The sequence below is a fragment of the Acomys russatus genome, chromosome 32 (assembly GCF_903995435.1).
Source record: "Acomys russatus chromosome 32, mAcoRus1.1, whole genome shotgun sequence".
Taxonomy (NCBI): domain Eukaryota; kingdom Metazoa; phylum Chordata; class Mammalia; order Rodentia; family Muridae; genus Acomys; species Acomys russatus.
In genome coordinates, this window is record NC_067168.1 from 25,667,596 (window position 1) to 25,811,774 (window position 144,179).

The 144,179-nt window shown below is 44.2% G+C and overlaps 2 protein-coding genes across 5 annotated transcripts in view; one reads left to right on the forward strand and one right to left on the reverse strand.

Annotated features, from left to right (window-relative positions):
• LOC127184182 (fas apoptotic inhibitory molecule 1) overlaps positions 1-16,387 on the forward strand; it is a 16,466-nt gene extending 79 nt beyond the window's left edge. Inside the window, exons 1-7 of one of the 4 annotated variants that reach the window (XM_051140429.1) lie at positions 1-88; positions 661-721; positions 4,481-4,549; positions 5,651-5,783; positions 6,297-6,525; positions 13,650-13,699; positions 16,174-16,387. The exon at positions 1-88 is cut by the window's left edge and continues 68 nt beyond it. In XM_051140429.1, coding sequence (XP_050996386.1) covers positions 4,506-4,549; positions 5,651-5,783; positions 6,297-6,525; positions 13,650-13,699; positions 16,174-16,323 — 606 coding nt within the window. In that variant the 5' untranslated portion in view covers positions 1-88; positions 661-721; positions 4,481-4,505 and the 3' untranslated portion in view covers positions 16,324-16,387. The remainder of the gene's footprint in view (positions 89-660; positions 722-4,480; positions 4,550-5,650; positions 5,784-6,296; positions 6,526-13,649; positions 13,700-16,173) is intronic. The other 3 variants (XM_051140431.1, XM_051140428.1, XM_051140430.1) reach the window with 3 other exon arrangements.
• A 17,727-nt stretch (positions 16,388-34,114) lies between these two features.
• Positions 34,115-105,442, reverse strand: Pik3cb (phosphatidylinositol-4,5-bisphosphate 3-kinase catalytic subunit beta). Its single transcript, XM_051140050.1, has 22 exons — positions 105,273-105,442; positions 101,362-101,587; positions 92,901-93,124; positions 91,586-91,765; positions 87,585-87,755; positions 86,096-86,173; positions 70,399-70,650; positions 68,960-69,056; positions 67,926-68,056; positions 63,917-63,967; positions 60,693-60,881; positions 58,813-58,934; positions 56,788-56,931; positions 54,803-54,902; positions 50,498-50,676; positions 48,866-48,975; positions 47,453-47,531; positions 41,725-41,892; positions 39,418-39,541; positions 36,682-36,827; positions 35,174-35,306; positions 34,115-34,343 (listed from the first exon to the last, which is right to left on the reverse strand). The coding sequence occupies exons 1-22, from the start codon at positions 105,423-105,425 to the stop codon at positions 34,206-34,208; spliced, it is 3,195 nt and encodes a 1,064-aa protein (XP_050996007.1). The 5' UTR covers positions 105,426-105,442; the 3' UTR covers positions 34,115-34,205.
• Positions 105,443-144,179: the final 38,737 nt, after the last annotated feature.

Sequence of the window (144,179 nt, forward strand, 5' to 3'; positions counted from 1 at the left end):
CATGCGGGTGCGGGAGCCCGGCGGGCACGGCCGCGGGAGCTGCTGACTACGTAGTGGGGTCGAGAGCCGGTGGCGGCGCGCCGGACAGGTGAGCGCGAGTTCCTGCTCGGCTCGGCCGAGCGGGATCCGAGGTGCGTGGCGCCTAGGCCTCCGTCGGCGGACACCGAGCTGCAGCGGATTCAGTGTTTGGAGGCCCTGGAGGGCGCGGGGCGGCCGGGCGGGCCTTAGTGCGGACGCCCCGCAACTGCGGACTCTTCCGTGCCTCGGCGCAGCGTTCTTGGCGCTTTCCGAGGTTCTTGGGCTTCGGAGCAGTCCGAGTCCTGGTGCAGCCGCTGACATGTCTCAGGAGGCCGTGGCAGAAATACCCCCGGGGAGATGTGAACCGAGAACAGGCACCTCTGCGGATTGCGGGAGGCCAAGCTAACCCTGCTGCTGTAAGTGCTCTGTGCACCAGAGCTCTCGGAAGCAGCCCGCTACAGCATCCTTGCTGCCTCCGGATAGTTCCTTCGTGCAGGTTGGCATTGGGGGCACATTTATTCCTCCTGATCCTCTCTAGAGCAGGAGCCTGCTATTTTACAGCGGCAGAGTAGGGTTCTGTAGTCTTTTCCTAGAATCCCGTAGTTTCTCTCTTGCAAAGGCTGACTTGGAAACCTGCCTCAGGTATGGAATGAATTGGTTCAGCGAAATCACACTTTACTCAAGACGGAAGATGGTGGGACAGGTAATTCGACTTGTTTTGCTGTTTAACGATCTAACGCGGCATGCAGTCTGTCACCTGTTACAAGAGTGTGAAAATCCGTCTTGCATTGCACCCAATGCTCATATAAACACCATTGTGGGCGGTGTTACTGTCTGGTGAAGTCATCATAATTAAATTAGATGCGTACCGTTTCTGAAACACTGAATGAATGTTTGGAAATACAATTTCTAGTTAGATCATCTCCACAGAGTCTTAGCAGACCGTTAGTCATTTGGGGATTGCTGTTCTACTTTGTAAGGTTTCTTGCTAAAAGCAGACCTGTGCAGGTCATGATGAGGCAGAGTGGTGAGCATTGGGGGTCTGCTAGGTCAGAACCCAGGCATGGAACAAAGTAAAAGTCAAAAGGTTTAATACAAATTATATTGACCGCAGCCAGAGTGGTTTAAGAAAACAAAACAAAACTTTTGGACCAAGCAAGACAGGTCACGAGACTAGTGGAACTTCTGGTTTAAAAAAAAAAGAAAAGAAAAAGCAACTTGTAGTGAAATGCCAAAGCCTGACCCTTGCAGAGTTGTTTTGGTGGTATTCTTTTTTTTTTTTTTTTTTAGATAAGTAAATACATGATTTTAATATAGGAGATTTAAGTAAGCAAATACACGTAAGCATTACCTGATAAACTATTACACCAAACATCTGATAATAATTTTGTTACATTTTAATTTTAATTTACAGTGCATAATCTGTGAATCTTAAAAATTAAGGTTTGTTGTTGTTATTGTTACATAGTTTCTATGGACTACATTCAGAAAACCAGTGTGCATTTATCCTTATTTGGTGGTATTCTTAAACACCTGAGATTTGTTGGTGAGTGTTACACTTCCAGATGGAATCTTGTGGAAAAATGGTACTTGCACCCAGTGCCCTCTGTGGCCTTGTTGGAAAGCTGAACAGATGGTAGGAACCTAGGAGGAGCAGTGGGGGGTGGGGAGGGGGCATCACCTGAAGGAGTCTCTTGTTACTTCCGGTTTCCCCACACTGAGGGAGAGAGTCTAGAGGAGGTTTTGTTACGCTGTTTCATTAGGGGAATTGTATGACTGGGTTGTGGCAAGGTTTAATCCTTGGCTAGAAAGCACTTTTCACAGTCTCTCTCCTCTTGAAACTGGCACAGGATCCCATGCTTCGCGGCCTTTCAGAAGCTACGAATGCTGGTAAAAGATTTTACAGTTTTTAGAAAAGAGTTTTCAGTCTTTGGGGGCTGAGGAGATGATGGCACAGTGGTTAAGAAGGCCTACTGCTCTTGCAGATGGGAGTTCCAGAGGCACACAGCCACCAGAAACTCCAGTTGCAGGGGACCTCCTGTCCTCTTATGGCTTCCATGGCATCTGTATGCCCCTGAACACACATACACAAACATTTTAAAATAATAAAAACAAATCTTTTGTTTGTTTGGGTTTTGTTTTTTGAGACAGGGTTTCTCTGTGTAGCCTTGGCTGTCCTGGACTCGCTTTGTAGACCAGGCTGGCCTCCAACTCACAGCGATCCGCCTGCCTCTGCCTCCTGAGTGATGGAATTAAAGGTGTGCGCCACCACCGCCCGGCGCATCACTAATTTCTAAGTAGTCTCTGAATACTTGTTGCATGTATGAATGTCTGTTGCTAGTTTAGGGTGTTTTTTTTTAATTTATTTTATTTTATGTGCATTTGTGTTTTGCCTGCATGTTTATCTGTGTGAGGGTGTCAGATCTTGGAGTTACAAAGAGCTGTGAGCTGCCATGCGGGTGCTGGGAATTGAACCTGGGTCCTTTAGAAGGGCAGTAAGTGCTCTTAATCACTGAGCCATCTCTCCAGACACAGTGTAATCTTGGGTTTTTTGTTTTTGGTTTTTTGAGAGTTTTGTTGTTGTTGTTTTGGTTCAGTTTGGGTTTTGGTTTTTGAAGACAGGGTTTCTCTGTGTACTCCTGGCTGTCCTGGAACTCACTCTGTAGACCAAGCTGGTCTTGAACTCACAGAGATCCACCTGCCTCTGCTTCCCAAGTGCTGCTATTAAAGGCATGTGCTACCACACCCGGGTACCAAATATGCTATCTTAAAAAACTACCTTTACATTATTTGTGTGTGTACACACACACACACACACACACACACACACACACACACACACACACACACGGTATGTGCATGCAGTGGAGTGCAGGTCCCTGAGAGTCTTAAGAGGACAGGCGATACAGGTGGTTGTGAGCTGCCTGACTTGGGTGGTAGGAACCAAACTAAGTGTTCTTTGAAAGAGCAGTTCATGTTCTTAACCTCTGAGCCATCTCTCTAGCCCCCGTGCTACATTTGTGCATCTTCATAATATTTGGAGTTCTTTATAATATAAAATACTTCAAAATGTTCAGGTTTGAGTTGTGAACTCCTAGAACACTCTAACAAGTTGTATAACAAGATTTGAGTGACATCCCTTTCATCCTCTCTGATGTGCAGAGAATCCCTCCAGCAGTTATAGTACACCACTGGGCGTATTCTATCGCCATGTGTAGGAAGCTTTCTTCTTCTTTAATATTTTCGAAACAGTTTATGGCACCTGACTTTTTCCAGCAGAAGGGGTTAACAATCTCCAGTTGTTGGCACACATACACACACACACACTTACTGAGGAGAGTGTTAAACCTGGGGTAGGCCTTGGAAGCAAAGCACAGTCAGGCTTACTAAAGCTTTGCAGGAGCAGGCTGTTCACTGTAGCTTCCTCATATGTGTGTCTTGTGCATGTTGGCATATATATGCTTCTGAGCAGGTCCTCAGCACCCCAGCCTTCTCCGTGTAGTATTCGCTGCACATGTAGCATAGGCGCACTTCCGGCTTGTGGGATTTAACTAACACTGAACCAGTGACGTCATTGCTTGGCATGGGTCTCTGCTTCTAGTGGAGACTCCGCTGGTGGACTGAGTGAGTCCTGTCACTGTGGGCGTACAGGTTTAAGTAAATGAGTGGATAAACTTTGCTCCCACAGAGCATCCATAGCTACTTCACCCAAAATTGCAATTTCTCTGGAGAAAATTGGTTTAAATTATGTGGTAGCCTTCTAAAGTACACTATAAAGATTGGATCTTAAATCTCACCTGCATCTTGATGCCACCATCGCATTCGATTTGGAGCTGTTTATCTTAGCATTAGATGTGCTCCCAGGAGCACAGCTCAAACCCTCGGGGCTTCCTGTGCTCAAGGCGAGACGCCTGGGACTGGGGCGGTTCCTTAGGCTCCTGCAGCTCAAATGTGATGCAATATGCAAGATGAACTAGAGTTTATTCCTCTGTTTTAATAAACTATTTTTAAGAAATTATAAATGCTTGTCAGGCAGTGGTGGTGCACACCTTAATCCAGCACTCTGGGAGACAGAGGCAGGTGTATCTGAGTTCTAGGCCAGCCTGGTTTACAGAGCAAGTTCCAGGACAGCCAAAGCTACACAGAGAAACCCTGCCTCAAAAAAAAATTTTCTTTTTTAATATATAAATAAATAAATAAGAAATTGTAAATGTTTAACACAGACAAATGGAATCAGCTGAGGTGTATGTTCAAATTCTGAAATCAAAAGACTGCCCCTCTACTATATGTAAGTGTGGCTTCATTGGAACATGCAGGCAATTTATGAAAGGATCGCAGAATTAAAAACAAAACAAAACAAAACAAAAAAACAAAAACAAAACCCCCAAGACCTTTTGTAGATGTCTGCTGCTTCCAACCTCTCTCTGCTGCATTTCTGCTTTTCTCTTTCCTGGCTGCTAAGTGGATTGCAGACTGTGTTGCTAACCATGGCATCTGGAGATGACAGTCCTATCTTTGAAGATGATGAAAGGTAAATGTTTTGTTTTGCAATAAAACTGGCCTTTGAAAGTTTTGGGGTTGTCAGGATAGGCCCAGAGAGTTCTATGTCCATTGGGGACACATTTCTGTGTCACTGCAGAATGCATGATCTGCCTTCTGACTTAGAGGAGGGTAGTGAGTCACCTGTGTGGCTGTGGCCACCATAAATGTGGCACCCTCTTCCATAGAACCTTGTCAGCACAGACATCTTAGCAGCCACTTGGAAATGACTCAGAGCACCTGAAGTAAGAGGCCAGAATGGGCAAAGAGGACAATGCCAAAGGACAGTGCTGGAGCCAGGGCCCTCAGTTTACAGCCTACTCCTCTTGCCACTTAACTGTCACTGTGACCCTGGTTAAACCCTGGAGGCTCTGTGCCTCCTCTCTAAAGTAGGGGACTGACAACATCCACCTCATAGAGAGGAGTCTGGGATGATGAAGCTGGTCCTCGGAGAGCACTGGCCAGCCACAGCTGGACCCCTATTACTGCAGTAAGCTTTGCGACTCAAAGCCAATCAGTCACCTGTATCAATACTGAATTTCCGCGTTATAGTTTCTCATGACAAATCAGAACGCCTTTTTTGGTCATTGTTAAAACAAATCCCCAGTCATTGGTTCTGAAAAGTTTGAAGTATTCTTGTTTGGGATCAATCTAATTTATAAAAAAAGAAAAACTGCTGATTTCTGGGCTTTTTAATATGTGTTTGTGTGTGTCTGTGTGTGTGTGTGTCTGTGTGTACGTGTCTGTGTGTGTCTGTGTGTGTAGGTGGTCACAGAGACTTTCACTGACCTTTCCATGTACTATACTAGCCCAGCCCAGAGTGCTGTCCAGGATTAACTGTTACACTCTTAATCTGATTAGTATTTAGGTGACTTTGGGATTATTAGACTATACCTGTGCGTAGCTCTCTTGAGGGAAGAGCCGGCGAGAGGGAGAAAGGTTGCATGTGCTGTGAGTAGGATGTCTTGAGGCGTGTTGCTTTATCAGTTTATAGTTTTAAGGCCCTTGAAAATCTGGTATTTTCATGGTGGAAGGATTAAGTCATTCTCTTCCTGTTTTGGCCCATTTTAATGGCTTTGTTTTATTCCTTTAGCCCTCTTTATAGCCTGGAAAAAATGACAGATCTTGTAGCTGTTTGGGATGTTGCATTGAGTGACGGAGTCCACAAGATTGAATTTGAGCATGGAACCACCTCAGGCAAACGTGTCGTGTATGTGGATGGGAAGGTAGGAAAACACATGACAGCGAAGCTTGATTCTGTCAGCGTAGCTTCTTAATAAGTAAAATCAGGGTTGTTTTTTTCTTTTGTTTTCTTTTTCATTTATATAAAGTAATCTGATGATCATTACAGAATATATAGACTATAATGTTTAACATCTAAACTTAGAGTGACAACTCTGTGGAACCTTCATGTAAAATAATAAAAATTGAATAGTGTTGCCATTTGAACAGTCTATAATTTTACATTACTTTTAAAAATTAAACACTAACTTTCCTGTCTGTGTTTATTTTTTAATAATGTATTCATTTTTATTTTATGTACATTAGTGTTTTGCCTGCCTGTATATCTGTGTAAGAGTGTCAGATCCCCTGAAACTGTTACAGGCAGGTGTGAGCTGCCATGTAGGTGCTGGGGATTGAACCCATGTCCTCTGGAAGAACAGCCAGTGCTCTTAACCACTGAGCCATCTCTCCAGTCCCTGTCTGTGCTTATTAAACCTTCACATATCATCATCTAGGAAGAGATAAGAAAAGAGTGGATGTTCAAATTGGTGGGCAAAGAAACGTTCTGTGTTGGAGCTGCAAAAACCAAAGCTACTATAAATATAGAGGCCGTCAGTGGCTTCGCGTATGAATACACACTGGAGATCGATGGGAAAAGCCTCAAGAAGTACATGGAGAGCAGATCCAAGACCACCAACACCTGGGTGCTGCATTTGGATGGCGAAGACTTGAGAGTTGTTCTGGGTAAGTCAGGGCTGTTACTGCAGAACCTTCTGGCCTTTATGATGTCCTGCCCTCCAGACTTTTGTGAGCGCTTTCCTAGGAGAGAAACAGCAAACACGGCTGTACCTCTCCCTTCCTGCAGGAATGGGTCTTCCTTTAGTGCACGGGGTTTGTATGTCTTCGGGTCGGCGTTGAAGTTATTTTTATAAAACAGTGTTTGTTTCTCTTAGTTTCTTAGTTTCTTTCTTTCTTTCTTTCTTTCTTTCTTTCTTTCTTATTGGTTTTTTGAGACAGGGTTTCTCTGTGTAGCCTTGACTATCCTCGACTCTCTTTGTAGACCAGGCTGGCCTCAAACTCACACTGATCCACCTGCCTCTGCCTCCCAAGTGCTGGGATTAAAGGCATGCGCCACTACACCTGGCTTTATCTTATTTCGTATCCCGGCTATCACACAAATAATTGAGACTCTTTTATAATCCAAGGCTTCACAAGACAATCTGAGCAGTTTAAGTCAGTTCTTAACCCTCTATGCTGTTCTGTCTCACTCCTAGCGATACTTGCACTTGGTAGTTTTCCTCAGCTCCAGCTCCTTCCTCCTGATCTTTGGGCCTCTCCGGGTGCCTCAATCCTGCTTCCTCTCCTGACTCCTCCCCACTGGCCGGCAGGAAGTCCAGCCCTATTCTCTCCCCTGCTCATCGATTGGATGTAAGCTGCTTTATTGACATAACAGGAGGTCAATTGGCGAGCAGAGTTTATTGAACATTTAGACAGGAAATCAGAATTTAAACTACACAATAACCTGCTGCCTACAGGTCAGGTTTGATAGGTTGGGTTTGATTATTATAATCCTGTGTTTAAGAAGTAATATTAATGCAGACATAAAAAGTAGTTAGAAATGTAAGAATCATCACTAGGAGAAGAGTTTTCTGCAGATAATAATAGAAGTAGGTTTCATGAGATCAGAGCCGTCAAAGTCCAGTTGAAAATAGGCTTTTAAAGAAGTAACCTTTTCAGTCAGATGATGGTGGTGCACACCTGTAATCCCAGCACTCAGGAAGCAGAGGGTGGCAGATTTCTGTGAGCTCAAGGCCAGCAGGTCTATAGAATGAGTTCCAGGACAGCCAGGGCTACACAGAGAAACCCTGTCTCAAAAAAACCAACAACAACAAAAAGGAAGTAACCATTTTGCTATTCTGGAACCTCCATTTCCTCCTCATGTTACTAGGTGAAAATGCTGTAATAAGTCATCTTAATTCATTTACTTAGGTCATAGTTGTTACTGCCTCTCAAAAGGAAGACAGTTTACCAGACACTGAGGGTGCAGACAAGAGGAATTTTGAGCATGCCTTGGGGGTCCACATTCTAGCTGGCTGCCAGCAAATAGCATGGTTTTTGTTTGTTTGTCTGATTTTTGGTTTGGTTTGGTTTTCGATGAGAAATGTTTATCAACTAATAAATCACATAAGCAATTCAAAGCCAGGCATAGCGGCTCCTACCTGAAGTCCAGCACTTCAGAGACCGAGACAGGGGAACCAGAGGTTACAGCTAATCTAGGCCACAGAATGAGACTATGTTCTTTGACTAGGAGGGGAGCAGGGGAAATAAACAAAAGACCCTAAATTAACTACTTACTGTAAAAAGTCAATTTGGTTTGTGGTGCTTTCTGTGGCCTGGGTTTTGTTGGTTGTATACTCAAAGATTGTGAAATTCTTCCCCCATGTTTTCTGTAAAGTGGAACCTAGCTGAAGAATTGTCAAATTTAGTTTTTAATGGATTTTCTTTCTGGCAAAATCAACTTCCAGTTTGCTGGTGTCTCGATGTACACACAGTATTTATCATTCTCTTTCTTTTAAACGTTAGCAGCTGTAATAGTCAGGGTTCCCAGAGGACCAGAACCAATAGTTTGAACATATGTATTGAAAGGAGATGCATTAGACTGGCTTATTGCTGTGGTCTGGGTAAACCAGTCATGGCGTCTCACACTGGAGAGATTGAAAACCTGGATCGTTCCAGTCAGGTGCCTTAGCTGTACCAGCCTGGCACTGAAGGCCTGGAAGATGCTTGGAGAGCCAGCTGGTCTTAAGTCTACAGAGAGAGCCTGATGAAGCTGGGCTCTGATGTCAGTGAAGGAAGATGCGTCAGTGGCGGCTCTAGAGTGAAGGCAAGCGTTTGGAAAGCAAAGCTTCCCTTTAGCCCTCTTCATCAGGGGCTGCCACTGGGGGGCGCCACTCACATTTAGCATGTAGGAAGCACAGGGTAGCTTTGTTATTCCAGCCTTCAGTCTCCAGCCTTCAAATGACTGAATTGTTTCCAAATTTAAATCATTGTTAATAGAAAGATAGAAATAACTTCATTGATACTTAAAATGCCCCTTTCTGGGGAGAGGAGAATTTTGTGTATGTGTGTGTTTATTTGTTTTGAGACTGAGTCGTGCTCCATCTCTGCTGGCCTGATGCTCTCTGTATCTCCCAGGCTGGTTTTAAACTTCTGTTAAACCTTCTGCTCCTACCTCCCAAGTCCTTAGATTACAGGTAGGAACCACAGAAATGTCCCTTTCCAAACCACTGAGGACCTTGTTAGAGCCACCTCCTCGGTCCTTTGGGTCCTAATGGGCTTCGGCAGCCTCCTTCGGCTTCCTTTCTTCAGGCATAAAGGGCGATCCGAGCTGTTTTGAACATTTCTGCCTAGATATGGATAGTGAAGAGAAATGTATTTCAAGAGCGTAATCTGACCAAGTACTAAAAGTGTTCATTCATTATTTCCTGGTTTTCAGTGAGCAGAACAAGGAAATTAGATTGGTTTGTTGGTTAGTAGGTAGGTGCGTGGATGGACGGACAGATGGATGGATGGATGGATGGATAACAAGGGTTGGTGATAGAGAGGGAAAAAGGAAAGTAGAAGGGATAGGAACAGATCTTTTGTGGGTTGGTTGGCTTGTTTGGTGTTTTGAGACGGTCTAGCCTGGAATTTAATGTGTAGACCAGGCTGGACTTGAACTTACAGATCCACCTGCCTCTGAGGAAACTTTTATTTGAGGTGTCTTATGAGTTCACAGTGATACTTGGTAGGTCAAGTTGAGGCGTATAGGTTTTACTTAATCTTACCGAACACCTGTATCCCCTTCCCCTACACTTACAATCCTCCTCAAGGACACACGGGATGATAGAACTACAGCATTACAACCTTCTTACTTGCTTTTTGTCAAATTGCAGACATGTATAATAATGTCATAACACTAGCAGTGCTACCACCATGAATATGATTACCAAAAGTACCTTTGCACTGTGTTTGCATCCTCCCCCAGTTTCCTGTACTCGCTGTGAGGACGTTGAGCTGTTCTGTGTCTCCTCCTGCCAATCCACACTTGCATGTACATTAAGTCGTCGTGTCTTGGCTTCAGTGTGGCCACTGTGATTGCCTTCCCTCAAGAAAGGCTCGTGGGAACAGTTATTTGAGTTTCTGGTGCTGATAGCCTTTGGGCGTGTGTGTGTGTGTGTGTGTGTGTGTGTGTGTGTGTGTGTATGTGTGTGTACACGCGTGCGTGCACCCTTGAAAGCTTGAAGTTCACTTTCACTCTACGTCATGTTCTCAGTTTACATTTTCTTCCCTGGGTCTGAGGTTTGAATTTGCCCTGCCCCACACCTCTCACATGCTTGAATATTGCTCCTGAGCTGGCGGCCCTGTGTTGGGAGGCTGTGGCCCCCATTGGACAAAGGGTCTGGCTGGTGGGCACGTGTCTGCAGGGGCAGGGCTTGAGGGCACTAGGCCAGTGTGCTTTCTGCTGAACTCTCTGCTTCCTGGGGCACCAAGGTACACCACAGGTGCTTCCTGCTCCTGCTACAGAGCTGCACAGCCATGCTTTCCCTGCTATTATGGGTTGTATCTCCTCAAGCAACACCCAGAATAACCCTCTCCTCTCCTACTTTCTTTCTGCCAGAGCAAGAGAAAAGTGAGTGACACAGACAAGGCTTCCTCTGTGGGAAGTGTTGGTGAGAACGCTGAACCTTTAGCCATTCTGTCGTTCTTACTCAGCACCCAAATACATTTTATCCCCCCCCCTTTTTTTTGAGGGCCAATCATTTTACTAGAATAGTAAAATTCTTTGTGAATGATCAATTTTGGTTGATTCGCCAGGCGTGGTGGCGCACGCTTTTAATCCCAGCACTCGGGAGGCAGAGGCAAGTGGATCGCTGTGAGTTTGAGTCCAGCCTGGTCTACAAAGCGAGTCTAGAACAGCCAAAGCTACACAGAGAAACCCTGTGATGAAAAACAAAACAAAACAAAACAAAAATTGGTTGATTCTCTCAGGAATGTGGTCTTTTCAGTATATAGTCAAGAAACTTGGAAGGAGTTTCTGTTTATAATCTTTGTCCATTACTCAGAATTACCCCGTTTCCATTTGCTTCATATTTGACCTATATTTTTTGTGTACAGTCATTACTTATTTTGCAGGCTTTTCCTGTTGGCTTTCTCTTATTTTACTTACTTATTTATTTACTTTGGTTTTTCAAGATAGAGTTTCTTTGTTCCAGCTGTCCTGGAACTCACTCTGAAGACCAGGCTGGCCTTGAACTTACAGAGATCTGCCTGCCTCTGCCTCTGCCTCTGCCTCCTGAGTGCTGGGATTAAAGGTGTACACCACCACCATGCAGCCTGGCTTTCTCTTTTCTTGTAGGGAGTGTGTGTATGTATTATTTATAGCCTTCCATTTTTGTATGTCAGCATTTTTCTCACATTCTTCATTACTTGAGTCCCTTTCCTTTTTTTTTTTTTAATGATTTTTCATCAAGGAGGCAGAGGCAGGCAGATCTCTGTGAGTTCGAGGCCAGCCTAGTCTACAAAGAGAGTCCAAGACAGCCAAGGCTATACAGGGAAGCCTTGTGTTGAAAAAACAAAAAAAAAATTTTTTTAAGATGTTTTTATTTTATATATGTCGGTGTTTTGCCTGCACGTATGTCTATGTACCACATGCTTACACTACGGCAGGGGTCAGAATTGGAGTTACAGTCAGTTGTTAGCTACAATATAAATGCCCAGAATCAAACCCTGGTCCCCTGGAGGGGCAAGCAGTGGTGCTAACCACTGAGCTGTCTCTCCACTCCTCCTGTCCTTCTTGGATCACTCCCTTTTTGTTGGAGAGCATCAGGTCCTGGCCTGCTCCAGTGTGGCCACTGAGCTCGCCTTCATGGACAGTGATTTAGCCAGTTGCTGCCAGCAGCTCCCAATTTCATCTTGTTCCCTGAAATACATCTTTAAGGGATTAGTTCTGTTGTCAAGGAGATAAACATTTCTTGGCTTCTAAGCCGAGTTGCTGTTTTTCTTGAATACAGCAAAATAATTTCCCTCAGAATTTATGAAGTCCATATTCCCATATTTTGGTTTTTCACTGTTTTAAATAAGTTTTGTCCCTGTGTGACTCTTTTTTTTTTTTTTTTTCTTACTGGAGCTTTTAATAATTTATGTCATCCATCTTTCTGGATGCCAGCGTGATGTGGCCAGGGATGCAGTGACTCACTTCATCCCATCACTTACTAACGGAAAGTTTAGTTGTGAAAGGTTTAGAGCAGTGGTTCTCAGCCTATGGGTCGCGACCCCTTTGGAGGGTGTATATCAGATATTTACATTACATTTGTAACAGCAGCAAAATTACAGAGATGAAGTAGCAATGAAAATAACTTTATGGATGGGGGTCACCACGACTTGAGGAGCTGCATTAAAGGGTCCCAGCGTTAGGAAGGTTGGGAAGCACTGGGCTAGAGAGAGAGTTTGAATGTGCGGCCCTTTGTTTTTATTCTGAATGTAGACACAGCCTTGCAAGGCAGTGCTGGTTTGTTATATGCCATTGCTTATCTATGTACATGGTCTTTTCAGTCATGCAGATTTGGAAATTTGTATTCAAATGTAATCTGTTTTTCTGGATTAGCTATGCCCCTCGTGTCAGCAAACCCTTGTAGATAGTTTAGGTAATATGAGTGTACACATGCTCAGTAAATAGACAAATTGCCAGTTCTCACTACCACTGTCACTGACCTTGACTTTGCAGTGGGTGTTCAGCCACACACTGTGATCAGCTGGGGTTGCTGCCTCTAACCATGCATGAGTCACATTCAGACTGTCTTTTGGGGTGATCCCTGCATACATCTGGAGGCTGCCGCTGCCTTCTCCTTGTCACGTTTAGCCCTCCTCAAAGGCTTCCTGCAGTTAAAATGAGGTGCCCATCTGGCTCAGGATTCAGGAAAAGAGAAGCCCCATTAGCTTGTACCCCTACAGCAGGTGGCCTGCCAGAGTCACGCCCTTGGCTGGACCCTCAGACGTGACCCCTGGGCAGGACTTTGTGCCCATGCAGGTCACAAACACAGGGGCTGGCACTCTTCCCCTCCTCCTCTCCCTCCCTTGCCCCCCCCCCCCCACTTCCTCATCTACCTCCTTGGTGACCACAGTCTTGTAGCTACTTCTTAGGACAGCGCTGCTGATAGGCAGTGTTGGGGACTCCCACTTGGCAGTGAACTATGGTAGCACACTGCTGCGTGAGGATGCTGCGTGAGGATGCTGTGCTCCCTGTGGTTCCTTACCATAGAGTCACATCTATTAAGGTGGGGTTTTTTTCCAAAGTAAAACCAATATTTAAAAAAATAGGATTTTCTGTCCAACAAGAAAACTAAAAACAAAGTTCGTAGTACTGTGGGGGCCTTCTGTAGACCCCAAGGTGATGGTCTCTCTGCCATCGTCCATTTAGCTCTGCCATGTAGGAAGCATGTAGCTCTGGTCACTGCTGCTGCTCATCAGGTCTAATGTCAGGTGGAACATACTGAGCCACGTGTCCTATGCCTAAGCCTTTGTCATCTCCGCATTCCCTCACTCATTTGCTTATAACCTCTTTTAATGAGATTCTCTCTCAGACTTTGTTTTGTTTAATCAGACTTTTATCCTATTCTGATGGGACCTTCTGAAAGGATTTCAAAAAATTCTTTTTGGTTTCATTTGTAATAAAGTTTCTTCAAATTTTGAGAGTTTCAAAGGCATTTATTAAAGTATTGAGTTTTTGAATATTGATTATAGTTTAGAAATATAAGTGTATCTAACTTTAAAAAAGAAGTTAACCTGAAATATAGAATTATAACTTGAAATTTTTGTTGCTTTTACAGAAAAAGACACTATGGACGTATGGTGCAATGGTCAGAAAATGGAGACAGCAGTAAGTTGCCCTTCATTATTCTCAGTGTGTGTGAGCCAGTTCCTCATCCTGGGCACCCCTCTCCCTTTGTTCCTGAGCTAATACAGAGGCAAGAGGTACGTGTGAGGAGGATGAAAGCTGTAGACACAGCTCAGTCAGTAACCTGCACAGGGACCTGAGTTAGCATTCCCAGTGCCATGTAAAAGCTAGGCATGTACACACACACACACACACACACACACACACACACACACACACACACACAGCTAGAGAAATGGCTCAGTGGGTAAGAGCACTCATTGCTTTTACAGACAATAGGTTCAGTTCCCAGCACCCACATGGTGGCTCACAAACACCCATAACTCCAGCTCCAGGTGATCCAGTGCCCTCTCCTCACTTCCATTGGCACCAGGCACACATGGAGCACACAGACATACCTGCAGGCAGAATGTGTAGATATATACAATTTAAAAATCTTTTTTAAAAATCATTTTGTTTTGTTGAGACAGGGTTTTTCTGTGTTGCCCAGGCTGTCCTGGGAATTGCTCTGTATACCAGGCTAGCTGTGAAACCAGAAATCCGCCTGCCTCTGCCTCCCCAGTGCTGGGATTAAAGGTGTGGTCCATCATGCCTGGCTTCTCTTTTTTTGGGGGAGTGGGGGGGTGGGGAGGGGGTTCAAGACAAGGTTTCTCTCTGTAGCCTTGGCTGTCCTGGACTCACTGTGTAGACCAGGCTGGTGTTGAACTCACAGTGATCCGCCTGCCTCTGCCTCCTGAGTGCTGGGATTAAAGGTGTGCACCACCACGCCCAGCCTCAATTTTTTTTTTTTTTTAATGAAATTGAGTCTTAAAACAATAAATCAAGGCTAGGGTTGTAGCTCAGTAGCTGCACTCACCTAGCATGTGTGAGGCGCCAGATTCCATCCTCAACACTCCAAAGGTGACCGTAATGAGGTAGGTTTCTGGAAATCACTAGTGTGTCATTTGCACAGAATAATGGGTTTGGGTATGCGTGCATGTGGCTTTAAGTAGGGTAAAAACAATACTTGTCTAGGAAGTGCTTGTTCTTAGTGACCGGCAGGAAGAAGTGTGCAGGCTGCCCTCTGTAATGCCATTGCCTGCCTGTAGCCACAGCGGCTGAGTGGTGTGGGCAGCTTCCCCACCTCAGCCTGCCCCAGTCTGTGCACATGCAACTTCTGCCTGCCCGTGTGTCATGCTTGTTTTCCACCCCAGTATCATCACTAGCGTGCGAAGATGCCAAGAAACAAGGATTATGTTAGCAGCCCTTGTCTGGCCCTCCAGAGGTTTCTGCCAGGGCTCAGTGCGAAGTGCCTGGGACAAGCCTGGGTGAGCACATTACACACACCCTCTAAAGACCAGCTGCCAGGGCTGCTGGGAGCCCAGAAAGCACTTCCTCTGATGCTCCTGCACCTGCTGTTGCTTAGAGAGCCAACTCCAGGCTTGCTCACTCTGTCCATCGCTGTGGTTCTCGGGTGGGAACCCTTCCCTCCCTTGCCGGATGGGCCTTCAGCAAGTTAGTAAATCCGTTGCTCTTCAGTGATTGTTGTGGGTGCGTGGCCTACCTTCTGGTGCTTGAGTGGAGTGGAAGGGGGTCCACAACTCCAAGGGCTGGGAAGGTATCCCAGGGGGTACCTGCAGGAACCTCTGAGCTCTGGGAGGAGGCCTCCCAGAGGAGGGTTACTCTAAGCCCTGAGGAGCCTTGGAGCCAGAGCTTTGCTCCTTCTCCACCCGTTGCAGCTCCCAAGGAGGGTTGCCCCTAACAGCTGAGGAGCCGAGGAGCCTGACCTCAGCCGCAGCAGCACAGTTAAGAAATCTCTACTTCGAACCCCTACCCAGACCTAGCCCATGGACAGGACATTCTCCACAGTTGAGTGGAGAGTGGGGACTGACTCTCACACGAACTCTGGTGCCCCATTTTTGACCATGTCCCCTTGATGAGGAGGCCTGGTGGCACTCAGAGGAAGGATAGCAGGCTACCAAGATGAGACTTGATACCCTATGAGCATATACAGGGGGAGGAGGCCCCCCTCAGTCACAGTCATAAGGGAGGGGAGTAGGGGGAAAGCGGGAGGGAGGGAGGAATGGGAGGATACAAGAGATGGGCTAAAAATTTAGATGTAATATGAATAAATTAATAAAATATTAAAAAAAAAAAAAAAAAAGCCCTACAATGATCCTCCTGGCAGCTGTTGTAAAGACAGCGCAGTGTGATGCCCACAGGCTGCGCTAGTGTAACTGAGACGTGTTCACTGGCACGTTCATCATTTCAGTCTTGCAAACAGTGGACGTAGAACTTCTTCTCCCAAAACTTAAAGGCCCTCAGGATTTTGGAAAAGACAGTGAACTGCAGGTCTCTAAACATTATCTCTGCTTTCACAGAGTTTGACATTATGACCAGTACTTTTTAAGATGATGTTTTTCTCCTACAAAGAGCTGTCCGCACCACTGATGCTTCTTCCTCCTTTGCTGTCCTAGGGCGAGTTTGTAGATGACGGGACCGAAACACACTTCAGCGTTGGGAACCATGACTGTTACATAAAGGCTGTCAGCAGCGGGAAGAGGAGGGAAGGGCTTATCCACACGCTCATAGTGGACAACAGGGAAGTCCCAGAGCTCGCTCAGTGACGGCCTGTCAGTGACTTCTGAACTCAAGGGGTCACATCAGGACTTGCTAACGGCTGTGGTAATAAATGCGCTCAATGTGTACATGTCGGTAGATTTAGCCTGCAATGTTTTTATTTTTATCTTTTGTTATGTGAAATTGTAATATTCCAATGGTCAAGAAAAGTGTAGACTCATAAAAATTTATTTTTTAACTAATGTAAAAATGTTTCTATTCAAATGGAAAATAAAATATGGACCAAAACCACTAACATCTCACAAGAGTAACCCTGACTGTAGTAAACACTGTAAAATAAAATGGTGCTGCTGGCTGCATCCCACAGTGGGTTTGTTTTTATATATTTCTCACCTTTTCAGATATGTTGGTCTGTCATCTGAAGCAGCTGGTTACAATGATGCAATTGCTGTAATCAGAGAAAACAAGGAACATTTTCTATCTGAAAACATGGGGGGGAAATCTAAAAATGCCATATAAGGATTTAACTTAGGTCAAGCATGGTGGCGCATGCCTTTAATCCCAACACTCAGGAGGCAAAGGCAGGCAGATCTCTGAGTTCGAGGCCAGCCTGGTCTATAGAGTGACTTCTAGGACAGCCAAGGCTACACAGAGAAACCCTGTCTTTAAAAACCAAGAATTTAATTTAGGTGCTGGAGAGATGGCTCAGCAGTTAGGAGTGTATTCTGCTCTCACAGAGGAACTGGGCTCAATTCCCTGTATCTACATGGCCGCTCATAACTGTCTAATTCTAGTCTCAGGTCATCTAATACTTTCTTTTGGCCTCCATGGCTATCAGATATGCATGTGGTACACATATATATGTTAGGGCAAAATAATCATAAAATGAAAATAAATCACACCTTTAATCCCAGTGCTTGGGAGGCAGAGGCAGGTGGAGCTCTGAGTTCAAGGCCAGCCAGGTCTATAAAGAAAGTTCCAGGACAATCAGGGCTACACAAGAGAAACCCTGTCTCAAAAACAAAAGAAATAAATAAATCACTCAAAAAGTAAAAAGATTTTAATTTATGTGAGTATAGTATATGTCTTTAATACCATTACTTGGGAGGCAGAGGCAGGCTGATTTCTGTATTTTGTGGGTTAACCTGATTGATACAGCAAATTCTAAGCCAGCCAGGGCTGCATTGTGATACTGTCTTAAAACAAAAACAAAAACGAAACCACACAGGTAAAGGTGCCTGCTGCCAAGCCTAATGACTGAGTTCAGTACCCAAGACCACATGACAGAAGAGAGAACTGATCCCTGAAAGTTGTCCTCTGGTGTATGCTCCACAGTATGTGTGCCCAAATACACACAAAATAATTTTTAAAAAAGATAATGTAAATTAGACTGCGGTTTTCTGAAGAGGTGGTTCTTTTTTCATTCATGTTGGGTAGGGGGAAATACAGAGAAAAAGAGGCAGTCTCCTTCAGAGGGAGGACACTGTCTTCACTGCACCACGCAGGCGCCTCCTGGCAGAAGGGCCCTCCAGTACAGCACTGCTCCTGTGGCTTGCCTCCTGTGCTCAGCTCTGAAAGTCTTTCATGGCAAGTGCCCGCTTCCCACTGCCCACACATGGAGGTCAGAGGAGAGCACAGGTGTGGTCCTCACCTCCCGCTTGGCTTGAGACAAGGCCTCTTGCTGGATGCTGTGGGCTGTGGGATGCTATGGGTGTCGGCTGGCTGGGCTGAGTTCTCATGGCTGCCTGGGTGCTGGGATTCCAGATGAGCGCTTTTGTGGGTTCTGTGGCTGGAAGCTCAAGTCCTCATGCTTGTAACCCACTCAGCCATCATCATTTTAGCCTTCTCACAGTTTGGTGGGGAAAATAAATGTTTTGTTAGATACCAATCTGACAGTAAATTTTTAATTATTTTTTGGTTTTGCCTCGTAATTGCCCAGGCTGGCCTTGATCTTCTTGCCTCCATCCCTTAAGCGTTGGGGTTACAGGTATGTCTGTATAAATCCAAGACAGGGCCAAGAGTAGTGGCGCATGCCTTTAATCCCAGCACTCGGGAGGAAGAGGCAGGTGGATCGCTGTGAGTTCGAGGTCAGCCTGGTCTACAAAGTGAGTACAGGACAGCCAAGGCTACACAGAGAAACCCTGTCTCGAAAAACCAAAAAAGCTGGGAGTGGTGGCACCGCCTTTAATCCCAGCACTTGGGAAGCAGAGAGACAGGTGTTGGGGGATGGTCTGATGTATTTTGATGCTAATTACTGCTTGCTGTCTGACCCACCTTTTGGTTAATAAAAAGCCATCCCACCTGGGCAGGGCAGAAGATGGGTGGGGCTAGGAGAGAGAGGAATTCTGGGAAGAAGACAGGAGGAGAAAGGAGAGAGACTTTAAAAGAGGAAGGCCACCATGGGTTAGCTGGAGGGGAAGCACATGGCCGGCGTGGATGGAGAATCTGACCCAGATGAAGAACATTAGCAAGTATTTGGGATTATGGATGGGAGGTAGCTTGATAGAAGTTATTGGAAACAGATGGCATGGGATTGAGGCAGGGATCCCATGCCTGCCCCACTATGGGAGGTAGTTTAGAGGATTGATATCTGCCCTGCCCCAGGTTAACTAAGGCTATTTTAAAATATAACAAGTGTCTGTGTCTTGATTGATCGCTAGCCGGACCTACAGGTAATACAATTTTTAAAAACAATAGACAGGTGGATCATTGTGAGTTCAAGGCCAGCCTGGTATACAAAGGGAGTCCAGGACAGCCAAGGCTACACAGAGAAACTCTGTCTCGAAAAACAAATACAAAAACAAACAAACAAAAAAAAATCAAAGACAGAAAAAAAAAAAAAAACCCTTACATATGTATAGCCCGAGAAGTCCCCATAATGCCCACATTAGGAGGGAATTAATAACCAGAAGTGGAAAAAAAAAAAAAAAAAAAAAAAACAACCAAACCCTCAGGGTTGATGGCAACGTTCATCATCTGAATGCTGGTTATAAAGGCAATTTATAAAAACTAATATACCTATACACCATTTACTTTTCTGTAACATATGCTCTACACAAACATGAAAATAATAATTTTATGATTAGATTTAGGGATGGAGCTCAGTGGTAGAGTGCTTGCCTAGCATGAGTGGGGACCTACGTTTGAGCCCAGCACTGTCCCCATGTGAATGCATACACACGTTGTTTTAATGCACACTCAATGCATTTTCTAAAAGCACCCTCCCTCTCTCTTGTCTTGGTGATCTATCACAAAGGGATAACCATGAGTTATGGCCCAGGAGTTAATATCTCACTGTGGACCCAGAAACAGAACTTACCAATATTGCGACCTAAAATGAATCCCCTCAGGCATTTTGTCATGGTGACTGGTCTGAATACAGAGGGAGGAAGGGAAACAGGTCCAAGAGTAAGATGATAGAAATACTAAAATGGGGGCTGGAGAGATGGCTCAGAGGTTAAGGGCACTGACTGCTCCTCCAGAGGTCCTGAGTTCAATTCCCAGCAACCACATGGTGGCTCACAACCATCTATAATGAGATCTGGCGCCCTCTTCTGGCCTGTAGGCATGCATGCAGGCAAAACACTGTATATATTAATAAATAAGTAAATAAATAGATCTTTAACAAACAAAAAAGAAAATACTAAAATGTAGGAGGCAAAGCAAGAAGGTATAAAACAGGAAGCTAATGGTTTCATATTGCTACGGAGGACAGAAAGCTTGAGACCTGGTGTGCATGGCTGCAGTGCTTCCTCTGGCTTGACATGGTCACCTCCACCTTTAAAGTGGATTGTGAGTGATGACCTGGACCCTTAACAGTCATGGTGCCAAAACTAACAACTGCAGCAGGAAGCTAGGTGTATGGTAATACAATGGGCCTTGCTGCTGCTTCCTCTTGGAAGGAGACGAAGAGTCACAAGACCCTCCACTGAGAGTCTAATGTGCACTCCCTGTGTTTCAATATAAGAGGTAAAAAGCTGACTGCGATGGGGCTTGCCAGTGGTGCAGCTGCCTGGGAGTTACCCATGTTGTTGTGAGGAACCAGTAAGCTCAGTTGCTTTCCAAGCTAGACTTGACAGAATTTTTTCTTTGGTTTATGGACTTCCTCCCCATTTGGGGTGTGTAGATGTTTATTTTATACAACACAAGACTAGTAGATCTGGCAGCCGGGGGGATGATGAACAGTGAGGAAACGAGTGAGAACAGTCTCAGTGAGATGAAGCCATATCCAGGGAGTGGGGTATGAGTAAAGATCAAAATATAATGGTGGCCATTGGCAGACACCAGAAAGCTGTAGGGTAGGGGTCTGTTTGCAAGCCAAAGTGCTGGAGAGGGGGAATTCTAGAGAGAGGACTCAGCATTTGGAAACCTGGGTGCAGGAGAAGATGAAGTCCAGAGATAACACTCATCTGCATAAACACGGAGTGGCCCCAAGACTGACTGAACCCCAAGCACCATTCAGCTGGCCCATAACCTGACAGGTTAGGAGAACAGCAAACCAATATAAGTGCCCACAACCAGATACAGGTCCTACCAAAAAAAAAAAAAAAAAAAAAGTAACATGAATGACCAAGATAAAACATCTCTAAAAATGAGTATTCTCGTAGTTATATTCCCTGAGAAAAGCAACTTAGTGACACAAGAATGATTTCCAAATAGCAATTATAAACACAACAAAGGAACTCAAAGAGGCTATGAAAAAAATACCAGAATGAAGACTGGAAACACAGTAGAAGGAAATAAAACAATTCAACATGTGAAAATATAATTTATAAAAGAGAATTTCTGAAGAAAGCCAAACTAAAATGAAACTCAAAAATTCAGTAAGTCAAAAAAAAAAAAAAAAAGCTCAATTGAAAGTCTCACACGTGGAATGGATCAAGGCTTAAAAGAGAAGTCAGAGGTATTGAATAACCTAGTCAGAGAAAATGTTAAATCTAAAAACAAAACAAAAATCCATGAGCAGTACATGCAGGAACTCTGAGACACCGTACGAAGGCAAAACCTATGGAATCATACATAGAAACCCAAATAAAAGGCACAGAAAATATTTTCAACAAACTCATAGAAGAAAACACCCCCAAATGTAAGGAAAGAGAGATGGCTGTCAAGGTGCAAGAGACATATACATAACACCAATTAGACAGGACCAGAAAAGAAACTCTCCATGCCATATAATAAAACACTGAATGTACAGAACAAGCAGCAACAACAGCTTTCACAACTGAAAGCTTCAAGAGAAAAACAAGTCCCTATAAAAGCAAGCCCATCATAACAACACCTGGCTCTTAGTGAAGACTTTAAAAGCCAGAAGGGCTTGGACTAATTATCTGAGATTTCTAAATGACCACAGATGCCTGCCCAGACTACTATATCCAGCAAAACTATCAGTCACAATATAAGGAGAAAGAAAAATCTGATAAAAAGCAGATTAAAGGAAATGTATGACCACCAGGTGGTGGTGCATGCCTTTAATTCCAGCACTTGGGAGGCAGAGGCAGATGGATCTCTGAGTTTGAGGCCAGCTTGGTCTACAGATCACATTCCAGGACAGCCAAGGCTACTCAGAGAAACTCTGACTCGAAAAACCAGGAAAAAGAAAAAAAAGGAATGTATGACCACTAAGCCACCTCTAAAAAGGATACTGGGACAAACACTTTGGTCTAAAAAGGACGAAAACAAGCAAGAGAACACAGGACAAGCAATTTCAGAACTACCAATCAAAGGAGATTTAATGCAGGTCTTTCAACAATAACTCAATTTTTACCACTGCAATTAAACAGTAAAGAGACCCAGAGTAGCAGATTGAATTAGAAAGCAAGGACCATATTTTTGCTGCCTCCAAGAAACAGTTGGGAGCTGCCACATGGGTGCTGGGACCTGAAGCCAAGTCCTCTGGAAGAGCAGCCAGTGTTCTTAAGTGGTGAGCCAAGACTTTGACATCACATTCCCATTATAAATGGAAAACCGAGGGCTCAGCATGGCTAAATACCTTTCTTTCTTTCTTTTCATTTCTTTTTTTTTGGGGTTTTTTTTTTTTTTTTTTTTTTTTTTTTGGTTTTTTGAGACAGGGTCTCTCTGTAGCCTTGGCTGTCCTGGACTCACTTTGTAGACCAGGCTGACCTCGAACTCACATCGATCTGCCTCTGCCTCCTGAGTGCTAGGTGTGTGCCACCATGCCTGGCAGCTAAATAACTTCAACATAATTAAATATTGTAGTCTAGTCCTAGAGAGGGCTTCAGTCAGACTGGACAGGATCGCATACCTGTTCATTCCTGTATGTTCTTGTTTTTCAGCTGCCTCGGGGAGTGTAGTTAAAATAAAATAAAATAAATCAAGTAAACACAAGAACAGACCTCCCTTTGCCCCCAAAGAAGGATGACTATAATTTACCTGTGTAATCTTAAAAAAAAAAAAAGACAAACTCCTTTTTGCTTTTTCAGTTTGTTTTTTGGTTTTTTCGAGACAGGGTTTCTCTCTGTAGCCTTGGCTGTCCTAGACTCACTTTGTAGACCAGGCTGGCCTCGAACTCACAGCGATCCGCCTGCCTCTGCCTCCCGAGAGCTGGGATTAAAGGCGTGTGTCACCACACCAGGCTCCTTTTTGTCTTAATGCAAATCTGGAAGCAAGGCATGAGTGGACATACCTGTAGTACCCGTAACTAGGGAGACTGAAGCTTGATCATTGACACAAATAAATGACACAGAGCACACACTCCACACACGTGCCCCTTTGCTGCTCAGCCAACTTACCGCACCCCTCTTGCTCGTCGTCTCCTGTCCCAAAATGTTCAAGTCCACATTTTCAGAACTTGCATAACATCCTCCTGTCCCCGCAAGCATTCAACAAATCCGATGACCCCTCCCCCTTCTGAAATCTCAGGGCACTCTATCCATATTCACAGGCCTGGGCAGCGGGGTTTCTGGCCACGATGGACCTAGTGAGAGTGAGCAGGCCCAGGACACACTCACCACTCGGCTCATCACCTCATTTCCGGGTCCTGTAAGCTGCATCCAGGCAATGAACGGTTGCCCTTGGTCCTTAGGGCTAAGTGTGAACATGCAGGGCAGGTAGACAGTTTCCCCTTGGGCCTCCTGGACTGTCTGCTCTGGAGTAGTGATGCTCACACTTGCAGCGGAACCTAGAGAGAGAAAGGTGTCCATGCCACTGATGATCTGCTGTCACTCACTGGCTGGCCCCAGGCTGAAGCCACTCAGGAGACAGGATGAGGAGCTGCAGGTGAGACCTGGGCCTAGAAGGAGGCAGTTCTCACCCATGGATGGCCAGGTTTCACTTTGTGCCTTCATAAAAGCGGAAGATTATAGACATTACATCCCATATGTAGACGTAGGCAAGTGAATTTAGCTACAACAGCAAAGCCAAACTGGTTCATGCCTCAGTGCCACAGGCTCCCAGGGGCCTCTGTGTGCAGGGCAGGGTTTCTCTCTGTAGCCCTGGCTGTCCTGGACTCCCTTTGTCGGCCAGGCTGGCCTCAAAGTCACAGCAATCAGCCTGCCTCTGCCTCCCGGAGTGCTGGGATTAAAGGCGAGCACCACCACGCCCGGCTTAATTTTAAGTTTCTATGAGCTCTGATTATATCATTTTTATTCATGCTTTGTTCTTGCTGCAGTCTGAAGACTGAAGCTAGGGCCTGTTTATATTAGGCAAGCAGTCTACAATGGGCTCCGTTCCCAGCCCTGAATGGTTAAAATTATTTCTAAGAAACAGGTTTTGGTAAAGGTAGTTTATATAGAAAGACTGACAAGTTTCTATTTCCTCTGTCTTTACATATTTATATTCCCTAGGTTATTGGCCTTAATATCACGCTCAACCCCTTCATATGTCATCCTCTTGCCTCATCCTGTTCTACTGAGATTGTTGTTGTTGTTGTTTGGAGACATGGTTTCTCTGAGTAACAGCCCTGGTTGTCCTGGACACCTTTGTAGACCAAGCTGGCCTTGAACTCAGAGATCCGCCTGCCTCTACTTCCCAGAGTGCTGGATTAAAGGTGTGCGCCACCATGGCCAGCTCTTGAGGAGACATTTTAAACACTCACAACTTCTTACAAAGTTTATGCTTTATAAAATGTCCATTTAGAGAAGGCACAGTGGCTCCCTGAGTTCAAACCCTGGGGCTCAGGTAAAGGCAGAAAGGCTGAAGGTCCCCACAAAGCTGTCATCTGAGCTCCTCCTCTTCACTGTGGCTGCCGTGCGCGCGCGTGTGTGTGTGTGTGTGCGCACACACACACACACACACACACACACACAGTAATAAGCATTTTAAATTTCCTTTTAGTTACTTAGATACATACAGTTAAGATAATATTGAAAGGTCTTTTTCTTTTGTTTTGTTTGATGCACAATAATTTGAGCTTTTTTTTTTTTAAACAAAATTTCCTTGGCAGACTGACCAGAAGCTCAGTAATAGAGCACTTGCCTAACAAACTTCCAATTTGCAATTTAATTTGTTGAAACAGTGGCTTAAACCCAAAATCAGTGACTCTTACATTCATAAAAGCTGCAAATAAACTACAGGTGAAAAGCATTATTTCTTACCCTAAGCAGAAAAAAAAAAAAAACTACTAAGGTTAATCAATGTACTTTTGATTTTTCAAACGAAAAGCAATTCTTCTATAGCGATTCCCCATAAAATCAGTCTGTTTGTGACTTTTCCTCAAATAAAGTAAAAATGAACATGCTAACATCTTTTTTTTTTTTTTTTTTCCGAGACAGGGTTTCTCCATGTAGCCCTGGCTGTCCTGGACTTGCTTTGTAGACTCGCCTGCCTCTGCCTCCCGAGTGCTGGGGTTAAAGGCATGCGCCATTATGCCCGGCTTTTACCTGCTTTTTATTGGTCAAACAAGAATAAACAAAACAGAACAAAAAAAAAAAAAAGATGATTTCTCACATCGTTTTTTCAAGACAAGGTTTCTCTGTGTAGCCCTGTCCTGGACTCACTCTATAGATCAAGCTGGCCTCAAACTCACAGAGATCCACCTGCCTCTGCCTCCTGAGTGCTGGGTTAAAGGCGTGCGCCACCACTGGTCAGCTGTTTCCCAAGTCCTTATATGCAGCATGTAAGGCATTTTAAGTGGCTTTCAGGATGGATTTTTCAACACAAACAAACAAAAAGGCTTAAAATATCTGACTGTGCTTTACTGTGAATTGAACGAATTTAAATAAATTTAAATCTCAAGATCATATAGGAGATTTACATATTGGGTTTCCTAGCAACAGTAAAGGGCCTCTTTTCCCAGAGGTGACAGAGGCAACAGCAGCAATTGTACAGGACAGAAGACAGGCGCTTCATTCCCTGCGTGATATCCATGAGAATTCTTTCCCAATACTGTCCAGTGTAATCCCAAAACAAATCTGAGTGATAATTTAAAGATTTCTTTTATGTGCATGGGTGTTTTGCCTGCATCGTATCTGTAAACCATATGCAAGCAGTGCCCTTGAGGACAAAAGAGGGTGTCAGATCCCCTGAAACTAGAGTTATAGATGGCTGTTAACCACCATGTGGGTGGTGGGAATTGAACCCTGATCCTCTTGAAAAAGCAGTCAGTGCTCTTAACTACTGACCTCACGTTAGTGACATTTTAACTCACAGATGGCATGTGGGCTCAAACATGGTTCAAAAAGAAATGAAACACCAATCTTGTAGGCTCAGTTTTCTTATCCAATATATTTTATTACAACTTATTAACCGAGCGTACGTCACTGATAACCAGACTAATGGAAACAATAGGAAAAGAGGATTAAGGAACACAACAACAAAACCATAAGGATATCAGTTCAGAGGAACGATTCTCCTGGCGTAGTCAGCGGGACTTCTTCTGCTGGAACCTGGAGTAACCAGAACCCGGAACTTCAGCAGAAGCCGGAGCCCCGAAACCTTCCATCGAGGGGTTCTGTCTCGACATGGAGCAATAAACAGCCAAAAACTGTCCAAAGTCTCCAATAAGCCCCGCCTCCAGTTTTTGGCTCATTTTTATATCTCCTCCCAGAGTCTGTTTGCGGGATCTCTTCAGCTGGCAACAATCAAGCTCCTGCACGAGGTGGTTGGTCTTCTGGTGGATTGACCTCACCTGTTCTCTCACAAAACCGTTCCAATGCCACACTTGGGAAACAAGTTTCTCTCTCCTTCACAATCTTCTGTTTTATTTCAACTTATCCTCAGAGTGTGAAGGAGAAGGTAGCAAAGGCTAGGCCTCAAGTATCTGTGGGACCCAGTTAAGTGCTCAGTGCTGAGATTATATAAGCAACGAGGACAGCCCCGTCCCAGGCTAGCAGCGGCTGGGTAACAATCCCTGTCTTCCCCACCCTTTTCTCTCCCTCTTCAAGTCACTTGAAGCCAAAGAGCTCCTTTCCTGCCCAGCCTGTCTTGTATTTGCTCATCAAAGTGACAGGAGTTCATCCAGGAGAAGTTTTTGGCCCTTGATGTCATTTCCCACCGAGACCTGAGAGAGTCTATTTCTGCTCCCAAATGGAGCAGTACTGAAGATGAAAAAGAAATGAGAGAGAAAAAGTTCAGAAGGCAGGAAGTGACCTCCTTTCTTTAATTAGGTTTTCCCTAGTTTCAGCTGTTTGTTGGTCTGGTGCGTCTTGGTGACCTCCTCCTTCCTTCTCTGAGCCTTAAATTATAGGACGTTAGAGCCCACGGAGCTTCACATAAGATTTCCTTTTTGGGGGCAGGGGGAATGATGGGAGGAAAAAAATCTTACAGCAAAGTAGAAAAGTAACACAAAATCAGCGAACATAAAATTGCATTTAGAGGTTTTTAGAAAGTCACCACCTGGCACCATTTGGCAAAACCACAGTAATGGTCCTTTCAGGCAAGATGCTGGAAACCAGCAAGGACCGAACGACAAAGGTCAGGGTCTCAGAGCACGTCCTGCAGATAATAAGTATGCACGTGTTAATTACAGAGGGAAAGCAGTGACTTGTCCGCCAAGGAATCCTGACAGACAGCGCCTAGGTCTGATGGTCAGAACCACCTGCATTAGAGCAAGTGGCTCGGAAAAGGGTCTTCTGGGTGAGTTACCCAAGTGCGGAGTCCCGCGATGCAGAGAAAGGGATGGATCTTGAATGCACTTAAGTACAAGAAGGCAGCCTGACAAGACCACACACCACGACCACGACTGTAAGACAGCCTGCAAAAGGCAAAACAGAAGTAAAAGGACCAGCGGCCGCCAGGGGCTAGCAGAGAGGGAAGCTGGAACAGTGAAAGCCTTCTGTATAAATGGTGACTACTCGTTACGATTTATTTATCCAAACCCATAGGATACCTGCCTGGCACTAAGAGTGAATATGTGGGCTTGGGATGGCACCTGTGCACTGAGATGGGTGCACTACTTCTCTGGGGATGCTGTGCATGAGTGGAGGCAGAGGGGGCAAAGAGGCAATCTGTACTTCGTGCCCAATTTTGCTGCAAAGCTAAAACTCTTTAAAAAAAAAAAAAAAGTATGCTGTATTAGCCAGGAATGGTGTCACACGCCTTTGATCCCAGCACTCAGCGAGACAGAGGCAGGTGGATCACTGTGCGTTCAAGGCCAGCCTGGTCTACAAAGTATGTCTAGGACAGGCAGGGATGCTATACAGAGAAACCCTGTCTTGAACCACCCAGCACTCCCAAAAGACGGTGTATTAAGGGGGGGGGCGGGGAAGGACTTCTATGTAAGATGGTAGATGTGATGCTGCCTCCGTGTGACCCTGTTAAAGAAATGGGCAGACCTGTTCCAAAGAAGAAGAGTTTCTGGATCTCAGGAATGCAGTCACAGAACAGCAGATGGGTACCAATAGAAAGATGGGGGACTCCACAAACTCTACAAAGAAGCCAAGCTTGGCTCAGCTCCTACCACTCAGTGGCCTGGTCCAGGGAAGGAAAGCAAAACTTCATCCAAATACAGATCTCCACGCTGTGGTTGTTTCTCCCATCCCAGTGGACTTCAGAGGCACTCTTGGGCTAAAACAGCTCCCTCCGGGTGTTCAGTTAAGAAGTCGTTGGAAGTCTTAGGTACCTTCCCAGTCCACAGATGGAAAAGCTAAGTGTGGCCCAGTGGAGGTCCACGGTGTATGAAGAAGGGAGGCTACTAAGGAGGAGACAGTGATGGCAGGCAGGGGACACTTGTCCATGAGTCCGTATGTTCCCTAGTCACAGCACACCCCTGCAGATTACTGGCAGTCTGCAATTTTCAGGAACCCCCCAAAAGCTCCTACGATACTTCATGTTTTAAAGGCGGTTATTTTGTTTTAGGATTTTGTTGTGTTCTGATTTGTTCTGCCTCTGTGCTTCCCATTTCTTTGGGGTTGGTTTGTTTGCTTTAAGATGTATTTATTTATTTTTGGCCAGGCGGTGCTAGCACAAGCCTTTAATCCCAATACTTGAGAGGCAGAAGCAAGTGGATCTTGGTGAATTTGAGGCCAGCCCAGTCTACTGAGTAAATTCCAGGACAGCCAAGGCTACACAGAGAAACCTTGTCTCGAAAAACAAAACAAAAACAAAAACAAAAAACAAAAAGAAAAAAGATTTATTCTTACTTTGTGTGTAGGTGTTTTGTTTGCTATGTACCGAGTGCACGCAATGCCTGCAGAGTCCAGAAGAGGTCATCTATTTTTCTGGAAGTGGAGTTGCAGAGTTACAGTGTTGTGAGCCACCATGTATGAGATAGGATTCAAACCTGGGTCTTGCGGAAGAGCAGCCATATTCCTATCCACTGTGCCATTTCCCCAGCCCTCCCACTTTTTTGGGTTTTTTTTTTTTTTGTTTGCTTGTTTTTGTTTTGAGACAGGGTTTCTCTGTGTAACCTTGGCTGTCCTAGAATTGCTGTGTAGACCAGGCTGGCCTCAAACTTACAAAGATCCGCCTGCCTCTGCTTCCCGATTACTGGGATTAAAGGTGTGCACCACCATGCCCGGCGTCCATTTGTTTTTAACTACACTTTATTATTTTCACTTTACTATATTAAATAAGAGTTTTTCCTTTTATCTCTTATTACCTTTCATGTATTCATCTTATATTGTTTATCAATTTTTACACTATTTGGAAATTCTTTTTTAAAATTCTTTCAACTATACTTTTAATGGTATTTTGGCCTTTTAAAAAACGGCATTTATATATTTAGGTTTTTATTCTTGTTCTTTTGAGGCAGGATCTCATATAGTGTGACCTCAAACTCCTGATGTTGCTTAACTTATTTTGAGATTCTAACCCAATGAATATTTGCTGAATGGATTAAGTTTTCTTGTTCTAAGAAAACAAAGCAAAAGAAAATAAAACTGTTGTGTAACAGTTTCCTTTTCAATTGAAACACTCTATCCTGCAGTAAGCACTTTAAATAGGAAGATGAACAACTCAAAATACCTTCAGGAAGTCCCTGAAACTGATCAGATTTGATAGGCCCCTCCCTCCCAGAGTACACTATAAAGCTGTGGAGTCTCAGACAGGGCAAGGTGCCAAGAAGACTTCCAGAAAGGAGCAGAAACCAGTTGAGCAGCCTGGAAGATTTAGACCACAGCCACTTGGACAGGACTGTCTACAGCCTGCTGAGCTGCCCACGGGCTGTGCAGTATGCTGCAGGTTCCCAGCTTTCATGAGCTGTCATCTGTTCTAGGATGGGCTGGGAGTCATTTCTGCTCCTGTAAGCAAGCCCTCGCCCATAAAACTCATTGGCTCATCCTGGTCTATCTGCCATGGGCTTCCTATCTGGGGTGAATGGACATAAGTGTATGGTCCCCCCAGGAAAAGTTTTGTCACCCAACACATACTTTCACTTATTCCAGTGTAAACTGAAGTCCCCAGGAAAAAGTTAGGATCTAACCATGGGTTAGCATTTCTGTGCTTGTACAGGGCTGGAAGGCCTGTTTTCTCCTTCCTCCGCCACCTCCATTGGAGAGCTAACGCTACTAAGCATAGCTTAGTGTAATGCCCTTCACAGTCACCCACTGCACACTTGTGTCTGCTCTAACATGCCCAGTGATCACACTCAGGGATGTGCTAGCAGATCTTTAGCTCCCACTAACCCCAACGCTGAGACTGTCATCACTTAGCATCTGAGACTGACACCACTTTGCTACTCACCTGCCTGATGTCCCCACCAATGTCTTAAAAGGACTTGTATCACTTTCTTTGGTTTGGGATCTATAAAAGTTCATATAACAATTTCCATTATTATGGAAGAACCTGAGGCACTGTCAGGGTGGGGTGGGCAGCAGCTAAAGCGACCACCATGGAGGAAAGTACTCTCATAGGGTGAGGGTGGCAGTGGCCTTGGGAGTCCACTGTGGCCATCTACCTGTTTTGATGGGCTTTGTACTCTATACTGTGTCGTGAACAGGGAGGTTTCCTGAGAGGGGTTTTTCTATTGATTTGGATGAACTCTAAAGGGAAGGGTCAATAGTTGGCTTTATTCTTTACCAAAACACCCCTTGAAGGGACTCTGGCCAGCTTGAGTGTGGCAAACATGGCTCTGGCAGGACCTGCTCTTTTCATTTCCTCTGCCTTGCTAAAAACCGTTCTATTCCTGAAGCCAGCCACCAAGGCCCATTCCCTTCATTTGGCCTCTCCCTCCCGCTGAGGCTGACTACGAAGGTCCACCTATCAAAGTGTTGAAGTCCAGCAATCAAAAACCAGGGACCTCTTAGCCAAGGAAAGAAGAATGCTACCAGCTGCCAGTGCAGGCGCACAGTATTAGGAATTGAAATCTTTGCCTCATCACAGTTAATGAAGTAGAAAAAGATCAAGTATTGAAGTCAGTCATGTCTGTCATACTGTTTACTGAAGATTTTTGTGGTGTTTTGTCTTCTTACTCCAACAGAAGGTAACAGTAGGAGGACATGGGGAAGTGGAGACCAGCCAGGTGTTCCTGAGGTAGGCTCTCTAAGATACTGTAAATAAGATACTACTTCGGATCGGAATACAGGAGAAGTGCAATCCCTCCAAAGTGGGCGGCTCTTCAACTCTACAATCTAAAATTCCTTCAGGAATAAACAATAGTGTACTCCAGTTTATTTATTAAGTAGGTTATAAAATCACATTATTCCAACTTCAGCCGATGGTGTAAGCGGATATAATTTTCTCCTCATACCTTCTATTGCAGTGATAAAACACCATGACCAAATGTCATTCGGGGAAGGAAAGAGTTTATTTCAGCTTACAGTTCCACATTGAAGTCCATCACAACAGGAAGTCAGGACAGAAACCCGGAGGCAGGAAGTGGAGCAGAAGCCATGGAATGCTGCTTACTTTCTCACAGCACCCAGGACCACCATCCCAGGGGTGACACCACCCGTATAATCTGGGCCCTTCCATCAGTGGCTAATTACGATGCCCTAAAGGCCTGCCAGGCTTACAGAGGCATTTTCCAAGGATGCCAAGTCAACCCACTAGCAGAGGTTATGGCACAAGGGCTTGGTTTTTAGTATGCCCCAAGGGGACAAAAAAGGAGCTCTCCAAGGCAGATGCATAAAACACATCCTAAAGATTTAACACTACTTTTTTAGATGGCCTGCCAAGCAAAAGGAGAAATAAGTGGTCCCTCAGTCACTGAAGGGAATAGGAAATAGCTTGTGGGCAGAACTTCTAATTTTAGGATGGCAGGACTATAGATATTTCTGAAAATTAATTTAGAAGACACTAGAAAGCATTTCTACCCGATGGTTTGAGTAGCGGTCTCACGTAGCTCAGGCTGCCCTCAAACTCGCTGTAGTGAGAATGGTTTTAAGCTCCTGCTTCTCCTGAGTGCTGGGATTACAGGCTCATAATCCCACTCGGGCTGGTATCTGACTAACCTGAATGAATTACGATGAGACACAGGAACATGCACCCAGTCACAAAGAATAACTGCTGTCCTCAGCGTGGCTTGATCATCTGCAGAGCTGTGCTGCCTGGCCGTCGGTTTTAACTGCAGCCTGACGCCCTCCAAATACTACCACCAAGTCCTTAAAGCCAGCCTGGAGGGAGTCTGGGCCTTTGGCTCAGGACCAGCGAGAAAATGTGTTAGGTAGCAAGCCTGATATTTAAGGATAAGGAGACCGTGAGATACAGCCTGCTCAAAGTCAAGGCATTGGTTCATCAATCCTTGTTCAAGGTGGATACGAGCAGATGTTTGTACAGCCACAAGTGCTAATTCATTCTAGAGGGTGGCTAGCTTTCTGCCCTCCATCTTCTCCTCTTAGCCAGAGACAAGCCGTGCAGCAAGTATGGATGGAGCACCATCAGTATCTATGTACAGAACCACACCAGCCTGGCTGTCCCACGCGCATGTGCACATGGATGCAGTCCAGCAGAGGTAGGGGACATGAGGTAATAAGAGCAAACTGATGAATCACTTTCTCCCCTCAGGCTCTCATCAGTCCAAGAGGCCTTCCAGACTACCCATGGTGGAACAAGTGGAAGCCGGGCAGAGGTCCTGAGCCTCAGCCCACTCCTGAGGTTGGTGTTGCCTACTAACAGCCATTTTGGGAGAGACTCAGTGGCAGCAAGTTCAAAGACTCTGTGTTTCTCACAAAGAAGAGGCCCACATGTCCCCACACAGCCAAAACCACCCATTTATTTGACTGAGAAGATTAAGAAGGACAACAAAATTAAACAATCTTTAATAAAATTCCTATAGAAAACTGAAGTCACGGGGCAAGCCCTCAGCTGTCTTTCCCGTGCCGCTGAGGAGTGAGGGCTCCCAGTTTTCTTTGGAGAAGAAGCAGTAGTTTCACTGGATTCTGACAGGACTCAGAAAGAGCATCCATTTACACACCAACCAGTAGTTCCTATTGCACATGTCAACACTGCTTGTCACCTAGCACCCTAACTATATGGTACCTCAACAAATAAATTAAAGATTTCCATGTGGCATGAATACATTTCAATCTGAACTAATACCATTGAAAAATCACATTATTATACATTTTAATAAATACAGTAAGAACAGCTGGCATATTACCAAAATACTGAAATTTAGGTTTGGAGTTTACCCCATAAATAGATTCTTTTTCATTTGCTTGCTTTCCTGGATACATCTGATCAAGTCCTGGTCTCTGTATATGAACTCTCAGCCCTCCGTATACAGACTGCCTCATGTGTGCCTCAGTAGAGAAGCAGCTGGAAGAGCTGGGTCCACGGTTAACTGAAAAGTAACTTAGGAAAAAGCTCTGCTTTTATAAAACTTTAAAACACAGGAGGAAGAAGATCAAAAGAAAACAAAAAACAAAAAACAAAAACAAAAACAACAAAACATCTTTTTTTTATATAGAACTCCCACTAGAAATTTTATAAATATATATGCAGCATATATATATATATATATATATATATTATATTTGCCCCACCAATAGATTCTCAGCAAGTCTGGCTGAAATGAAGCTATCATGATAGATAAATATTAACAAAATTAGTGAGTTTTCACAGGCTTAAAATATTTCCTTTGAAAAATAATAAGTTCAACATAATCAATGTAAATTGTAGCTTACACAATTTAAAGAGGGAAGGGAGATACCTTTCTTTGAGGCTTTGTTTGGACAGTCAACAGCGCTCCTAGCCCCAGGATGTGGTAAGTTGTTGGCTGGAGTGGCAGCACTTGGTCACAATACTGAAAAGAAGTATTTACACCTCTCTGGTAAAGTACCAAATACTGAAGAAGAAGGAAGGAAAAGATCTCAAACAGTCCCTAGTAGCATTCCTCGGCGTGCAAGGTCAGCAGGAAGGGGTCCTCCGTGCCATTGGTGACATTCATGATGAGTCCTGGAGGCATCCCAGGAGCAGAGGGTGAGCGTCAGGATGGTTCAGATTCAACTCTGTGGGACACCTTGGTCTTAATTCACGCTGAGCTTCATGGTTTCACGCCCTCTGCATTTCCGGCAGGATTGTGTTCAATTTAGTGCAAGTGCAAAATGGAAAAGAAACAAACGGACAGGTGGGCGAGGAGCAAAGGCTGACGCTAAGACCTGTAGTCTTTCCGAACTGTGTGTGCCATCCAGTTCACTTTAGTAGTCCAGCTTTCCCTGAGTGCCTCGTCAAACTTCTGCTTGAATTGTTTGAGTGCTTCTTCTTCACTCTTTCCTAAGGCGAGAGAGTCCTAAAAAGGGAACAGAAAAGTGTTTGACTTTGTACATCCCTGATAAGACAGGTGACCGTCACAGTCCACCAGAGGCTGGCTGGTGTGGCCAGCCCCCACATCCATCAGTTTCACGTTCCCGAATAAATGTCACCTGCAGGATGAACACCAAGGAAGGATGACAATATGGCCTTCGTAAGAGGTTTTTGAGGATGAAATTAATTTGTAATTATTCCAAGACTCAGCTGCTTTTCTGGTCTGATATTTGAAGGTCCATAAACACAAGTCAAAGGCAAATTGGTGGGAGCCAAAGTGCCAGGTGGCTGCTGACCCAGCATGTGGGCAGCAAGCCCCAGCAGAGCAGTGCCGTGTACTTAGCAGCGCCGTGTGCACAGGTGCACAGGTGCACGCCCCTTCTACATTGGAGATATCCTAGTTACCAACTCCTTGTGAAACTACCTGCTCCTTCATGTGAGCATCACAGGTTTTCTGTTCCTTTGGTTGAACACTAGAGGAAATGACTTTGTTCTACTCCCGTTGGATGCTTTGCTTTATAAAAAGATGACCGGAAGTTGGTACCTCTGAAGTCTTCTTTGTAAAAGCAAATTTTATTACATTTATTTTGTGTGCGTATGCGTGCCCATGCCTGTGCCCATGCGTGCATGCATGTGTGTGTGTGTGTGTGTGTGTTCACGCATGGAAGTCAGTTCTCCTTCCAAGCACTGCACTTGGGCTTCAGCCTTGGCGGCAGGCAGCCCTCCCTGAACCATCGCCAGTCCCCTTTGGACATTGTGAGTGGAGTTCTAACTAAGCTCTGTGCCCACAGCAAACAGATGGAGAAGGGTTTTTACCTTAAGATACTGTATGTCTTTGACTGACGTGAGCTCAGGAAGGCCTGCAGTCAACATCAGTGCGAAGAGCGTGATGAAGAGATTCCCGTGCCGCCGTAAGATCAGATATGCATCTTCACAGCACTGTCGGAACCTTGAGGCGAAGGAGCAGCCCAGAAGCACGGGTTTGCAGGGGGCGGGGCACGTATAAAGAAAACAAGAAGACATATTTAGAGCTGGGCATCTCTTGCTGGGCAGTGGCAGCGCACGCCTTTAATCCCAGCACTTGGGAGGCAGAAGCAGGTGGATCACTATGAGTTCAAGGCCAGCCTGGTCTACAAGATGAGTCCAGAACGGCCAAGGCTACACAGAGAGATCCTGTCTCAAAAAACCAAAACCAAAAACAAAAACAAAAAACAACAAAACAAAACAAAATAAAAACAAACCCATGAAAACATTAAACAACCCACAGCTGTAATTCCCGGGCATTTCTCAACACCCTTCAGGGCTCTGCCTTACTAATCTCTTGCTTTTCTCCCCTTGAAGATGATAACGGCCACGAGCCATCCAACCCACAATTCCCACTAAACTAGAAATGTTACTGTCAGTCTTACTGAGCATGGGGCCTGGTGCCCATATAACACACAACCTCTACTTTCCAGCTAAATACTTTTGCCCACATTAAAACTTTTGTTTGTATTTGTTTATTTATTATGTGTGTGTATTTGGGGTGTGGAGGACAATTTAAGGAAATTGGTTCTCTTTGCACCATGGGGTTCTGGGGACCAAACTCAGAGGCCCAAGCTTGGTGGTGGGCACCATTACCTGCTGAGCCATTCACATGTGAGGATAAAGAGGCAGAGGCAAGAGGGTAAATGCTCGGGAACATACCAGAGAGAACATACAAGCACTAATGGCTACTCCAAGCCCAGGCTCCCTTCCTGTTCCCCACACAGAGCGTCAGTAAAATGCCTGTCCTCCCGGCATCTTACTGCCAGATATCTTAGTAGTTAAACGTCTCTGGAACAAGTAGAAAGTAAGATAAAAACCCAATGACATCAAATTTCTAGCATTCTCTGGGCCTTCCCCCTGGCAAAGGATCTGGCAGGTAACTCCTCCACGCCCAGGTCCTCTGCTATTAGCCCTCAGTTAGTGTCAGCTGTCCACCTGGTGGTGTCTAGAGGCAGGTGGGAGGAGGGCCTCCGGGCCGCCTGTGGGGGTTGCCTTGAGTGTGTTAAGCTGAGGGAGGACTCGGGGCTGCCATTCCCTACCTGGGATTCTGGAGAATGGGAAATGAGAAGCAGTGTGTGTCGCTTTCTGCTCCTTGGCTGTGGACACAGGGTGAGCTGTTCCTTCCTCGAGCTCCTGCTACTATGACTTCCCCACAAGACCCCTGAACTGTGAGCCAAAATAAGTCCTTCCTCCTTTAAGCTGCTCCTGTTGGGATATTTTATCACAGCAACACCGAGGTAGCTGAGACAGGTAGGAATGTGCTAGATGGTTCTCCTTGACGCAGGGGCGATACTCACCTGCCAAATTTTTCTGTGTTTCCTGTTTTTCCTTGTTGAATGACATGAATAAAGTCATATGTAAGAATAAAAGGTACTCGTTCCCTTTTAATGCCGAATTTCGATTTGAAATTTCCAAGAATATGTCCAAAATCTATGTGGAAGAGCTGTAAAACAAATGGGATTTTATTTTCTTGGTGAGTCTATTTGGTATGGCTTCTGTAGCCTGCTTGAGTCATTTACCTGATCATGGTCTACATAGGATCCCACCATATTATGCACTGCAGGTACTTAGCATCTCTGGGTGCTACTCACTAGACGCTGAAGGCCCCACCCCCCACGTGCAAATGATAAACATTTCAGGGGATTATCAACTGAATTGAAAATTTCTGGTTTAGACTGGTTTGGGTGGATATCCCGGGCAACCTCCTGGGAAAAGATGCAAAGAAAGCCAAACATGGTGGCATAGGTCTGTAATGTCACTTCTCAGAAGGCCACAGGGAACCAGCCAAGGACAATACAGGCGGTAAACTTTAAACCCCTACCCAGATCTAGCCAATGGACAGAACATTCTCCACAGTTGAGTGGAGAGTGGGGTATGACTTTCACACGAACTGTGGTGCCTCATATTTGACCATGTCCCCTGGAGGGGGAGACCTGGTGGCACTCAGAGGAAGGATAGCAGGTTACCAAGAAGAGACTTGATACCCTATGAGCATATACGGGGGAGGAAATCCCCCTCAGGAACAGTCATAGGGGAGGGGAATAAGGGGAAAATGGGAGGGAGGGAAGAATGGGAGGATACAAGGGATGGGATAAACATTGAGATGTAACAAGAATAAATTAATAAAAAATAAAAAAATAAATAAAAATAAAGAAGGCCACAGGGAGAGGATGATAGGTTGTAGCCAGAGAAAACAAACAACAAAAACAGTACAAATGAGGTCTAGCTCTTGAGATCCTGAATATTTGAGAATGTCTATTCCTGGGCCAGATGTGATAGCGTGTCTTTAACTCCAGCACTCGGGGGTGGGGCCACAGAGGCAGGTGATCTCTGTGAGTCTGAGGCCAGCCTGGTCAACACATGAGTTCTAGGACAGCCAGGGTTATATGTGAGACCCTGTCTTTAAAACATTTCCAACACAGCTACTGAAAACTCCTAAAAGGCACTTTCTACCCCCACCAAGCCTGATGACTTGAGTTCAAGTCCTAGAACCCTCAGGATGGAAAGAGGACCAACTCCCTCTTCCACAGATGTGCAGTGATGCGCGCGCACACACACGCACGCACGCACGCACGCACACCATGCACAATCGCTCTGGCATTAGGCTGCTATGCCTGTGAGAAGCCCCTTCATTAGAAGCAATCAGATTCTCTCAAGCATCCTGCGGAGCTTGGGAACATGCACCTGGTTGCTTCTGCTGCACCCCATTTCTAACATGAGCCGCCTTTGCACTGGCCTCTATAGCACCCAGTGTCTGTGAGCCACAAAATCAGTTTCTCCTCAAACTCAGTCTCCTAGGTCCTTTTTTGGGAGAGGGGTTAGGATTAGAAGATGACCTCTGTAGTTCCATGTTTGATCCTGTCTGTGTCTCTACCTTGAGCTGTGGCTGGTACCCTCTGGCTCTATAGGACACTCGGATTTCCATTTTCTCAGCTCTGCTGGGCCACCTTACCTGGCTCCCCTCGCTACCTCAGACATGATATGCATTTCTCCAAGTTCCACATCGAGCAAGTTTGATGTTCAGAGAAAGATGCTCAGAGCTAGAGAGATGGACCAGGGGGAACCAGTGGGGTTAAGAGGACTGGCTGTTCAGATTTGGTTTCCAGCACCCGTAAGGCAGCTTGCAACTTCTCTGTAACTACAGTCTCAGGGGAGCAGACACCCTCTTCCGTCTTGTATAGGCACCATATACAAATTAAATTTAAAAAAGAAAAGAAAAAAAAATGACTCAAGGTAGTTCATCTCGCTTTTATTCTTCCCCCCCGCCCCCACAGCATTGGTTATTTCTTTTTTTAAATTTTATTTCTTTTTATTTGTATTGAATGTTTTGCCTACATGTACGGATGTGTGCCACATGCAGGCCTGGTGCCTACACTACCAGAAGAAGCTGTCAAATCTCCTGGAACTAGAGTAACAGACAGCTGTGAGCCACCATTTGGGTGCTGAAAAAGGAACCTGTGTCATCTGGAAGAACAGCCAGTGCTCTTAATGGCTGAGCCATCTCTCAAGCCCTCAACTAGTTAATTTCTGAAATTTTCACTTATTTAGGGTCTCAAATGAGAAATTCTCCTGCCTCAGTCTTCTGCGTGTCATGATTACAGGCACATACCATTACACCAGGCCCAAATACAAATTCTCGCAATGGAAGGACAGTCCATTTTTACATAATAGCAACTGTTAAACATTTATTTAACTGTTAAACATTTAAATAAATGTTTGCCAGGGCTGGAGAGATGGCTAAGTGGTTAAGAGCACTGTCTGCTCTTCCAGAGGTCCTGGGTTCAATTCCCAGCAACCACATCGTGGCTCACAACCATCTGGGATCTGTGATCTGATGCCCTCCTTCTGCAGATAAAGCACTCATATATAATAAATAAATAAATAAATTTTAAAAATAAATGTTTGCCTTCAAGTTTTAAACAAATTACATGTAAATCAAGTGGCACCTGAAATGGTGTTGGCAGGAAGGTGAAAGAAAAGACAAAACACAAGTTGACATCATTAAAGCCCACAGCCTCTGCAGTACAGCTTACCTGGCCAGTTTTTTTCACCATGATGTTGTCACTGTGCCTGTCACCAATGCCAAGGACATAAGAAGCTACACAGTAGCCAGCACAGGACAGAGTGAACTCCTCAATCGCTCGGTCCAGATCATCCCTGGAAACAGACACAGAAGTAAAAGGAGTGAGGCCTCCAGTGTGAGGGATGAGAGTTAAGCCAAGCAGATGCTCAAAGACATGTAGCTGAGCGAGCACGTGGTGCTGGGAAGGCAGCTGAGGCAGGCTGGCTGCCAAGGCTTCACCTAGCTGAGCCTCTGCCATTTAAGTCCCTACGTCCTGTTTCAGAGGGGCGTAAGCTTACATGAATGGATTTTGAGAGGCCACTATGGGGTTTGTTGGAGCATCCTGGGGCCTGGGAACATTTTTACTACCTTTGTTTTGTTTTTTAGCTATTTATTTATTTATTTATTTTTGTTTTTTTGAGACAGGGTTTCTGTCTCACTTTGCAGACCAAGCGTTTTAAAGGCAAGGTCTTACTTGTTCGTAGCCCAGGCTAGCACAGAAATCACCAAGGGACTTCCCAGACCTTGAACCCATGGCAGTTCTCTCCTCACTCAGACTCCTAAACGCTGGGATTACAGGAGGAAGCATTATGGTTAGGGTAACCTCAGATTAGAATCCAGGTTTCAGAGCCTCAATCAGAAGTGAAGATACAAACCCTTCGTAGACGGTGTAAGATTAAAATTGATCTGATTTTCATATGAAAATCCCTGAGCAACTGATGAAATTTAAATCTCATCTTAATTTAAGTAGTTAACCAAAAATACTTGAAAAGCACTTTCCTTCAGAGTGAAATCTTTATTTCCTAGAATGGTGCCCATCGCACTAACCATAAGTAACACTTACTATCCTTACAGTACGGCTGAAGCAGGGTCTAAAGACTATCCACACAGCTCAGGAGGATGCAGCAGGGTCTGAAGGCTAGCTACACAGCTCGGGAGGACGCAGCAGGGTCTAAAGGCTATCCATACAGCTCAGGAGGACGCAGCAGGGTCTGAAGGCTATCTACACAGCTCGGGAGGACCCAGCAGGGTCTAAAGGCTATCCACACAGCTCAGGAGGACCCAGCAAGGTCTGAAGGCTATCCACACAGCTCAGGAGGACGCAGCAAGGTCTGAAGGCTATCGACACAGCTCAGGAGGACCCAGCAGGGTCTGAAGGCTATCCACACAGCTCAGGAGGACGCAGCAAGGTCTGAAGGCTATCTACACAGCTCAGGAGGACCCTGCATGTTCGATCCTTCTCCCTCCACCTCCCAGTGTCTGTGCTCCTAGAGATCAAACCCAGGTATTTGGGAATACTAGGAAAGAACTCTACCAATCAATGTATACCCCAGCCCAGGAACAAATTTGTAAATATAAGCACGGACTATACCAACTTATTTATTTCAATCATAAAATTAACCCATCAGGGCTGGAAAGATGGCCTAGTGGTTAAGAGCATTTGTGCTCTCCTAGAGGATCTGAGTTGGGTTCCAAGCACCCATGTAGAGTGGTCCACAACCACCTGTGACTCCAGCTCCAGGGCATCTGAAATCCTCTTCTGGATTCCATGGGTGCCTGCACTCATGTGCACATACCTACACACACACTTAATTAAAAACAACAATAAGGTTGGGCATGACAGCACATGCCTTTGATCCCAGTGTTTAAGAGGCAGAGGCAGGAAGATCTCTGATCTACAGGATGAACTCAAGGACAGTCAGGACTACAGAGCTACCCAACCCCCCAAAACAAACAAACAAATCTTTTATAGAATTAATCTATTAGGAGCTGAAATTTGGCCAGGTGAGGCGGCACATGCCTCTAATCCCAGTACTCAGGGAAGCAGAGGCAGACAGATCTCTGTGAGTTAGAGGCCAGCCTAGTCTACAAAGTGAATCCAGGACAGCCAACGCTACACAGAAAACCCTGCCTTGAAAAACCAAAACCAAAAAAAACAAAAAACAAACAAAAGAGCCTAAGTTCACATAGTAATATAATGTGATGCATCAATCCACTATCTTAAAAACACACCCCAACACACTGAAAAGATTCTGACCTTTGAGATACAAGGTTGCTGGGAATTGAACTCAGGACCCCTAAACAAGCAGCCAGTGTTCTTAACCACCAAGCCATCTCTCCAACCCCCAAGTTTTGATATTTTAATAAGGTCTATGAGGCGTTCTGTGCTGAGTGAGGAAATAAACTACGCAAACGCTTCCCCGGAGCAGTCAGGCTTCCACCCGGTCACGATGGCCTGTGTGAGCACCCGTGTAGAGAGATGACAGCACACACTCACCCAGAATTGCACTCCCTGAGCCAGTTCAGGAGTGCATCTTTGTTGAAGGCTGCGGTGGCTGCCACGTTGCTACTGTTCAGCTGAATGTCAGCGATTGTCTCAGAGGTGCTCACAACCTCAATGAGGCCAGAGCGATCTCCTGTTGCTAAACAGCCATAGGGGAGCATCCTGTAAGGAAGAAATAGACTTAGGGGCCATGCTTTCCATGAGAGGAAACATTAGTTTTTGCAAGTTTTCCATTTGCTGTAGAAGAGTTTTATTATTGACAGGCTTGTCGTTACTCAGTAACGCCATATGGAAAATAGAAGCTCTACCTTCTGCTAGGAAATAAACGCCGGACCAACAGATGGAATGATTTACCAGAATGCTAATGCTGCAACTAAATGCATCATTTGCTATATAATTATACTTGTGAAATATTCAGTCTGCCTGCACTGACAGACAGAAGCACATCAGATAGACAGGAAGTCACTCCTTTTACTCTAAATCTTCGAAACCAAAATCTTTGCTTGCTTTCTTTTTTTAAGACAGGTTTTCTCTGTGTCCTGGGACTCACTCTGTAGACCAGGCCGCCTCCTCCTGAGTGCTGGGATTAAGACAAGTGCCAACACCACCCAGCTTTCTCCAATCTTCTAAAAACTACCTGTATTATAACAAGAGTAACTTGTGGAAAGGCAAGATGGCTCAGCAGGTAAAGGAGCTTGATGTCCGCTCCACATGGTGGAAGTTAAGAACAGATTCCTGCAAAGTATCCTCTGATTGCCACACACATGCCTCAAAGAATTACTGGAAAAGCCAGCTGCGGTGGCGTGTGCCTGTAATCCCAGCACTCAGGGAGGTAGAGGCAGATCTATAAAGTGAGCCCAAGACAGCCAAGGCTACACAGAGAAACTCTGTCTAGAAAACAACAACAGCAACAACAACAAAAATTACTTGGACTAGGCATGGTGGCACATGCCTGTAATGCCAATATTTGGGGGTGGGAGTCAGAAGTTCAAGGTTAGCCTTGACTATATAGCAAGTTCAAGGCCAGCTTGGGCTCTATGAAGCACTGCCTTGAAACAAAAAGAGAGAGAAAAAGAGTATCTTGGGAGGTTCAAAGAAACATTTAACTACAGAAAATAGGAAAAAAGCCGGGCATGATGGCACTTGGTTGTAAGAGTGACCCTTGGTTACACGCAAGTTTGAAGGCAGCCCAGGCTATGAGACCCTAGCCCAAACAACCAAGCAAAAGACAGAACGTATGGGTTCAATAGATGGCTGAGTGTAGCTATGTGGCTCACACTCTATCCAGTGTCAGATATGAATGAGAAGCAAACATCCCTTACTCTCACTGAGCTTATGAAGCACAAGGCACAATGTGCGGAGATGGCCTGGCAGGAGCCTAGAAACACTTCTGTGGATGGGGCAGGGGAGATGGCTCAGCTGTTAAAAGTGCCTGCAGCTCTTAGGCTAGGAGCTCAGTTCCCAACACCCACAGCAGGTAGCTCACAACAACCTGTAACTCCAGCTTGGGGGATCTGATGCCCTCTTCTGGCCATTAGTGTGTATAACAATCAGATAAAAGGAGAGCTGTATTAGTTTCTGAAAGTTCTAAAAAGAATTAAATTATTGCATATTCCTTTAAATGAGAGCAACACTTTCGAGTTACATTCTGGCTGAATGAAATACTGATGGACTGTTTTAGACCTATATTCTAAGGAACATTATGTTTTTTACTAGTGCCTGCCAGCTTATTGTGACACAACCCATGCAAAGCAAACAGTTAGGTTAAAGTGCATTTTCTTGTTTTCCTGCGCCCCTTGCATCCCACTTACAGCCCAAACTGGGCACAAGTCCAACAACTTCCTCTTCAAAAGCAAGCGGTGATGAAAGCAATCAGTGACTTAAGGATGGAACATTCACAATGGGAAGGAAAAAACATCCTCATGTGAAAGACAGTTTGACAGAAGTCATGCTGGGGACAAACTCAGACCCCTCCCTGATCACTGTGTCGTGGCCTCCTTTGCCCCCACCATCTACTGTCTTTATAAAGGACATGACAACACTTTTAACAGTTACCTTCCTTTCTCACACTCTCTGACCTAAGGACAACGTTACCTTCATGGGGAAGCGAGGACTTTAGACTGAGACACACCGCACTTGAGGAAGCATGTGAGAGTGAGGCAAACACTGGCCGGAGTGCAAACTCTCCTTTTAGCTAGTGTTTGCCTCACTCTCACATGTTTCCTGGACCCTAGCCTTGCTAATACCAATATCATTAAATATCTTATATGAACGTTAGCACTGTCTCAGCCAGGTGCGGTGGCGCACACCTGCAATCCCAGTAATTGGGAGGCAGAGGCCAGCCTGGTCTACAGAGTGAGTTCCAGGACAACATAATAGAGAGTTCCTATCCTGCCTCAGCTGCCCCCCAAAGTTCTATCACTAAAACTCAGATCTATAAGATAATGACGACGCCTACCCAGCACTGGGGCAAGGGGCGCGGGACTGTCAAGTCTACCAAAGGTCAGCTGGATTTGAGGTTGACAACTTTCCAGTTGACAGTAAAAGCTAACTGACCACGAACTGTTAAGCAAAAAGCAAGGTGTCTCAACATATTTAATGCCTTATCAATATTCTACTTTTGACATGAAAGACACCAGAGTATCATGAGACACCAAGAAAAAATTTAAATGAGCGTAAGTATTTTTTGTTAACGGATGCATGTCGTTGTTACAAGTATTAAAATAGTAACACATAGGCGGTACCAAGTATTTGAGACTGATTGAAGAGTGCATGCTGCCCAAAAGAAAACAAACACAACAGGCACACTGCAGCACAGATATTTATAGAAACAGTAAAGAAGCTTTTGTGAGAAGGAGATATGAAAGAACTCAAAGCCTGTCACTTAAAGGAGGTCAGAGGACAAAATGTCAGCAACATCCCACTGGACACTCACTGTTTCCTACGGCACAGGAACTAAGTACACATCCAGACACACACACACACACACACACACACACACACGGCTGCCTCCACAATGAAGTTCAAGTCACTAAATGCATGCCAACTTTGGGTGGAATGAACAAAGCCAAAATGTAGAGAAAAAAAAAATGAGTTGGAGTTTTCAATTAGGATGACGGGACTAAGAAACCAGCACTAAGAAGTCAGTCTTGAGCTCAGGCTTTGCAACTCAGAAAGGCCCATCCTCTGGCCTCAGATAAGGAGGAAGGAGCAAAGGAGCTGAGCCACAGTTGGAAGCTTCTTTTGCTATAGGACCTGTAGTGGTTTGAATGAGAGTGGCTCCCACAGCGTGTTCTAGTGCTTGGTCTCCAGTTGGTGGAACTGTCTGAGAAGGACTAGGAGGTGTGGCCTTGTTGGAGGAGGTGGACTCTGAGGATTCAAAAGCCGCCGGCTATTTATTCCCAGTTAGTGCTCTGCTCCCTGTTTGCTGTTCTAGGTGTGAGTGGTCAGCTGTCCCTGCCACCACGCCTTAACTCCGCAGCCATGGACCCTAACCCTCTGAAACTGCATGCCCAATCAAACGCTTTCTTTTACACACTGCCTTGGCCATGGTATTTTATCACACCAATAAGTACCCAGTAGAGGATCCAAATCAGTAAAATCATTTTTCCTGTGGTTTCTTTTATATAGAGAAATTGGTGAACTTTTAGGAAGGGCTAGAGAGTATTTTTAAGGACTTCAGGGTAACTGTGCTATGGGAGTACACAAACAGCCACTGACAATTATGTAAAGAAAAGACAGTGTGCCATTAAGGTTTTACTTGCCAGATTAGGTAGTCTATGTCCTACAGAGTTCACGGTTCTCAAGCAGAGGTTCATTTACTGAATGGTGAATACCGACAGTCAACTGGTCTGTAACACCTACAGCGCGGGTGAGGTGTACCTTTGGATGTATCTGGAGGGTGTTGCAGAAAGGGTTAACTGACAGGAAGGAGGTGTCTGAATGCTGCTACTCCTTTGTTCTTTGATCTGTAAGTGATCTCTGACTCCCAAGGCCAAGAGGTGGTCTTGTACCAGTGATTCCCCACAACACAGAATGATAACCACTGAACCAAAAAAGCCTTTCTTCCCTAAAGCTGCTTCATGGCGACGGATCCTCGTGTCTGTGTGTGTTTCAGGGTCTCCCCTTCCGTCATGGCATTTGGAGACTGAACTCAGGCACTAGGCTTGTGCCTGAACTAGGCATTTTTACTCACTGGCCCCCAAGTTGCTAGTTGATAGGAATTTGGTCACAACAACAAACACAAAATGTTAAATCCTCTGTCTTAAGGAGTAGTTAAAAAAAAAAAAAAAAAAAAAAAACCTGCCAAAGGGAAAATATATCACATATGATGATTGTTGATCCTTTTTAAAAGGTTTGAGATGAAGGCGGGCGTGGTGGCGCACACCTTTAATCCCAGCACTCCAGAGGCAGAGGCATTCGGATCGCTTGTGCGTTCCCTTGGGCTCTTTTCCTTCTGTGTGTTTTGCCCTGATGTGTCAGTTTTGTTTTACCTTATGTTTTATTTTACTGAGAGATGAAAAAGGGGTGATCTGGAAAGTGGGTGCTCTGGAAAGGAGAGGTGGGGAAGAACTAGGAGGAGTAGAGGGAGGAGAAACTATAATCAGGATACAGTGTATGAGAAAAAAAAATCTATGTTCAATGAAAGGAAAGAAATGCAGACCTCTCTTACTGCAATCACATCTACTGTCCCATGAAAGGAACACACACAGACACACACACACAACACACACGTCTGTTCTAACTTAATAGAACTGGAAACGCATATTCTAGAAGGATCTAGAAACAGAGCCTCTTCTTCTTCTTCTTTTACAACACAACCAAGGTGGCAGGTGAGATAATTCAGTGGGTGACAACCCAAGGCTTGAGCCCCAGGATCAACAGATGGAAATGCCAACCCCCAAAAGCTGTTTTCTGACATCCACATGTGCCCTCACAGTGCACACATGTGGGGGCACACACACACACACACACACACACACACATTTAATCAAAGAAAACACGAAGTGGGCAACAGAGTATTGTGAGCACTGTCATACTTTGGCAAAGGGGTTACTGGCCATGTCTCTCCACACTGCTTTCTCACTGTTATAGGCTAATAAAGAAACAGAAAGATAGCAACTTAAGAGTCTTGACAGCCCTGGATTTGAGTCGGGCACTATTTAATATTTTTGTAACCTTTATTGTAAAAGCACTACCATTCTGATTTTTCTCACATGTTAAAAAAGAAGAGCACAAGCTCATGGAGCCGTGAGGTTTGCTAGAAATGATCTATGTGAACCTGGCCAAGCGCCACGGTTAGTCAATACACAGCAATGATTTCAAATCCTTTTACAAGAGTTCAACAGGGTGTGAAGACACATGCCTAGAATCCCAGCAGTTCGGACACCGAGGCCATCTCTGCCTGTAGCATAAGTTCAATACTGCCCTAAGCTACAAAATGGACTCTGTCCTGAACCAACATCACGAAGCTTGAAACTCTAACTGGAATTGTGGTTCTGAATGTCTGTCCAAGTCATACTCAAGGCCAAACCTACCCTTTTTCTGGAACCTCAAGCACATGTAGTTTTAAGTCTGAGGGGTTCAAATAGGGCAATGACTGGAGAGCGCACTGTAAAAGGTCATATTAACTATTATTACAAATAATCATTAAAATAACAGAAGGGAAGGACTCAACAGGAGGGACACACCACGAAATAAGCAAATGCATTAGAATGCTCACCGAAGGTCCAAGCCAGCTTCCTTCCAGAGCAGGTCCATCAGGCGCAGCATCTGCAGTGTCAGCATGTCCTGCCGCAAATCTAAGGGAAATGGCAGCCAAGTTATACGCACTTGCTGTCTTATGCCCTTTACTCGCTAGCTCAACACTAGGCATTCGGTCAGACTCACTGAGCCCAGGACCGAGCACTGCACTTTCTCCAGTTTTATTCTGACCCCCACTCACTGCATCAGACAGGCTCAGTAGTCAGCACACCCCGGCATCAGTTCAGAAATTACATTTTCTCATTGTGAACTACTGCACCAACCACAAGAATACCGTCAAAGTATATTTCTACTACACATTGTTAACTTTCCCTGTGTGTAAGGCTACACAGAAAATTCTTATGAACCATACAAGTTAATGCATTAGGAGTTTAAAAAACTGCAACAGATGGATTTATTTATTTTCTACCGTGAGTGCTTCCGGTCTATGCACTCAGGAGCCAAAGCATGAAGACTGCAGGTTTCAAGTCAGCCTTGATTATATCTTGGGCCAAAGTAATAATGAACAATAAAAGCTAAATACAACTTTCAGCCTGACATGACAGCCACACCTGCAATCCCAGTGCTTGGGAAGTGGGAAAAGTTGGAGCGTTAAGAGTTCAAGGCCAACCTGGACTACATAAAATTGTCTCCTCTCCTCTCCCTGTTCCCTAAAGAATATTTTTAGATAAAATAATGTCAAAGTAATAAAAGGGTACTTTATATCATTTGTATGATCTTGTAGAGTAAAATATTTAGCAATATACAAGTGCAGGACAAGCTGGTTCATTCACATAATCCCAGCACTGGGGAGGCTGGCTCAGAACCACAAGTCTGAAGACAGACTGCGCTACAGTGAGCTGTCTCAAACAACACGGGCCAGTCTGAAGAAGGTCTGTTAAGGCTCAATATTGCCAAGCCTGTATAAGTAAGTTATTTATCACACATCCCTGTAAGGCCTCTGGCACAGCAATGCCATAACCCTCAGGAGGTGAGGAACCTGGAGCTGATCAGCCATGCTGCTTGCTTGCAGCCACAGAGTTTTGCCGTTGGCTGGTAGGGTTGCTTCAGAGGCATTTCCTCATGAGGTCTGGGTCATCAGCTCAATTAACACACGAGGCTCTGGCAATGATATCAAATGATGTCAAAGTGACTGTCACTGGAACAGAATGCTGAGATAGCCTTGCCTTTTACAAGCTTTCCATCACAAAATTTAACATGTATATTTTATGAGGCAAAATAGGAAAGCTTATTATATCACTAGATAAACTCTAGAAATGAGGGGATCCCAGAAAGTGCTGAACTGACCTGTGGGCAATGGCCACTGTCTCTTGCCTGCTCTCACACTGCCACACGTACCTTTCCAACATGCGGTGAAAACTCCAGGACTTACCATCGCCATTTTTAAAGATCACTCCCACCGAGTCCTCTCCAAACGCTCTGCTGCTGTAGACCAGCCACAAGGGCTTCATCTTGGAGTCCATGTATTTGCACTTTTCAACACTGAAAGCAGCAAGGGGAAATCAGCTGCTGTGGCGTAACAATGTGCAAGACTGCAGCAGTGGCCCGAGGCAGCAGGCTTGCAAGCCCCTCACCTATTCCTCTCACAGTGTGCACAAATCAGAGCCTGGAAACGTCCTCTGGGTACAAAAGAAACCCAGGACAGCTCTGGTTGGCATATATTGATGCCCAAGGGACGAAGCTCCAACCTGGGATCTGACTGCCTTTCACTGCCTCCATGCACAATTTCTAATTGTTTTCTTATAGTTCCTTAAATGTTATCATAATCGGTGAGTAAAAGACTAGAATTAGGACTAAAAAGAACTCTTTTAAAGACATTTATGTGTGTGCGCGCGCATGTATATGTGGGTACCACAGAGGCTAGAAGAGGGCATCAGGTCCCCTGGAGCTGGAGTTGCATGCTATTGTGAGCCACCTGACATGAGTGATGAGAACCAAAGCCTGGTCCTCTGCAAGAGCAGCAAGGGCTGGGAAATATTGAGACATATCTCCAGCCCTGATTCTTTTTTTGTTTTGTTTTGTTTTGTTTTTGTTTTTCGAGACAGGGTCTCTCTGTGTAGTCTTGGATGTCCTGAACTCGCTTTGTAGCCCAGGTTGGCCTCAAACTCACAGCAATCTGTCTGCCTCTGCCTCTGGAGTGCTGGGATTAAAGGCATGCGCCACCACACCCAGCCTCCAGCCCTGATTCTTGACTTCATAATCAGGGATCAATTCTGAGTACTTTGGTTGACACAAATGATATATATATATATATATATATATATATTTTTTTTTTAACCTCTGTATAAAAAGATGAGAAATAGTTTAGAAATTCATTTAAATTTCAATTTAAAATAGGAACTCAGTGAATAATGTGTCATGATTTCTAGCATTTTGCTCATACAGGATTCCTAATTCTTAGAAATTAATAATACATCTAGAAATGGTGGTACATTCCTGTGTTACCTGCACTCAGCAGGCAGGAGGGTTATGTGTTCAAAGCCACCCTGAGCTACAAAGAGGCTAGCCTGAGCTACATAAGACCCTGTGTCAAAACTAATTTGGCTGGAGGGATGGCTCAGTGGTTAAGAGCATGTACTACTGTTGGAAGGGACCTACGTCCAGTTCCTAGCACCCAAGTCAGGCAGCTTCAACACAGCCTGTACTCCAAGCTCCAGGGGATCTGATGCCTCTAGCCACTGTGAGCACCTGCATTTGTGTGCACACGCCCCCATCCCATAATTAAAAATAATAAAATCTTTTTTTAAAACTAACCTATATATGTTCCTATATATAACTAAAATTAGATAGACTTGAATGCAATATTACTAACCCCACAGAGAAATCTGGCTAAAACTTATACAGCCCAATGAATATAACAGTCTCTGAAGCCTCTAAGATTTCTCTAACTTAGTTACATCTGACTTCCTTGGGCTGACAGCCAGCCCCACCAGTTCCCCAATACATGACTCAGAAATCTTTTCGGCACTGCTACTCACTGTGCAGAACAGAGAAAGCCACTTACTACAGTTCTGAGAGGATGACACACGGGTTCAGAGGTGACTGCAGGTCAGAGAGGGCCTCCCGGTAAGCACTCTGTTTTAAGCAAGTGTGCATAGCCTCCTTTCCTTTAGCTCTGTTCAGCTTCACTGCATTCAGTTTGATTAAGCTATTTAAAGTTTTTAACTTATTGAGTGCTTCAACCTGGAAAATAAAGTTCCCCATCCCACAATTAATTTATGGTTAAAAATATGATATTGTACAGTCACATTAATCAGCAGCCCTATCCAGACACACACACACACACACGGTATATAAGAAGGGTTTTACACCCAATAAGTTATTATCATTTATCAAGGTATCGCGTTTAAATCCTTTATCAAATGACATCTTACAAACTTCAGAGAAGCAAGCAGGCCAGAGTGTGGTTATTTTCAGACAGGTGTGGACCTGCACTCAAATCCACAGTTTACCGAGTTTGAGACACCTCATGGACCGCTCCATCTGGCCTATGCCACAGCACAGGGGCAATCCGTGCATCGGTGACTCACTGTTCCTGGTACTGAAACCTCAGTGCCTTCTTCCACTTCCTTGTCTACGAGTTCTAGACACAGCCTCTTATGGAGCCCAGGGTGCGTAGCCTCACTAGGGCTAGAATCACGGGGGTGTGCTGCTGTGCCTGGCAATGCCTAGCATCACGTGTCTGGAATCTCAATCTGTTTTCTTTCCACTGCCAAGATAACAAGAACATATCATGATTCAAGGTGGTTGCTGTCTAAGATGAACCTGCTTGCTTTGAAGCTGGGAACAGTGGCAAGGGCTTTTAATCCCAGCCCTTGGGGGTTGGGGCAGGGGCAGAAACAGCAGGATATCTAAGTTCAAGGACAGCCTGGTCTACAAGGTGAGTTCCATGTTCACTAGGGCTACCCAGAGAAACCCTGTCTCAAAAAGATCCCCTGGAACAGAAATTATAGGTGGTTATGAACCACCTGACACGGGTACTGGGAACTGAACCTGATCCACTAAAACAGCAAGTTCTCTTAACTCCTGAGTCACCTCTCCAGCCCTAGAATCTGCGGTAGCTTTAGCTTTCAAAACTTAAGCCAAACAACAAACAAACAAACACCCTTGTACTTATAGCATAGCAATGGCCAACTAGGTCAAAACCATTATTGACTGGTAAAAAGCACTTTAGTCAAGCATAGTAGTTTACGCCTTTAATTGGTGTATAAGTGCTGGGGGTGGGGAGTGGGAGTCAGAGACAGAGGGACCTCTGGGAGTTCACGGCCAGCCTGGTCTACATAGTGAGTTTCAGGTCAGCCAGGGACAAAGTGAGACCCTTTAATCAAATGGGGAAACAGTCAACACCCACTTCAGCCAGTTTCGTCGATGAACAACTGTGATCCCAGTGCTCAGGAAGCAGAGGCAGAAAGACAGCCACAAGTGTGACACCAGTCTGGCTTACATGGCAAGTTCCTGGTCAGACATGGCAACTACAGAGAGCCTGCCTTACTCTTGCCACAGAAGTCCTTGGTATTACTTAATAACTAAGGATCCATTCATATTATATAAAATTCATGAGAAAACAGTAATTATAACCAAGCATAAATCAGAAGGAACATTTCATGTCACTAAAACTAGAAACAACAAAAAATAATATATATAAAGAAAAATGTAAAGCATATGAGGCAAACACAATGAACACTGGTTTGAAATCCTATTATCAGGGAATTTATTTTGTATCATGTTTTCATTTTAAAATTTTGCTTCTGTGCAAGAAAACCATTAGGACTATGTATGGATGTGGACCCTAGCCTGCAGTTTCCAAAGATAAGCTGAGACCTTGCTCAGAAAGAAAACTAAGATGGTTCTATGCAGCTTGATGATAAAATCAAGGTGGATGGTGCTTGCCAAGTCAGCCATCTGTCAAAACCACAGACACTGCATTTTTCAACAGCTTTAGGAGCTGTACGAATACTGGTGGTAAAGGACCAGATGAAAACTGGGCTATGCAAACCAGAACCCACCGAACTATTTCACATGAGAATTGCTTCCCTGTTTGTACAGTTGCTAACTGCTATGCCCCATGGCTAACTGTGTTAATATTTATTTCCTGGTACAGTATCCTAAATGGCCATAAGTCAAAAGATACTTTTTAAGTATTTCAACAATTGTCATTTTACAACTTTATAATGGTAACAAAAATATCAGGATGTGCTGGCAAACTAGCTCAGTAGGTGAAGGTGCTCGTTGCCAAGCCTGGAGATCTGTGTTCAAGTCCCAGAACAGACATAGTGAAAGGAGAGAACAATTTCAACAAGCTATTCTCTGACTCCCACCCGACCATGGAGAGGGTACAGGCTCTTTCTCTTACAATTAATCAGCCAAGAAAAACAACAATGGCTGGGCCTGGTGGCACAGGCCTGCAATCACTTTTACTCAGAAAGCTGAAAAGTTCCAGGCCAGCCTGGGAAACTCAATGAGACCTTGTCTTTTAATGGGGCTGGGTAAAGTGGAGACTGGGCCTGGAGAGATGGCTCAATGTGTAAGTGTGTTTGCAGAGGACTGGAGTCTGGTCCCCAGCACTCACACTGGACAGCTTACATCCATCTGTAACTCTAGAGGATCTGATGCTATAGTCTAGCCTCTGAGGATATTTGTACACATGTGTACACACACACACACACACACACACACACACACACACACACATAAAAGAAAAAAGATTAGGGATATAGCTCAGCAATAGAGTGCTTACTTACTATGCAAGAGGACCTGGGAATAGGAGAGGGGGAGGGGAGAGGGGAGGCTGATTATGTATTCCTTGTTAGAAAAGTCACACTAAATGCTCCCAGAGAGCCACGAGAATTTGCAGTGTGGTTTGATAAAATGAGTGAGGTGGAAATAATGGTCATATAATGAGGTCAAACAAGTAGGAACCAAGTGAGACCTTGTAAGCTTGGTAGGCAGTCTGGACTGTCAATGTTATGAAAAATTATTTTAGGGATTTAAAGAGGAAAATGGTCTGGTTGGAAATGAAGATCACTTATGGGATGTTCAGAGGCTGTGCCAAGGAGGGGAGGCATGGGGAGGGTGGCATTTAAGGGTCCACTGTAGAAGCTGATGGAGTAAGAGTGAGACGGTAATGGGCCAGACACTGGGCTCTAAACATCTGGGATTAGTGTTGTGAATAAATGTTAGCTATTATTGCCACACCCAGGGGACTTTCCAAAAGACAGCACATTCATTTTGTAAAAGCCAATGGAAGTTTCTCTAGCAAGGTAACTGAGATAGGAATGGTAGCACATTCTTACACTCTCAGCATTTGGGGGAGGGGAATGAGGCAGGAGGATTATGAGTTCAGGGGCAGCCTGGGTCCTACATGTAAAATGAATTATCAGAAGTGCAATAAGACAGCACACTCACAGCAGTATGTAGGGTAATTATTTAGCCACTTACAGTAATATCACCAATACCTCGGGACTGCAGGCGTGTATCACAATTTTAGGCATGAACATATAGCTTGAAAAGGCAGCAAGGATTCTGAATTACAAAATCATAGTACCTGTGGGTTTATACCTAAGTAAATCTCCGTCTAACAGGTGTGATGAATTACATGCATCATAAGTACTAAAGAGTAAAACTTTCTTTCCCCAGACAGGGTCTCTCTGTGTAGACCTGGCTGTCCCGGACTCACTTTGTAGGCCAGACTGGCCTTGAACTCACAGAGATCCACCTGCCTCTGCCTTCCGAGCGCTGGGATTACAGGTGTGCGCCACCATGCCCGACCTTAAGAGTAAAACCTTTAAAACATATATCTTATACCAACTGAAAAGAGTAACTCGGGTTATGAAAAACTAGAATCAGAAGACAGCCATTATGAAATACATTGACTACTAAAATTTATGGCATCCTACTAATATAGAAAATATGAGAAATCCTGTCTAATTGTGTTCAATTTGGTATTCACTTATGCTTTAATTCTAAGCTTGCTGAAATTTCTTATCTTGCCAGATTTCCCTAAAAACTCATGCTAAAGGCTGGGAAATAGCTCAGTGGCAGATTGCTTGCCTATCAAGCACACAACCCTCAGTCTAGTCTCTAGCACAGCATAACTTAGACCTGGCACCATGTGCTATGGACCCCAGCACTTACAAGCCCATAGTCCTCCTCAACTGGTGAGTTCAAGGCCAGCCTTGAGTTCAAGAGCTTCATGAGACTCAGTCCTTTTCCACAAAGTATTGATCAGGTTAAGTTACTAATAGGGCAGTGAAATATGCAGTTGGAAAAATTCCATTTGTGAACTCGATTGATCACTCTGTGCTCTTACCTGCTTGGAAAGCACTTTCATATGGCCCACACTTCCGCGACAGTATGCTTCCAGGATGACACCAAACTGGACAGACACGGCAGGAATATGCACCTCTGACCTGCAGAAAATCAGTATTCAAGTGTTTTGTAATCAAACACTTTAGACCACGGAAAAGAAACACTGACTTCTTTATTCTACAGCTGAATACTCTTCTGAAGCCAGCCAGCATGGAGGCGCTCATCCCAAGCACTTACTAGTAAGATGGTCACAACCCAACTAGTTAAGACGTGTTAGGAATCAGAAGTTGTGAGATCTTAGTAGTTAATTCCTTAGCTGAAGCACAGTAACATTTTTGCATTCCACTTGACTTGCCTTTTGAAGGGGACAAGAACTTAGGAATTTAGAGAGAATTTGGCAGAAACAGAAACCTATCTGACTGGGACCAGTCAATCGGCCTCTCTCCTCCTCCTCCGGTTGCTAATGTTGTGATGGAGTGACTGAGAGGGCCCGAGCCGCAGTGCGTGCAGAGATCAGAGGACAACTGCAGAGTTGCTTCTCTCTTCCCACCTTTATGGGGGCTCTGGGGACTGAACTCAGGGTGTCCAGCGTGCACAACAAGAACCATTGCTCACGGAACAATCTTGCTGCCTCAGTTTTCTCCTCTCATTTAAAAAATGTACGTGTATGAAAAAATGAAGAAATATTTATTTTATCCTTCTCTGAGGGGTTCAAAATAGTATTGAATTGGATGAAAAGACAAATTATAAATAAGAAAACAAATATACCAAGAAAACCACTTCAGAAAAAAGAATCCACTGAAATTAATACCACAATATTAGATCATACTTTCTTTATAAAGCTTAGCCATAGCCGGGCATGGTAGCACACGCCTTTAATCCCAGCACTTGGGAGGCGGATCGCTGTGAGTTCAAGGCCAGCCTGGTCTATAAAGTGAGTCTAGGACAACCAAAGCTACACAGAGAAACTCTGTCTCGAAATACAAAAAACAAAACAAAACAAAAGCTTAGCCATAAAGGAAGAAAGGCATTTTTTTTTTCCTGACAAATTTAACTTTGAATGGTGAAGTGCAAGGGGTCGGGGGAAAAGAGAGAAGTTAGTTGTTTTCGTGGTTAAACAAAGAAGCAACTTTAGCTTATTCCTGACTTTACTGTGGAGTAATTAGTTAATTAGTGACACAGGCTCATGTGCTTCTAAAAATGATCTAGTTAAGAAAGTTACAGGCTACGTATGTAGCTCAGTGATAGAGCCCTGTGTTCAAGTGCCAGCACTTTGTTACAAAGTTAAACAGACACATAAACATGGGCTGGAGAGATGGCTCAGGGGTTAAACACTGGCAGTGCTCTTGCACAGGACCCAGGTCCAGTTCCCAGGGTCCATACCAGATGGCTAACGATTGCTTGTAACTCTGCCTTCAGGGGGATCCTAGGCCTCTGGCCCCTATATCCATCTGTATTCATATACTGAGACATGTAAACTGTAAAAACACAATTTAAAAATACACAAATATAACCACCATTTTAGTAAAACTTAAACTTTCTTCAGTTATAGTAATGATAATAACAGAATTCACAAACTGAAGCTGGAGAGATGGCTCGGTGGTTAATGACACTGGCTGCTCTTCCAAAGGACCCAGGTTCAATTCCCAGTTCCCACATGGTAGCTCACAATTGTCTATAACTCCAGTTCCAGGGGATCCAATGCCCTCTTCTGGCCACTGCAAGCAGCAGGCACACAACTACAAGTGGATCTCTGTGAGTTCAAGGCCAGCCTAGTCTACAAAGTGAGTCCAGTACAGCCAAGGCTACACAGACCGACCCTGTTTGAAAAACCGGGGGGGGGGGGGGGGAACCAAAACAGTGTGAGTATTATAGATGGATCAGAACCCACGACGACCCTGGCTGTCCCACTGAACGTCTTACATCACACTGGACTACAGTTCTTAAAGCACATGATGGTCTTGAATGGAAATATGAAAGACTTACCTAAGATGCCAAAACAGAAACTGGCCAATCCTCCGATTATCAAGTGCTCTTTCTAATAGGAATCTGGAGAGAGCACAATCAAGAAAAGGCTCATATTTCAAAACTTGCACCAACTGTAGAAGATACTGAGAGAGTTCTTCATCACTGAAAGAAACAAAAGAAAGAGAAACTCAGCCACTTGTGCTGGAAAAAAGAGCCCCCCTCCCTCCCTAACTGTCATGTGCTGACTGGCTAAAATGCATGGGTCTCCTGGGCCAAGCCTGCATGCTTACACTCACTGCTACACTGAAACAGTGACCAAGAGATGCAGATTTCAGATGCCAGGAGAGAGTGAGAGCATCAAAGAACAGATGCACGGCACATTCTTATCAAACCATGTAAGTTGTTACAACTGGTCAATTCATCAAACAGGAGTCCTGCCCACTGCCCCCACGTTAACATAACTCTTTATTGTATGTGACATGTATGTGGTGTGTGTGCCATGGTGTTCATGTGGGGGACAGAGGCCAATGTGATGAAGTGAACACTCTCCCTCTCCCTCTGTGTGGGTTCTAGGAGTCAGTCAGGACCATCAGGCATCATGGCAAACCTTCACCTCCTGAGCTATCCCACAGGCCTTTAAGCACAACTCTGATCGTGCTAACGTCTTTTAGCCAAAAAACCACTTTTTTTTTTTTTAAATAAAAGCTTTATTGATTTACTTTTTCTTTGCTATCTTGTGGTTTTAAGTAATTCATTATTCCACATCAGTGAGCAACTAAAACCTAACATCAAATAGATCATAGCCACGCCGCTGCATAATAGCAGCTCTGGCTGGTGGCCACTGCCATCGCAGGCAAGCCCAGCAGTCTGAGGGTCAGAGTGCCCAGTGCTCACTGTCCACAGTGCTCACCAGCAACTGGCCACAAAGGTGGGTAGCTGATGTGAAATCGGGACTAACCACAGCACTAAATAGGAAACAGAGCCTAGAGGAGAGGGAGGGGTCAGAGTTAGCCACATGGGGTGACACAATCATCTCAGCATCTTCCCCCAAAATCAAACCCTTGGCTTAACCCAGAGAACAATGGGCTCCTCCCTTGTCATCAGGTCTCCAGTGCAGACTTACGGAGACAAAGCAACTGGGTGCATCATTTTTAAAACAACCTATACAACAATCTTAATTGATCAATTAATCATGAAGATCCATGTCCACTTATAAAAACTTATGGCTATTGTCAAAAACAGAAGTATAGAAGTGGGGGGGGGGAGACATGGGAGTTTGCATGTCAGACTATTAAAGAGTTTATGTAGTTTCTTCTGCCTATCAAACTTTTAAAAACAGATCTGATTTTTAAAAAGATTTATTTATTTATTTATTACATATACAACATTTTGCCTGCATGCCAGAAGAGGGCACCAGATCTCATTGTAGATGGTTACGAGCCACCATGAGGCTGCTGGGAATTGAACTAATGATCCTTGGAAGAATAGACAGTGCTCTTAACTTCTGAGCCATCTCTCCAGCCCACAGATCTGATTTTAATAGCAAGAAGGGACCACAGATAGGACATGGAGCAGGAGAATCAGTCTGAGTTTGAGAACTAGCAAGCATGGGCTTCATAGTGAGTTCAACGGCAGCCTGTGAGATGCTATGTGAAAGCTTTATTAATAAATACACAAATATGCCTCCGTCAAAACATTAACCCTTCTTAATTGGGGTAATTAGACAACAGTGAAAGAGGCAATACAGGCATGGCTGCTCACTTTGGAAAAGCTGGCCTCCAGGGTTGGAAACTCAGGTTTCAGGACTCTGTCCTGTAGTGAAAGGAGAGAGTGGCTGACGGCGCCCAAACTGTCCATCAGCAGTAAGGTTTGTGCTGCAAAGCCAGCAGAGGACACTGTGATGCGATCCCACCTGACCTGGCCCCCAGAGCTCACCCAAGCTTCCTTTGGCCCTTACGCTTCTTACGCAACATTCAAGGAGCCACCCTCTTCCCTGACCACCAGGTAATTCCTTGCCCCAGGATGGTCCCATAAAGGAGATACCTCATCTGTCGCAGGCAGCCTACAGCATATTCCCGGACGTACTGGTCTGGATAGTTGAAATCTAGGAGCTCCAGTGCTTCCCTGGGAGGCAGTTTGGGCCAAATCTGCAGGAGGGCCTGAAGCTGATTACAATTAAAACTGGGTCAGACATTTGGTGGACAAAAGTGATTTATGTTTTCTAGCACATGGAAACAGAGATGAATCAAAAGATTTTAATTATTGAGGCCTCAAACATTCTGGCAGATGCAGAATAACAAAGGCTGTCTTTGTTTCTGAAACGTTCTATGTATGTTTAAAAGTTACTATGTGCCTAATGAAAACAGAGTAAGACACTACAGGTGTGGATCCTACAACCATTAGCCATGCACAATTTAAGGACAAAGAAGTATAAGCAAGCTAAGTCTTGAGTTAAGTAAAGGCTTATACACTAGGGAACTTAATAACAATATAAAATTACAAAGTTTACTCTTAAATGAATTACTGGTCTGGTTTGGTTTTGGTTTTTTGAGACAAGGTTTCTCTGTGTAGCTCAGGCTGTCCTGGAGCTCACTCTGTATACCAGGCTGGCCTAGAACTCAGAGATCACCCTGTCTGCCTCCCAAGTGCTGGGATTAAAGGTCGAGCCCAGATACTTTTAAATAAAAATTTTAAAGAACTCTACTACTTTACAAAACATTTTATTAATTAGAGCACACTTATCAGAATAAATATAAGTAATCCACAGAACTAATGCGTTTCTTCTTAATAAGTAAATAAATAAATAAATCCTATTCACAGATGCTAACTGGATACTGGGCAACAAAGACCCCTTGGGTAAGAGTTAGAGCTCTGTGTAGAAGCTGTACAGATGTGGCCACACCCAGATCTTCTGCAAAAGACCCTTAGCTGCCTGTGCTACGGCTCTGTGAGATGGGGAGCCCTCTCCGGTGAGTATGACACATTTACAGGGCACAGTCTCACAGGGACAGACAACTGGGAATAAAACTGGTTCTGAGTGAAAGTGTATGTGTTGGGGGGGGGGGGGCGGCGGAGAGAAAGAAAGGTTGATTTGTGGCCCCTGCAGCACTCACTGCTTGATCAAACCTTACTCTAGTGTTTGTTATCTCTTGCTGGGTTTTCTTGAGTATCCTGCACCACTGACAGCAATTTACTGGGCAAGATCAGAGCTGTGTCAATTAGACTGCAGAGATAAAAGGATGTTCCTTTAGCTGGCTGCTTATCTCAGAAGCAACTGTGTCAGACATGGTGGTATCAACACCTTTAAATCCAGCATACAGGAGGCAGAGGCAGGTGGGTATCAGTGAGTTTGAAGCCAGCCTTGTCTACATAGTGAGCTCTAAGCCAGCAATGGCTACATAGTAAGATCCTGCCTAAACCAACAAAATTACTTGGGGTCTTTGATGAGACTGGTAGGGGGTACCAGGACCAGATTAGCATCCATTTTGATAGATGGTGGCCCCCCAAACTACTGTTCCAGATGTTGTTATGCAGCATGGTCACCCCACCCAGATTCCAGGATCTCTGAAGTTACACAGAGTATGTAAGGGGTTAAAACCTCAAGGAAGGCTCCTGCAGAGAATTATCCAACAGGCTAGGTATCCTGGTACCTATCTGCAACCCCAGCACTTGGAGGCTGAGGCAGGAGAATTGGAAGTTTGAGAGCAGCCAAGGTTGCAGAGTGAGAACCTATCTTTGAAAATAAAACAGAAAATATCCAACAAATGGAGACATGTCTGTAGAAAGACATTTTACACAAAATCAATGAGTGACACATGCACACATGAGCTACAAACAGATTTTTTTTGTTATTTGGGGGAAGAAAAGTAGGGGGAGATGGGGAGAGAGAGGGAAGGGATTGGGTGGTGGTGGGGTTCTGTTACCTGAGCAACATCTTCAAGCTTATTCCACTTGATTGACAGTAGTAGTTTTGGCAGTGACTGTGGGAAATTCTCTCGGCAGTCTTGCCGTAGAGTCCAAATGAGATCCATTTCATTCTCACACAGCTGAGACAGGGGGTCCCTGTCCAAGATTTCTTTCAATACGGCAAGAAATTTTTTTCCACCCCGACTCTTTAAGAAAGTAAAATATTCACTTAGAATTTAACTGTGCAAGCCACAGGCGACCATTTAGCAAATTTATATTCAATGAATTTGTAATTGTGAGTTTTACCAGCTGAAATACAAAACTGAAATTCTGTACAAAGATTAATTAAAGTGGATCCTTTTTCCAAGTTTGCATTGCTCGATATTAAGATTATAAGCTACTTATAAAAGTTCTCTCTCTCTCTCTCTCTCTCTCTCTCTCTCTCTCTCTCTCTCTCTCTCTCTCTCTCTCTCTCTCAATCCAAGTGTTAACACTAGATGGCACTATTGCTTTCAGGTTAACTATATCTTATAATTTAAATGTATCTTATACATTCACTATTATTTGAGTGAAATTTCTTCTTTAAAAAAATATCCTCCTGCCAGGCATAGTGGCACATGCCTTTAATACCAGCACTCGGGAGGCAGAGGAAGGCAGATCGCTGTGAGTTTGAGGCCAGCCTGGTCTACACACAGCGAGTCCAGGACAGCTAAGGCTATATAGAGAAACCCTGTCTCAAAAAACCAAAAATGTGTGTGTGCGTGCGTGCGTGCGTGCGTGTGTGTGTGTGTGTGTGTGTGTGTGTGTGTGTGTGTGTGTGTGTGTGTGTACACACACTCAAGCGCCGCCACATGGGTCCTAGATTCTAAATTCAGGTTTTCAGGCCTGGTAGTCAACACTTTTATCCCCTGATTTCTACCAACCCCCTACACACACACACACACACACACACACACACACACACACACACACACACAAACATATAAGAGGTTTAAAAATAAAATGGCTTGTGCCTTGGCTTAAAGGCATAAAATTTCTATAAATTAGAAACCCTGAGCTCACAGTACAGAACAAACAAAACCTTCTAGTCTTAGGATGTTTACTCAGTAGTACAACTCTGGCCCAGCATGCACAGGATCCGATTCCAAAACAATATGAAGAGAAGCTGGATTTCACCAGGGATGGTATAAACCCAGCATTTAGGAGGCCTTGGCAGAAGAATTCAAAATGCAAGTCAGCATAGGCTGATGTGTTTAAACGACAACAAAACAATTCAGAACCACCTGCCACCCATGTAGTTCAGTAACCCTGCAATGCCAGCACTTAGGAGGGTGAGGTGGAGATGCAGAGAGTCAAGGCATCTGTCTGCAGCTACACGGTGAGTCTGGGGCCAACCAGTCTAAAGTGGGGCTGGGGATGTGAACCTAACAGGAGTCCTTTAGTGGGAGAATGCAGGTATGACAAGGGATAGGACCTCCAGGCTTGGGGAGCAGTGAGATGCTGGGCACAGTTCTAGGTAGCTCCAGCTTGGATTCAAAGAGGAGGAGGAGTCTAGGGAAATAAGGATTGCACGACTAACATGTCTGCCTGAAGAAGGAATGGTGTTGCTGGCCATACATGTCCCTCCCTACGTTAGCTGCGACAATAATCATGCCAACAGTGAAGAGTAAAAGTGTTGAGCCCTTGAGAGCTACTTGGTCCCAGAATGCTTGGGAATCTTCACATGCAGGAGACTTCATCCTGAAGGCACATTACAGTGAACAGACAGACAGACAGAGTTTAAGACATAAGAACAGGGAAACCAAGAATCCATACAATTGAGGAAAACAAAACAAAACAACGACAACAACAACAACAACAACAAAAACAACAACAAAAAAAAGATGTTCCAAGTAAGAACCAGTGAGCTGGGAAGGCATCTTAATGGTGGGGTGCATGCTAAACAAGCACAAAGACCTGAACTTTGACCCCCTTGTGAGGGCCAGGTGGAGCTGTAAGCATCCATGGAGAGCAGAGCAGGGGCTTCTGGGAGCTTGCTAGCTAGTCAGTCTAGATGCCATCTCACAGTGATTGGCCTCTATAGAAAGCAGTAAAACTTATGCAATGTCTCCACTTTGTTCTATGGGAAATGCCCTTACTGGAGATGCTTAAAAATCTGTAACTTGGTAACGAGGAAAGAGAAGCTCAGCCTGGTCCTGTTTTGTTTGTTGTTGATTCTGGTCTTGTGAGACCAGGTCTTGTAATGTCCCAGACTGTCCCAGTACCTGTTATGCAGCCACATGGCCTGATGTCTCTACCTTTACTTCCTCACTGCTGTATTACAGGCAAGCACCATCATGCAAGGCTTCAACAGTCGCACACCTTTACTGCTAACACGTGGAAGGACGACACAGGAAGACTGAGAATTCAAGACCAGTCTGAACTGCACAGTAAGGCCACCTAAACAAAACCTTCCGTTCTCCTGTACTTCCCTTAGTACTAACTAGCACCTCTTACGGTAGCCCAGAATGTGACAGTCTAGTAAAAGGCCACGTTGTCTAGCCTCACTTATGGTCTGGTCATGTGTCCAGGATCTAGCCCGTGAGCATGTCAGCAGAAATTATATATATTGACAGGCAGTGATGTCTCAGCACTCGGGAGGCAGAGGTAGGGGGCCATCTGTGAGTTCAAAGGCCAGCCTGGTTTACAAAGCAAGTCCAGGACAGCCAAGGCTACACAGAGAAACCCTGTCTTTAACAAAAAATAAACAAACAACAGTAACAACTAAGCAAACAACAACACTAATAATAGCCTCAAAATTAACTATATGGACTCTAGTTTTACTTCCAGGCTTCTGTTGTCTATAATGTAATAAAATAGGAAGCTAGAACAAAAATAATAAATCATAAAACAGAAATGACATTTTCAACGTGGCAGAGTTCTCAGGGAGGAAACACAGCACAGGCCCCACTATGAAGCTTTGCTATTTGAAAGAACACAGCGTCCTTACTTACTAAATGATACTAAGATAGCCCTGGAAATCTATTAGGTGCATTAGCATCTAATGTTCATGCAGAAAAGGGCTTACCACTTGCATACAAGTCACCAAAACTGAGCTACATTTAGCCAGCACTGGGATGTGCACACGTATCCACTCTCACAGACTGCTTCTGAGCTATGTCTCCTATACAGTCATTACAACAGATGAGGTGAAGGCACACAGCTCTGCAGTAAGAAGGGACAGATGAAACTCGATACTTACTGACACATTAGCACTGTCTCCGCTGGCAATCTCGGCTGCCTTCTCAATGATCTGTTAAAAAAAAAAAAAAAAAACGTAAATTTTAGCCCTAATAGTTGTAAATTTTTCAACATTAATAACTGTGTTTGCACTTGGATTACAAGAGACTGAACATGCTTGGCACGCCTGCCTTTATAAATGGAAGCAAATTTTAAAAATAAAACAACATAAGTGTTTCCCAGAGTGCTGCAAGCCCCTGACAACAGAGGAATAATGGAGCCACCAAAGAGACTGCAGAGCGAGGGCGCTCTCAGACTGGACTAGGACAATGGCTCTGTGGCCGGGAGTATCTGCTGTTCTTCCCGAAGACCTGGATTTGGTTCCTAGAACCACCATGGTTGTTCACAATCATGTGTAAGCGCAAGTGAATCTGATGCTGTATTTTGGCTTCCCTGGGGACTGATTGCAGGCATACGGTACAAAAAAATATGTGTATGCAAAACACTCCACACATAAAATAATTTTTAAAAAAAGGTTACGAAGGTAGACTAAGTAAGCCTTATCATTACTGAGTCCCACAACCTACTGAGGAGTGGTGGTGTATGTCTGTAATTTCCATCAGGAAGCTGAGGAGGGGGGTGGGTAGCAAGTGAGAGCCTCCACCATGCTCCGCAGCAGGGATGTGGTAAGATGGGCAGGGACAGGCAGGGGGAGAGGCGGGAAATAAAGCACACACAGTAAAACTGAAAGCTGAGGCTTGGTGACAGTATAGCTCAGTGGTAGAGCATTTCCTAGCACTTGGATTGGTCCCCAGCACTGCCATAAAAATATAGAGGGCTCATGCTCTTGAGAAGATGAGTAAAGACCCAAAGTTCCATAGCCTGTGACTGAGTTCTGAGTTAAATGTGGTGATCCCAGCCTGGCCCACGGGATGGGCACTAAGATCAAGTGAGAGTACAGTCATTACTATTAAGCAAGTCATAAAACTGACTTGTAAAACAAAAGATGAGCGATGACAGCGGCAGTGCTGAGTGACAGTGCGGGATCTTGGGAGCTTTTGCCTTTTACATTTGTATGACTTTTTTGTGGTCATCATAAATAACTCACTGAAGAAGAAGGCAGGCAACTTAGCAGGACCTTGACACAAAAAAAAAAATATTAAACAGAGATTAGGAGATTATACAGAGCTACGTGGTAAGGCGCTGGACTTAAAAAAAAAAAAAAAAAAAAGTAGAAGGGTCAGGGATACATAGCTCTATATATGGAGCTTGCCCAAAAGAAAGCTGTGGATGTAGCTCAGTGGTAGAGCGATTGCCTGGCTTGTGCAGGGTTCTGGTTCAAGTAAATGAATACAGTGACAATTTCCCAGTATGCATGAGGCCCAAGGTCAAGTCCCATGAACTACCCCTTCTCCCATAGCGGGAAAACCCCAAACAAAACAACACACCTCCCCATGCAGTGGCTCATGCTCACAATCCCAGTACTCAGGAGGGGACTGAGGTGACTAGCTAAGGGTGACAGCAGCAGTGGTGAATTTACACATTCAGAGAAATCTGGTTCCTCTCAAATTAGATGAATGCAAATATTATTTGCATAGTTAAATTTGAAAATGCCTTAAGAGGCATCTAGTTTGTCCCCCAATAAACTATAGCTGATCCCTGAATGCACCCCATAGCTGACAACAGTCACTAGAGAAAACCACGGGATGTGGCCCATGAACCGTGGCTTATGAACGAATTCTTACCCAAGGACAGCTTCAGGCACCACAGCAGTGTACCAGATGAGCAAAGCATAGTCTTTCCCCGACTCGGTATGTGTTAAAATGAAAGTTCTTAACATACTCAGTGATTTTTTAAAGAAGCACAACTTTTAATGTAATCTTAAATTATCAGCCAGAATAGTATTTTGATCTTATCCACTTTACATGGCTGGCGCTTGACCCTGGGACCCTGCACATGAGAGCAAGCACTCTACCACTGAGCTGCATCCTCGGCTCTTTTTACTTTTCTTGTTTTTGAGAAAGAGCCACTTTTTATAGGCCAGGTCAACTTGGAACTCACAAAACTCCTGCCTCAGTGTCTAGGGGTGGAACTACAGCTGTAAGGCATCATGCTGGCCAGAAAACCTTTCTTCCCTCCCTCCACCCGCCCCAGTTTTTTGCAACGGGGTTTCACTGCAGCCCTGGCTATCCTGGAACTCGCTCTGTAGATCAGACTGGCCTTGAACTGACAGACCTGCCTGCACCTGCCTCTTAAATCCTGGGATTAAAGGCTTGTGCCATCACTGCCCAACTACAAAAACATTTTAAAGACCTTGTAAAGGTAAGTTGGCTCTTGAGTGGATACCATTCATAAAGTACAAATAAATAAAGCAACACTGAATTACATACATTAAAATTTCATAATACTCTATGAATGATCTCTGGGATTAAGTATTATGTGAGCTGTGGTCCAATATCAGTACTCCACACACACTCCCCTCCGGAACACACACAGCTCGAAGACACACTAGTCTGGTGATGTTCTGCATTAAAATGAACCGAGTTTGGCCGGACGTGGTGGCGCACGCCTTTAATCCCAGCACTTGGGAGGCAGAGGCAGGTGGATCTCTATGAGCTTGAGGCCAGCCTGGTCTACAAAGTGAGTCCAGGAGAGCCAGGGCTACACGGAGAAATCTGTTTTGAAAAACAAAAACAAACAAACAAACTAGAACTTAGTTTGTAAGTGGATCAACCTAGGTATTACTTAGTACTTTAAAGGTAACCTTTTCTCATTTGGCTCAAGAAATTTCTTGTGTAAGTTTGGGAGACTGGTCCACAGATTTCTATATTAAAATCAACAGCAACCATTCTTAAAAAAGGAAGGAATGTCAAATGTGGAAATCAAAACATATTAGAGGAGGTTGGAGAGATGGCTGAGTGGTTAGGAGCACTTGCTCTGCCAAAGGTCCCAGGTTCAGTTCCCAGCACCTACATGGTGGCTCACAACCCTCTGTAATGCCAGCTTCAGGGGGATCTGGTGCCCTCTTCTGACCAGGCACACATCTGTATGCACAGCAAAAAAAAAAAAAAAAAAAAAAAACAAACAAACAAACAAAAAAAACTCATACACATAAAATTACAAACAAAATAAAATAAAAAGAACATTAGGAAAGGGCCGGGCATGTCAAGCACCAGCCTGGAAGAGCTGGGTTCATTTTCCATCAGTTGGAAGGAAGGGAAAATATGGCAGCTTGGCTTTCTTGACATATACATCATTTCAGTCCTGCTTTCAGCCACCACCAAATAATCTCAGTTTATATACTAAGTGTGCAAACTCAGTTCACACACACAGTTTATGTACTAAGTGTGCAATCTCAGTTCAAACACAGTTTATATACTAAGGGTGCAATTCAGTTCACACACATACACACACAGTTTATATGCTAAGTGTGCAATCTCAGTTCATACACACACACAGTTTATATACTAAGCATGTATTTTGATATAGAACTCTTTGCCACAGATTCTACTGAAGTCACTGCCAGGCATGGTGCCTCACATCTATAGTCCTAACTCTTGGAAGGTGGGGACAGGAAAACTGTCACAAATTCAAGGCCAAGTGTGGACTATACAGTGAATTCCAGGTCATGCTGGCTAGAGTGGGACACCATCTCAAAAACCACTACCCTCAAAGTCCTGATAACAGCTGTATCAGCATGAATCATCTCTTCTTTCATCAGCAGGTCAGGCATGCTCACAGAACACATGACACATTCAGAGTTACTTGTGAATACACCCGAGGGACTCTTTACATCAGAAAATAACTCAGAACAATTAAATCTCTCTTTACACACACGGCCCCTGAGCTCCAGAGGCTCCATGATTCACTTGGTCAGCAATAAGCCTAAACCCATCACAGTTGCATGGCCTCCATTGGAGCACGCTGTTAATGCATGCAGACTTTTGAGAGACTCGCTGAATTTGGACTGAACATTTGCACCCAGGAATAATTCAAGTCCTTCATGCATTGTGGCCTTTTAATGAGCTTACCTTATCGAAGGGAGGGTAATAATAAGGCTGCTTTTTGTTTTCTGGAAACTTAATATGCAAAGCAGTTGCATTCTCAGCATATGGGTTCATCTGCACAGTTCCCATGGGATTCAGCATTTCTTCCAGCTCATCTAAAACATGCAAATAATTTGGATTCTTTGAAAATGTTTTTGGAACGAAACTTTAAAAACCAAAAGTCCTGAACTGGTTTTCTTTCATTAAAAATGTCCTAAAGGTTGTGTCAGCTAAGCAAGTTTATTTAGTCAACTGTATCAGTACACTTGTGGGCATGTGAGAAGGACTTCATTTCTCTTGACCATCAAGCTGAATTTAACTGGAGAACAAACGCCTTTGCTGTTTCCTACCTCTGTGGAGTGCTTACTCAGTTAGGACAACTACGAGCAATAAAGCTTGTTACAAAGAAGACAATGTTATGTAAGAGGTTTCCTTACAAACTTGCAAAACCAAAACATTTAAAACAAGAACACACTCACTGGAATAAAAGATATACTCAAGAACAGCATGTCTGTAGCAAAATACTCTGTGTAAGCCAATTTTAAAATAAAGAACAGCTGGGCATGGTGGTGCACACCTTTAAGCCCCAGGATCCAGGAGGCAGAGGCTGGTGGATCTCTATGAGTTCGAGGCCAGCCTTATCAAAATAGTGAGTCAGCCACATAGAGAGACTCTTTCTCTCTTAAAAAAAAAAAACCAAAATCAAACCAAAACTACAAAAGAAACAAGTAACAAAGGCAGTTTTTTTCCCCTGAAATACAACAACAACGGTGAGTGTGAGAAAGCTGACTAGCACACCAGTAGAACACCAGCTACTCCCAGCACTAGGGGCTGCCATTAGGGTACAAACCTTGGCTGGATGGTGGCGCACACCTTTAATCCCAGCACCCAGGAGGCAGAGGCAGGTGGATCTCTGAATTCCATCCAGGCCAGCCTGGTCTACAGAATGAGTTCCAGTGAACCAAGGCTACACAGAGAGACCCTGTATGGGGGCAGAGGAAGAGGGGAACAAATCTTACCAGGAAACGAAGACCAGCTGTGCAGTATAACGTCTCCAGACCTCAGCTGTCCTTTGAAGTCAAAAACCATCGTATTTACCCATGCTACAGGATAATGCTGTCAAAAAAGGCATCGGTATATAAATAAACCCAGAATGGCCTCCCAGTGAGACAACACTCAAACCCCTGCTTCAGTGTTAGCCCTAGAGATGTCTGAAGCTCTAGGCTATGAGACAGCTTACCTACAAGGGGGAAGGGAGGAAAGAAGGAAGAGGAAACAGGAGAGAGAGGAAGCGGGAGGAAGAGAGCACAAGAGGTGGGGTAAAAAAACAAAACAAAACAACAACAAAAACCGTTTGACTAGTAGCATGAACTGGAAAGGCTAGGCCTGGGTCAGTGGTAACCCTGAGCACACAGAAGGCTCTGGGTCCAATCCCTAGCACTGGAAAAACAAGCCACACAGAACCACTGCTGGCTCCAAGACAACTCTGTGGGCAAACACTTTTACTCAGCAGGCGGAGGCAGCGGGTTTAGAGTTCAAGGCCAAACTAGGCTACGTCGTGACTTTCAGAGAAGAGTGAACTACACAAGGCCTTGTCTTTAAAATAAGAAAAGAAACACATGTAATATATGTGTATACAAGCCTCCGAGTGAGTCTGAGAGCGCGTGTGTGTGACTAAGGTGATAGCAAAATGGGGGCTGAGGGTATTTAAAACTAGCAAAAAAGCGCGGTTTATCACATTTGTTAAAAATATTCTTATTTTGAGCTGGGCATGGTGGCACATGCCTTTAATTGCAGCACCTGGAAGGCAAAGGCAGGTGGAGCTCTGTGAGTTTGAGGCCAGCCTGATCTACACGTGAGTCCAGGACAGCCAAGGCTACACAGAGAAACCCTGTCTTGAAAAATCAAAAAAACAAAACAAACAAACAAACAAAAAACAACAACAACAAAACTTATTTCATTCCCAAACTGATTTTCAGTTGTGCATTTGTCCCTTAACTCCCATCAGGCGTGCTAAGTGAGGTACAACTACAATCTTTCTACAATTGAAAGAAATCTTAATTTTCAAATACATACACTACCTGGATTTCTATTTGAGGTACTACAGAGCAGCTGTTTTAAAATGTCTCCACTTTCCACATACAACGATTTCTACCTAATAGTTCCACCATGTAGAGGCTGAGGCAGAAGCATCAGCGTGGGCTCAAGGCCAGCCTGAGCTACAGGGGGAGTTCGAGGGCACCCTAGGGTTTGTGCATCTGTAATAGGATGCACGAAATCTCTTCAAATAAATTTGGGAAAAAAACGTAAAAAAGAAATGAACATAGAAACTAATTTATCGTCTTCATGAAACTAGTTCTTAGGGATCGAGTCACACAAAATAATTTAACTTCTGTTACTCAATTATTTCATAGTCTTAAAATGTCCCATTATATAAACAATTTTCTGAAGTTATTACCACTTTCCCAGCTTTCCTGATGGTCTGGTATTTAGAGGGATTAATAGTTTTTGTTGATTTCTTCGTTTTTACTTTATCCAAAACTGCATAAACAGCAAAACACAATCGAGCCATTCTTGGTAAGTCACAAATATTAATATCAAATTCCAGTTGTTCATTCCAAATGTGGTCATTTTTCCCTGATATCTCTGAGCTTACGACGGTTTTACACAGGAGCTCGGTTCCGTGAAAAAGACCAGCTCTGACATGAACCTGTGATGGGAGAAGAAAACAATCAGGTAACTGCACACTGACGCATGCCCGAGAAGCAGAGCAGCAGTTAGACACCTGCAGGCAGGCATTGGTGAGCACTCACTACGAGGTGGCGCGTTAATCAGGCTTTCCCTTAGTAAGTGGAGTGGCCACAACAGCAAATGCTGGTCAAAACACCAGTGGTCTCCATGGAGGCATGGGACTAAAGGAACTAAGACAGTTCACATACACAGGTGGCAGAAGCAGGAAGAACAGGGTTTCAAGGCCAGCCTCAGCTACACTGAAAGTTCGAGACCAGCCTGGACTATGCCAGACCCAATATCAGAAAAACAAAAGAAACAAAAGGGGGAAAAAGCTTATGAATGTGTCGTCTGTCACAGGCAGTTAAAGATATCGTGACTATCTATCTATCTATATACATAAATACACACATGCACACGCATGCACACCACATCACTGGCTTTTTCTAAAGATTCACACACAGGATAATGCAGAGTATATATAAAATGTCTAATGAGATTTAGGCCACTGTGTTAGGGAAGTAGTTTAGGTGGCAGAGCACTTGCCTCGCATGCACAGGGCCTCTGGTCTGATTCCCAGCACTGCACATAAATTAGAATGAGCATTCTCCCTAGCTATCCTTCATCCCTGTGCCATCAGTTCTACCTTGACAGCCTACAGGAACTGCCTGCCAACCCAGGAAGAAATGCCACGAGAAATGAAAATGAAGACAAAGTAAGCTCATTCAGTTGCTTGTAAATAAATGTTTATGTGTGCATTTGTCTGTGTGTTGTTCCCATGTGAGGAAGACGTCTATATTGAGTGTCCTTCTCTTTCGCTGTCCACTGTACTTTTAAAGACAGGTTCTCTCAGTGAAGCTGGACCTTATTAATTCAGCCTGGCTGGCTGGCCAATGAGCTCCTGGGATCCCCCTCAGAAGAGTGAAAGGACTCTCCTCAGTATCTGGGCATGTCTGGCTTCCTTCTGGGCACCTCTTTTCTTCCAACCCTCATGCTGAAGCCTGTGTCTTTAATAAGATCTCCTAGCACTCAGGAGGAGGGGGCAAATGGATCTCTGAGTTCAAGGTCAGCCTGGTATACAGGGTGAGTTCCAGGACAGCCAGGGACACGCAGAGAAACAGAAAGAAAAGAAAACAACAAATCTTCAACTTAAAAAAAAACTGAGGAGCAAAAGTACAAATAAAAACAGCAATACAGGGTGGAGGGGCAGTGGCTGTAGACACATCTGCTTAATGCAGCAAGGTTTCCTAATGTGAATCCCAGCATGGCAACATAGCACCCCATAAACAGGTATTAAGCAGGGCAACACTTTTAAAGACAAATGTCTTTGTGTCAACTGATTTATAGCCCTGTCTATATGACCTCAGCATGTAGAATTAATGTATATTTACTCATTAAGTAATCCTATATGGAATTTAGTTACTTAGGTTATTTATTAATTTATTTCTGACACAGGTTGTCACATGTCCCGGGCTGGCCATGTGGACTCTGCCAAGGCCCCACTGCTCTTCACCACGAGCTTCTCATCAGCCTGGTCTCTCCCAATCCAAACTCAAAATCCACAACTGCTGATGGTTCCTACCATGCCAAGAACAGCGTCAGCATCTGCTTAGACAGCTTCATCTTTCACTTTCAATCCATCACACACACCTTAACTAAAAAATGGAATAATTCAATTACATTAAAAGTATATTTGCATTGTGACATTATAAAAAAAACATGAGTAAAAGTAATTTATAGTTGGATGCAAAAAATATTAGTGACTATCGACCCCTAAACAGTCTTTGATTTTATTTTATACTATATTTAAAGTACCTTAAAATTAATATTCTAGGAGGTATTTAAAACAATTATAGACTTTATTTAAACCTTACTTAGGGCCACTGTCATGGCTCAGCAGGTAAAGGTGCTTTGCCACTGTGCCTGATCCCCAAAGCCCACAGAGTGGAAGGAGAACCAATGCCCACAAATAGTCCTTTGAGAGACAAACATGCAAGTGCATACAACACAATAAACAAATATATAAACACAAATAAACAAATATTTAAAAACTAAGGTAGGGCCGGGCATGTCACAAACTAAATGAGAAAAGGAAACATTCTGTTTAACAATGAGATCTTTAAAGACTCAAAATGTTAGCCTTTAATCCCAGCACTCCGGAGGCAGAGGCAGGGGGATCTTTGTGAGTTCAAGGCCAGCCTGGTCTACAAAACGAGTCCAGGACAGCCAAGGTTACACAGAGAGACCCTGTCTCAGAAAACCAAAAAAGAAAAATTAAGTTTGGGCTGGAGAGATGGCTTAGTGGTTAAGAGCACTGGCTGCTCTTCCAGAGGTCCTGAGTTCAATTTCCAGCACCCACATGGAGGCTCACAGTCTGTAACTCCAATTCCAGTGGATCCGACACCCTCTCACAGACACATATGCAGGCAAAACACCAATGCAAATACAAAAAACAAAACAAAACAAAACAAAACAAAACGAAAAAAACTAAGTTAAACATCCCTAAGGAAGAACATGCCCAAGACTGACCTCTGGCCTCTCATGCACACATGCTTGCACACACACCTGTATATGCACACGTGTATAAACACACAGAGAGAAAGGGACAGACAGATCACACACACACACACACACACACACACACACACACAAAGAAACAGACAGACAGATACACGTACAATTGCAATAAATGAGGCTGGGCATGCAGTCTCAGTACTTGATGCAGACTGTGGATCAAAAGATAAAATATTGAGGCCTGATGTACACACCCTGGAAAACAATCTAGAGCTAGCGAGAAGAGTGTTTACGAGCCAAGTTCAGTTCCCAGCACCATGGTGGGTAATTTCTAACTGCCTGTAACTCCAGCTACTGATGATCTGATGCCTTCATCTGGCCTCCAGAGGCAGCTGCACTCATGTGTACATACCACACACAGACACATACACATACATTAAAAATAAAATCAATCTATCAGGCATGGTGGCACACATCTTTAATCTCAGAAGTTGCTGGGTGGAGGCAGGTGAATGTCTGAGTTCGAGGCCAGTCTTGTCTATAGAGCAAGTTCCAGGGCAGCCACAGCTACACAATGAGACCTGTTTCAATAAATAAATCAATCTTTAAAAAGACTAGTCCTTCTTTTGGGGTTGGAGAGGAAGCAAACAATCTGTTTGACTTCTGAATTCCTCAGCTCCAAAATTCCTAGCAGTACCTCATTTCTCCTGTCCCTCAAGTCTAGTCACATTTTGAATTTATCTTCTCCCACATCCTAGTACCCCCAAGTCACTAATTCTTCCACTTCATGTTTTCACATTGTATTTATTTTGTGTGCACATGTGTATGTATGTGAGTGGACCTGCATGTGGAGGTCGGTGGGAGCTGGCTCTCCTACCATGTGAGTCACAAAAACAGAACTCCAGCTTGGCAGTCAAGTGCCTCAGCCCTGTGAGGCACTGCGCTGGCCAAAGATTTCTTTCTTTAGCCACGTCGTGCTTTTCCAACTCACTTAACTTCCCATGAGAGAACTCGACCTCCTGACCTCTGTTTCACACCATCTACTATTCCTCTATTCTCCATCAGTCAGTCGGCCTCCACTTCATCAAAACTTCCCGGATACCCATCTGCCCTCCTCTGTCACATTCTCTGGAAGTCCATATTTGAGATAACACAATTACTGTGTTTTCCAAGCCACGTGTCCCTGGACAGATGTCCCTAGCACTATGAGTGACCAGTTTCAAGTGAAAGACTATCAGTTAACTACTGGGGGAACATTCTGCAATCTTCCTTCACTTGTCCGTACAACACCGCCTTTTACTCTCTTGTGAGATGAGCCACATTCACATTCAAAAACTACAATTGTTTCCAAAGCCTGCTAAGCTACCTTTCTCCAAGAGGTTTTCTGTTCTTTAAGGTTGGTATCTTGATACGACAGAATACCCTCTATAATCTACTCAATTTAGAAGTTATAACGTATTAAAACAATGAAACATTATGTCATTGTTAGTTATACTATTTTAAAAATATTCAGATCAAATTATGTGCCTAATATAAAAAATCTAGGATTTGTTCCTTAACAAATGGAGACACATCATTGTTAATAAAGACTGAAGTCATGTAGGGGTAGACTGGGCTAGCAGAGCTTGAAGAATTCACTTCTATCTGAAAATACAGATATTTTCATGGCTATAAGACACCACACTTCTCCATGAAAGGCACAAATGTGGGTACCGTGGATCATTTGTTCATTGTAATCCATTGAGGAACTTCATGCCCAAGCAAGACTTATAACTTTACCGTGAGCTCTATATTTCCTTAATTACTCACTTTTTTAAAAAAAGATTTTTTTATATTTGTTCATTTTATTTTGTGTATAGGAGTGCTTTGCCTTCGTGTATGCACCATGTGCAGGCCTGGTGCCTGTAGACGTTAGAAGGTATCAGATCCCTGGAGTGAGAATTAGATGTAGCTGTGGATCACCATGTGAGTGCTAGGAACTGAGCTGGGGTCCTCTGCAAGAGCAGCCGTTGCCATTAACCACGGTGCCATCTCCCCAGACCTCTTTATGTGTTCTTTGAACTCCTGAGCCTCCTGCCTCCTCCAAGTGCTGGGAGGCATAAACATGCTCTACCACACCCAACAGAGCAGGGGCTTCTCCCTAATCCTTCCCTGAGCCCAGCTTTTACCCGATGCACGTGCACACAGGACACAAGGATCTATTTCCTTGGAAAATACAAATTCAGATAAACAACCACATGGCCAAGTGCAATTGCCCAGATCAGGCTGGGATCTCCAAGAATGATTTTGTTCAACTGCACTGTCAGCTGCACTTTAAATCCACACTGTAAAAGACATGGTTTTACATACTATGTTGATGCACTTACAGTGTCACCCACCCACTGTACCTGCTTCATGACTCACTAAACGTACCTTTTTCCATTGATAGTATCGCCAACTGTCAGCTCATGAATAACTAGACTGTCTTTATTTTATGACATTATGAATATCAGAGATGATTAAGTTTTCCTTCTGCTTTGTCCATTGGCTGTATAGACAGCTAAATATGTAGCCCACCAACCAAGTAATCGCATGCACGCACACACACACACACACACACACACGTATGTACACATACATTCTTTTTAAGGACAGCGTCTCATGTAGCTCAGGCTGGCCTTGATCTTGTCACACACATAAACATGACCTTGTGATCTTCTTGTCCCCATGTCCCAGGGGACAGGATTACAAGTGTGCTTCATCATACCTAGCTGGGTAGTGCTGACATTGGACCTAGTTTTGTGCATGGGAAGAAAGCTCCCTACCAACTGAGCTACATCCAACACCTGCCAAGATGTTTGTTATTTGTCAACTAAATGTCCTCATTATGCTGTAAAAAGTCAAAGTTGACTGCACATTATGGGAAAGAACATGTGATTCCTACAAATCATTTCTGAACTATGTCTAGATAAATCTTGAATAAAGCATATAGAATACATTCTGCATGTGTCATGTGGGAGGCTGGAAGTGGGGATTTAGTATAAACACGGTCTGTCTTATCCCAGCAACCTTCCACTTATGTGTACTTGTTACCTCTTATATACAGAACTTAAATATAACACTTTCTGTAAATTATGACTTTAAAAATGAACACTTTCCAAGGTTTTACTGATAAAAGAGAACCTAAGCTTTAAAATCCTACCATCTTCTGCTGTTTGGACAATCACTGAGAAATTGAAACAGGCTCCCACTACGTTAAGTGCTAAATAAATAATACTTAATAATAGATTAAAAATGAAACAAGACAGAACGCCTGCAATTTCAACACTCAGGAGGCAGACGCAGGAGATTCAAAACCAGCCTGGGTTACAGAGCAAATTCTAGGCCAGCAAGGGCTACATAGTGAGACAGTCTCTGAAAAAGGAAAAGAAGTGTAGTTTTATCTACCCCAACAAACGTCTGCTGAGCCTTAGATAAAAGGAGTAGAGCAGCACCGTGGGTATTATGGAAGTCGCATTTTATAAAGCCCAAAATACTTAGGTACAATTGGCTGGAGAAGTTCTATTCCAGCTGTGACTAGCCACAGAGAAAGGAGCAAGCTGAGAAACACTATGAGGAGTTCGGCTTGGTAACAATAAAGACTTACACACCCTATGAAAAAAATAGCTGGGCAGAATAAAAGCATTATTTAATAGTCTTATTATGAATTATTTAAGAAGTCATTAAGATTATTTCTGCTTGAAAAATCTGGTAATTCACTAAAATGATTTAAGTTGAAAAAGGGTAACAGATAAGTGGGGATTTTAAATGACCTATATAATGAAATAAAAAAAAAAAAACTTTTCTGAATTTAAAATCCTGTAACTATAACAAAGATCTTGTTTTTTGGAAAACGGCTTTAAATTTTTTTTTCTTTCTAAATACAACACATGAAACTTTGGTTTTTGTTTTTTGAAACAAAATAAAACAAAAAGCACTGTCCCCACTTCTACTGTGTGAGTCTCTGTCAGTATTTTCAAAAATTAAGAATGTTAAGGTGCCATCATGCTTCTTCATGTGTCAGGTTTCATTACCTGGCTGTAGTAACTACGGTTCTGTAACATCTTCTCACAAACCCTAGAACATTAGGAAAACAAGAGAAGTAGGCTCTGTCATGCAAAGGACTGGCCACTGGGCTACAATAGGGAAGTGCCAAGCCAACACACAGACTGCATTCCTGTACACACCAATTAAAAATGCTGTGTTGAGCAAGATTTGAACCTTTTTCACAACATCAACAACACCTTACTTTCCTTCTTGTTCCATACTCGGCCAAAGTCCACTACTTTTTGTCTTTAGTTATTAGACACAAAAGGAGATCAGAGCACGAAAAGGACAAATCCCCATCTTTCATAAAGCACATCGCTTGTGTTCTCAATCCGTATCCACGGGAGAACCTAGCTCCTCTGCACTCATATACCTCAGGCACCAAACACGTGCACTTATTTTTCCTATACACTAGCTATAGGCCTAGTTCCATAATACTTCCCTCCACTTCCCTTGCCAGTTTCAAGTTCTGGGTCAGTACTTCTGATCAACTGAGGGGGTCCCACAGCCCTGCCTCCAAAGTCCAGTCAGTCCATAGTTCACAAGCTATGGGAAGCGTGATCACCAGTCTATTCTAGTAACTATTCAAAAGGACAGGGACAAACAGCCCGTTGACATATTGGCCAGCCCAGACTCCATGTGAACTCCTGGTTAAGAGTTTTTGTTGTTGTTTTAAATTTAATTTAATATGTATAGATATTTTGTCTGTGCACCCCCTGGAACTGGGGTGACAAACAGTGTGAGCTGCTGGGTGAGGGTGCTGGGACTTGAACCCCGGCCTCCTGGAAGAACAGTCAATACTTTTTAACCACTGAGCCACCCCTCCAGCTGCTAGAGTTTTGTTGTTTTAAGATTTATTTCATTTTTAATGTATGTGCATGACAGCATGCATGTAAACATACTGCACACGTGTCTGGTGTCTACAGAGGCCACAAGAGGGCACCAGATTCCCTAGAATTAAGAGTTATGAGGGGTATAATAGGGCATTGGATCCCCTAGAAATGTAGTTAACAGACAGTTATGAGCTGCCGTGTATGCGGAGAATGAAACCACAAGAGCAGCTAGTGCTCTTAACTGCTGAGCCATGTCCGCACCCCTGTTAGAGAACTTTTATTAAAAGTCCAAAGTAGGTACGAATACTTAAGTCACTGGCCCCTGTCGTTAAGTTGGTCTCTTGTCTAATCTTGTGAGAGTAGCATTTAACCCACTATTCACATTACTGGTGTCTCTGATAAGCCAGCAAGGGTTCTGGAAGCTCTCTCTCTCAGAACTGGGGAAAGGGTCAAATTTTATAAAAGATACTTTAGCCACACATAGTGATGCACCTGTGTCCCCAGCACTTGAGATGTGGAGGCAGGAAGAGAGGGAGTTCAAGACTAGCCTGTGCTAAATGAGAGCCTCCCCACCCCCCATAATTAGGATTCTCCCATCATTCAGGAAATGGCACAGGCTGTAGAAGCTCTATGGCAGAGACCAAGTGTTAATCTGTTATATCACAATCTGTCAAGAGGCTGCTTTGTTCTGACTTAGAGAGGAAAACTACAGGCATGTGGTGGTGTTGGCAACAGCTACATTAAATGTGCAAACTCACCACAGAAAGTATATAGTGTCCCAGACAATAAAGGGGGGAGATAAAAAGACAGAGCTTCTGTTTTTTTCTACTTACATATACTCTAATTGATTAGGAGTACTGAGAGCCACATACAAGCCACATCACAAAGCTAGGAGGTATCATGATAAATGATTGCTATATGTAATGCAGAACATGCCTGTATCAGGTTTGGGTACAGCCAGCTTCGTGAATCTGTATGCTTACATCCTTTGCCAACATGAAAAGGTTTCCAGTGGATACTTTTTAAATGGTTTTTCTGAATTGTACCCTTTTTCATCTCTTTCTGAAACCCAGAGTTCCAAGTCTATTAGACCTTCGGGGATGGCCTCACAGTCCTTGAAACTCATACCATTCTGCCCACCATTCTTCCTTTTCTTCTACTGTTCAAAGTCAGCAAAGTATTGAGTAATCCTTAAGTTCAGTAACATTTTCCTTCTTGATACCTACCATTCTGCAACTGAATTTAGTTGATTTGTAAATTTTAACATACTGAGCTCTTTAGGTTTAGAGTTTTTAGCTTGTTTTGGTGTTTTGAGGCAGAGTTTCCTAAATCCCAGTGTGGTCTAGAATTCAACTTACTGTGTATTAGATGACCTGAACTCTTGATTTTCCAGCCTCTACCTCCCAAGTACTAGGATTATAGACAAGAGACACCATACCTCTTAGCTTCAGTTTCTTGATTCAGGTTTTTGTTGGTTTTAGGGATGTGTTATGCTACAGCCTAGGCTGGCCTGGGTATCTCCCTGCCTCCATAACGGGATCACAAGAGCGTGTCATCTTATAGTTTTAGCTCCTGTTTCTCAGCTGAGACTTTCTTTTACATATTCTGTTGGGAATCTGTGTTTTCCCTTGGCTGCTGGAACGTATTTGTACCAACTGCTTTCATGTCTCTGCAACACCAGAATCACCTCCGCATCCCATCTGATCTGATGACTTGAAGTTTTCTTCGTTCTTAAGAATGAAATATTGGGTTGTATGCACATCCAGTGCAGAGCCTTGGCTTTTTACCTGAGGCTTCTATGTCAGTTCCAAGGCCAAGGTGCTTGTGGAGGGCTACTTGCACATGTGCACATACCAGACTTAGACTTAGGCCCTCATCTGCACAGCCAAGAAATGAGCTGAAGAGATTATTAAACTTAATCGAACTTTTCAAACTCCTCTTAACCTTCAATCTTAAAGTATTTTTTTGTAACCCAAGTATCTTCTTTATCCAGCGATGAAGCTGCGGTTTACTCCTGTGTATTTCTTGCAAGCTTTGCTAAGCATTTTCTCTTCAGAAGATGCAGGGAGCAAAAACCACGATGATGTAATCTTGGGATTACAACACCTCTAATGGAAAGACAATGTCAACTCTTGAGATTTAGGATTTTGCCCAACCCTGAAGCTGTCCCTGTTGCTGCTGCTGCTGCTACTGCTGCTGCTGCTGCTGCTGCTGCTGCTACTGCCGCCACCACAGTACTATTTAGACACTGGAATAAATGGGGGAAAAAACACAGAGCTAGCCAGATGACTCAGGGGGTAAAAGTGCTTCCCACACAAGCCTGCCGGCCCGGAGTCAATCCTCAGAACTCACAGAGGAAGGGAAGAGCCTACCTAGTCCCCCAAGCTATCCTGAGCACCATGCAAATACTATGTCTATATCATTTGCACACAATTTTTAATTTAATAGAAAATAAAAATAAAAAGGAGACTGAAGCAAAAATGACATTTCTGCTGCCTTTGAAACTAGGAAGATATTTTCCAACCAGAGCAGCTCCCAGCTTCTCTCTATGCTCCGCGTGCCTAATTTAATCTTCTGTACTGTGAGCAAGAGTAAGCTGAGGCATCTGCTAAACAGTAAGATGTGCTGGTGTGGCAGCACATTCCTACATAGTGTATGCATGTGTGTGGCAGCACATGCCTATAGCCCCAGCACTTGGGGAGAGAGAGACATCCTCAGCTTTGAGTCTGAAACCACCCTGGACTCCACGAGACCCCATCACAAAAACAATCAAAGCTCTGTATACACAAAAGATGGAAAAACACAGAACAAGGCAAAGACTAACCAGGGAGCCAGACACCAGAGAGCAGTGAGTCAGCCCCGAGCAGCTCAAGGTTTCTGCTCAGATCACACAGAATCCTGCATGACATCTGGTCCTGTGGCTATGATGGACTGAGCTCTGGTGATTAGATATGCTGTATCAAAGAACTGACATCACACAGGAGGTTATCTTCCAGAGTTTGGCCTGTTTGCTAATTCTCTAAAGGGATTATTCTATGGCTGGACTGACTCAGTGGGCTCGGAGCACTCACTGCTCTTCCAGAAGAGCAAGCTCAGTTCCTAGCACCTAAAAAGGGGCAGCTTACGACCAGCTCTTCTTCAACACCTACATTAATACAGCATTTACACTCTCAAGCATGTGCCCCCCCCCCCACATACACACTTAAGTGCTGGCTATAGTGGCACATGTCTTTAATTCCAGCACTTAGGAGGCAGAGGAGGGTGGACCTCTGTGAGTTGAGACCACCTTGGTCTACAAAGTGAGTTCCAAAACAGCCAAAGCTACACAGTGAGACCCTGTCTCAAAACCGAACAAACAAAAACAAGAAAGGCTGGGTCAGGGGAGCACCCTGTAGATCACACTGCTGAAAGACAAAAATTACCAAAATGGGCACAAAAGAAATAGAAAACTTTACTACTTACATAGCTTCTAAGGAAACTAATTTTTTTTTTCCCCGTTTTGTTTTTCAAGGCAGAGTTTCTCTTGTAGTCCTGGCTATCCTGGACTCTTTTTGTAACCAGGCTGGACTCCAACTCAGAGATTTGCCTGCCTCTGCCTCCCAAGTGGTAGGATTGAAAGTAAATTTTTTGTTTTGTTTTGTTTTTCAAGACAGGGTTTCTCTGTGCAGCCCTGGCTGCCCTGGAACTTGCTCTGTAGACCAGGCTGGCCTCGGACACATAGAAATCCTCCTGCTTCTGCCTCCAAAGTGTTGGGATTAAATGCGAGTGCCACTACCACCTGGCTGAAACTAATTTTTTTCTTTAAAATTTTTAAATTACCTTGTGATAATTTGCATATGTATTCAATGGATTAAATGTTTACATTTTATATAACATTTGGTTATTTACGCATTTATTTTGGACATGTGTCTCTTCACTTGCTCCCATCCAGAGCAGAGAATCATCATTAGCTGATTGGTATGCATCACACATTCCATACATACGGAATGCAGAAATGTACCTACAATATTCCCTTTAAAAGTATGTGTGTTTTCAGAGCAAAAGGACTAGACAATACCTGGCTGACAGCTTCTAGGACAAGCTTGGCCAGGCCACGGCTTCTACCTTGGACAGTCCTGAGTTCCTCCAGTGACAGGTCACCTCCCTAGTGGGAGTTGTTCTACAAAACTGGAGAGCACTGGATTTACTAATGCTAAACAGAGAGGGACTTGCAGTGTGTTGGGGGAGGAATGTTGCTTCTATGTCAACGAATGTGGACTGATGGAACAAACACACAAATGCTTAAAGATCTCTGCAAGATCTCCTGCTATGCTATGCACCCAACACCTCTACCCCATGGTACTCAAGCTCTCTGGTAGCTTGGCTTCTTCCCCTCCTTGGCCCTGAACTGGCCTTTGGGGCCCAACTCCTCCGAGCACCCTGCCTCATCCAATTTCTAAACTGGCAGCTAAGTAGCATAACAAAAACCGCTGCCAATCAGGTTCTGGTTCAATATCAAACCCTTCCCAAGAGAGGCCTATGATTATGCTGACACTTCTTCTTTATAAAACAAAAAGATGTGGGGCCACTAAGCTGTGTGACTAGGGGAGCTAGCCCAGAAAAAGAGTGAGGGCAAGACATGCCCAAGCCCCCAAAATCTTGTCTTGGGACTGGCAGGAGTAGGACTGCTTCCTCCCTGCTCTGGGCCTGCATGTCTCGGTGCACATATCCCTGTGACCCCCACCTCTGCCACCTTTGTCCAGCACCTGGAATTCCTCTTCATGAAAACAAAGCATTCTCAGCACCTGAGCCCCAGCCAATGATATACACTCACCCCAAAGCCCCTGCTCACTCCCCAAGGTTATATAGCCCTTGTCCTCGTGCCCCTAATAAAGAGCTGTTTCACTGAAAACCATCTCCAAAGAAGGCTGTTTCTCCCACACTCGTGCCAACAGAGAGAACCTGCCTGCACCCACCCACCCTGACTAAGCTTCCCTCCCTCCAGTCCAGCCCGGTACACAACGGTACACAACATACGCAGATACCCCAGGGAGAAGCAGACCAGTGTGGCACACGCAAGCTGCATGTGTGCAGGTCAGAGGGCAACCTGCAGGAGTTAGCTCTCTCCTTCCACCCCCTGGGCTCTGGGAGCCAACCTCATCAGGCTTGGTGGCAAGAGTGGTTACCTGCTGAGACAGCTGGCTCACCCAAAGTTAAACTGCTTTATTTGTTTGTACATTTTATTATTTTTACCTATATGTATCTGAGTGTGTTGCGTGCATCTGAGTGCAGGTGCCTATGAAGGACAGAGGTGTCAGAGGCCCTAGGAGACAGAGCTACAGGTGAATAATGTGAGCCACTCTGTACTGCTGCTGGGAACTGAACTTGCTAGCCCAACTCCACTTTCTTTTCTTTCTTTAGCTGGCCTAGAGATTGCTATGTGAACCACGCCTCCAATTCATATAGATCCACCTGCCTCCCAGGTATTGAGATTGAGATTAAAATGCATCACCAAACCCAGACTCCAGAGAGTAACCGATTTCCTCCTTCCTTCCTTCTTTTTTCTTTGTTGTTTTTGTTTGGGTTGCTTTTTTCTGTGTAGCCCTGGCTGTCCAGGGACTGGATCTGTAGACCCTAGTGTTGAAGGGCTGGAGCTGGGGTTACAGCAGTTGTGAGAGCTGCCCTACATGGGTGCTGGGGATGTAATGTGGGTGCTTTGGAACTACAGCAAGTGCTCCTGCCCAGTTACTCATCTCTTCACCCCACCTCCCCCTTGCATATTTCCTAAATAAATTAATGAATGTAAGGTTGGTACTTTCTCTTGCTCATGTTTGAGAGAATTTACTACAATCTCTTATTCTTGAGTTTTCTTTGTAAATAAGGGTTTTAAGAAACTTGGAGTAGCCAGGTGGTAGTGCAGGCCTTTAATCCTAGCACTTGGGAGGCCGGTGGATCTCTGAGTTTGAGGCCAACCTGGTCTACAGAGCAAGTTCCAGGACAACCAGGGCTACACAGAGAAACCTTGTCTCAAACAACAACAAACTAAAGACAACTGTCTGCCTGTCTATACGGCCACCTATTCATTCACCCACATGTCTATTCATCCTTGCGCCTGCACGTGGCAGACAAGTCACTCTATTGAACTCCACACCCTGACCCGTCTCACCTCATCTGGGCCAACATTACCTTGATACAAATGAACAGTCCTGCATGTAAGGAAGTTATGTTAGCTAGGTAGTCCATGCTTATAATCAGCGATGAGGCTGAGGCTGAGGCAGAAGAGTTACTAAAGTTGTAACTGTCTGTCCCACCCTCCACCACAAAAAAAGTATCCCCGAGTGTTTCCCATGAGCAGAAGTGAAAACCCACAACCTATCACATTAAATCTTGTAACTTGTAAAAGAAGTGCTTCTCTCACACCATAGGATTCCAACACTGACTCCCCCAGGGCTTCACGCAGACTTCAGACTTGATCTGTGTCATGAACACTGAGAGGTTCTCAGCCTTTCAGACTCAGGCAAGAACTGGTTCTCTTGTGTTACAGCTTGTCACTTACTCCGCAGACCTTGAGGTGGCACTGTGTACTTCCATAGCCATTCAAGCCAGATCTTCCTACTACGTCTCCAAACACATCTATGTGTTGTCAGATACAGCTCAACACTCACTTGCAAACATGTGCATCTAGCTTTCTCTTAGCTCTTTCTCCAGAAATCCCTCAGTAATTCACACACTGTCATCTCTTCCGCTTCTAACACATCCCAGCCAAGAGATTCAGGAAAGAAAAGGCTGGACGGACATAGTTGCTTTTGTTTGTTTGTTTTTCGCATTTTATTAACACAAAACTAGAGCACCTAACTTTACAGCAATCTGCACCTGCAGGAAATTATGTCATTCTTTCACTTACCTCATTGTTATGATGTCATGAGATGGGAGGACAAGAGAACCAGAGAGACAAGGTGGGTAGGTGGGAAACATACACTAAGCAGCATGCCATCAAACACACCTGAGAAGGGGTTTGAGGTCAGCCCGAGCTATATGAGAGTCTGTCTTTGGAAGGAAGGAAGGAAGGAAGGAAGGAAGGAAGGAAGGAAGGAAGGAAGGGCAGGTGTAGCAGAACACGCCTTCAATCCCTGCACTCGAGAGGGAGGAGATCTCTGTGAGTCTGAGACCAGCCTGGTTTGCAGAGCAAGTTCTATCAGTAAAGCCAGGCACTCAGGACTACATAGAGAAACTGGAGGAAAAGGGTTGGGGGGACATAGTACTCAATTTTTAAATTTGAAGAAAATATATCATTAAAACAGAAAATAGGCAAACTGCAAATTAGCCTAAATTGTAAACGGAAATACAGTTTACAAAGAAAAACTGAACTGAGAATGAGAACAAGACAAAAGCCCTTATTTTAATACCAGCATATATATACATATATATGTTTGTTTTTCATGGCAGAGTTTTTCTGTGTAGCCTTGACTGTCTTAGACTGTCTTTGTAGACCAGGCTGGCCTGGAACTCAGAGATCCACCTGCCTCTGGCTCCTTGAGTAATGGTATTACAGTCATGCATCACCATGCCCAGCTTCAAACAATATTTTTAAGCTATAAACATTTAAGTTTTCCTTCTAACATATAAACACAGCAAATGCTTACAACATCCAATAGGTTAGCAGGCCTGACAATCAGCACACGTAAGCTTCTTTCTGTCAAGTCCCTGATCTAAAACCAGAATTTCTTCTGTGATATATACACTAAGAAAATAATGCCAGGCTTTCCAATAAATCTCTAATTATTCAAATAATTCTTTAAAATTAAAATGCTGCCAGACACAGTGCTTCATGCCTGTGATCCAGCATTTGTTTGGTAGAGGCAGGACAGTCAAGGAGTTCAAGGCCAGCTTTAGCTGCACAGCTAGTCTGAGGCCAGTCTGGACAAGAGGCCACTCTCCATCTTACATACTTGATGGGCAGCATGAATGATACCACAGAGCTCATGGATTATATAAGAAGATCTCAAGGCCACTCAACTCTCAACAAGTACTCACTTTTACAGTTTCTTCTGTATTAAGCTTATTTCCTTTCACCAAGACAATTTGGAAAGGGTTGTTGTTGTCCCAAACATGCTGTAAAAGAAAGAAGTAAACACAGAGGCATTTAGTTAAAGAAATGACTATGCATGATGGCTAGTCATGTGTCAACTTGACACAAACTACCGTCATCTGACAGAAGGGCACCTCAGTTGAGAAAATGCTTCCACAAAACCCAACTGTAGGCAAAGCCTATGGTGCTTTTTCTAGACTGATGTAGAAAGGCCCATTCACTGTGGGTGGTGATACTCATGGACTGGCGGTCCTGGATTCACGGGAGAGCAGGCTGGATGAACCAGGGGAAGCAAGCACTCCCTCATGGCCTCAGCATCAGCTCCTGCCATCACTTCCTACATGGTTGGAGTTCCTGCCTTGGCTTCCCCCAATGAACTATGACTCAGGAAATGTAAGCCAAATAAGGCCTTTCCTCCTCAAGTTGCCCTTGGTTATGGTGTTTCATCACAAAGGTGACCCTAACTAAGACACTAGCTATGGAAGTCTATCAGCTCTCAAATAGGGCAAATTTATGAAACTCTGATCTAACAAGTAAAAATCCTAACTACTTCAGGGAAGGTGGTAGGCACCTTTCATCTCAGAACTCTAGAGGCAGACGCAGGTGAATCTCAATTTGAGGCAAACCTGTTCTATAGCGTGAGTTCCAGGATAGCCAGGGCTACAAAGGAAAATCCTGTCTTGAACTCCATTCCCCCCCCAAAATCATACATTTCAAATTAAGCATTATAACTACTAACACTTGAGTTTTGTGTCTGTTGATGCTAAAAAATGAAATAAGAAGAGGTAGGGCAGAGGGCAAAACAGGGATGCACTGGAACACACTTGTAATGCCTTGCTGCAGCTAATAAGTCCTGTGGCAGCCTGAGTCCACAGTGGAACAATCTCACCCCAAAAATGTTCTAACAGATTACACTGATAGAAATGAAATATATGGCGCATGCCTTTAATCCCATCACTTGGGAGGCAGAGTCAGGTGGATCGCTGTGAGTTCGAGGCCAGCCTGGCCTACAAAGTGAGTCCAGGACAGCCAAGGCTACACAGAGAAACCCTGTCTCAAAACACCAAAAAAACCAAAACAAAACAAATCAAATATACTGCATTTAGAAAGCTGAGGTAAGCTTGTTACAAGTCGGGGACCAGAGCTACAAGCAAGACTCTGTCTGAAAAAAGAAGCAAAGCATAAATAAATACACTGTCTCCTCAGACGTTCTGTGTCCTGTGTCTCAAGTTGATAGGTATAATGTCTAATCTGATAGTATTTGCTGAGGGAACTAAAAATACCACGAAGAAACCTAGCACATTTCAAGTAAATGGCAGAGAGGCTGACTTTCCCAGAAGGAGAAGTGAGCAAAAGAAACAGGTCTGAGGCTTAGCACACAGACTGGGGATCATGTGGCTTTGGGGTTACCAAAGGCTGACACAGGGAACTTACAGAAATAACTCGTGTTTTCTTTGGTGGTAAAGGGAGAGGAAGGCTGGATGAGTTCCGGCTGATGGCGGCCTCTATGGCGATCATTTCCTGCTCGTACATCTTCTTGATCTTACAGCATTCCACGAGGACGAAATGGGGCAGCGCCCTGTTCATTACGCAGTTCCGGATGTACTGCAGTAGCAAGAGAGACGAAGGGAGAAGTTTGCTGACAGCCGACAAAGACACTTCATCTGAACAGCACTATACTAAATGTACAGGGCAGGTATATTTTACTCAACTCAGTATCAAGAATATAATCATTTAAAGTCACAGTGCAGTCTGAAGCCAGCCTAGTCTACAAACAGAGTCCACACAGCCAAGGCTACACGAGAAACTATCTGGAAAACCAAAACAAAACAAAAAGAAATAAAATCACAAGGTGGAAAGGCTTGAGACAGCGCAGGGGTTACTGGCTGCTCTTCCAGAGGACCTACATTGGATTCCCAGCACCCACAACGTAACTCCAGGTCCAGGGAATCCTGCGTCTACTTGTGGCCTCTGTGGGCACTGCACGTACATGAGGCACATGCACACAGGCAGGCAAAACAGCCATACACATAACAAAAATAACTTTTAAAATATTACAACACAGGAGCGGGTGAGATGGCTCAGCGGGCAAAGGCACTTGTCACCAAGCCTGATGATTCATGTTTATTCCTGACCTACATGGTAGGTAGAGAGCAACAACTTCCACAAGCTCTTCCCTGACCTCCACAAGCACATGCTCATGCACACAAATAGGCACAGAATAAATAAATGCAAATGTAATAAAAACCACATCACAACAACTGGCGTGGTGGTGCGTCCTTGTGGTACACTGCTGAGAAACTAAAGCCAGGGACCACAAGTTTGAGCCAGGCTGGGAAAACAGCAAGTTAGCTTGGTATGAGCAATACAGAGTCCTGTCTCAAAAGACTATGATCTGAGGATGTAGTTTGGAGGTAGACCATCTGCCCAACAGGTGCTAGGAAACCAGTCCAATCCCTAGCATCAAACAAACAATCAACAATAAAGGCCCACATAAACCAGCTCCTGATAAAAAAGCACCTAAATTACCTAGGAACTGAGAGGGGCACATACATTATGGTTATTCTTCCTAACAGTCTTCCAGAGACCCAGTGCAACTTCACAGTTCGTGGCCATAAAATCAAAAGGGTTAGCTTACACATCTCATATTTCTAAGACCAAATATGAATCGAATTGTCTGATACCCAAGTCACACCTTTGACTAATAAGCCAGGAATGGTGTACGTGGTTCATCCCACAGGATCCCTGAAGTGGTCTTTTCCAGCACAGGATTCTAGGTGAGTATTTCCCGCAGTTTACTCAGTAAAGACCGTTTGGCCTTTAGTCCTATTTTATTTATTTTCATAAAACCAGGAGGCTCTACAAAGGAATTTGTTTTTAAATAGTCAAGTGACTGTTCCTATTGCCAAAAATTGTGTGTGTGTGTGTTTGTGTGTGTGTTGAGAGAAGAGAAGAAGAAGAAGAAGAAGAAGAAGAAGAAGAAGAAGAAGAAGAAGAAAGAGAGAGAGAAATTCTGAAAATAAACTTCATCAATAGATCCAAAGTATGATCCAACTTGTTACATGCTAGCCTGATGGAGGAGGCCTTGCAAGATGGCAGACCGTGAGGAAGAGAAGCTTGTGCTTCCAGGTTGCCCACCAGGCACTTTCCCTTTCTTCCTCCTGGCCAGCCAGAGTTCAACTGCTTACTACTCAGAAGCTGTGCATGTGCACTGTAACTGTCCTAGGCCCCTCCTGAGTCATGGGCCACACCAGAGCCTTAACAGAAGTATGTATTCTGTTACCTGTTAAGTGGATCTCAACACCTTTTCTTTTTGGACTGGTTGAGGACCACAGAGCCTCCTGCCTCTGCCTCTCAGCTGCTGGGAGCATGTGAGCACACTGCCACATAGGGCTTCAGCTCTTTCTTTTCATGCAGCTATCACTTAATATTGGCACCCGTGTAACAAGCCAGATGTGCTAGCTAGCTCACTCATGAAGCTCAGCAGCTGGTTTCCTGTGGGCCATGGAGTGGGACCTTAGTCACCAAAACACCAACACTACCACAAAACAAAACAAAAGCCAACCAAACAGGTTTTCAAGTGTTAAATTGACCTCTAACTTGGATCTTATTCAATTACTACTCCATTAGCAACCACTTTTTTAGGTTTCAAATCAACATAAGTATCTTTAAGTTTCTTTATGGCAAAGCCAGAAAATCCTGAGACAGGCTCAGTGGCACACACCTTGGACTCAGCACTGAGGAGGCAGAGGCAGATGGTTCTCTGAAAATTTGAGATCAGTCTGGTCTACAAAGTTAAGTTACAGGGCAGCCAGGACTACATAGTGAAAGCCTGTCTCACACACAGAAATAAATACAATTTAAAAAGCAAATCTTGAGGGGAATGGCATAGTGCACTGTACATCTCTTACGTGAACTCCACTCGACTCCAAAAAAACTTAAGGCAGTTTAACGTCTTGCAATGAGAGAGTGAGACAGTGAGTTAGCTGGTTTGTTTGTTTACTTATTTGTGGATGGAGGGGGAAATGTATGCACGTAGCACACATGTGGATGTCAGAGGAGAATTTCCACTACTACCATGTGGGTCCCAGGGACCAAACTAAAGTTATCAGGCTTAGAAGCAAACACCCTATACCCGCAGAGCCATCTCAATGGCCACTGCAGACAAAATACAGCCAAAGAATTCAGTGTGTGTGTGTGTGTGTGTGTGTGTGTATGTATATACGTGAAAGCCAATTAGGACCTAACACTTGCAATACTCCTCCTGCATGTAGAAGTAATGAAAAAGAATAAAGGAATAAGAAATATGAGAAAACAAGGACTGGGAACTAGATGGTGGTAAAGTAGAGCCCGTGCTCAAACTACTGAAGGCCCTGAGTTCAATACCCAAGCAACAACAAAAACAAAGAGACAAAAACTAGAAGAATCTTTCTGTTGAGACTGTATTATTAGTGTGTGTGTGTGTGTGTGTGTGTGTGTGTGTGTGTGTGTGTGTGTGTTATGTGTGTGGGACAGTAGGGAGATCAGAGGACAACTTTGTGGAATAAGGTCTCTCTTTCCACTTTTGTGTGAGTTCCTAGAGGCAAACCAGCTCCCCAGCACTGCTGGGCGGCCACCTTTATCTGCGTGACCATCTTGCTTGATGGCTGTTTAAAATTTTTACTTTTTCTCTGAGATGTTTAAAAGTATCTGTCTAAACAAGTAGTTTTTTGTTTTTGTTTTTGTTTTACTTTCTCAGGAATATGACATTAAAGCTGGATGAGGTAGGACACACCTTTAGTCCCAGCACTCGAGAGGCTAAGGCAGGTGGATCTCTGAGTTTGAGGCCAGCCTGGTCTACAAAGCGAGTCCTGGACAGCAAGGGTACACAGAGAAAGTCTGTCTCAGAAAAACAATAAATAAATAAGTAAGTAAAGAGCCAGGCGTAGTGGCACACGCCTGCAATTCCAGTACTTGGGGGCAGAGGCAGGCGGATCACTGTGAGTTCAAGGCCAGCCTGGTCTACAGAGTGAGTCTAGGACAGCCAACACTACACAGAGAAACCCTGACTCGAAAAACTAAAATAATTAGATAAATTAAATAATAGTAATAATACTAAGCAGCAGCTATACATAACACACTATTAGGAATTCATGCTACAGGAAACTAATGTTAGGCACTGAAATAGTCCACGAGCAAAATGCAAACACACAGACACATACATGCACAATCATTGTGCCCAGAGCAAACATAACTGGCGGGAAAAAAAGACAAACATTTGCCAAAACTTTAGTGATAATTACCTAGGGGCAGAGTCCAGTAATGGATTTTTATTATATAATTCTGCAAAGTGGTCTATGGGTTCCAAACATTCAGTCAGCCACAGGCACTTCCTTAGAGATGAGGAGGTTAAAGGCGCCAGTGCGCACTGTTGTGGTGAGAGGCAGTATACATACCTGGAACTGAATCAGTGGGTGCTCACCAAATACATACTCCACTCTCCCACTGACTTGCAGCACATAGTCATAGGGGCTGGCTTCATCTTCCTTTCCGCGAATAGTCAAGCGTTTCTGGATTGCCAACTCATTTATTTTTATAGGATTCAGATTGGGAGACACTTGAAAACTAAATACATCCTAAAAAGAGAGAAAGCAGAAAACGTGATACCCTTTGCATTTGGCTGGGAAACATAATTGTGCTCAGATGTTCTATATGCTAAACATGTACATGCATGTAATTTGTTTTCTGGTCATTTATAAGTTATGTTACTGTATTCTGAGTGTCACAGCTCCCTAAGCACAGTTAATATTTAGCTAAAGTTGCTGGGCATAGTGGCATTCTTCTATAATGCCAGCACTTAGGAGGCAGAGCCAGAGGATCAGGAGTTCGGGGCCAGTCTGTATACTAAGTTTATTCTTTTGTAGAATATATAGGATTTATATCCTGCTGTTTGGACTCTTTGGTAATAGGAATATTTACTGGTCATTAAAAAAAATATTCCAAGCTGGGCATGGTGGTGCACCACCTATAATCCCAGCACTCAGGGAGGCAGAGGTCCACAAAGTTCAGGACAGTCAAGGCTACGCAGAGAAATCCTGTCTTGGAAAAAAAAATGTGTGTGTGTGTGTGTGTGTGTGTGTGTGTGTGTGTTTTCCTTGAAAAGCCTCCTGGTTTTATGAAAACAAAACAATGTAATGTACAGGACTGTTTACTATTTCTTTATGCAAACATACTATTTAAATGTCATAATATTTTGTTTTGTTTCCAAGAAAAAAAGCAGGGAGATGGCTAAGCAGTAAAAAATACTAGCTAGCTGCTCCTTCAGAGGACCTGGGTTTGATTTCCAGCATCCACATGGCGGCTCACAACTGCCTGTTAACTGCAGTTCTAGGGGATCCAATGCCATCTGGCTTCTGTGGATATCAGGCATGCAAACAGTGAGCATATATACAAGCAAAATACTCAAACACATACAATAAAACAAAAATAAGATGTCTCTTTAAGTTTTTTTTTATTCTTTGAAAACTGCAAAAGGCAATTAAACAGCGCAGCTTGACAATTCATTTCTATACCATTCTAATGCATCAAAAGTGTTTGTACAAAGGCTCTCACTTTAGACAGTCCTATGCAATTAAAAACACAGTCTAGCAACCTACAAGTTCTTTTTGTAGTGGTGCTTTCTAAGTAAGAAGCGCTTCTAAGAATGGAGCAGCAGTCAAGCAGAATCAAAGACTCACTACAGGATAATATAAACATTATATCGAACACTACCTGGCTATTTTCAAAATGCACAGCCACGATCAGCTTTCCTCCATAAAGTTTATCTTCCAAGTTCTCTAGGACAGACGGCTCGTGCTCAGGCGGGTATGTGTGCTTCAGCCAGTCAATCCACGACAGCCCCACCAGGGACTGAATCTTGTCCTCACTGAATTTGCGCATTTTTCTTCTAAATTCATTCACTTCAGGATCCTTCAAGGCATCAAACTCATGGAGACCTAAAGACATGTTATAAAGATGTCAGATTTTTAGTAGCTAATAATAATTTAAAAAGAAGAATACCACAAAGTATCTTCAATACAACCTAACTTGGATAACTTATCTTTTACCAAGCCAATAAAACTGGGCAGGAGACTACCATGAAAGATGACAAACTAACACAAGTAAAATGAGTCTCATGTATAAAATACAAATACTGTTGGATTTCTAGCACACAAATTTAAAACATTATGTAGAAATATAGATGGGCTATCAGTCTTAGAGCCATCACAACTGGGTATGAAGGTGTACACCTGTAATACTGGTAGAATTTGGGGGCAGAGGAAGGAGAGTTGCTACAAACTTCAGGACAGCCAGAGCCACAGAGTAAATATGCATACACTCAGAAAAGCAAAAAATCTAATAATAAAAATGAAATTCATGTGCACAATTTAAAACCACATAAAAGAGCCATAGATTTTCCTAGAAAGTCTTACACCTGTAAAAAACAAAACAGAACAAAATATTTCTGTAAATTAGCTATGGATGACCTATTTAATTTTAGTAGAAACATCTGGACCCCCAGCAGGCATGTGTAACCAGGCACATATGCCCAGGATAGCTAGGAATGTGATCCAACACAAAACATTAGGAAGAATTTGGGGGGGGGGATTGGGGTGACTTTTGTGTGGTTCTTGGGCATGAACTCTGTAGGTGATAATGTCATGTTGCCTACAAGGGGAATTTCCTAGAGTGCACAGTTAACATTCTTTTATTCATGGATAATAGGTATTACAGGGGAGAAAAGAGAAATGAGTGCCCAACAGCACAAATCAAACTCTTTACTATGTCTAACCCACCTGGGGGAATATTTGAGACTGGGTTTTACCACTTGCCCAGGCTGCTCTCAAATTCAAATTCAAGGCAGTCCCTGTGCCTTGGTCTACCTGCTATAATTGCTAGATGTACCGCCATACCAGCTCTAAAATGCCTTCTGAATGTCTCCCAACTGTCTACCTGTCTGTTTCTGCAGCCATTAACCTAATCCTAGCCCTTGGCATCTCTCCTTCAGGTGAAGATTTTTAAGTTACATATGCTTATTGATTTAGTGGAAGGATACAAGACAGACACACACAGACATGGAGACTCACATGTACACACACACAGACACACACACAGACACACGTCAGAAGGCAGTCTGTGGCAATCTCTCCTACCATGTGGGTACTGGGACTCAACCTCAGGCTGCAAGGCTTAGTCTCAGGGCCTTTACCCAGTAAGCAGCCCGCCAGCCTTCCACTTGAAGGCCTAAGCTCTCCAATCTCACACTCTGAGCAAGCTTTCTAAAATGCGAATCTGATCGTGTTATTTCCCATTTCAATTCTTCAACAGAAATTTTCCCAAAATTGGACCGGGGGATATAGCTCAGCTGCCAAGAGTGTGCAGTGCTTTTGCCGAGGTCCGAATTTCCTCTCGGTACTTACTTTTGGGGGGGCGCTCACAACTACCTGCAACCCCAGCTCCAGAGGACCTGACACCCTCTTGTAGCCTCCACTGGCACCTACACTGTCATACACATACCCAAATACAAACACCTAATTTAAAAATAAACTTTTTTTTTTTAAAACTCCCCAGGGAACAGAAGTGGGATGAAGGTCCAAGCTGCTAACTGGGCCAAGAGCGTGTTCACGGAGCCTGACTGAGGGGAACTCAGAGCACTTCACTCTCGGCTAAGACAGTAGTTCCCCAGGGCTCAGAGTTCAGCGTCTGGAATGTTACTGTCCTCTGTGGAAAGGTTCTCTTGTGCGAATGTTTAACTTTTGCCCATTCTCTTGAATTATCAGGAAAAGAGATTCCAGTTCAACAAAGATAAAAGGAATCCCTCCACACTGAAGAAAACCCAGGGTCCATCTGCGCCACTGAAATCACAAATGGAATTTAAGACATCAAGGCAGGTTTGGTACTGTGCATTTCTTTCAAGCGGAAACATTTCACAAGATCTGAGGGGTAATGGTGGGACTGTTGATTTTAAACAAATGCTTTTCTGAAGAACAGAAACTTTGCTGGAAAGCAGTGTGTTGCTCATGAATGGGAGGCTGCATCCTGTTACCCTCTTGTTATAATGACACATGCAAAGGACCAGGGATTCCCAAGAGCTCTTAGTAGTAAGTCCCCAGCTTTTCTGCAAGACGCTCCCTGCTCTGAGCTATTGTGTACTCAAGTAGTCTTTGCTTATCCTTACAGCCTCTTCAACAGCCATTATCAATCCCTGCTATTCTCTAAGAGGGCCGCCCTTCAGATGCCACTCCCTCTTACTCACCTTTCCTATAACCCCCTTCATGTGCAAAACTCCTCATCAGCACCAAAACCTGTTTAGAATTATACTCCCCAAGCAGCCGTCCTCAATCCACCGGTACACTTAAGGTGGCCCTACAGTGAGTTCCATACCCCACGGCTACCGTTCCAAGTATAAGGATTCAAAATACATTGAAGAATGAAAAATCACCACTGATCTGGTAATCATTTCCTCTTTAATGCATATGTGTGAGAGTTTACACACATACGTGTACACATATGCAGGTGGGGCCAAGAGACGATTTCAGGTGTTGTTCTCAGCAACACCTCCACCTTCCTTTGAGACAGGATCTCTCACTGGTCTGAAGCTCGCTAATTAGGCTCGAGTGGTTAGCCAACAAGCCTCCAGCATCCTCTTGTCTCTGCCTCCTGGGTGCTGGGATTACAAGCATTTGCTCTCCATTTTGGTGGTGGTGGAATGTGTTTGTTTGTTTTCTGGAACAGGGTAATGTGTTTGTTTGTTTGCTGGAACAGGGCCTCTACGTAATTCTGCCCATCCTGGAACTTTTTATGTAGACCAAGCTGGTCTCAAACTCGCAAAGATCCTCCTTCCCTGCCTCTGCCCACCGGTGCTAGGATTAAGGGTGCATGCTGTCACACCTGACCTATGCATATTATTTTGTTTTTGTTTTTTTGAGATGGGATTTCTCTGTGTAGCCTTGGCTGTCCTGGACTCACTTTGTAGACCAGGCTGGCCTCGAACTCACAGTGATTCGCCAACCCCTGCCTGCTAGAGTGCTGGGATTACAGACGTGCATCACACAGCTGTATATTCTTTTTATTAAGTAATAGTGCATGAATTTTGAGAACCACTACAAAAATCTTTCAAAAGTGAAATTTGGGGCCAGCAAGATGGCTCAGTAAAAGATACTGAAGAACAGATGCTCACCGCCAAGGCGGATGGCCTAAGTTGATCCCTGGAGCCACACGCTGGAAGGAGAGAATGGACTCCTACAACTTGTTCTCTGACCTCCAGATGTGCACAGACAAGCATACACATAAACAAGTGCAAAAATACATTAATTAAATTATTATTATTATTATTATTATTATTATTATTATTATTATTATTGTGGCGCATGCCTGTAATCACAGCATTTAGGAGGCAGAAGCAGGCGGGTCACTGTGAGTTCGAGGCCAGCCTGGTCTACAAAGAGACTCCAGGAAAGCCAAGGCTAACACAGAGAGACTGTCTCAAAAAAACAAACAAACAAAAAAACCCAAAATAAAAAAATTTATTATTATTATTATTATTATTATTATTATTATTATTATTATTATTATTGTTTTGTAAATGGGGAAGAGCAGGCAGGTATAGTGGCAAATGTCTACAGTCTGAGGAATTTAGAAGATAAAAGCAGTAAGTTCGCAAATTTAAGACTAGCTAGGTCAAGGTCAGCCTGAGTGGCATAGCAAGGCCCTGTCTCAAAAATAAAACTACTACTGGCTGGGGCTCTTGGTACCAGCAGGCACTCTGCATGCACAGCCCAGCTACAAACCCTTCCATCTATAATGCTGTGCTGCTTGCGAAGCAAACTAGTGCAACTGTAGCACAAAGCTTGTGGAAGTAGCCAACCAATACGTGATTTGATTTAAGCCCCCCTTTCATGAGATGGATCCCACACTCAAGACTCTTTGGGTGACTAGGAACCTGAGACTAGACAGCCTTGGGATGTAGGAAAAAAACAACTACTACTGTTCTACTAAAGGAATATAGCGATACAATTGCTAGTTATATTCCTAATTATATTCTATGTTGCTGGATCAGCACTTTGTCCAGCCATCACCAGAGACGCTTCCTCCTGCAGCAGATGAGAACATATACAGAGACCCACAGCCAGACAATACGTAAACAGTAAAGAGAGACATTGGAACACTCAGCTCTAAACAGTATGCCATAAAATCCCTCTCCTCAGGGCTCAGGGAACCTTGAAGAAGAGGAGGTGGAAAGCGTGTGAGAGCCAGAGAGGATGGAGGACACCAAGGAAACAAGGCCCTCTAAACAGCAGGGCTGATGCACAGGTGAACTCACAGAGACTGAGACAGCACGCACCGGGCCTAACAGGTCTGCACCAGATGGGATCCTACAGCGGAAGAAGTGGACACATGCTCCCATCCCTCCACGGAGCTATCTCCAATTGATAACCTCTCGCAAATGAAAAAATGAGTTTTCTACATGGAAGTCTCACTGGGGAAACAAACTAGTCTTAATGGTAGGCTGTATGCCCAGCGGTAAATGGCCAAGAACAAAAATGAAGTCAATGGCATCTTTATCTTTGGAGGTTCTTGGTTTCACAGTGTTGTGTGAGGACCTCTTTTTTAAAGCCTTACAGGTCCTTTGTGTATATTATAGAATTCCTCTGTGTGTGTGTGTGTGTGTGTGTGTGTGTGTGTATGTGCACACGTGCGTGTATGTGCTTTTTCTTTGGTTCTTTTTCTTCTGATTGTTTTGTCCTATTACAATTGGTTTGGTTTTGTTTCATCTTATACTTTATTTTATTATTATCCTTTAGATGTCTTTTTGTTTTCTAACAAGACAGAAAGGAGTGACTCCAGATGGAAGAGGAGGGAAGGTGGAACGTGGAGGAGTGGGAGGGGGCAAAATTAGAATATATTGTATGGATAAAATCTATTTTCAATAGAATTAGTTGTATTAAAATTAATTTTTTAAAACTTTAAAAGTTATAGAAACAAATAAAAGTTTGGAACTAGATAATGCGCCTGCCTAGTACTCATGAGGCTTTGAGCTTGATGCCCAAGGCTAACAGTGACACAAAGAAACATGTCATTAATAACTCCAGCTAAGTAACTTAAGTTTAAACTTAGTTCTTCATATACCTTCTCCTAAGAAATGATAGAAAACAGTATATGACGTATAGACAAATATTACACTTAAAAAGCATGAGAAAACAGTTTGGTCACACTAAAAATATTACTACACTCCTACAGACTGCCAGGCAAGCTGGCAACTGACCACATCAGCACTAACTAGTATAGCCACGGGAGGCCCAATAATGCCAAGAGTTGGAGACCAGCCTGGGCAAGATACTTAACCCAGTCTGAAACAGAACAGAAATGCCCGCGCTGGTGAGGGGACGGGGAGCTGTATGACACAAACCCAGGGCCTGGCACATTGTGAGCCTCCGGGCTACACTCACAGCTCTCTTCTGAAATGAGGCTCTGAGGCAAGGGCTCACCAAGTTGCAAGGCGGCCTTGAAGGCTTCAACTTGTGATCTTCCTTCCCTGGCCTCTCAAGCAGCTGGGATTACAAACCTCTGAAACCAAACCCAGGCCAAACCTTCTCTGCAGGCTGATAAAGCCTCCTGGCTGTGATTCAACTTTCCTGGGTGATGTAGAAAACAAGACAGGGGAGCATGCATTTCACAGGAGAGAGAAGTCGGAGCACAAAGAGCGCAACCCTGTATACAATTATTTAGAATAAACAGTAAAGAAAATATCCAGCACATCCTCCTAGAGGAAACAGTATTTTTAGCCTGCTCAGGACAGCTCTGCTGTAAAAGTTCTATTGTTTTCTTTGGACAGAGGAGGCAGCAACCTTGTTCCTGAAGTTAAACTGAAGTAATTGTTTATTGTTTTCTCAGGAGGCGTGACCTCACGCAGCCCTGGACACAGTCATTATAGGGAGCAGCAACTGCAGACACCAACTCGTTAGGTATGAAAAGGACGGACTTGTTCTGAAATAGACTTCCTACACAAAAGCTTTCAGCATATGATCTCAAAGACTTGCCAGATCTCCTAAAAAGCAATAAACATCTAAGAACATATGAACTGCTTAATTTGTGCTATAAATATCACTTATAGCTTGATCAACTTGCAGAATACATTACACAAAACAGCATGTCACAAGCCACTGCATGCAATGTGGCGTCTATTGCTTTATATCACACTCTTATGTGGTAGTGGGCAGGGTAAAGACTGTGGGATGAGAAAACGATGTGCTCAATCCTACGGTAGCTAAATCCCAAAGACATGTTTTAGCCAAAGCATAGCCTATGTAATATTTCATGTACGTTCATTTGCTAAATTTGGTGAGCTTAGCAACAGTTAGTGGTGGCTAGCTAGTTAATCTGAAATTAAAATGACCATTAAAAGTAATCTAAATCTGGGGCTACAGGATGACTTAGTGGGTAAAGATGCTGACTAGCAAACCTGAAGACCTGAGTTCAATCCCCGGAACATAGTTGGTGGGAAACCAGCCAAGTGTGTTCTCTGACTTACACACACACACACACACACACACACACACACACACACACACACAGAGAGAGAGAGAGAGAGAGAGAGAGAGAGAGAGAGAGAGAGAGAGAGAGAGAGAGAGCGCATGTGTTAAGCAAGTACTCATACCCAAATAAGTAAATAAATGTAATAAAACAACTTGGAATGCTAGGTAAGCACCTGACTGAGTCATTCCCTCTGCCCCAAAGAAAAGCTAACCTCGAGCTGGCTTTTGCTGGGGATGGGCTAGGAGGCAGGCACCATATTATGCTACTGTATGTAATGAATCTCACCAAATCAGGCCAATCAAATCCAAAAGGCTCCAGAGGACTTTCTGATTTGGGATTAGTCTTCCAATCCCCATGTAGTTCCTAAATCGGATCAGCACTTTCTGTATAGCAGGATGTTAACAGACATTAAACCTCGTCTGCTAAGATTTCTACAGCAAGAAAGAATCGAGCCTCTATGTCTTTAATTTTCTCCAGAAATTCTTCTCTCTCTCTCTCTCTCTCTCTCTCTCTCTCTCTCTCTCTCTCTCTCACACACACACACACACACACACACACACACACACACAACAGGGTCTCGTGTAGCCATTGGCTAGCCTCCAACTTGCCATGTAGCTGAGGATGATTTTGAACTCCTGACCCTTCCAGCATGCATTGCCCTGCCCATTATTGTTTGCTTGCTTGAAGGGGGCCTAGGGATTCATGCATCCTGGTCAAGTATTCTACCAACTGAGCCACATCTCCAGTCCCTAGAAATAATTGAAGATATCATGGCTATATCTTTATTTTATACAAAGATAATTTCTAATTAAAAGTAACTTCAATAAAAGAGCAAAAAATTGTCAAGAACATGAGTTAATTTATAGAAACATTTATCAACTTATGGTCTTAATTGGTAAACAGTTACATACAAAATAAGTTCATATTATGAAGGGATTATGAGTAGTTCATTAAAAAATAAATGAACATCATCTATTAGGAAAGGGATTCTCAGCCAAGTAAGGCAGTGCATGCCTCCAACATCTGCACCTATGAGTCTGAGGCAGAAGAATGTCAATTTCAATCTATCTCTCTGAGACAGAATCTCATTCTACATAACTTGCTATGTAGACCAGTCTGGTCTCTAACTCAGAGTGCTGGGATTAAAGGCATGTACCATTACACTCAGTGGATGGCAATTTCAAGACCTCAGCTGGTCTACATGGTGAGACAGAAACCAATCTGGGCCATTATATATGTCCATATATTGGGGAATTTCTCAAATTATGGGAGGTTAAAAAGACAAACAAGTAAGCAGCTGAGCATGGTGGCACATGCCTTTAATCCCAGCACTCCAGGAGGCAGAGGCAGGCGGATTGCCATGAGTTCAAGGCCAGCCTGGTCTACCAAAGGAGTCCAGAACAGCCAAGGCTACACAAAGAAACCCTGTCTTGGCGGGAGGGGGGGGGGGAATAAAATATAAGCCCTTGGGTGCTGTGGCAACATCACGTTAAAGAGCTGTGTCAACATTCAACCCTCAGTTCTATACATACCTTATTCTCAAACCCTGAACGTATCAGTCCAGAAACTAAATGTTGAAAATAAAGCATTAGAAGATACTTCCATGTTAACACACAGAACAAAGATAAAGAATCCATACTGAAAACTTTTAAATTACCTTTTCCTATAAGGACTCCAATTTTTGAGTCCAACTTTTCTGCTGGGTCACAACTTCTAGTCACTAGTTTGAGAACTGGAAGAAAAGGTCTGACGTCACAGAGTCTTCGTGTTTCATCTTCAAGTTCCTCATACACAGCAGTTTGATTCACACATGCAAACATATAGGAGTCAATGTCCATAAGGAGGTTAAACATTGGGTAATTGTGAACTTGCTTCCATAACATCTGCAGGGGAAAACAGTAAGATGTTATCTGGAATCCTGGCACACATGTACAAAGACGCATATGCAAGGATACCTATTGCCACAGTGTGCAGAAGTCAGAACTCACGGCGCTGGAGATAACTCAGCCATTAACAACACTAGCTGAGGGGGATGGCAGTGGCAGAGAAGCTAATCATTTCGTATAAGGGCCCAATAGCTGAATTACAGCTTATCATAAGCGAATGAAAACCTGACTTGGGAATGTATGCCACATAGACTAGTGGTTCTCTTTTTGTGTTGAAGTGAGTATAATTTTATATGTAAATGGTAGCTCAGGCTGTCCTAATGTGTGGATGGATATTTTATACATCCTAGTTGGCCTCAAACTTAAATGTATTCCATCTGCCCGAGTCTCCAATTACAGACATGAACAACCATGCCTAGTGAAGTGTTTTTTTCCTTGTCTTTTCTTTTTTAAGCAAATGCTGTGTACACTGTGTTGGTGAGTTGTCCTGTGCTACTTGCGCTCACTAAGAAGTTGGCTCTAGACACTGGGTTGTTCCCTCCCCTAGTTCAGACTCAAACCTGTTTGTCTTGTCCAGGGATGAGATGGGCTACCTAACTCGGGGACAATGAGACCAAAACATGCCAAGAGTCCCTGCGAACGGCTGGATGAACAGTTCCTACAGGTTGCCCTTGAGGTACCTGAAGTGGGAGTCACTCAGAAATTCAACCACAGGAGCTAACCAATCAAAGACTGCCTCCACTTCCCCAGCTGGTTCCTGCCCAGGTTTTGTATGCCCTGATTTGATGGTGTTTTGCTGCCTATCTTGGGTGCTTTTTGTTCTTTTACTTCTGTTTGCTAATATATTTAATAAGCTTATTCATTCTAAGCCAAAAGTACAGCTATTACAGATCATTCTCCTGACAACACAAACCAGCAAATTAGAACAGGTGAAATAGGGAATTGGTCTGCATTCTCATGTACTGTAACACAGCACACAAAACATACAAAGAAAACTGCCCATAAAGATTAAGAACTAATGATATTTGACATTCCTAAAGCTAACCTTTTTTTTTTTTCCGGGGGGGGGGGGGGGTATTTGTTTTGCGTTTTGAGACAGGGTTTCTCTATGTAGCTTTGGCTGTACTAGACTTGCTTTGTAGACCAGGCTGGCCTCAAATTCATAGAGATCTGGCTGCATCTGCCTCCCCAAATTCTAGGATTACAGGTGTGTGGCACCATGTCCAGCTTGGTTTTTGTTGTGTTTTGCTTAGTTTTGTTTAAGATGTATTTACTATGTGTACAGTGTTCTGCCTCCATGTAATGCCTGCAAACCAGAAGAGGGCACCAGATCTCATTATGGATGGTTATGAGCCACCATGTGGCTGCTGGGAATTGAACTCAGGACCTTTGGGAAAGCACCCAGAGCTCTTAACCTCTGAGCCACCTCTCCAGTCCTACAAATAACTTTGACTAATTAAAAAAAAAAATTGAACAGAGTATAGTGGAATGGATTTGTAATCCCAACACTTAAGGCAGAATCAGGAGGATGAGAAATTCAATGTTAACCTCCATTATACAAGTCCAAAGCCAGCCTGAGCTACAAGAAACTCTAAAAATGTCTGAATTGTAAATCTTAATGTCAGGATTTTGTTTTGTTTTAAGCTGGGCACAGTGGCAAACACCTGTAATCCCAGCAGTCACGGAGGCAGAGGCAGGAGGATCTCTGTGGAGTTTGAGGCCAGCCTGGTCTACAAAGTGAGTGCAGGGCAGCCAAGGCTACATAAGAGAAACCCTGTCTCAAAAAAACAAAAACAAAAAATTACAGTTTTAGAATCCTCGTGTATCGACAGTTATTATAAAGTATGCCTTACAACTTTTCTGATTTTATTATGCAACTTCCAATTTAGTCGCAGTTTAATCATATAATTTAATGAGACTTTTTTTTAATGTCTGTGTTTTATATGTAGTTACTGGTGAATTTCCTTTAGGTTTAGTAGTCTTAGTATAGTGTAGTAACTGCACTGTAGAGAGCAGGCAAGGTGGCTCAATGGATAGACCCCTGAAGCTAAATCTGATGACCTAAGTTCAGTAACTAGAACTCCCAGATGGAAGGAGAAAGCCAACTCCTGCAAGTTTTCCTGTGACCTCCACACATGCAGTTACACATATGACCCCAGCCACACACCAAATACACACTCACATAAATGCATGTATAAATAAATAACAAATAGATAGAGATAAATAAGTGTGGTTGAGAGGGATCTTGGGGCAAAAGCAATACCTCCTGTGAAGGTTGCAACTATTTTGTTTTAAACTAGCAACGAAGCAGATTTAAGGACTCAGAGTACGTGACCTTGGGCCTCAGATTCCACAGAATCTCAAAGAGCATTTAACAGTGTTTACAGTGAAGAGACGCTCACTTCCTGCATCCCTGTGATCTAGACTTTCCCTTGTTAACTGTAATCTGCCAGGTGCACCCCTGCTCCCCCAGGAACCATCTGGCAATCTCATTTAGATTCATTAGTGGTCAGTAAAAGAGACCTCCAAACCCAAGGCTGTATATGTGATTGACTGTTGTTAAAAATATCACAACAGTATTCTTATTGTTAAGGAGCCCACAAGCATCTCTGTGAAGCCCAGTGGCTCAAGCCTTTAACCCAGCACTTGGGAAACGGAAGCAGCAGATCTCTGTGGTGTCTGAAGCCAGCCTACTCTGCACAGCAAGCTCCAGGCCAGCCAAAGCTACATAGTGAAACTCTAGGGATGGGACGGGAGAGATGGCTCAGTGAATAAGGGCACAGACCACCAAGCCCGATGACCTGAGTTGGGTTCCCAAAGCCTACACAGTAGAAGATCAGACACTCACCCCCTAGAGCCAGAGTTTGATTCCCAGTACCCACTTATTAGTTCACAACTATCTGTAACTAGTCTCAAGAAACCTGATGCCCTCTTCTGGCCCCCGTGGGCACTGTACTCATGGTGCGCAGGCTACACGCGCCACACACATGCAACAGAGCGGGGCGCTGTGCCTGTCCCCTCACCACTGACATCAGCACTTGGGAGGCTGAAGCAGGAAGTCAGCTATGAGCTCTAGGCCAGTCAAGGGCAGAGTAAGATTCTGCTCGGGGGAGGGGTATGGGGGAGGAAAGGAAAAAGTAGTTCACGTGTCAGTTGAATTTTAGTGGAAACTCTTGTCCTGGCTCACGACAAGGGTGCTGGGGATGGGGACAACAACCAAATCATCACAGAAGAAAGAACTCTGACAAGCTCAAAAGTCAGGAAGTACAGCAGAAAGGTCTAGCCTTCTTGGTCTTCCACACCAGGGTCCACTACATAGCCCAGGCTGACCTCGGACTTACTATGCAGTCAAGGATGACCTCAAATGCCTCCTCCTCCCACTTCCATCTCCCACCCTCTGCCTCCCCCAACTAAAGGCTGGGATTACATCATGTCACCCCGACTAGTGCCAGTGTTTCTTAATACAGATATTATATATAGATTAAAAACAAAGGTGGGGAAGTAAACATGTTTATATATAAAAATAGGACATAACAAAAAATTTTAAATGCAATGGCCTGAAATTTAATCATCTCTCACTCTTCCCACATGATATGCACAAGTAGCATTTTCTATACTAAACTTTCCCCTAAGTTAGACAGAGAGTAAGCTAAGTCTTGAGAAATTCTAACTATAAACATACCTGTTTAATATGAGAAATGGTAGCTTCCCGGGGTACTTCCAACTGGATATAAATCCCAGTGGGCAGAAGGAAATCAACAGGTATGGAGCCATCAGATGCGATCTGCGAGTCCACTGCCCAGATGTCCAGGGTGTCCGCCATAGCAGGAGGCATTATAGAGCAGAAGCACACTCATAACCTCGGGGCCCTGGAAATCAATAAAACGAAAACAGAGCTGTTAGCCAATTTTTGCAATAAAGCACAACAATCCAGGCATGCTGGAACAACCTTATGGTCCTAAGCTATTTGGGATACTGAGGCAGGAAAGTCAGTTGAGCCCAGGAGCTAGAAGTCTTGAATGCAAAGTACAGGAAACTCTAAAAAAAGAAAAACTACCAATCTATTAGTTCTTTTTTAAAAAAGAGCTTTTATTTTATGTGTGTAAGTGAATGTCTGAGTGTGTATGTGCACTGTGTACATGCCTAGTGCCTAAAGAGGCTTAGAGAGTTGTGGGCTCCCTAGTGCTGCTACAGATGATTTCCAGTTGTTCAGATTGCATGCTGGAAACCAAAGTCAGGCCTTCTGCAAGAGCATCAAATGGTCTTAAACCTCTGATCCATTACAGCCCTTACAATTAGTTCTCGTAATTGCAGTATTGTGTATTTTAATATACACAATAATGCAATAAGAGACTGATTAAATGCAGTTTGTTTTCCTTATCTTAAAGAATGTGAACATGAGTGAAGGTGCCATGGAGGCCAAAGGTGTAACTTCAGGAGTTACAAGCAGTTGTAAGCCACCAGTGTTGTGCTGGGAACTGACCTGGGTCCTCTCAGAGAGCAGCAAGTGCTCTTAAGCACTGGGCCATCTCTCCAGACCCCTACTGTGGTATTTAAAAAAGGAAAGGGAGTTGAGCGTGGTGGCACTCGCCTTTAATTCCAGCACTGAGGAGGCAGAGGCAGGTGGATCACTGTTGAGTTCAAGGCCAGCCTAGTCTATAGAATGAGTTCCAGGACAGCCAGGGCTACACTTGAGGGGGTGAGGGAAGGGTAGGGAGGGAGCAAAGGGGAGGCTAGAGAGCTGACCCAGCATGAGGACCTACATAGAAAGAGAATCAATAGCCACAGGCTGTCTTTTATAGGTGTGTGTTGGGGGGTGGGGGTTGGTAGAAACCAGGGGATAAGTGTTTGCTACCAGGCCTGAAAACCTGAATTTAGAACCTAGGACCCATGTGGCAGCACTTGAGTACGTACACACACACACACACACACACACACACACACACACACACACACACACACACGTAAATCTGATATAAATTGTTTTTTAAATAATAAAATAGCCAGAGGAAGGCAGGCATGAGGGCTCATGTCTGTAATCCCACTCCTTGAAGGCTAAATTGGAGAAGCATTGAGTTTGAGGAGAGCCTGAGCTACATAGGGAGACCTGGCTTTTAAGAAATAAAATAAAATTGGAAAACACAAAACAAAACCAGGGCTATGGAGATGACTCAGTGGTCAGTACTTCTTGCTGCTCTTACAGAGTTGAGTCCCAGCACCCAGCTTGAGCAACTGAAACTCCAGGGGATCCAACACCTCTGGGTTCCTGGAGGACCTGCAATTATGTACACAGGCCCACACAGAGATACAAATTTTAAAGTAAAATAAATACCTAAAAAGAGTAAATTATAAACCTAAAAAAGCATGAGGACATCACTAGGAATCAATTATTTAAATTGACTTTCAGTCACCACTATGTAAATTTTACAGACACATATATGAAAGTAAAATCAGAGCCAGGCGTGGTGGCACATGCCTGTGATCCCAGCACTCGGGAGGCAGAGGGAGGTGGATCTCTGTGAGTTGGAGGCCAGCCTGGTCTACAAAACGAGTCCAGGACAGTCAGGGCTACAAGAGAAACCCTGTCTCAAAAAAAAAAAAAAGTCAAATTTAGACATTTAGCCATGGGTGGTATCTGATTATAAGCACATCTAACAGACCCTTAACAAACAACACCAGCAACAGCAGAGTCAATAAAGCTTCTATTGAGGTTTTTTTGGTTTGGGGTTTCTTGGTTTTGGTGGTGGTGGTGGTTTTGGTTTTATTTGGTTTGTTTGTTTGTTTTTTGGCTTTAGGGGTTTCACTTAAATAGGGTCTCCCCATATAGCCCAGGCTGGTCTCAAAATAGAGACCCTCCTGTCTTACCATAGGATAGGTAAAAAGTGTGTACCATTACATCTGCTTTATAGAGATTTGGTTTGGTTCAGGGGGCTAGTTGGGGAGGCCAGGATCTTGTACTATGTTAGCCTAGGCTGGCCCTTAAACTCACAGCAATCCTCCTACCTTGATTTCCCAAGTGCCGAGATCACAGGTATGTTACCACCACGCCCAGAATTCTGTTTTTCCAAATGGTGCTGATCAAACACCTTGGGCAGTCTAGGCAAGCACTATGTATACTGATTTCCGCACCCAGGTCAAGTGGACACAGAGCCTCATGTGTCCCAGAGTAGCCCAGAGTTATACTATCTCCTGCTTCCACCTCCCAAATGCTGGAGTTACTGGCATACATCACCATATTTGTTCCTATTAGGAAGACTTTTAAGCCAGATGTGGTGACACACACCTTTAATCCCAGCACTCAGGAGGCAGAAATACACAGATCCCTGAGTTCAAGCCCAGCCTGGTCTACAGAGGGCTACACAGGAAAAAACTCAAAAAACAAAAAGCAAAACAAAAAAAAGGAAGGAGGCAAAGTCAGGCAGATCTCTGTAAGTGTGAATGAATACTTTTAATCTTAGCACTTAGGCAGCAGAGGCGGAGCTGGGCGTGGTCACGCACACTTTTAATCCCAGTGCTTGGGAGGCAATGGCAGGTGGATCTCTGTGAGTTGGAGGTCTATAGAGTGACTTCCAGGACAGCCAGAGTTACACAGAGAAACCCTGACTTGGGGTGGGGTGGGGGAGGAAGAAAAATAAAATTACTAGTAGTATTTGGAGAACAGTAGAGAAGCGGAGGACGCACCTAGCATGCATCAAGTTCTGAGTTCAAGCCCCAGCACTGCACCTCCCATTGTTGCTATTAAACTGAAAGTAAAGTGTTTAGTTTCTCTTTGCCTTCTCATCCTTATTTCACAAAGGGCAAGCACTACAGTCCATGAGCCTCAGGTCGGGAGGGGTCTCGGGAAGGTAAGAAAACTACATCCCAGAGACATCCCTATGCAGGAAGATGGGAACAAGAGCAGGAAGAGGACTATTTTATTTCCCAAAGCAATTATCCATGTTTCCCTCGCCTCCTTTAAAGGAAATGTTCTGCACAGGGCTACCAACTCCTCAGTCACCGTATCCAGTATGTAAGTATAAGATCAAACACTGAGAATAAGAAACGTTTTTTTAAAAGTATGAAACTGACTTTTCAGGGAAGCTACAAGGGTAGAAAACACAGCAGGGACAATTAGCCCCGCTGAAGCCTTAAACAGCAATTACAGTACACAAGCTGAGTCTGTCTGTTCTCTGGAGAAAGAGGAACAGTTTAAAGACCTCCACTTCCTGGCAGCATGCCAGCTAAGCCACTAAACTACTTCTTTAAATCAGGGGACAAGGAGAAACCAACACACATGAGCTCATGTGAATAAGCACAACCAAAACCACTCACAAAAATAACGCGAGAAATTTTGAAAGAGAACAAAAGAAACTTAAAGAATATTTCATTTCCTATTTCCATGATAAAGAAAGAAGAAAGCTAAGTGTCCACTGTTCTACTATGTGTGACTTAAGTACAGAGGGACACTCGCTCAGCCTTCCAGGTTCTGGTGGCCTGGTGGCTAGCCCGGGAGTACAGGATAGTAACAGAGACAGTTTCTAACAGAGAAAGGCACTCCTGAGCATGGAAACATGCTAGAAAGCCAGGACAGGAGGCTAACAGCAGGGCCCATGGCTCTCCACAGGTCACTTAGACACAGCTGGCGCCCACCTTCTCCCACTTCTGGAGACTGCGCCTTTCCCTTTGAGCTCCGGTGGTCCATGGTTCCCTGTCTTCCTCTGCCAGCTGCATCCTTTCCTGTTAACCTGGATGCCCCTCTCTGTGCTCCACTCCCCAGTCCCTGGAAGCCGTCACACACACTGGCAGCAAAGGCCTCATTTGCTATACTGCAGTCCTTAGGCTTAAGTGATGGGATGCAACTAGGACTCTCATTCCAATGCCGACACTGCTCACCACAGTAATCAGCCTCCCTTAATAACTAATCCACGTTAGCCAGGTGGTGGTGGCACACAGGGAGGCAGAGACAGGTGAATCTCAAGAGAGTTCCAGGACATCTAGAGATAGAGAGCCCCTAGCTCTAAAAAACAAACAAACAAACAACAACAACAAAAAAAACTAATCCATTTTTACTTGTCTTGTGAACTCATGTTTTCACTTTGTAACCTAGACTAGTCCCTGCCTCTGCAGCAAAACTACAGTAGAGGGATCATATATAGTAACTACCAGGCAGGACTTAAGCACTTCATTTTAAAAGTCATTTTATTTGAATCACTCTATTTCTATAAAAGAGATCTCTCTAAAGTAATTTTTCAATGTGTACACATGCAAAAAGTAAAACAAAAGATAACTACAAAATTTTTTGTTTGTTTTGGTTTTTCAGGACACGGTTTCTCTGTGTGGCCCTGGCTGTCCTGGAACTCATTCTGTAGACCAGGCTGACCTCAAACTCACAGAGATCTGCCTGACTCTGCCTCCCGAGTGTTAGGGTAAAGGTGTGTGACTTCACTTGTCACAGAGTTTTCTTTCATCAATTTGACTGTCCACTGTTGCTACTGAGTTGTTTCATTCCTTCGGGACCAAGGGCTAGGGCTGTCATTGGAGCAGAGCGCAAGTGGCATTTGCCGTCGGTCAACAGTTCAAAATCAGGCCAGATGAGAGGCCAAAATTACAAGATAGCGAGATGGCTCAGCACATCAAGGCATTGTCTGTGCAAGCGTAGCAACCTGAGCTGGGTCCCAAAACTTGAGCCCGGGTGGAAAGAGTCTACCCGTGTGCACAATGTAACACCCACATACACAAAAGTGAGGAGAGACCAAATGAGGAGCATACTTTAAAATACACTCCTCGGCCAGGTGTGGTGGCACATGCCTGTAATCCCAGCACTCGGGAGGCAGACACAGGCGGATTGCTGTGAGTTCGAGGCCAACCTGGTCTACAAAGTGAGTCCAGGAGAGCCCAGACTACACAGAGAAATCTTGTCTCAAAAAAACAAACAAACAAACAAAAAAAAACCAAAAACAAAAACAAAAATAAAAAAAAGAAAGAAAGAAAAAAGGGAAAAAAAGAAAAGAAAAGAAAATGTTCAGAAAGAACAGACTGGACTACTACAAAAACAATCCCTCCACTGTATCATGTGCATGTGCCCTGAGGGTCACTCCTGCAGCCTATGCAGATCCTAGAAACTGCCTTGTGAGGCAGGTCTTTCCTTAGTACTCATCTTAGGGACAAGTGCTCAGTGACTTTTTGTCCTGTTTGTGAATGAAAAGCCATGTAAGAAGATGGTTTTATGAAATGTACGTTGTTAATCTGTAAGCCAATTCACAGAATCAAAAGCAGCAATGCCCTGGTCATGAAGCTGCTAGCATGCTTGGCTGGGTCACTCTGTACTTGTAAAAGACACAAACAACAGTGACCCAAGTCCAAATACAAGCATCATCTACTACAGCTTTGCTTAAATATTTCTTTAAAAGAGCAAAATAAAACAAAACCTCTCACTAGTGTTTAACCACGTGGTCCCTATAGCTCATCACCAGACAGTATCTCGACTGGCACCGGAGGGGCCATATGGGTCCTGGAAGATGGAAGACAAGGAGGTTCCATAGAGTCCAAGTGGGTTTAATTAAGAAGCAGTGCATGCAGCCTTTAATCCCAGCACTCGGGAGGCAACTACAGGCGGATCTCTCAAGTGAGTTCTAGGCCAGCCTGCTCTACACAAAGGAAAAAACCTGTCTAAAAAAAAAAAAGACAAAACAACCCCAAAAGGCTGGAACTCTTGATCTGTATAAAAGGAAAACATCCGGCAGTGTTCTTCTAAATGTCAGCAAATCTTCCGAGGGCCTCTGGTTCTTACTTGTAAGCACCACAACAATCAGGAATGGCTTCGTGTAGCAAAGGGTGCTCACGTATAAATGCTGTGAGAACGAGTCACGAGCCAAACTGTATGAGCGCAGAGCAGTGCTGGTGAGTAACCAACAGCCCTCACATCTAGGAACTGAACCGGGGCCAGGAAGCCATCTGGATGGCAAACAGCCACATGAGGAGAATTTTAAATAGCTTCAGCTGTAGGAAAAAGCACTACTACAGGCTCTAGACCTTTTAACTACTTGTCTGCTCTCATTTTGAAAATAAGTGATAATACATACAACTTGCGAAAATGCATAATCTCAGAATCATTTCACACAAGAACTTCCACTTGCTGTAGGATCATAATGATGTTTTGTTTCTGTATTTTGGCTTTATAGACAGTATCTTAGACTATATCCCAGGCTAGCCTCAAACTGGCAGCAGTCTTCCTGCCTCCGCCCCCTGAGTCCTGGGATGACGGGATGGGCAGCTATGCCTGGCTCTGTGATGAAGCCTGAATCCCAGGCTTCTGGGAGAAGCTGGTGAATTTTGAAAGCCTGACTGTGATAACAGAGCTAGTAAGGACCGCCTGAATGTCTACAACACAGAATGTGGGTGGAACTGGTAAGGAACGCCTGTTACAGAGGGAATTTCTATAGCACGGGATGTGGGTGGCGATGCCGGGGGAAACACTTCGCCTTCAACACTACGGAAAAGCTTGCTTGCTATAAACCTTGAGAGCATGGATTCTTAACTCCCTTTTTCCTTACTTTTAAAATTATATTTATTTCCTGTAAGCATAAAGGAAGGAGGCAAACATGTACATTACATTGTATGTGTGACTGTCAGAGGACAACTTGTGAGAGTTGATTTTCTCCTTCCACCATGTTGGTCCCAGGGATGAAACCCAGGTCATTAGGCTTGTTGACAAGGACCCTCTTCCCTAGAGCCATCTTGCCAGCCCTGGAGTATGGAGTCTTTATCTTAAGCATTTAAAACTGAGGCCTATGGTCATACACACCTTTAATCCACACACTCAGAAGTCAGAGACAGGCAAATCTCTGAGTTGGAGGCCAGTCTGGGGAGCAGGGAGGACAGGACACCACACAGGACAGGGACTGAGGTGGAAGGAATAAGATAAGTGCACCAATGTACTGTGACAGACACAGAATTGTGGTGGGACACCAGGTAAGCCACATGTTCCAGATTCCTGTGCAGTTACTAGTGGCTACATACGAAGGCCTCTCCACTGGAATGAGTGGGAACGACTGTGCCAAGCTCAAGTCAGGGATTTGCAAGATGACGATGTATGGCCTGCACGGTCCCAGTCTCCTTACAATGGTGACAAACAACAGCCACCGGGAGAGAGAGTGAGGGAGAGAGAGATATCACTCCATAGCAGCTGCTTCTTGAGTGAAAACACAAGTACAGTCTGCTGCATTTGCGCCATTATTTATTTTCAGTCTGTTAAAATTCATCTTCACTAATTCAGCCAAGCACACACAGTTGCAAGGCTCTGATTAAAACTCACAATCATTAGTCACAGGTAGTTCAATATCAAGTGTTTTACTTATCTATATAAACAGGAAACAGAATTATGAGTAAGAGTGAAAGACTGCCACCATGATGCCAGCAAACCCCTCACTTCTACTCGGATTCGCCAACTTTCCTGGGTTAATTACTCTGCGAGTTGCATTTAGAGCACCCACTGCCATGGAAGCAGACACAGCAATGGGTCCCCCCCTCTAGTACCTCTGAGAACTACTGTTTCTGTAACCAGTTGCAGAGGAACAAGAATATGAATCTGACTTAAGGAAGACATGAAACTAGGCAAAGAGACAAAGGACATCAGAAGCCTTAAGTAGTTTTAAAAATGCTAGACCAGTCAGGCTCAATGGCACACTGTGGCAATCCCAGCACTCTGGGAGGCAGAGGCAGGCTGATCTTTGTGAGTTCAAGGCCAGCCTGGTCTACAAAGTGAGTCCAGGACAGCCAAGGCTACACAAAGAGACCCTGTCCCAAAAAACAAGAGGCGGGGGGACCTGGACCAGGTGTGGTGGCACATGCCTTTAATTCTAGCACTTGGGAGGCAGAGGCAGGCAGATCTCTGTAAGTTCGAGGCCAGCCTGGTCTACAAAGGAAGTCCAGAAGAGCCAAAGCAGAGAAACCCTAAAATTTATCAAATCCCAAATAGCTCAAAAGCATACAGGTAAAAATGGTTAATATAATTATTCACCAAGGAAATGAAGACTAAAATCACAATCAAGCCAGTGATTGCTCACACCTTCTAGCCCAGCATAGGAAGCAGAGGTAGGTGGATCTGAGTGAGCCAAAGCTAAGGTGTCACTTTGTCTCAAAATAAAAACCAAAAACAGAGAAATAAAACCCATTGACATAAAAAAAAAAAAAACAAACCCCACTGACATTCACAGATCACTGTTTGTGGGTGAACTCAATCTTTTCTAAAGAGAACATCAAAACCTCCATACTGCTTTAATTCTATAATATTCTTACCCAAGAATATCAGAAGTACATGAACTAAATTTGAAAGTACGTGAAGCTAAAGTTTTTCATAATAACCCCAAAGAAGCCTCAACTCAAACATACATTAACAGAACAAGAAATTGTACTGAATGTTTTGCAATATGGAAAAATAATTAAATACAACTATATACACCATTATTAATGAACCTCACCAACACTGTTAACAGAAACAAAAAGGACCAAGCAGAGTAGCTCACATCTGTAGCAACAGTACTCAGCCTGCGGAGACTGAAGAATTGCTACTCAGTTTCAGGCCAGTTTGGAATAATGTGAGACACTGTCTCAATTTAAAAAGGAGGGGAGGTCAGGAGGAGAAAGTGGTAACCGAACACATAGCATAAGATTCAATTTACAGGCCAGGTGTGGTGGCGCATGCCTGTAATCCCAGCACTTGGGAGACAGAGGCAGGAGGATCACTATGAGTTCGAGGTCAGCGTGGTCCATAAAACAAGTCCAGGACAGCCAATGCTACACAGAGAAACCCTGCCAAAAAATAAACAAAATTTAAAAGGGGGGTGGGGCTGGAAAGATGGCTCAACAGTTAAGAGCACTGGCCATTCTTCCAGAGGTCCTGAGTTCAATTCCCAGCAACCACATGGTGGCTCACAACCATCTCTAATGAGATCTGGTGCCCTCTTCTGGTGTGCATGAAGACAGTGTACTCATATACATAAAATAAATAAATCTTTTTAAAAAACGATTCTTCCAGCACTTGGAAAGCAGAGGCAGGTGGATCTCTGAGTTCAAGTCCAGCCTGATCTACAAAGCAACAGCCAGGGCTGTTACACAGAGAAACCCTGTCTTGAAAAACCAAAAATAAATAAATAAAATATTCTATTTACTTAACTATAAATAACAGTTAAAATATCACTGGAGATAGGCATAGTGGCTCACTCAGGAGACTGAGAACACTGCTGGTTCCAGTCTACAAAGTGAGTTCCAGGCCAGCCTGGTTACAAAGCAGACAGACAAACAAACACAAACAAAATAAAAATCACTGGAAATGGTAACACCAATCTTTGTTTGCTTTTGTTTTACTAGCCTGCCGCTGGCTCCTCAAGTGCTGTGACATCCATCTTTAACCCAAGCACTAAGGAGGCAGAAGCAGGTAGATCTCTGAGTTTGAGGCCATCGTAGTCTACAGCCAGCTAGGGCTACACAGTAAGACTGTCTCAAAAAGGAGGAGGAGAGGAAAATATTGTTTAGAGTTGTAAAGATCATCAAGATATAAAAACAAAGAAAATTAAACAAAATTCAGTAAAATATCTCTTGCAAAAAGGAGGAAGCAGAGGAAAGCACTAATATCTGTTAAGGCATGGGTCTGCTGCTTTGTATTCAGATGTTAATTGCTTACCCTCCACCCACCAAGCTTTTCTGTCCTCCAAGCCTGCAAACCTTGGCCCTGCCTACCTCACTTCACCCTGCCCAGGTGTACAGGCAATTTTATTTAGCCAATCAGTGATAATTTTGGTATACATGAGGTAGAACAGTAAGAATCTGGGGGTGGGGTAGGGACAAGCAATTAACATTCTGAATACAAAACACTGGACCATGCTGTGACATCAACCCCCTAGACAGAGAAACCCTGTCTCGAAACACCAAAAAAAAAAAAAAAAAAAAAAAAAAAAAATCAGGTGTCTGTCTTTTATTGGTATGAAAGAGGTTGAATAATAACTGTCAAAATAAGTATATGTATTAATAATACACATTAATAGCCAAATATTTTCTACAACAAATATTGCCCAGGGTATCACACACAGGTTTTATTTCCACTGTTCTTGGTGAGTCTAAGTCTTCGCCTGCTTGTCTTTCTTCTTGTGTGATGTGCGTGCGTGTGCGTGTATGTTTGGATCTGAAAGTATGTAGGTGTCCGTGTGTGTGTGGAAGCCTGAGACTAATGTTAGGAGTCTTCCTCCATTGCCCTCCATCATATTCACTGAGGCAGGGTCTCTCCTACTGAACTCAAGCTCGAAGGCGTGGCTAGTCCAGCTAGCCAGCTTACTCCGGGGAGCCCATCTCCACCTTACAAGCGGAATTACAATCAGCCTGAAAGATCCGCCCAGCACTTACTGAGGGTCTGGGGTCTGGAGTCTAGTTTGCTATTTGCACAGCAAACCTTTTAATTGCTGAGCCACTTGCCCTTTCATGCACGCAGATTTTCAGTGACAACAAACGCAAGGCCTAGCATGAAAGCCATGTGACGGAGACACATTATCTAGTGCATTCAGCCTGTGGGCTCAGTGTTGGTGTTAACAAAGACACACTCTAGACTTCTCCGCTCCCGGTAACTGCACTCTTCCAACACTGTTCCCACCTAAGTTCCTACCATGCACCTGCCAAACTACCTATTACAACTTGTCTTTCCCTCCAAATTTTAAGACAGAAGACACATTACGAACGACAGCAAGACTTTGGATCCTGCTAATTGCTGGTCACAACACCATTAATGGTACTTGAACTCCTATAAGGCTCTGGGTTCAATTCCTGATAATACCATGTACACACAAAGTCTGAATTATGGAGTATTTCAGATTAGAAAACTCAATCTGTACTATCCATTTTTTAAATTACACTTAGACTATATCCTACATATTATACATAAAGCCATAAACTTCCAAGGCTGGAAAGGTGGCTCTTTGGATAAGAGCACTTCCTGCATAATCATGAGGACTGGAGTCCTGACCCCAGCACCCACACAACAGGACAAGACAAACATTACGGTACTCCAGTACCCCAGCTCTTCCGACAGAGGTAAGAGGCTTGCCAGGCTTGACAGCTTCTAGCCCAGCTGTGAAAGTATGAGTCCCGGCTCAGAACAGGGGAGACGCAAAGTCTTCTTCTGGCCAGCATGTGTGCAGACAGGCTATAGACCCTCATACATGTGGGTCCTCGCAGTCACACAGTCAGACACAGACACACACAGAATCTTCAAAAAACAAACAAAACCCTTTGGAGCTGGAGAGATGGCTCGCTCAGTGGTTAAGAGCACTAACTGCTCTTCCAAAGGATCTGAGTTCAATTCCCAGTATCTACATGACAGCTCACATTTGTGTGTAGCTCCAAGATCTAACATCTTCACACAGACATACATGCAGGCAAAACACCAATGAACATAAAACAAAAACAAATAAATTTAAACAAACACACAAACAAAACCCTTTGGGGCTGGAGAGATGGCTCAACAGTTAAGAGCATTTGCTCTTACAGAGGACCCAGGCTCAAGTCCTAGCACCTACATGGCAGCTGACAACTGTCCCAAGCTCCAGTTTCAGGGGACTCAACACCCTTTTTTGGCCTCTGCAGGCACCAGGCATACCTGTGGTGCACAGATATGCATGGGAGCAAAATACTTATACATAGAGAATAAAACACATCTAAACCAAGCAAACCTGGACTGGTGAGATGATTCAGCAGGCGAAGGTGCTTGCAGCAGCAGGTAAAGACAGCAGAGCTAGCTCTCTGAAATCCATATAAAGGTGGAAGGAGGGGACCTACTGGGCAAAGCTGTCCTCTGAATACATGAGTGCTGTGGCATGTACACCATCTCTCTCTCTCTCTCTCTCTCTCTCTCTCTCTCTCTCTCTCTCTCTCTCCCTCACCTCTCCCTCACTCTCTCTCTCTCTCTCTCTCTCTCTCTCTCACACACACACACACACACACACACATACACACACACACACACTAAAAATAACAATAACAATAAATTTTAAGAATGTCTTAACCTAATAAGCTTTCACATAAAGCTATCAACACCCTCTTCCACTGGGAAACTGGACTGAGAACAAGGCAGCCATTTACACTGCCCTTTATCTAGTACTTCCTCTATCGTGTGGCTGTCAAAAGGCTAAATGAGATTCTGGCAACACACACAAAAAAAAAAAACAAAAAACTGTTTTGAAAGGTCATGCTATGCAGACAGTCACAGCTTTCACAGTATCCTTACTGTCTGTGGAAGACTACATGACAATCTGACCAGTTATGTTCTGAGCAAAAGCGAGATGCACATTGCCATCGTACTGTCAAAGGACCAGAGCTGTAGACGCTCAATAATATTCTTTTGTTTGTTTGTTTTTCGAGACAGAGTTTCTCTGTGGAGCCCTGGGTATCCTGGAACTCTCTTTGTAGACCAGGCTGACCTAGAATACAGAGATCCCTCTACCTCTACCTCCTGAGTGCTGGAATTAAAGGCGTGCACCACCAACACCCAGCCTCAATAATATAAACATCATTTGCACCTGCATAAACATCCAATGCACATTTCTGAAAAGGATCCTTGGGCAGAGAACAGAACTGGAGGTAGGACAGCAGCTCCTCTGACCTTTGACAGGTAAGCTGAAATCAGGCCACTGTGTTCACCCTGAGTTTATAAACATAATAACCTTTTAAAACTTCCAAATTGGGGCTGGAGAGATAGCTCAGAAGTTAAGAGCATTACCTGTCCTTCCAAAGGTCCTGAGTTCAATTCCCAGCAACCACATGGTGGCCACAACCATCTATAATGAGATCTGGTGCCCTCTTCTGACATGAAGGCAAACACTATATACTTAATAAGTAAATCTAAAAAAAACAAAACTTCCAAATTGGGGCTGGAGAGATGGCTCAGAGGTTAAGAGCACTGTCTGCTCTTCCATAGGTCTTGAGTTCCAATTCCCAACAACTACATGGTGGCTCACAACCATCTATAATGAGATCTGGTGCCCTGTTCAGGCCTGCAGGTGTACACGCAGGGAGAGCACTGTATACATTAAAAAACAAAACAAAAACACTACCGGGCATGGTGACGCACACCTTTAATCCTAGCATTTGGGAGGCAGAGCCAGGTGGATCGCTGTGAGTTCGAGGCCAGCCTGGTCTACAAAGTGAGTCCAGGACAGCCAAGGCTATACAGAGAAACTCTGTCTCAAAAAACAAAACAAAAAACCAAAAACACTTAGGAGGGGAAAGACAGCAGGTTCCTTGTCTCAAAAATCTCAAATCATGGTGGTACATGCCTCTAATCCCAACACCAGACCGGAGTTCAAAGTCAGCCTCAGATACAGAAGGAATGAGAGGAGCCAGGTGTGGTGCCGCATGCCTTTAATTCCAGCATTTGGGAGGCAGAGGCAGATGGATTGTTATGAGTTTGAGGCCAGCCTGGTCTACAAAGTGAGTCCAGGACTGCCAAGGCTACACAGAGAGACCCTGTCTCCAAAAAAACAAAGAAACAAAAAACCAAAACAAAGCAAAAAAAAAAAGCCCAGACGGAATAAGAGACCCAACTATGCTATATGAGACCCTATCTCAATAAGCAAAAAACAAAACAAAACCACAAAAAGAAAGCCAAAACAAAATTTAAATATATCATTTTCCAAGGAAAGCCTAACAGCTACATTCAGCTGGAGGTCTACTTGGTGGCAGAGTGCGTGCTTAGCATGTGTAAAACATGAATTAACCCTGTAGCGAGCTGGGCGTGGTGGCGCACGCCTTTAATCCCAGCACTCGGGAGGCAGAGGCAGGTGGATCGCTGTGAGTTCGAGGCCAGCCTGGTCTACAAAGTGAGTCCAGGATGGCCAAGGCTACACAGAGAAACCCTGTCTGGAAAAACCAAAAAAAAAAAAAAAAAAAAAAAGAATTAACCCTGTAGCACCTAGAAAATAGCATTAGCCCGGCTCATAGGAGTGCTGGTGCACACGTCACTGAAGCACTCTGGAAACTGAGGCAGGAAGATAGCCCTGACTTGAGGCCAGCCTGGGCTACAGAATAAGCCCATGTTTCAAACAAATAACCCCACATTCACCATGCTTCTCTAATTACCATATAAAGCAACATGTTTCCTCATGGCCTATTCATGCATACATACTAAGTTTAGACTGGCGCCTTGACACACCCTGGCCCCCGCCCCACCCCCATTTTCCCTTCCGCTCCCGGTATTCCCCTCTCCACTTTCATATCATGTGTTTTATTGCTCTTCCTGACTCACACCGATCGTTCTTCAAAAATTCCCCAATTTGATTGCTTCAAAAACCTGTCAGCCAGTCATAAACGGTGCATGCTTTTAATCCCGCCACTCAGGAGACAGAGACAGGCATGTTTCTTTGAGTTTGAAGCCAGTCTAGTCTAAGAACTAGTGCCAGACCACTACCACTACAGTGATAGTGAGACTGTCTCAAAAACACAACAAAAACAAGCAAACAAATACACGGGGCTGGAGAGATGGCTCAGGGGTTAGGAGCACCAGCTACTCTTCCAAGGACCCAGGCTCAGTTCCCAGCTCACAACTGTCTGTCACTCCAGTTCTACAGGATGTGATGCCCTCTTCTGGCCATCACAGGCAGCAAGCATGCAAGTGTCGCACAGGCATACATGCACACAAAACATCCACGCATACAAAATAAAACGAACAAACAACTGGTAGAGTTAGGGCTCTGTGGTAGAGTGCTTGCTCACCCTTCAATCCCCAGTATTGTCACACACCACAAAAAGGCAACGCATCAGTAAAAATTATAGAGCTTCTGATGTCCAAACTTGGGGGCTGGAGAAATGGCTCACAGGTAAAGAGCACTTGCTGCTCTTCCAGAGGACCCAAGTCCAATTCCCACCCCACACGGCGGCTCACAGCTGGCCATAACTCTAGTTCCAGAGGACCTGATACTGTCTAGCCTCTGAAGACACTGTACACACATGGTGGACATGCATTCAGAGAAAGCACTCACACACACAAAATTAAAAAAATAAAATAAAATGGTCAGATTCATAGGTTAATAACATCAGTCTGGTTTGCTTTTGTTATCTGAGCTAAGAATAGCCTTGTGCTCTCAGCAACGCCATCACCTAGTAAATTTTTATTTAAAACAAGAATAATAACAACCCCTTCATCTAGAAGTAGTGTGATCCCAGTACTCTTGAGACTGAAGGAGCTTACGTTTCAGGCTAGCCTGTGCTATACAGTCAATTTTCAGGGCAGCTTGGGCTACAGTTTCAAACAAACAACAGAAGCAAACAAGCAAGCAAGCAAATAAATAACCCCTGCGTTAAGCAACTTTGAATCTCAGTCTACCTTAAAGCAAGGCTTAGGACTGTCCCCATACAAACCCTGACTCAAGAGATAGAAAAAAATAGAAGCTAACCAACATTCACACTTTCCTTCTATATTCAACATCATAAAAAAACTAAGAAACAAAATCTACAAAATTGGGGCTGGAGAGATGGCTCAGAGGTTAAGAGCACTAACTATTCTTCTAGAGGTCCTGAGTTTAATTCCCAGCAACCACATGGTGGCTCACAACCATCTATAATATGATCTGATGCCCTCTTCTGGCATGCAGATGTACATGCCAGCAGAGCACTGTATATATAATAATAAATAAATATTTTTTTAAATCTACAAAATTAGACACTTACCTCAAAGTAACAGCCCCCATTTCAGTCTTCTAGGAATGTATGAAATTACGTGTTTTCACAAGTGAAGAATTCATGAAGTCTTTTTCAGATTAGAAGATTAACTGCAAAATAAGAGGTTGAAGACAGAAAGTATTAAGCAAAATGGAGGCTGTTAAGTGTTTACTACTTGTTTACCATTTGACTGCTTATGGCCACACACATTTTGAAATATAGGCTGAAGATCTTACAAAGTTAAAAACTTTTATTATGAACCGAGAGCAGTGGCACAGGTCTGTAATCCCAGCACTTGGGGAGGAAGAGGCAGGCAGATCTCTGTGAGTTCAAAGTCTACAAAGCATGTCTAGGACAGCCAAAGCTACACAAAGAAACTCTGTTTAAAAAAAAAAAAAAAGGTAAACAAACAAAAAAACCCAGATGTTTATTATGTTTAGGATCTATTATCCATTATTCTTAGCTTTGGGCCATTTTTTAAAAATCTGATACCTCCTAGCACTCAGGAGGCGGAGGCAAGTGGATTACTGAGTTTGGGACTAGCCTGGTTTGAAAAGCAAGCCCAGGACAACCAAGGCTACACAGAGAAACCCTGTCCCAAAAAATTTTTTTTAAAAATCTGATACCTTTTTTCCCCAGACAGGGTTTCTCTGTGTAGCCTCGGCTGTCCTGGACTTGTTTTGTTGACCAGGCCTTCCTCCACCTCCCAAGTGCTGGGATTAAAGGAATACACCACCATGTCCCAGCTTTTTTTCTAAATGTATACAGTGCTTTGCCACATGTATACCTGTATACCAGAAGAAGACACCAGATCTCATAATAGATAGTTTTGAGCCACTATGTAGTTGTTGGGAATTGAACTCACAACCTTTGGAAGAGCAGACAGTGCTCTTAACCCCTGAGCCATCTGTCCAGTCCCTACTTTTTTATTAGTGGATTTATATATTGAAAACCAAAAACTAAATAATTTGAATATGTAGTATAAAATTAAAATGCAGGACCCCTCAAGCCAGCCAAGGCTACACAGTTAGGCCCTGACCCTCAAAAAAATTTTTTTAAAGATTTATTTATTGTATTTATTGTATATTAGTGCTTTATCTGCAGAAGAGGGCATCAGATAACATTATAGATGGTTGTGAGCCACCATGTGGTTGCTGGGAATTGAACTCAGGATCTCTGGAAGAGCAGGTGGTGCCCTTAACCACTGAGCCATTTCTCCAGCCCCCCCCCCAAAAAAATTTTAATTAAAAATTAAAACCAAGGGGCTGGAGAGATGGCCCAACGGTTAAGAACACTGACTGCGAGCCGGGCGTGGTGGCGCACGCCTTTAGTCCCAGCACTCGGGAGGCAGAGGCAGGCGGATCACTGTGAGTTCGAGGCCAACCTGGTCTACAAAGTGAGTCCAGGATGGTCAAGGCTACACAGAGAAACCCTGTCTCGAAAAAAAAAAAAAAAAGAGCACTGACTGCTCTCCCAGAGGTACTGAGTTCAATTCCCAGCAACCACATGGTGGCTCACAACCATCTATTGTACTGTACACATAATAATAAGTAAATCTTTTTTAAAATTTTTTAAATTAAAACCAACAACAAAATTCAAGACCCTTCTCCAAGAGGTTCTACAAGGAAATATGTCTAAACCCAAAGTGTACTGTAGAGGTTAAGAACACACACAGAACATAGTGCACCTGTCTGTACATTCTGATGGCCCATTTCCACTGTCCAGAGGCCTTGGAAAATCACCTCACAGGAAAAACAAGCTTAACCATTATGCTACCACGAGGTGTCCTCTGACCAATGAGAGAAGATCACAATGACACTTACGCTTTCACTGCAGATGTCAAGGCTAACAGCACCAGATCAAACAGGATGTGAAAGCTGTGTTAACATTCACATCACCAGGGTCAACACCCTGGGTCCAGCCTAATGGAGGCAGGCAGCGTTTGTTCAACGCCTCCTGATAAGGAGTCTCTGGACACTATCAACAAAGTCATCATCACCTCAATGCAGCTGGCTAATTATTCATCTAAATTTCTTATCTCAAAAAAAAAAAAATAAATAAAAAAATAAATAAATAAATAAATTTCTTATCTCTGTGAGAATGTTCAGTGCTAGAGAAAGAAATTGAATACTGTTCTTCCAGAGGACCCAAGTTTGAGTCCCAGTACCCAGCTCTGGGGGAAATCAAACACCTTGGGCCTCTGTAGGTGCCTACATTCACGTGCACACACCTACACACCAGCGAAAATATAAGTAAAAATAAAAATTTTAAAGATTTCTTTTAGCCAGGAGTGGTGGCACATGCCTTTAATCCCAGCACTTGGGAAGAAGAGGCAGGTGGATCACTGTGAGTTTGAGGCCAGTCTGGTCTACAAAGCAAGTCCAGGATAGTCAAGGCTACACAGAGAAACCCTGTCTCAAACCCCCCCAAAAAATTTCTTTTAGTTTATTTATTTTTATGTTATGTACATTGGTGTTTTGACTGCATATATGTCTGTGTGAGACTGTCAGATCTCCTGGAACTGGAGTTAACAGACCATTGTGAGCTGCTGTTTAGGTGCTGAGAATTGAACCCAGGTCCTCGGGAAGAACAGTCAGTGTTCTTAACTTCTGAGTCATCTCTCAGCCACAAATTAACCTATTTTCAAACATAGAAAGCTAGAGATAAGATTTTAACAAAATTCTCTAGAACCCAGTATATGTATGTGTATGTACATATATGTGTATGTATATATGTACAAATAATGTACGAAAATAAAATGTTATTTTTCTATTATGCTCATTGGTGTTGTGCCGGCATGTATGCCTATGTGAGAGTGTCAGAAGCCCTGGTATTGGAGTTACAGACAGTTATGAGGTACCATGTGGGTGCTGGGAAATGAACCCTGGTCCTCTGGAGAGTAGGCAGTAGTCTTAACTCCAGCCCCTAGACCCCAGTTTCTTAAACTAGGGGTTAGGGCTACACAGAGAAACCCTGTCACGAAGAAAAAAACAAAAAAACCAAAACTATAGACCAACCAGGGACACAGTAAGTCGATCTCAAACAGCAGCAAAAACAATGTGTGAGTTTTTTACAACAGGGCTCCATGTGGCTTAGGCTGGTTTCAACTCTAGTCAAAGAGGAGGTAACTCCTGATCCTTCAGTCTCCACCCCCCAATTGCTGGAGTCAGAGGGAGGCTCCACCATACTTGGCTAAAGCTTATCTTTATTTACTTACATGTATGAATGTTTTGCCTGCATGTCTGCAGCACATATGTGGCTGGTGCTGAAGAGATCAGAAGAGGGTGTGGGATTCCCCTAGATCTGTGTTATAAGCTGCCATGTTGGTGCTGGGAATCAAATCCAGGTCTTCTAGAAGAGAAACCAGTGCTCTTAACCACTGGCCTATCCCTCTGGCCCCTAAAACGTCTTAAGGTAGGGTCTCACTATGTGACTTACTGTGTAAACCAGGCTTGCCTCAAACTCAGGGACACACCCAGCTCTGCCTCCTGGGTGCTGGGATTAACACTGTGCATGCACCACGCCTAGTCTACTGTGTCTCTCTTGGCTCTTCATGGGCTTTACATCCCCAATGCCTCACACAGCACAAGCACATCCTCAACAAATGTTGGGTGAAGAAGTTCATACAGGAAAACACTCACAGGCTCACATGCTGAAAGTGTTCTGTGGATAAAGTAGACTTTCCCACAACCAATTCTTTCGCTAACAGCAATGTATAAAAGAAAACCCATGATAAATTGACAGCAATGCCAGCAGTAAAATAAAGAATACATTCAGACCTGCCATGACACAGTGGAGCAGACCTTCAAAGTTCTGCCCTACGGCAGCAAGGAAAGTTGATCCCAAGAGGCAACTCAACTCTAGCCACCCACAGCTCCAGTCCTCTGACTGAAAAAAGCAGCCACCTCTGCACAGAGACAATCGCACCATTGTTTTTAAAAGGGCGGGAGAGGGCAGTGATGTGGAGGTAGGGAGAACACCAGTGACTGGTGACTAAGAGAATGCAAGTATCCGCAGTCTGTGAAAGTCATGTGTATTTGAAAACGTCAACAAAACATAGTAATAAAATAAATGGGGCTGGGGTGTAGGTCAGTGGAGGGGGCAGGGATGACCCTGACTGCTACCACCAAAAGTAAATGAATGTTAAAAATTGAGCTGGGCACTCAGGAGGCAGAGGCAGATAGAGTGCTGTGAGTTTAAGGCCAGCCTGGTCTACAAAGCAAAAGCAAGTCCAGGAGAGCCAAGGCTAACACAGAGAGACCCTGTCTCAAAAAAAAAAAAAAAAAAAAAATTAAGCTAGGAATCTACCACAGTGGCAGAAGAGTGTGTCAAGGGGCATGCTGTCCCATTCTCAGTAACTAACACACACACACACACACACACAAAAGCACACGCATGCCTTGCAAATACACACACCAAAATAAATGTAATAAACAAATACAGCCGGGCGTGGTGTCACACACCTTTAATCCTAGCACTTGGAGGCAGAGGCAGGCAGATTGCTGTGAGTTCGAGGCCAGCCTGGTCTACAAAGCGAGTCCAGGACCGCCAGGGCTACACAGAGACCCTGTCTCCAAAAACAAAACAAAAAAAAAAGATAAACAAATACAACAAATACATCTGGCATAGGACCTTATTGATCAACCAATACACCAAAATGAGTTTGCTAAATATCTGAAGAAAACCTGTACCAAAGGAAAAAAATTATTTGAAGTAAGGGCCCAGGAGATTGGAGCAAGATGGTACGCTGGCCAAGAGAGCTACCCCTCAGCCACTGCGGCCTTCGGCACAGCTGAAGGCTTCCTCTGCAGATAACAGGGAATCCGATGCCCTCTTCTGTCTTCCTTAGACACCAGGCACACAAGTGATCCACAGGCATACTTGCATACAAAACACCCATACACAGAGTGGAGAGAGGGCTCAGAGAGGACCCAGGTTCAATTCTCAGCCCGACAAGGCAGTTCACAACTGTAACTCCAATTTCAGAAGATCCTACACCCTTATGCAGACATGAAGCAAAACACCACTGCACATGAAATAAAAAGAAAAGACAGCCAAGGCTACACAGAGAATCCCTGTCTCGATTTAAAAAAATAAAATAAAAATCCATATACATAAAACTGTTTTTCCCCTTTACATCTGACTCTACCACTTAAAAACTTTGGTCCATTTGACATGTAACTTCCTGAAATTCCAGTTTCCTCCGGTGGTGATGTGGTTAGTACCTTCATTAGAGAGTTGTTACAAAGATACAATTACAGAAAGCACTTAATACAGCCTGACATGTAAGTAAGCATCCAATAAACGTTTATTATTGTTAGCCAGCCTAATCGCACATACAGTAGGAGGCACTTGGGAGTTTTTCTAATGTGCTATGTGCACAGCCACAGCTTGAAGAGGCAAGAGGCTGTAAGCGGAAGCTAGAGCTAGGCATAGGAACAAGCATCAGCAATAAAGCCAGCCGAGGGAAGTGGACGCAGGGGGATCAGGGGTTTGAGGCTAGCTTCAGATGCACAGTTAGTTTGAAGCTAGCCTAAACTATTTGAGACCTTGTCTCTAAAGCTAAAACAAAAGACAGGTCAGCAGCTCACTTGGTAGTTAGTGTGCTTGCCTAGCATTCATGAGGCCCTGGGTTCAGTGCCCAGTATTTGAACTAGGCCAAGTGCTGCTGTAATTGCAGAACTATTGAGATTAAGAGGGGGAAAATGCCCCAAGTTCAAAGCCAGCGTGGGCCACACAGACTACTAGCTAGGCCTGCCAGGTCTGCATAGCAAGACTGTCTCAAAACACCACAACCACCACCCCAACCAATACCTGCCCACCCAAACAAAAAACAAGTGGCAGCCGGGCATGGTGGCTCACTCCTGTAAACCCAGCCCTCGGAGAGGCAGAGGCAGAGGCAGAGGCAGGCATATCTCTGTGAGTTCAAGGCCAGCCTGATCTACAAAGGGAGTCCAGGATAGTCAAGGCTACACAGAGAAACCCTGTCTGGAATAACAAACAAACCAGAGAGAAGGCTAAGGTGTCCAGTGGTAGAGCATTTACTCAGTGCACATGATGCTTTGAGTTCACACTCAACACCACAAAATGAAAATACTAGAATGAAGGTGCAGTCATTCAGCATGAGTTGGTAGTGGGCTGGGTGTGGTGGTACCCAGGCAGGGGAGAAGGCTATCCGGACTCTGAGGACAACCTCTGCTATACTACTGTAAGACTCTGCTTCAAAGAAAACAAGAACTGCGTGAAGTGAGGGTGTGGCTTAGTGGTAGAAGGCTTGCCCAGCACACAAAAGGCCCTGGATTCCATTCCCTACACTGAGAAAAGAATAACTTTAAATTCTATGTCAATTAATTGGTGGAAATTATTGTGCTGTTACATGTAATTTGTGTGAGGCAGTGGTGACGTGGCCTTAACCTTAAAAGCAGCATCTCTCTGCCAGAAGCTGAGGCAGGAGGATCACAGGTTTTAGGCCAATCTGAGCTCCAAAGTGAGACATTACCTGGGGAGTAAGGGTATCTCTCATACTTCAGATGGATGGCAGACCTTCGGGGTATTTAATTTCTATGAAAACTGCCATAGATTATTTTAAATAAAGCAAACTCCAACTTTGACTATATTTATAATGCCTATCATCTTAAATGTCAGTTATTCAGATCTGAAATTATCAATTGTTTATATATTAGTAATATAAAAATGTATCCCATCAGAGCTTTGCCCTCTTGCTGGCAGCCACTGAAACGCCTGCCAGTGGCTCAGCAGGTAAGGAATTCATGGAATTCAGGTCTTCGGGGTAAGGATCACTGTGGTTGGCCACAGTCAACACCAAAGGATTTGGGCAATGAAGGTTGATCATCTAACTCCTTGACTGCCTTCCACCTCTTCCCTCCTTCACAACCGCCATTCCTTCAAATGAGAGGATGAGTATAAGAGTTAGGAAATATTCTTAGTTATTACAAATGCCCAGGGACAAACTATGGTCAGGAATGTGGATAAACTGTAGTTTAAAAGAAAGCTTCTGGATTACCACCCGATTTCTTATAATCTACTTAATCCTCTGGTTTAGGCATGGATAATCAGGATCACAGTCCCCTCTAAGGCAAATGACCACTTGCCTGGTGGTCTCCACAGTGGCCTCAGCACTAGGAACCAAGCCACAGGGCAATGGCGAACTGGAACTCTGGATAACAATATCGTAAAGCAGGACTGTTTGATTTCAGCAGTACCTTATTGCCAGTTAAGGACCCCAACCTCAGGTTACCCGCTCAGTATTAAAAGAGCTATTTATTTCATAAGCCACACACTGATTTATAACCCTAACATTGGATAGCTGTGAGTTCCAGGCTAGCCTAGGCTAAAGGTGGAAACCCCGCTTCTCCCCTGGAAAAACAAAACAAGTCAGAGATTTAGATATTTTCTGAGGAGGTACTAGAACCCTAAATTAACCATGTTAGGCTGGAACCAAGTAAGAAAGTGGGCAGCTGCATTTGCAAAGCGCTAAAGCCTTAGTCACACACACAGGAAGCAAGAGCGAGAGCAAGAAGAAAGTTGAGGCCAGGCATAACAGTGCATGCCTGTATGTTTTATTACTTATTTATTTATTTAGGGCGTCTCCCCGTCTGTCCATCCCCCACCAAGACAGGACTTCTCTGTGTAGCCCTAGCTATCCTGGAACTCTATAGACCAGGCTAGCCAGGCACAGTAGTGCATGTCTGTTTGTTTACTTATTTTGGTCTTTTTGAGACAGGGTTTCTCTGTGTAGACCATGCTGGCCTCGAACAAGACACGGATCCACCTGCCTCTTGCCTCTCCAGTACTAGGAGTAGTAATACCGGATCAGGCTGGTACTCTTCTTTAGTCCCAGCACTGGAGGCAGAGGCAGGAGAATCTCTGTGGGTCCAAGGTCAGGCTGATCTACTTAAGGAGCTCTAGGACAGCCAGAGCTGGTTGAGGCTTCAGAATCCTCATACAATCTAACATGCTAATAATAAATGGGAATTCAATTGTATCATAGATAGGGGGGGCAAGAATATGGCTCAGCAGACTCAAAATCTGGGACATAAAAAGTGTATGGGGTAGGGAGCAGTAAGAAAAGTTATCACGCAGAGCTGGAGAAATGGCTCTGTGGTCTGCTCTTCCAGAGGTCCTGAGTTCAATTCCCAGCAACCACATGGTGCCTCATAATCATCTATACTGGAACCTAATGCCCTCTTCTGGCCTGCAGGTGTACATGCAGATAGAGCATTCACATAAATCAAGCATCTTCAGAAATGGAAAAAGAAAAGTCACACATACACCAGCAAACTGCCACATACCTTGTGTTTCTTTTTTTTTTTTTTTTTTTAATTTATTTAACTTTATTTTATGTGCCTTGGTGTGGGGTGTCAGGTCCCTTGGAATTGGAATTACAGACAGTTGTGAGCTGCCATGTGGGTGCTGGGAATTGAACCTGGGTCCTTCAGAAGAGCAGACAGTGCTCTTAACCACTGAGCCATCTCTCCAGCCCCTACCTTGTGTTTCTTGACTTATACTTCATGCTCATTAAATATTCGTCTTCTAAGACTTTAAATTCCGACATGTTCCCCTATACTTCTACTTTGACAATGGACTTGCTGCATACTTCTGGTTTTTTGTTGTTGTTGTTGTTTATTTGTTTGTTTGGTTTTTGTTTTTATTTTTCAAGACAGGGTTTCTCTGTGTAACAGCTCTAGCTGTCCTGGAAGTCGCTCTGTAGACCAGGCTGGCCTCGAACTCACAGCGATCCGCCTGCCTCTGCCTCCCAAGCGCTGGGATTAAAGGTGTGCGCCACCACGCCCAGCCTGCATGCTTCTGATTTTGCTTTTCCTTTTCCGAGACAGGGTCACATACTGCAGTGGCCAGGCTTCCCTCGTGGCAACCACCCCGCTACAGCCTCTGTAGGCGCTGGGATTACAGGCATAGGCCACTTCTGATTTTTCTATGACCTTTCTTTGCTTACAGATCTGCTGAACAATTTTCCAGATTGATGTTTCAGACAGACCCAGGAAGAAATCCTCAAGATTTGTCTCTTTATACAATACGACAACACTCTCAAGTAAATAGTAGAAACCAAGTGACAGGGATTTTTCTCCAAATAAGGTAGTATGTGGTAACTGGACAAATGATTGAGAAGATTACACACATTCTCTGCACACGACTGCTGCCACATGGACATGTGTACACACACAATTCATTCTCTCTCTCTCACATGCATATATATATATACACGAATACATATAATGGAAGGTTCTCATACACCTTTGATCCCAGCACACCACTAGCACATAGAGAAGTGGATCTCTGTGAATTCGAGGACAGCCTGGTTTACATTAAAAAATAATAATAATAATAATCCAGGCCAAGCTGATCTTGGTGGTTCATGGGAGGCAGAGGCAGGTGGATCACTGTGAGTTCGAGGCCAGCCTGGTCTACAAAGAGTCCAGGAGAGCCAAGGCTACACAGAGAAACCCTGTCTCAAAAGCTCCCCCACCCCCCCAAAAAAATCCAGGACAGCCTGGTCTACACAGTGAGACCCTGTGTCAAAAGAAAGACACAGACAAACAGAAAGACAGACCCAGGAGAGAATTCAATCCTGACCTATTTTAGACATAAATTTGAAAGGCTTACAGAACTGAGTATGTAGGTAGAAGGAACAGTGAGACAAAGAGGTGACTTGCAGATGCAGACCTGTAGCCCCAACCCTTGGAAAACTAAGGCAGGAGAAGCACCAAGAGTTCAAGCCCAGCCAGGCAGTGGTAGCGCACACCTTTAATCCCAGCACTCGGGAGACAGAGGCAGGCGGATCACTGTGAGTTCGAGGCCAGCCTGGTCTACAAAGTGAGTCCAGGACAGCCTAGGCTACACAGAGAAACCCTGTCTCAGAAAAGGAAAAGGAAGAGGACAATGACGGCGACAACCAGCCTGGGTTACACAGTGAGTTTCAGAACGAGAGAGACACTGTCCAAAACCCGAAACAAAATATATGACTACTGGAGTTTTCACTAACGGGTAGTGAGTGGGGTAAGGAAGACTCATAAAATGAACAGGCTGCTGGGCAAAGAGGTACACACCCGTAATTCCAGCACTTGGGACAGAAAAAGAGGGATCAGGAGTCCGGGGCCACCCTAGGCTCCAGAAGAGACTGTCTCAAAAAATAAGCCATACCAAGCCGGGCGTGGTGGCGCATGCCTTTAATCCCAGCACTCGGGAGGCAGAGGCAGGCGGATCACTGTGAGTTCGAGGCCAGCCTGGTCTACAAAGCTAGTCCATGATGGCCAAGGCTACACAGAGAAACCCTGTCTCGAAAAACAAAAACAAAAACAAAAACAAAAACAAAAACAAAAACAAAAAAAAGCCATACCAAGTAATTAGTAGGTTGAGGACTGGAAGTTAGGAGTTCTCTATTTGAATATTACACACACGTACACATGTACACACACTCTCACAGGATGAACCTGGATTCCTGCAAGCACTCCAGGCCAGTGATCTATCCACTTAGCTAATAGCCAGTCTTGACCATATTACATTTAAAATGCCTACAAACGGGGCTGATGGGATGGTGTGATGGTTAAGAGTGCCTGCTGGTCTTGCAGCGAACCTGGGTCTGGTTCCCGGCTTGTTTTTTTAAAAAGACAATGTCTCTCTCCATCTATGGTAACCCAGGCTGTCCTTGAACTCTTGGAGTCTCCTGACTCAGCCTTCCAGGAGTACAGGTATGCATTCATAAATCTCTTCGCTCACTGTTCCTTCTATTCTGTATATAAACAGTGTAATAGTCCTGGCTGTCCTAAAACTTTCTTTGTAGAGCAGGCTGGCCTCGAACTCATGGAGATCCTCCTGCCTCTGCCTCCCGGTGCTGGGACTAAATGCATGCGCCACCACGCTCAGTCCACATAACCTGTTTGTTTGTTTGTTTTGTTTTGTTTTTTTCCAGACAGGACTTCCTCGTGTAGCCCTGGCTGTCCTGGACTCATTCCGTAGAACAGGCTGGCCTCGAACCCACAGAAATCCACCTGCCTCTGCCTCCCAATGCTGGTATTAAAGGCTTGTGCCACCACCCCCAGCACACATAACCAGTTTGTTTTTTGTTGTGGTTTTGGGGGGGGTTGTTTTTTGTTTTGGGGGGTTTTGTTTGCTTTTTGAGACAGGGTTTCTCTGTGTAGCCTTGGTTGTCCTAGAGTCACTTTGTAGACCAGGCTGGCCTCGAACTCACAGCGATCCCCCTGCCTCTGCCTCCCAAGCGTTGAGATTAAAGGCATGCGCCACCACGCCCAACCCTTTCAGTTTTATTTCTAAAATTTATCATCTACAATTCCAGATGCAGAGGATCCAATGATCTCTTCTGGCCTCCACTGGTAAGCTGTCACTGGCCTGGTTCTCATACACATATGGAGGCAAAATACTCATAGCCATAACATAAACTTAAAAAAAAAAAAAAAAAGGAACCGGGCGTGGTGGCGCATGCCTTTAATCCCAGCACTCGGGAGGCAGAGGCAGGCGGATCGCTGTGAGTTCGAGGCCAGCCTGGTCTACAAAGTGAGTCCAGGATGGCCAAGATTACACAGAGAAACCCTGTCTCGAAAAACAACAACAACAACAAAAAAAGGATGCCTATAAGCAGGGCCAGGGGCCAGTAGAGTAGCTCTACAGTAGCACTTGCCTAGCAAGGACATGGACCTGGCTTCCATCTCCAGAACCACACACCCCCATCCTATCCAGACCCCACCTCCATCCCCCCAAAAAGGAAAGAAAAATGTATAGGTCTAGATATCTAGCCCAATGCTGAGTTTAATGCTCAGGACTAGTGATAAAAATCTGAGTCAACAACATCTGATAATATTTAAAGAGGGAAGAGAATGACGTCACTGGGATGAGCACAGGGAAAGAAATGAAGAAGGACAGGCAGGAGGCCTCAGAGATTTGGGATGTTATCAACTCAAGGAGCGCAGGTAAAGAAAATAGGAAAGAAAGCCTTAAAAATCCAAGGCCTAGAAAGTTCCTTGGCATTATATGATTCCCAGGTCATACAGTCTCTCCACCAAGACTACTTCAAGGTGGTGTATACCTGTAATACTAGCACTGGGGAGGCAGAGGCAGGTGGATCGCTGTGATTTTGAGGCCAGCCTGGTCCAAGACAGCCAAGGCTACACAGAGAAACCCTGTCTTGTGGGTGGAAAATCTCAGGTTCAGAAAGACTGGGCAAAACCCCTACAATTGCAGCTCTTTTGACTCTCTGGCTTACAGCAAGGTCTAGAACCAAATCAAGATATCACTTCTGATCCTTAGCCTTTTCATACATAGTGGGGAGTGGGGGCAACAATCTATAAAGCAGACAAGAAGGTCTTAAAGAGCATTCAGTTACAGAAGCTTTATGGATTCGTCTGCAAATAACAACAACAACAACAACAACAACAAAGCAGGAAAGCAAGGCTGGGGATATGAACTAAGTGCACATTTACCACGTGTTAAGACCTGGGTTCAATCCTCAGCATGCATATACCGAAAAATACAAGGGAGGTCACGCAAGGGCTGGAGAGATAGTCTAGCTGGTACTAAAGTGCTTACCAAGCATGCAGTTTGAGCCCCAGCTCAGCATAAAACCAGGTGTGGTTTCCAGGTGTGTGGTGGAATCCCAGCACTACGGAAGTCAGAGGCAGAATAGCCCAGAGGTACAAGAAGGCAGAGCTACACAATAAGTTACAGGCCAGCCCTGGCTATAGAGCAATATTCTGGTTTTTGTTTTTGTTTTTGAATACACAAGGGGGTGGGGACATATAAGCTCTGAGGTAAAGCACTTGCCTAACATAACAAAGCCCTATGTTCAAAAAATAAATAAAATGAATCAACATTCAACTTGTTGTCAGGCCAATGATCTCTATAAGCACAAGAAAACCAACCTGACTTTTCCACTTTGTAAAAACACCCTGAAGGTGGAATGTCCTAGTCAGTGTATGAATCACCAGAGTAAACTAAAGATGTTTCTTAAAGACTTTTGGCTTTAATGAATACAATTTCAATTTTAGTTTCAGATTTTTGCTTTCTAAAACTTGGGCAATATCCTAACCAAACCACCCAGATCTTGCCACATTATAGACTGTATATAGTTATGCTTTCTGCTTTCTTTTTTAAAAATCGTGTGTGTGTGTGTGTGTGTGTGTGTGTGTGTGTGTGTGTGTAGGCTAGAAGCCAACCTCAGGTGAGGGACTTATTTTTTAAGATACGTCTCTCACTGGCCTAGGGAACCACTAGGATTCTATGAGGTTATCAGGTCCACCTGCAAACCTCTGGGATACACCCGTGTGGCCCTCTCCAGCACTGGGATTACAAGTGCTCAACACCCAAACTTGAAAAAAAAAAAATCTGTAAAAAATCTTTTTGAAAATTCTGGAAATACTCTTTGTTTTCACTTTACAGTCCCTGAGTTCTGTAATCTAAGGACAAGGGAGAAAGAGAGATGAATCAAGGCTGGACCTAGAGTCACTGAAGGTGACTGAAGGTTAACACTACAAAATTCTGTCTCAAAAACTCCAAAACAAAAAAAAAAAACTTACAAAGTAGCACAAATACCCGCGAGTGGTAATAAACTCCTGAAAACTCCGACTCCTTGGACTCATTCATTCAGCACTTCAGAATAAATACTCATCTAATTTAATTATGATGACTTCACCAGACAGTAAGTAACACTGCCCACAATGATGTTTACAAAAGCACTTGTCACTCCCTTCGGATGTAGCAATGCATTTTTTAAAAAGGAATATGTTTCCATACTCTTCCTGTGTTTATACTCTGTAACAAGTGACAATTTAAGTGTCACTTCAGATATGTTAAATAGCAAAGCAAAAAAAAAAAAAAAAAAAAAAAGCAAAGCAAGGCAGGTTACATGTCCCACCATCTTCCACCTTGCGTAAAGTGTGATTTTGATGGGTTTCGTTGCACTAATTTACTTCGTATCAAAGACAGGTTTCCAAGTCAGCCTTTGCAAGAAACAAAACTACAGAATTCTACGAGGAAACTACAGAATCCTACTCTGGCCACCGAAAGATAGCAGGCTCCTTCATTAAGGAACTCGAGTTGAGCTTATTGCAACACTAGAGAGGTTCAGAAATAAATTTGCCCCCAATGCCAACCTGCACGAAGGAACTAGCCACAGCCAGCAAGGATGCTGCAGCAAGGTGCTCCCAAGAACTCCCGGTCCACAGAGCACCAACAGCAGGGTTAGCTCGGCAACCCCCCGCAACCCCGGGAGGTGAATATTCACAATTCCCGCTCACATCTCCCCAGAGTCTTTCAGTCAAGGCCGCGCGGGACGAGTCATCGGCGGCACCGGGACTCTGACCCGTCCGAAGCCGGAGAGCCCGGAATCGCGCCGCGAACGCTGCGCCGAGGCACCTGAGGATCCGCAGCAGCCGGGCGTCCGCACCGACGCCGGCTGGGCCGCTCCGCACCCGTTCCCTCGGTGGTCATCCACCGGGCGCCCTCCGCCGTTCGGTGTCCGCCGCCGCCCGAGGCCTGGGCGCCGCGTACCTCGGAGCCCGCGCGCCCGCGGCCGAGCCCGGCAGGAAGCGCCCGCCCGCGCCGCCTCCCGCGCTCACCTGCCCCGCGCGCCGCCACCGGCTCCCGATCCCTCAGCGCCGTCAACAGATCCTGCAACAGCACCCGCCCGGCTCCCGCACCCGCATGCCCGGCTCTCAGCCTCTTGCTGCCTTCGGGACTCAGCGCGACACCCGCCCACCGCCCACGACCATGGCCGGCTCCGTCGCAGCCGCTGCACCGCCCGACGGAGGACGCGCGCGCCACCGCCGTGCCCGCGCCTGCTCTCCTCCCCGCTGCCGGGCCCCGCCCACCCTCTAGGGCCAATCCTCGGGCGCCCGCCTCCAGGAGGCCCCGCCCATTTGCCGCGCAAGGCTCAGTCCTGGCCCCGCCCCTCGGAGGAGGTAGCACCAGCCTCGCCCTGTGCGGCTGTCTGCGCCCCGTCCCTACTGCGCTGCCGGCGCGCCTGGGTTGGCTCGAGGAGCACTGCGGTGTCTGCAGCCCCCCAGCTCGCCGCCTTTGGGAAAACCCACACCGCCCGGTTCCGCACTCCGCAGACACCCTTTGTTCCCACGGCCCAGCTGGCTTTTCATTCTCTGCTATGTGAACGATCGTTTAGATTTGAGGAGTCCAGCCTTTGGAAGAAACACTTTTGTGTTCGTCTATACACGACCGCAGCTGACGTTTGGCTGCCAAACCTTACACTTTGCCCAGCGCTTTTTGCTTGCTTCATCTCGCTGCTGTCAGGAAATTTCATAGCCCTTCCTTTAGTGAGACGCTTGAATTTCACTTACTGTCAGGCAAACCTTGAGAGCTGGGGATAGAGCTCAGCAGTAGCGCATACACGTAGCCTGCGTGAAGTCCTGCGTGGAATCCTTATAGTCTTTTTGTTTGTGTGTCGTAAACCTACCGTAACCTAAAGCTACTCTCAAGACCTCAGGCAAAAACACCTGAGCAGTCTGGGATAGAATCTACAAGTAGAACGAAAACAGGGCGAAACAATAGTTTGTTTATGGGCTCAGTGATTTAGAGACATACAGATACGGAGAGACGGGGGGGGGGGGGGAGGGCGAGAGAGAGAGAGAGAGAGAGAGAGAGAGAGAGAGAGAGAGAGAGAGAGAGAGAGAGAGAGAGAGAGAGAGAATAATAAGAGTAGCTGACGCCTGTAAAGCCCAGCATTCAGGTCTCTAAAGCAGGTGCACTGCCAAGCCAGCGGGTTACATCGTGAGTTCCAGACTAGGCAGAGCTGCATATCAGGACTCTGTCTCCTAAGACAGAGGTTTCCCCAGGCGCGGTGTCGCACGCCTTTAATCCCAGCACTCAGGAGACAGAGGCAGGCAGATCGCTGTGAGTTCGAGGCCAGCCTGGTCTAGAAAGCGAGTCCAAGACAGCCAAGGCTACACAGAGAAACCCTGTCTCGAAAAAACAACCAACCAAACAAAAAACAACAGAGGTTTCACCAAGCTTGTAGGAGTTTGGGGCTTCTATAAGCAATTGTATGTGGAACTGGCAAATGCTTAACCCAACTGTGAACCTCGGGTCTTTTCAGCTGCCCAATGAATAAAATTCCCCTGAAAATTCAGCAAGCTCACAGCCAGAAATGTTAGTAAAGGACCTTCACAACTTGACCCTCAACCCTACCAAGCTTCCTTCCCGTCTAATACAAGGTCAACCTCAGGCCCAGGCCAGAAGAGAAAGTATATTGCAGAAGACAAGAGAAGGCTTTCTGGCCAAGTAGAAAAGGATTATGAAAACATTATGATCTATGCAACAAAAATGGCAGGCAAATTTGAGATATCTTGTAAACAGAAGATATTTCCAGTTTGAAAAAGAAGAGACTGTTGGGGGATGGTCTGATGTATTTTGATGCTAATTACTGCTTGCTGTCTGACCCACCTTTCGCTTAATAAAAAGCCATCCCACCTGGGCAGGGCAGGAGATAGGTGGGGCTTAGAGAGGAAGGAATTCTGGGAAGAAGAGAGACCTGAAATGAAGAGAGGAAGGCCGCCATGGGTTAGCTGGAGGAGAAGCACATGGCCACCATGGATGGAGAATCCAGCCCAGATGAAGAACATTAGCAAGTATTTGGGATTATGGATGGGAGGTAGCTTGATAGAAGTTATTGGAAACAGATGGCATGGGATTGAGGCAGGGATCCCATGCCTGCCCCACTATGGGAGGTAGTTTAGAGGATTGATATCTGCCCTGCCCCAGGTTAACTAAGGCTATTTTAAAATATAACAAGTGTCTGTGTCTTAATTGATCGCTAGCCGGGCCTACTGGTTATACAGATAATTTTAAAAACAATAAGAGGCATTTATCCTAAGCGAGATAAGCCCGGCCATGGTGACACAAGCCAATTGAACTAGACAGGGGTGGGGACGTATATGAATCGGTGTAAAGCAAAGAAGCCTGCCAGTCAAATAAATTAAATACCCATGAAGTTTCTGCAGGAAGCAAGGACGGGAATACTAGAATAGACTATGACAAAGTAGATTTAGGCCTTTGCTGCTGATATTGCCATGCAGTAGGTGAGAAAGCTACTCAGGAAGATTAGACTGTACAGCAGTAATTTTGAATAATGTATATATTATAAGAGTTCTGTGATATAGTCCTCTTTGCAAGGTTTTGGCGCTGAGGACCCCACCCACTTATCACCAGTAATGCATAAAGAATGGGTACAGTTTGAGTGTATATGAATGATTTCATTATACCTTTATGCTTTGATTTGCATTCCAGTGTGTTTTGAAAGCTTCAAGCCTGAAATGAAACACAATAGCTTAAAAGGGTGCAAATGAGATATTGGGTTGTTTGGTTAGAATGTGATAATTACGGGCAGTAGTGGCACATGCCTTTAATCCCAGCACTCAGGAGGCAGAGGCAAGCGGATCACTGTGAGTTCGAGGCCAGCCTGGTCTACAAAGTGAGTCTAGGATGGCCAAGGCTACACAGAGAAACCCTGTCTCGAAAAGAAGAAGGAGAAGGAGGAAAGTTTGAGGCCGGCCTGGTCTACATAGTGAGTCCCAAGCTAGCCAGAGCCACACAGTGAGACTGAAACCCTTAGATAGATAGATAGATAGATAGATAGATAGATAGATAGATAGAAGCAGTAGTAGTAGTAGTAATTTATTCTTTGACAATTACACACATGCTACAATGTATCTTTTTTGGTTGGTTGTTTGCTTGTTTGTTGTATTTTTGAAACAGGGTTTCTTTGTCTAGCGTTGGCTGTCCGGGACTTGCTTTGTAAACCAGGCTGGCCTCAAACTCACAGAGATTCTCCTGCCTCTGCCTCTAGAGTGCTGGGATTAAAGGTACGTGCCACCACCAACCAGCCGCTACAATGTATCTTAATATCCACCTTTTTGTTTGTTTGCTTTGTATTTGTGCAGTGTTGGAACTGCACTCAGGACTGTGTGCATACTTAAGAACTACTCTACCACTTAGCCCTGTCCTAAGTGTGTTTGTTTGTTTATAAGACAAAGTCTCACTATGTAGCCTTGGCAGGCCTGGAACTTGATATGTAGACCTGGCTAGCTTTGAACTCACAAAGATCATCTGCCTCTGCCTCCCAAGTACCACCACCATGCTCCTCCTCTGCCTTGTTTTGATGTATCGTATAATTAAAGAATGAATTCCTAACAGAATTATTAAACCTAGCATTGTGGTGTATGGCTGTAGTCTCACCATTTAGAAAATACAGCCAGGGGAATTAGGAATTCAAGGTCAACCTGAGCTGTATTAGACCATCTCAAAAGACAACCATACTTACTAGGTGAAAGTCTATTCATGTTTGTAAACTGTTGTGTGTCCCAAGCTGGCCTCAGGTTAAAGACATTTCTAGCCAGGCATGGTGGTACAAGCCTTTAATCCCAGCACTCAGGAGACAGAAGCAAGCAGATGTCTATGCATTAGAGGCCAACCTTATCTGCCCTGTGTTCCAGGGCAACCAGAAAAAAAAGAATTAAAAAAAAAAAAAAGGCACTCTCTTTGTCTTAGCCTTCCCAATATCCTGCCTTAACTGGCTATTTTCTTGGAATTTTAGAGTTTAGACACTGAAGGCTTAAAATTCAAATAGCACAACACAGTCATAAAATTGGGAGGTAGCTGGGTATGGTGGCACATGCCTTTAATCCTAGCATTTGGGAGGCAGAGGCAGGTGGATCTCTGTGAGTTCGAGGCTAGCCTGGTCTACAAAGCAAGTCCAGGACAGCCAAGGCTATATAGAGAAACCCTGTCTCGGAAAATAAGATAAAATAAAATTGGGAGGAGTGGTTTTGAGAAAATGTCTTGTACTCCAGAGTGCCTTAGAGCTCCCTTCCAAATGCTAGGATTGCAATCCTGTGCTACCATGTCTGCTTTTATTCAGTGCTAGGAATAGAACCAAGGGCCTTGTGTGTGGTAGGCAAGCATTCTGTCAATTGAGCTACTTCCTCAGCCCCTGAAATTAAATAAATGTAATTTTAAAAATTTGTTATTTTTGGAAAAGTGTGAAGAGCGCACATGGCATAAATTAGTTCCTCTCCTTGAGCTGTGGAGAAAGCCTGGATGATGAGTGCACGTTTCTGAGAAAGCCAAGGAAACCTCATCCTGTAGTACCCACAAAGTTGGCCTGCTGCTGATCTTTCTTTCCTTCAAAGGCCAGAGGAGAAGATCCGGCCTCCCATATTAGTGCCACGAACTTTGGGAGGAAGGGGATAGAAAGAGAAAGGCTGATTAAGGGTATAGAGGGAGGAGGGGGGGGGGGGAAGAGCAAGAGGCAGCCACTTAACAGAGACAGACAAACTGCAGTGGAAGACCTGCAGATAAGAGAGGAAGGAACTTCAGATGGAGAAGGTGAAGCAGAAAGCTGCCCTACCCCCATCTCTTGGCTCAAGCAAGAAAAACATGGTTTCATAAATGCTTAATACCTAGCATTATTGCTTATACCTATACAAATGTTGACTTGGCCCTTTAAGGGTGCCCAGGTGTGTCCTGGAAGTTGATCCTAGGGTGTTTATCAAGTCCTCTGACATGCTATATCCCTAGTCCGTGGTTTGTTGGTTGCTTTGCTTTTGTGGGGGAGGGGTTGGGAGTAGTCCCTTGGTTGGTGGTGGTTGTTGTTGTTGTTGTTGTTGAGACAGGCTTTCTCCGCGTAGCTTTGGCCATCCTGCACTCATTTTTGTAGACCAAGCTGGCCTCAAACTCACAGCTATCCTCCTGCATCTACCTCCTGAGTGCTGGGATTAAAGGCATGCGCCACCACGCCCGGCTCTTTTGTTTTTTCTTTTTCTTTTTCTTCTCTTCTCGTGTCTCTCTCTCTCTCTCTCTCTCTCTCTCTCTCTCTCTCTCTCTCTCTCTCTCTCTTGAGACTGGATGTCTCTATGCAGTCCTGGCTATTGTAGAACTCACTATGTAGATCAGGCTGTCCTTAAACTAACAAAGATCCGCCTGCCTCTGCCTCTATGAGTGTTGGGATTAAAGGCATGCACCACCACACCTGGATGATTTGTTTATTGTTTATTTTGAAGTGATTCTGGCTGGTCTGGAGCTTACTGCAATCCAGCTGTCTTAGCTTCAGAGTGAAGAGAGTATAGGTCTTAATCACCGTGCTTGTCTTGAATCGATTTTTTTCTGTTGTTTGTTTTATTTTAAATTAGTTTGGGGTTTTATATTGTTTTTTTTTTTTTTTTTTTTTTTTTTTTTTGTCTGTCTGTTTGGTTTTGGTTTTTTGAGACAGGTTTTCTCTGTGTAGCCATGGCTGTCCTGGACTCACTTTGTAGACCAGCCATCCACCTGCCTCTGCCTCCCAAGCACTGTGACTAAAAGTGTCCACCACCATGCCCGGCAATTAGTTTTTTGTGGTTTGTTTGTTTGTTTTGTTTTGTTTTCTTAATCTAAAATTTGTACTTTCTTTGTTTTGTTTTTTGTAGACAAAAGTTTTTTCTGTGTAGCCTTGGCTGTCCTGGACTCTGTAAGCCAGGCTGGTCTCAAACTCACAGAAATCTGCCTGCCTCTGCCTCACCAAGTGCTTGGATTACAGGTGTTCCTCACCACTCCTGGCCTGTACAGCATATTTTGATTGTACTCTTTTGGTTTTCCAGACAGGGTCTCTCTGTGTAGCCTTGGCTGTCCTGGACTCGCTTCGTAGAACAGGCTGGCCTCGAACTCACAGCAAGCCGCCTGCCTCTGCTTCCCCAGTGCTGGGATTAAAGGCCTGAGCCACCATGCCCTGGCTTGATTGTATTCTTTACCCTCCCCCAAATCCTCCCATATTCTCTCCTACCTCCTTACACACACAACTTTGTGTTCTCTCTCCCTTCCCTTCTCTAACTCTCTCTCTTAAAAAAGAAAAAAACAAAAACAAAACCATACAAAATCTCCTGGGCCGGATCATGTGTAGGTTAACTACCCTGGAGCCTGAGGCCCACCCTGGAGTGTGGCTGACCCACCCTGTGACTCTCCATTGGAAAGAACTGGGATTTCCTCTTCCAGAAGCTATGCATTCCATTTGTTGCTTCATGAGGGGTAGAACTGTTTTTGTTGTTTTGTTTTGCTTTCTGTGTTTGTGCCTCTGTAAGGGTCTCAGATAGTCCAGGTTGTACTTGCTCTGTAGCTTAGGCTGGCCTGGAACTGGTGGGAGTCCTCCTCGGGGCTGGTATTACAGATATGAGTCATTGCGCTTAGCCGTGATTTAATTTTTATGGTTATCCTTTTTAACGTGACTTGACATTTTTGTTTGTTTGTTTAGGTTTTTCGAGACAGGGTTTCTTTGTGTAATAGTCCTGGCTATCCTGGACTCACTTTGTAGACCAGGCTGGCCTCCAACTCACAGCGATCTGCCTGCCTCTGTGACTTGACATTTTTATCATAACCATTTACTGTGTGGTATGTCTATAACACATCTATTATATGTGTGTGTGTGTGTGTGTGTGTGTGTGTGTGTGTGTGTGCATTTGTATGCATAAAAGCATACGTACATATTTTGTAAATGCTAGCTCATGCCTGTAATAATCCCAGCACTTTGGAGGTGGAGACAGAAGGGTCAGAAGCTGAAGGCCTCTGCTATATACTGAATTCCAGGCCAGGCTGGGATACTTAAGATTATGTCTCAACAACAACAACAAAAAAACATATGGGCGAGGCCAGCCTGGTCTACAAGTCGAGTCCAGGACAGTCAAGGCAACCAGAGAAAACCCTGTCTCGTAAAGCAAAAAAAAAAAAAAAAAAAAATCCACAACAAAACATAGGGGGAAGAATGCAATTTATTGAGAGAATGACTGTTTAAGAAAGAAAAGCAGACCAGGCATGGTGGTGCACACCTTTAATCCCAGCACTCGGGAGGCAGAGGCAGGTGAATCACTATGAGTTCGAGGCCAGCCTGGTCTACAGAGTGAGTTCCAGGACAGCCAAGGATACACAGAGAATCCTTGTCTTGAAGAAAAAAAAAAAGAAGAAGAACGAAAGAAAGAAAGAAAAGCAAACTCAGAGAGACAGATGGCTAGTGAGGAAGATAGTCTGGCCTCAGGTATAGCTTGAAGGGCTGGTGGGAGTTGGCTGTGCAAACTGAGAAGGCCAGTTCACACTGTATTTTAACAAATAGTTTTCAGCCCTATAAACTTGTGGCCCTAGAACAGTGCCATTCTGTACAGGATTATAAGGAGTAATAAATCAGATACTTTACAAGTCACTTTGGGGCCAGCATATGTAATGAATGAGATCAAAGACTGTGGCCCTGATGCCTGAGAGGTCTGAGTGTGACTCTGCTTTGTGGAATGTGAACTATTTATCAACAAAGGCACAGCCCTGTTTGTTGTGAACCAGCGTCTCTAAACTACAACTTAAATTACTTTCATATTTAAGGAAGATAATGCAAGTAAAGAAACAATTTACACAGGCTACAAACCACTTAACAAGAAAGGAGGGACTGTGGGGCAGCTCAGCGGGAGAGAGAATGTTTAGCTTCCAGAAGGATCAGGGTTCATTCTCCAGCATCAAAACAGAAAAGAGGGCGGGGATGGAATTCCATCTCAAAAAAAAAAAAAAAAAAAAAAAAAAAAAAAAAGAAGAAGAAGAAAAGGAAAAGAAAGAAAAACATCTGAAGTTTTGGAGTTTTAAGCCGGTACAAACAGTGTAAGAAAACTTGTCTAGAGAAAGAAAAGATGGCTTAGGCCGAAGTGTCCACACACCACCAGTGGTCCGCCAGCAGTTTGCCCTGATTCATTGATAACTAAATTCTTAGGGTACAATTTACCTTCCTAGACAGCTCACAAGGTTCTTTCAAAACAAACTTCAAAGAGAATTGCTTTAAGAAATGGACTTTTAAAAAAGAAAGAAAGAAAAGAAAAGAAAAATGAAATGGCCAGGCAGTGGTGGCACACATCTATAA

Coding starts and splice junctions, on each gene's coding strand:
- Pik3cb (XM_051140050.1), bottom strand. CDS start 105,425: ATGCCTCCTGCTATGGCGGACACCCTGGACATCTGGGCAGTGGACTCG. Junction 87,756..91,585: donor ACCCACTGATTCAGTTCCAG/GTATGTATACTG, acceptor TTGCTACTGCAG/TACATCCGGAACTGCGTAAT. Junction 69,057..70,398: donor TCAGGAAAGCTGGGAAAGTG/GTAATAACTTCA, acceptor CTTTTTTGACAG/CATTATCCTGTAGCATGGGT.